General features: G+C 40.8%; 9 protein-coding genes and 3 long non-coding RNA genes across 18 annotated transcripts in view; 8 read left to right on the forward strand and 4 right to left on the reverse strand.

The window, feature by feature from the left end:
* Positions 1–6,807: 6,807 nt before the first annotated feature.
* On the reverse strand, positions 6,808–40,480 carry LOC114134577 (uncharacterized). 4 transcript variants are annotated; one of them, XR_003593409.1, is made up of 5 exons: positions 40,085–40,480; positions 39,316–39,431; positions 28,950–29,089; positions 20,178–20,249; positions 6,808–7,042 (listed from the first exon to the last, which is right to left on the reverse strand). It is a non-coding gene; the product is annotated as an uncharacterized LOC114134577 (long non-coding RNA). The 4 variants fall into 4 exon arrangements; XR_003593410.1 differs by lacking the exon at positions 6,808–7,042 and adding an exon at positions 13,053–13,092; XR_003593411.1 differs by lacking the exon at positions 6,808–7,042 and adding an exon at positions 19,462–19,726.
* LOC114134576 (uncharacterized protein C14orf132) lies at positions 21,679–42,998 on the forward strand. The gene is made up of 2 exons (XM_028001271.1): positions 21,679–21,815; positions 40,479–42,998. Exons 1-2 carry the CDS (start codon positions 21,789–21,791, stop codon positions 40,713–40,715), a joined length of 264 nt encoding a protein of 87 aa, XP_027857072.1. The 5' UTR covers positions 21,679–21,788; the 3' UTR covers positions 40,716–42,998.
* LOC114134578 (uncharacterized) lies at positions 41,698–48,865 on the reverse strand. The gene is made up of 4 exons (XR_003593413.1): positions 48,375–48,865; positions 47,110–48,272; positions 44,081–44,209; positions 41,698–42,665 (listed from the first exon to the last, which is right to left on the reverse strand). It is a non-coding gene; the product is annotated as an uncharacterized LOC114134578 (long non-coding RNA).
* Positions 48,866–55,789: 6,924 nt separating this feature from the next.
* LOC114134320 (B2 bradykinin receptor) lies at positions 55,790–59,228 on the forward strand. Its single transcript, XM_028000844.1, has 2 exons — positions 55,790–55,945; positions 57,517–59,228. The coding sequence occupies exons 1-2, from the start codon at positions 55,926–55,928 to the stop codon at positions 58,553–58,555; spliced, it is 1,059 nt and encodes a 352-aa protein (XP_027856645.1). The 5' UTR covers positions 55,790–55,925; the 3' UTR covers positions 58,556–59,228.
* Positions 59,229–59,341: 113 nt separating this feature from the next.
* Positions 59,342–101,756, reverse strand: LOC114134325 (uncharacterized). The gene is made up of 4 exons (XR_003593370.1): positions 101,444–101,756; positions 100,921–100,978; positions 86,902–86,975; positions 59,342–61,586 (listed from the first exon to the last, which is right to left on the reverse strand). It is a non-coding gene; the product is annotated as an uncharacterized LOC114134325 (long non-coding RNA).
* On the forward strand, positions 67,302–71,948 carry bdkrb1 (bradykinin receptor B1). 2 transcript variants are annotated; one of them, XM_028000843.1, is made up of 2 exons: positions 67,302–67,380; positions 70,626–71,948. In XM_028000843.1, exon 2 carries the CDS (start codon positions 70,629–70,631, stop codon positions 71,733–71,735), a length of 1,107 nt encoding a protein of 368 aa, XP_027856644.1. In that variant the 5' UTR covers positions 67,302–67,380; positions 70,626–70,628; the 3' UTR covers positions 71,736–71,948. The 2 variants fall into 2 exon arrangements, with proteins under 2 accessions (XP_027856644.1, XP_027856643.1); XM_028000842.1 differs by lacking the exon at positions 67,302–67,380 and adding an exon at positions 68,747–69,002.
* Positions 76,252–82,048, forward strand: LOC114134321 (B2 bradykinin receptor-like). 2 transcript variants are annotated; one of them, XM_028000846.1, is made up of 3 exons: positions 76,252–76,389; positions 77,222–78,274; positions 81,573–82,048. In XM_028000846.1, the coding sequence occupies exons 1-2, from the start codon at positions 76,370–76,372 to the stop codon at positions 78,234–78,236; spliced, it is 1,035 nt and encodes a 344-aa protein (XP_027856647.1). In that variant the 5' UTR covers positions 76,252–76,369; the 3' UTR covers positions 78,237–78,274; positions 81,573–82,048. The 2 variants fall into 2 exon arrangements, with proteins under 2 accessions (XP_027856647.1, XP_027856646.1); XM_028000845.1 differs by lacking the exon at positions 81,573–82,048 and having other exon boundaries at positions 77,222–78,955.
* Positions 87,825–89,231, forward strand: LOC114134324 (ovarian cancer G-protein coupled receptor 1-like). Its single transcript, XM_028000848.1, has one exon. It carries the CDS (start codon positions 88,177–88,179, stop codon positions 89,098–89,100), a length of 924 nt encoding a protein of 307 aa, XP_027856649.1. The 5' UTR covers positions 87,825–88,176; the 3' UTR covers positions 89,101–89,231.
* Positions 91,006–97,809, forward strand: LOC114134322 (B2 bradykinin receptor-like). The gene is made up of 2 exons (XM_028000847.1): positions 91,006–91,564; positions 95,322–97,809. The coding sequence occupies exon 2, from the start codon at positions 95,323–95,325 to the stop codon at positions 96,346–96,348; it is 1,026 nt and encodes a 341-aa protein (XP_027856648.1). The 5' UTR covers positions 91,006–91,564; position 95,322; the 3' UTR covers positions 96,349–97,809.
* A 1,338-nt stretch (positions 101,757–103,094) lies between the features above and the next one.
* Positions 103,095–105,126, forward strand: gpr65 (G protein-coupled receptor 65). Its single transcript, XM_028001081.1, has 2 exons — positions 103,095–103,131; positions 104,147–105,126. Exons 1-2 carry the CDS (start codon positions 103,095–103,097, stop codon positions 105,124–105,126), a joined length of 1,017 nt encoding a protein of 338 aa, XP_027856882.1.
* Positions 105,127–115,142: 10,016 nt separating this feature from the next.
* On the reverse strand, positions 115,143–135,113 carry kcnk10b (potassium channel, subfamily K, member 10b). Of its 2 annotated transcripts, none has more exons than XM_028001484.1 (7): positions 134,850–135,113; positions 128,201–128,616; positions 120,281–120,395; positions 118,632–118,792; positions 118,218–118,410; positions 117,999–118,141; positions 115,143–116,867 (listed from the first exon to the last, which is right to left on the reverse strand). In XM_028001484.1, coding segments are annotated over exons 1-7 (1,674 nt in total). In that variant the 5' UTR covers positions 134,851–135,113; the 3' UTR covers positions 115,143–116,222. The 2 variants fall into 2 exon arrangements, with proteins under 2 accessions (XP_027857285.1, XP_027857284.1); XM_028001483.1 differs by lacking the exon at positions 134,850–135,113 and adding an exon at positions 134,276–134,829.
* Positions 135,114–137,597: 2,484 nt separating this feature from the next.
* Positions 137,598–142,787, forward strand: part of fbxo33 (F-box protein 33) — a 10,091-nt gene continuing 4,901 nt past the window's right edge. Inside the window, exons 1-5 of the mRNA XM_028000245.1 lie at positions 137,598–138,664; positions 141,001–141,111; positions 141,888–142,048; positions 142,131–142,339; positions 142,411–142,708. Of these exons, the coding sequence (XP_027856046.1) occupies positions 138,240–138,664; positions 141,001–141,111; positions 141,888–142,048; positions 142,131–142,339; positions 142,411–142,708 (1,204 nt within the window). The 5' untranslated portion in view covers positions 137,598–138,239. The remainder of the gene's footprint in view (positions 138,665–141,000; positions 141,112–141,887; positions 142,049–142,130; positions 142,340–142,410; positions 142,709–142,787) is intronic.

Below are 142,787 nucleotides of genomic sequence, written 5' to 3' on the forward strand. Positions count from 1 at the left end.
TCCAGACTCTGAGGGTGTGCTCTGGTACCTGGGACCTCTAAGAATGTCCAGTAGACTCGGTTATTGGGTTAACGTGGCAACATTTGCTCCAATTTGCTGTAGTTCTCTTTCTCTCTGCTCTGAGTCAAACCAACCAAGTTCTTTGAGAAACCTGTTCCCCTCCTGGCCTGTGGAGGCGCTGCACCAAGAACTAATGAAGGAAACGACACAAAAACCTCTGAAGACACTGAGAGCAACTTCCTTCTTCAATAAATGGAAACTAAAATGTAGGCGTCAGATTTTAGCGGTTGGAGGATTTCTCTCTAGTCTGTGGCTAAAAACCAGGATCCATTTCTCCTGCTAGCGCTAGGCTAACATGTTAGCTTTGGTTGTATTTACCCAGAATGCCCTGCGATGTAGTCCACTTCCTGCTTTTAGAGCAGTCTCCAGTCCACCTGACATTCACACATGCATTCAAACCGAACCAGAGTTCACTTCAACTGAACCCAGCCCGAGGTTTGTAGGCGGACCAGAGTTTGATTCATTCACACCTCCCCAAGCGAACCGGACTTTTTAAACAAGTGGACTGGAGTTGGACTAAACTCCAGTTTTTAAATTAACTGACATTGTCTGTTGGGTCAGATCAAGAGCCAGTTTTTGCTCCCCTGCATGACCTCTCCATGACCTCTGATTGGTTCTTTCTGACCAGTTCTGTTGCATGCTAACGCTAAACCTGCAGACTGGGAAAAGTTGCTGCATAAAACATCCAGGCTGGGATTTGAACCCTGACCCTCAGGCACCAGCTGCTCCACCTTCTACACATATAAACTATTTTGCCAGAGGAGTACAAAAAGAAATTCAGCTTATAAAGTAAATAATTGTATTTTTATTAAGGTTTAAATGTGCCCTGCTCTGATTTTAAAAGCACAGCTGGGATTTCCTCCATGACATTGCGGAACAAGTATGAGAATTAATCATCCCTGCCCTTAAACTGAGCTGCAATAAACCATAAAAAGGGTTTTTGATGTTTTATCTGCTTCTACCACATGCAGCATGAGACATGAGGTCAAACGCAACCCAAATATATTAGCTGCTGACCTCTAGCTGACACAGAAGGTAAAGCAGAACGTGGCATCAGACGAGAGAACAGTCACGGTTGGGTCATGTAACAGCAGCGTTTAAGAGCCTGGCATCAGCTCAGAATACTAAAACACGTTTACTTCAACATGTGTCCACTATAGTGCAGCTTTTATTCCTCTCACTTGTGTTAATGGAGCCTTTAATGGAGGACAGAGGTGAAACAGCAGAGATAAAAGTGTGACTTAACATCTGATCTGTATTCAGGCCTCTGCGGTCGCCGCCTCTTGGTAGGAAGTTGAGGAGGCTCATTGATATTCATGGTGGTGAGTGGCGTGTGATTTAAACAGGTAGCGCTCTGCTCAGAACAGAGTCCCGTTTATGACTCTGTCCTCGGTGATGTTAAAGTCGGGGCAGGAGGTTCGGGAGCGGCGGGAGGCTGATGGAGGAACTGATTAACCTGAGCTCAGCTTAGCACACAGAAACCCAGAGACTGACTGAAGGTTTCCATCTCTGCAGTCCATCATGTCAGTGGTTAACTGGATCATTCACCTTTAATAATAATAATTTCATCCTCAAACAGCAGAAGTAGCAAAACACAGAGGCAGTTCTAGCAGGAATGGTGCCCTGGGCGAACCTCCATGTTCCCCCATTTTTAGTTTCACACAAAAAGGCCGTTTACATGGAGATACATAATCTGAATAAACATCATCAACATCCGACTTGTGTCAAATATATGTCAGAGTATTTTCTATGAAGCAACACGTAAAGCGTCTGGCCAACAGTAACAATGCTTTTTCAACCTCAGCTTTCAGCAGCGTTTAGGTTTCAGATTAAAAGAATAAAACAGCAAAATCACTTCAGTCCAGCTGTCAAAGCTTCTCTTCTACAATGCGGTGGTAGTTCTTCATCTACTGTTGTATTCGAGTGCTGAAGATACAAAGGAGTTCATAACTATGTGTACATAGTGAACATTTAGCATAAAAAATTCATTTTGGTTTAGCAAACTATTTCTTGTGACAGGCTGCAGCACCTGCTGACATAAATGACTAACTCAGTTCTTTTCTGCAAATAATTAATAGAATGACACCCCCTGACACAGTGGTGCCCAGAGCAGCGAGCCTTTTTTCTATATCAACAACCATCAGCAAATGGTAACCAATCAGAGGCCGCCTTGCTACAGTGCACAAAACATGGAGAGTCCACTTCCTCCGACCTGACATGCAACCAAGCAGTGAACTAACGGGGGAATGACGGATAACCTTTCCTTAAATATGGGTCAAAATAAAGAAATATTGCATTTCTTATAAAGATCATTTAGCCCAGCAGAGGAGATCGATTAATTCACACGTCAAAACATCATTTACTGAGGCGACCCCCAGGTTAGCACCACTTAACGCCTCTCAGGTTGTAAATAAAAATAATGGCATGAGCCATTCAGAGGCTGCAGCGTTGCAGACGGCCATTAATAGAGACAATAAATATCAACACCAGCTGAACTATTTATGAGCCAACACATGAATGACCTTGGGATTATTCCACTCGCTCTTTCTGCTGGAGCGACAAGTCGGGTGGTGACTGGACTGAGAAATTCAGTGGAGACCTTAAGAGTCAATGTATCACTAGTGTGTGTGTGTGTGTGTGTGTGTGGGGCGGGGGGTTCACTAACATAGTGCATTATCATGTACACTTGAATTAATCATAATCATTAGTTGCAGATGTTATGACTGAAATTAAAACAGGCATTTAGTCAGGATGTTGTTAATAGAAACAAAATCCTTTATATAAATTATAAAGTGTTACAGTTTCTCTAGTTTAGAGGTAAAATAATGAAATGTTCTGTGTTTTTCTCTTTAAACTTGTGTATTAATGTATTTATTTATGATTCTCAGCAGTTAATGATCCTAATTTTAATAATATGCAGCGTTGGTTAATTCATAAATGAAACTAATACATCCTGATAGAAAACGGCTGAAATAAAAACAGACCTCAGGGTAAAGGATTACAAAATATAAACCTTTTTAGATTAAAAAAAAATATTTCCATTGATACGCAGGTCTATTATCGGCCTGCAGGGGGCGGTCTAAAGCTCTCATAATCTTGTAGTTTTCTGTGTAGGAAGCTTAAAACGACGTAAAGATAAATATTAATATTTTAATAATCATTGTTAAGAGTTATAATTTATTTAATATGTTGCTTCTATCTGTGCTGGAGTCACATTTTATGCATATTTTATTCAATTTCCATTCATTTTATTTTCATACAGTTAAAATATTCACATCCCTGTTTTGATTTTGATTTAAAATATTGTTAATTATTGGTTTGTCAAAAAAACTCACTTTGTTGATTAAGATTTACTTGTAAAAACAAAAAAATATTTTTATAGGCAGTGAAGGTGATAAAATGCAACATAAAATAACTCAAATGTTCATTTGTTTCTGTTAGTGTCAGACTATTTTGTACCAAATCTTTGCTTTAGTTCTTTGCAAATTACCACCAAATATTGGAGATAATAAAATAAAGTTGAACTTGTCTTTAGGAAATGTTGCTGACATATTCACTAATTACAGAAATATATCAATGCTTGACTTCTTTCTGTACCAATGTGCAGGATAAATATTCAGCATCTGATTCCTCTACTTTACTTTTAGCAAAATATAAATGCAACACTTTTAAAGCCAGTACAGTACTGTACATTCAGTGGTATTAGTGTGTTTTAAAGTTGTAACTTTGGTCAAGTTTTTGATTTATTATCGCAGCCTCTCTGTGACGTCCCTCACATCCTTATCCCAGAGTCCAATCTGTTTCATTTGTTGCTATCTGCCTCATTTCTGGTTATCTGGGATGAAGAAACTCTGACAAATGGCCGCTGTCTGTCTACCATCTGCGCTTGTGAGCAAATCTCACGACCTCCATGTTTATCCTTCAGCGCGCTCAGTGGAAACTAATGGCGGCCGCGTTGTTCTGGTGTGTGGAAGCAGACAGGGTTGGCGACCTTTTCAGAGGGTGATCATTTAATCAACACAGACAGCCTTTCTGAGACCACTTGCCATTTATCTGGTCTACAAGATTAGGCCCCCTGGTGCAACAACAAACTGATCGAATCATCGTCCCCGGACGGAAAGTGACAGCAAGAAAACACGGAAATCAATGCCTCAGCAGCCAGAGTTAATATCTTGGGAATTATGGAGGCATCCATCCGTTTTTCACACCTGGATCAACATGTTGACGTTCAGTACGGGAGGGAAACTGGGTCAGGCTACATTTTCTGTACAGTGTAAACTATGAAATGACTTTTATCTTGAGCATGATGAATGTTATTATACGATGCTAATCAGAGGTTTTACATGACTGTCACAGTAATTACTGGTTTTTTAAAACCAGTTTGGATTTTGGCAGTTTTCTGTCTCTATATACAGGCTCAAATATAAATATAGAGTTTAATGTGATTTAGCTGCAAGTTGCAAAGAAAACATTTCTGTTGCCCTTTAAAGGCTTCAGGCTTAAACCTATCAGAACCAGAGTTCACCTAGTCTGGTTGTTTATTTCGGTGCATAAAAGCCTCCATTTTTAATGATACTCCATGCATTTTTAATACGGCTGATGTCAGGGTCATTGTTGTAGTCCTGACCTCTGTGGCCATTGCTGCACCTTATTGTTAGCCGGCTATAAATTCACCTATAAAACCCGTCCATACCTTCACTCACTCATCAATATTTCCAACAACGCTTACATTTTATGTTCTAATAAGTTCATCACCATGATTCACTGGATAAAGTGTAATAAGATGAAGCTTTTCAATAGTTATAAAAAAATCAGAAATATGTTTAAAGTCCAGTTTGTGCCAAGAACCGATAAATTTAACTGAACTGGACGGTTTCTTATTAGAAGAGTGGTGAAATATCGCTGTCAGATTATGGATGTAACAACTTGCTTATGGAATTTTTATCCAAATATTGATAGGTTTATATGTGTACATTTAATTGGATGGGAGCGAAGGCGCCTGCATTTTAAGCTTATGCTCCCAGTTTTTGTTTTTCCAGTACAGTGAAGTAAAACGTTTCAGTGTTAAGAGGCCAAAATGAAGGTGACGTTCCTGCTGGAGGTGAAATGTGGGTCTAAACTCCTGCCTGGCTCTTTAAATGAGAAGCTCCACCAGCAGAGTCACTGAGAATAGTTTCCGCTTTGATTTATGATGCGTTATTATGAGGCTCTCAGGGGAATACGCAGCAATTAAAACCCGTCTCATTAACTGTAAACTCTCAACTCTTATATTTTCTGACTTACAGTTAAACAGTTCTTCCTCTGACTGAAGAAAACAGCTGCTTAAGTTCAGGTTATCCTGGAACACTAATAATACAATCCACAGGACAACTGCCAGCTTAATGCCAGAGTTTCATTTGTGATTCAAACAATCAGCTTAATGCTCTGGCCAAAAATCTAATGCCACCAGATGAATCTTTGGCCTGAATCTAATCATGATGGAAAACACCCTTAGTCTTATTAAAACATTCCCACTCCAACCAACAGACGCTGGGTGAATACGACTCTGCAGCAGAAGCTCCTCCATCAGTCGGCTCAGCATCCGGTGCACAAAACCCCAATTATCTGTTTTTACTGAATTTAATGGAGTCTGGAAAGAAAGTTTCTTATTTATGTCTAAATGTATTTTCCTAAAAGCAGGTAATAAACATTTTCATCTTGTGAGAACAAAATAAGCAGCCAGGATGGTGACTTTGGAGGAGCTGCACTTCACAAACTTGACCTTTATCCATTAGAGGGAAGGAGAAAACCAACGATGACCAAAACATGTAAGAAGTTCGATTTAATGTTTACTGGATGCTCTCTGGTCGAATGAAACCCAAACAGAAAAGCTACGTTCACACAGCAGCTGAACGCAACACGCAGTCTGAACGGCCCAGTTCTGACCATTTCAGAAACCCAATCTGTGCCACTTCCATGGAACTAAATCATCTCTGATTGTCTGCAAGCGTCTGCAGTCTGAATGGCCATGCAGCATTTTATCAGACTTTTGCTTTGTTAATGTGAGACGTGAAAATAATTCTGCTGCAGAAGCCAGACGGTAGATTTGGCTCAACGTGACTTTTTCCTTACATTCTTTCATCTGGGCACCATGCTTTCGTTCTCGACATCTTTAAAATCCATCCAGAGGCAGCGGCGGCCATCTTTACTGCTGTAAACAGAGCGCTGCTGCAGCCAGAGCGCCACCAGTTAACTTTACGGCCTTAATGTCCCGTCAAAATTATTTTAGTTTATTGGTTTAAGTTTGAAGTTTAGAACAGAAGGAAAACAGTGAACTCACCGACCAGATGGTCCACTGCTTCTCTGCTTCAGCTTTTTATTTTCCTGCCCTGTGTATATATTTTAAAAACTGGTTAAAGTACATCCCACAAGTGCAACAACAGCTATGGTACATTTACTTTACAAGGCCCGGACTCGCATCACTCAAAGAGCCCCATCGTAAATTCCTGGCCAAATTCATGCGACGACCCGTTTCATGCACCACTGCAGCAAACACAAGAAGTGCATATTAGAAACAGGCTGACGAGGAGGAGAGACAAGCCCAGCCAGGAGCACGCATCCATGCTCCACATATTAAATATGAATCAATTACATAAGCAGCCTCGACTCAATCATGTATCTGAACAGAAAACAAATTTTTCATCCCTTTCCCTGCGGGGTAAAAAGAGAAAATAAGAGCTCTCAGAGGAACCAGAACCTCCAGCTCCGGTCGGAGATCTGGGTGGATCAGGGCTAAACTGACTGAGACACAGCTGGATGAATAAATTAGTAATGCAGCTTGTAACAAATTCATTTACATCCATACCAGGCTCATTACCAGATTGCGTCCTAACTCATTCTCCTTTATTGGTGCTGCTGTGACTGAGACAGTATGAGCGCTAGCTGATAGCCTGGGGTGATAGATGGCGGGACGGGAACGCGGCCAGCACACGGAAAGCCGAGTCTGAAACACAAAGAGTTAGAAAGATAAATGTTTGATGCTGTAAACAGGACAGAATCTGAGTTTATAATACGCTCCTAGTTTACATTAAAGCTGCTGATCAGAAAAGAAAATATCCCAACGACACAAAAGTAAAAACTTTTTAAAAGGTTTTTGTTTCATCTCATCTAGAAAAAAATCTAGCTCAGCATTTCAGTGACAGTTGATGATATAAACAGCCAAACATGTCGGCGGCGGATTGACGGTCTGGGCTTTATATGCTGCTAACCGATGGAACCATGAATCATGAATATTTGGCCACCAGGTTGTTATTTACTTGACCCTGAAGCACGTTTGTCTTTTTCAATAGCTAAAGAGCTAAAGGACACCAGCAAGTGATGGTTTGGATTGGCCTAGTCAAAGTCTGAACTTGGATTTAGATATTTTAACAGTCTGCTGGAAAGAAGAGCAGGTCACATGTCATCCATAGTAAAGTGAAAGACTCATTAGCAGACATCACTAACAGTTTCAGTAGATTTTTTCCTCTCTTATACACAGTGGTGGAGAAAGTACTCATACAATGTACTTAAGTAAAAGTACAAATACACAGACAAAAATTTACTCAAGTAAAAGTCAAAGTACCACATTATTATTTTACTTAAGTAAAAGTAAGAAAGTACAAGCTTTTAAAACTACTTAAGTATTAAAAGTAAAAGTACTTGCTGACCATAATACCTAACGGCTTATATAATGTCATTAAGTGTACCTATCGTATTTAGTTTTAATAAATCAGTAATGTACCATTTTAATGAGCAATGCTGCAGATAAAGCATGTTTTTATTGTGTTTACCCCCTGTGACAGTTTAGATTTAGATATTTTATTCTATGCATCAGAATTCCAGGGATGACCTGCAGGGTTACATGTAATTAGGCAAAATGAGAGAAATTATTATACCTTTGAAATGTTTTATTTAATTCAAAATAAACACGTTCAAAAGAAAATTGTTTCCCTGAAAAAAGGGACTTTAAACTGACCTAACAAACATCAAGCGATTTGGAAACATCTAGTCTTTCGTCCTAACAAAACATGAACTTAACTTTTCTGCCAGCTATTTTGAGAGAACTCTTAACAGAAAGGGGCTGACAATAAACACCTTCCAGGCAGGGGGGGTACGGCTGACTCTGTGGGCGGGCATGTCCGCCAATGTCGCCGGACTCTCATTGGAACCCATATTCTAATTTATTGAATATGACTGTAACTGTTACATGGAGATTATTTTAATGGCGCTAACATTTATTCAATAACCAGGACGTGAAGGAGTTTAGCGTCAACTTATATGTAACATTCATGGCGGGAGACGTGATCACGACCGCAGTAATCACTGTTACTTGCAAGTTCATGCTAGCTTATAACAATATACAGTAATCGTATTTATTTACTGCAGTCGAGTTCAACAAAAAGCTTGCTAAGATTACATAAAACTTCACTAACACAAATTAATTTAACATCGATAGCGTTTAGCAACTTAACTTACCTCAATATGTTTTCTCAAATTTGATGGTGAATTTTTGAAAGATAGAATTTTATGCAAAGGCGGCATTGGAATCTCCAGGAAGCGTTTTTTGACCCAGTTATTTCAAAGAAATCTTTTAAATAAGGCCATGGGTGGGGCAGGTCTTCTGGAGGATGATTATCCTTGGACTCCATTCTGGGAGTTAATGATTCTGCAGGTCCTGCGTACTGTGCTGCTCTTCTTGAGGGAGGGCCTAATGGTTATTTCCCGCTTTGGATTGGTTCAGCGGACTGATTCTGCTCTCGCCATTGGATACTTTCAAACTAACGAACAAATCCAAAAACTGAAATGCGTCTTGGATGTAACGAGTAACGAAACGCTATATAGAAATGTAGTGAAGTAGAAAGTACAGATACTTACTGTTAAATGTAGTGGAGTAAAAGTAGAAAGTATCCATTATTAAATCTACTTAAGTAAAGTACAGATACACGAAAATTGTATTTAAGTACAGTAACGAAGTACTTGTACTTCGTTACTTCCCACCACTGCTTATACATCAATTTATAATTAAAAATCTTCATTTTGTTTTTATTTCTTTGCCTGATATTAAAGTGCCTGATTTGAAATGAGCAAAAAGAAGAAATGTGTAGAGGATGAGTAAATTCTTGTGATAACTTCCTGGATATTTTCATGCTTCCGTAACTTTATTGGGAACTCAGACAAGCTTTTAATTACACAACACATTTTAATCAATAGCTTTAAAAGAGGGGAGCGCTGCTGAACCTGCTGGAATGGATTTACAAAACGCAATAACACCAAGAACACAACCACTCTATACTCTGTCTCTTAGATGAATTAATTAGGGTTAAGAAAGCATGTTGTTTACTGAATCAATAGTGCAACATTTCAGCAGAATAATCATGCTGTAATTATGTGGGAATTGGATGTTATACAACCCAGGAAGAGACAGAATCAGTGAAGAGCTGATTAATATTCCAATTGGATTCCAGTAAGATGTTGAGTCGAAGCACATCATCATTTTCTTCCTTACAGTCACGATCGCCCCGGACAAACGCCACAGCCGGCTGGCTGGTGAGTGGGATCAAAGTGACAGCGCTGGAATGGCCGGCGGCCCGAAGCCAAGGTGAAAAAGCTCTCCTCAAATGGAAGCAGAAAACAACCGAGCAGAAAGGTTGAGGTGGTTCTGCTGGGAAATCAACTGGAGGAGCGAATAAGACCTCACATCAGTGACTCAGGATCTCAGGAATGAGAAACATTATGAGGAGTTTTTCTGTGCTGGAAGTTAAACTATTTTCACCTTATAATGACCAGAAAAACGATGCATTTAGCTCAAAGGGGCAACATTATGTGTTCTCAAGCCACATAGTGACAATCAAGTAATTATGTTTCCTTCAGTCGATAAAAATGCTGCATATGTCAAATATGACTTAAAAGAAATTTGGGTTTATAATTTAATGCCTCTGTCTCTTTAAAAAGCTCCTGATCTTTCTGAAGCTCCGCCTCCAAGAAGTCATCCCAAAATGTCTCCTCTATTAACCCTTTAGCAACATTTTTACCAGCGTTTCACTGAGAAGTCGCTCCTATAGTGAGCTCAGCAGTTCCAACAGATGTTTGCTAATTGCTCCTGGCTAGTCTTTAGGAGCTGAGTGGGGGAGGAGCTGTGCCTAAAAGGCGGGGCCAGGTCCACGCAGGCGTTTTGCTCAGCTCAATGGTTGCCATGAAGATTAAAGGACTTCTCAAAGCAGCGCCCTAGGTGCGTCTTTGATGAGGTGAAAACACTTTAACATGATTTAAAGCTAAAATAAATTCTGTTTTACATAAAACTGCCATTAAAACAGAAGGATCAGTCACATCTCGTCTTCATGTCTCCCATCGACGCTCTCCACTGCCCACCCGTCACTCAGCACAGAGACATAACCCTCCGCTTCCTCCTGCATGAACACCAACATGAACACACCCAGGCAGTGATCTGAATGCAAGGAAGGAGCGAGGAGGAGGAGCAGCTGTGCAGAACGGGAGGAGAAAGGTTAAGCTTTGTGCCGCTGGTGACAGCACAGCGAGGATGAACCCAGGATGGAGCCGTTTCTGTTAACAGGAACAAGGCAGGCTGGCAGCAGCCGCCGCTGACTGACAGCTCCATGTCTCCAAATGAAACACAGAGAATCCAGATTGGATCTGCAGAAACTGAGACATTTTCACCATTTCCTCATATCAAGACAACATGTTTCTGTTTTCATCAGCTGGGAGACGAGAACCTGGCCAGATTTATCAACCGACTGGACAGGGCCGCTAACTGCACCCAGCAGCTACAGGGATGGATGGTAATTGTTCGTTCCTCTGGAGGGAAGTCCAGCACTTCGCCAAAAACAGACAGCGGCTCTTCTTTCTGTCGGGACACAGAATGAGGAGACAGCAGTCCCACAAGCCGCACAATCAATATGAAAGTCTAAGTCTATGTAAGGAATACATTATACGGTTCTATCCATCAGGCTTTGGGACTAAAGCCAATGTGAAACTGGGACAAGCAGACAACCGTGGGAAAATAAGTAGCAAGAAGCGAAATTAATATTTTTATTTACACTTTTGGCCAATTAAATAAAATCATCTTTTCTCTCTTGCTAAAGCAGCTATAAGTTGTACATATATTGTGTGGTGGCACAGATCCACTAATCCACTAATCAGGGAGCTGGTTTATTTAGCGCTTTAGTTAACTTTGGAAACATTTAGCACACTTAGTTTCCCCTAAATTAATTCTTCTGGATAATTTCTAAAGCGCTAATTTACTTGACTGTTCCATAAACTTTCAGTTGAATAAAGTTAATCATCTGTGTTGAAGTTTTGGTCGTCTGTAAAGATTTCTTCAAGTACTTAGACATTTACATTTGTGCTTTTATTTTGAAGACTGTTTACACAGCAGTTCCACTTCCTCTCCTCATGTTTCTTTTTTTATAGATTTCTTTCTATTGAAATAAATTGAAATATATTTCTATTTCTTTCTATTGAATATATATTATATATTTAATTTTATAAAAAGAAATACATAATAAACAAAAATAAATAATATACTTTTAAACTATTTAACAAAATCCAGGGAGATTATTCACAAATATATTAAATAAGGTTCATAAATCAAGATTTTTTGGCTTTCTTACATTTTCTCCATCAGTGATGCAATGCAGCAAATTAGCAGTTTTAGTTTGTGACCAAACATCTGCTGTGGAAAAATCAGCAACAGAATTATCAAAAATAAAATATCTGTTCCAAAGAATCACTTCCTGGGTTCAATCTGTGCAGAGAAAATGGAGTTTGACCCTCTAAAGGTGAAACACGCCACATCACTGTCACAGACATGTTAGATGTTAGCACTTTAGTTTCTGCTAATGTCATGTAGCTCTTTAGTGTTGGCATAACTAATGTTAATGTTTAGGGCTTTAGAGTTGGTGCAACTAGCTTTTTAGTTAGCGGTGCCCTCCACTGCACATTATAGTTGGATGGCTCATGCCTCCATCTTTCATCAGTGGCTAAAATGGCAGCTGGGTTGATGGCGTGTCCAGGGTTCACTCTGAGTCTTGAGAAAGGCATCAGAACCTCTGTGACCTTGAGCAAGTGGTTGGATAAAACGACAGAAATGAAGAGCTTCAGATGAGAACGGGAGCCATTGACCTGCAGAGAGGAGATGATGCTGATAACTGGAGAGAGATGGAAGCTGACAACATGCTGGATATTTTCACATGAGAGGCTTTTTGGCTCTTGGCATCCATCTCCTTCGTTCTCCTGTCCTCCTTTTGTCCCAGCGCCTCCTCGCCTGAAGCCGGCTGATTCTGCAGCCTTTTACTTTACAAAGCCAGTCTAACAGACAGATGGCTGAAACTGTTTCTTCCTTCTATTGGAAACAAAACCAGAAAAACTCAGAGATAAAGGAAACTAGAACTGCACTAAGTGTTGTAATGTGAATACAATGTTAACCATCATTAGATGACTAGAGACCAAACACACACAAACACTACAAGCTGAAATATTAAATAAATAAACCACAAGAATACTGACCAAATCTGTACATTATTTTTCTGTCTCTAACATGGTGAATTATATCCAAAGTCTCAATGATATTTTCACTGGTTTCCATGTAATCGACCAAAAACCCAAACTCTGTTCCTCCAAACCTCGGTCTGGGTTCTGTTGAAGTGAACTCTGGCTCGGTTTGAATGTGAACGCCAAGTAGAACGGAGACCGCTCCAAAAACAGGAAGCGGATTACAGTGCAGGGCATTCTGGGTAAATGCAACCAAAGCTACAGTGCTAGCCTAGCGCTAGCAGCAGAAATGACTAATAGTTTTTAGTCAAAGACTAAAGAGAAATCCTCCAACCACTAAAATCTGACGCCTCCATTTTGTTTCCATCTGGTGAAGAAGGAAGTTGCTCTCAGCGTCTTCAGAGGTTTTTGTGTCGTTTCCTTCAGTGGTTCTTGGTGCAGCGCCCCCACAGGCCAGGAGGGGAACAGGTTGGTTTGGGTCAGAGCAGAGAAGAAGAACCGCAGCAGCTGGAGACGAAACAAATGTTACCAATCGAACCGAGTCTACCGGACTACCAGGTGGGAAAACAAACTTATTAAACTGTGTCTGTTTCCGGTTTGGTATGTAAAGTGAGTCTAATGGTTGCTATGGAGACCTGGAGTTCTCCAGCTGGGGGCTTTGGAGACTTTTTTTAGCCTTCTCTAACATCAAGACTAATATGGGTCAATATTCAGCTTGGAGGTCGCTCTGCCATGTCATGTTTATATTTATTCATTAAGCCCTTGAGAACCAAACAGACATTCCTATAAACTCCAAGGAAAATAAAACAATATTTTTTCCGTGTTTGATTTTGCGCCTGTGATAAAGGATGGATTTCACCAGGGCTGTCAGCAGATTTGTCTGCGTCTGGTTGCCATCCACCTGGGCCAGCGGCGCCTCGGGTGAATCTCCATCAGTGATCATCTCCTGTCACTACAGACAGTCAGGCGGCGGCGCCCTGTGGCCTGCAGAGTCACGGTTAAACGCAGCGCACTTTTCTTCTGGCTGGCATGTCGCCCAGCAGGGTGGCAGCCTGCCGTGTCATCCAGCCATTAATACAAACACTGAGCAGTGTGTCGCTCTGTGTGTGTATGTGTGTGTGTGAAATGAACCAAACCTTGTGCAATAGTGTGTTTAATTATTAGTTTCCCTAAATTTAAAGCCACAGAGGCTGCAGCCATCGGTCTGAGGAAGAGCGCTTCTGAAAGTCATTTCTACTTAAAGCAGATGAGTTGAGAGCATTGAATATGATTAATAACCCAAACAGACATTTGTTAAATTAATCAGGCGATCATAGATGTAGATTTTGAAGAAGCAGCTCATTTCCATCCAGTTAGGATGAGTGAGATCCAAACGTCTGTTTCACATGCTGATGATCGCTGCAGAGAAATTTACAGCAGAGTCCAGGATCTTTTCATCCGATGATGTAACCATGTCAACCCATCACAAGGCTGCTCTGGTGCCCCTGATTGGTCCTCTACCTGCCTTATCACCTGAGGGAATATGACTCACCAGACCTCCATTAAGAAACTGTCATATCGCTGTCTGGATTCGGTTCATCACTGACCGCTGCAGCAGGAATCAGCTCCAGTGTTCGTCTCCATGAGGGAGCAGAAACAGAAGAGGCTTTTAGCAGGGATAACCTTGATGCTGTTGCTTTAGTGAGCTGAATATTCCTCCGTGTTTCTTGGCTGCAGCTAATATTATTTTATGTTAATCAACTGAGAGCTGTAATGTTTGCCAGAGATTAAAACGTAAAAGGCTCTTTAAATCACAGTACGCCGCTCTGCAGAGTGCATGGTGATGTTAAAACCTCAGGTTGTTTCTGATTGCTGCCACACCTGTTCTCAATCATCCAACACTCAGAGTGTATTCACACCTGATCCGTTTGGTCCTCTTTAAACAGACCAGAGTTCATTTCCACATTGGTCCAGACCTTTTCTCAAAAAATACTCAAACAACCAACCAACCAAACCCAGAACTACTTTCTGAAGCATCTCAGTGAATACAGAACGACCTCCAGCCGAACCAGCTACAGGATACTAATATTTGTTCTGATTTTTTGAGCCACTGTAGCTGGGCATGATGGTAAGAATGAGTCCTTCAGTAGCTGCATTTCCATCAACCATAGTAAAATATGGTTAATATATAATATGGTTTTTTATTTTAAAAATTTAATAAAAGGTTTTTGCGTTTGGTGTCATGGTTTCTCAGCTGTACTGGAATAGATGCATTTTGCAGAACTGCAATAGAAACACTTTTTGCATCATACGAGTCATGTAATCAACAGTCAGATGTTTCTACTGGAGGAAACCATGAAGAAGAGGACAGGAAGTGGTAGGAGGATGCTGATTGTTTTTGATTTTTCAGACATTGTGCAGCTGGTTTCTCCATCTCACAGTTCATAAAAAGCTGCATCATTCCAACGTGTTGAATTGATCGCTCTTCTGGAAAATCAACTACTACAATTTATCCAAAGCTCTGTTTCCAAGTAGGCGGGGCTTGTCATTCCAACACCTGAATAAGACGCCGGCGTTTCCTCTGATTGGCTGATAGATGATGAGTGTTAGCACCATGGCTGAATCTGAATATATCTGCTTTAACTGTTTACGTCCCTCACTGATGTTTAATGATTGTGTTTCTCAAATCCATGTAGAAATGTAGAGGGTCAGTTTAGGGACTTTGGTAAAACTCAGTTTTATCAAGCTGATAAGATATAAATTCTCAAAGGTTCCCATTCTGCATCAGGACAAAGCAAAGTGCTTGGTCGATGTCTAACAGAAAAAAATTGATCTCAGCAGAAAAGAGCCCAAAGCCTGTCTGCTTCATCACAGAACCACTCAGCCAGCCGTTTCCTCCTGGCTGCTTTTTAGGAACCGTGGAGTTGAATGAACACTATATGACCAAATTAAATAGATTTTACATATGATGAGTCATATTCCCTATAAATAAAACTTTAGGCGCTGGTCATTTGGATCTTTAACACAAACAATAAGAACCAAGGAGCAGCTGGGAGCCATTTTGAGTTTATATCTTGTGTTTCAAACAGACCAGCTCCTCCTTTGCTGCTCTGCTGAGTGAGACTGAGAACAGGCACAAGGGGAGAGGCGTGACAGAGCGCATTGCATTGCTTATTTGACCCTTCATGCAAACATCCTGCAGCCAGCAACAAGCAAGACTTCATTTGAAGTTACTGGTTTGGTAAAAAGACAGTCAGCAGCATTTGGCTCATTTTTCTGAAGACAAAAACAAAACAAAAAAAATACAGAAAAAAGAGAAAAACTCTAATCCTCAATCTGTCCCACCCTGCAAAGATTAAGTCACATGTGCTATTGTGTTTATTTCACAAGACATCCAAGATCTCGTTTGTAGAGATAAACACTCTTGTTGCATGAAAGAAAACTAAAATCTATGCTGAAGTAAACAGGAGAAGAATCAGTTTAACACGGTTTGTTTCCTCACTTCCTGCATTCGTCTGATCTGAACCAGCAGGACTCAGGATGAACCCCTGAGGAACTCCACATGTAAGTGGAGCTGCAGCAGAAGAATCTGGACAGAGACAGCCGAGAGTGAAGCATGAACCTCAGACCTGTGGGAGATCTGTGCCTGAAGAGCAGGAACAGAAAGTAAAAGATGGAGGTAGAAGAGCAGGTCTGCCAAACCAACAGACTGTGAAAAGACATCAGCAGTTTCAGCCTCTGATATACAACCAGCACCGTTTTACATCCCAGATACTTTAGATCCCATTATTTACAGAGCTCGACTTCGATCCCAGCTAAAAGCATTTTTTTTGTTTATGCTGCTTCATGGTTCAGGGAAGTGAAGCAGATCAGAGATCAGAGAAAGGTTTTATAGCACATCTGAAAAGGCTGGTTTTAATCTGAAGTAAACCAGGAAATAATCCAAATAAAAACTCAAACCCCCGAGGATCACGGCAGGCTCAGCTTTATGTGAATTATTAAACATATTTAATTTTTAGGTTAAGAAGAACGTGTGTGTTCATGTCTCTGTTGCAGAGCGGCAGGTCTCAGCACGGCTCCTCTAAAACTGTAAAAACATCAGACTCTGGTTAAATTTGACTGAAACAACTGAAAGAGAATTAAATGCTGCATACAAAAATATAATGTCTATTTTTAATTTGTTAGGTTATAAAAGTTTAAGACATACTAAAAAAACCAATTTGTCAGACTGCAGAGGATCAGATGATACGTTTTCCCCTCTCCACTCTTTAAAGCAGGTTTGCATTTGCTCCATTGTTCAGGCGTCTTTGTGTCAGAATATTATGCAAATCCTCCTCAGTCCGTCGCTCTGAGCTCTGGCTGCTCAGCACTGACTGGACTCACAAAGATGATAAAACTCAGCAAGAAATTCATGTAATTCTTTTTACAACAGATTTATCTAAACAGTAACTGCACATAAATAACTTACCCCAACGAGCAAAATAAAAAAAAAAAGATAACGACCCAGTTTTACTGACCATAAAAACTTAACGTGACTCAGAAATCTCCCTTTGTTGGCTAACAGGCACCATTTAGCAGATCTGAACACATTTCTGTCATGACTGGCAGTGATGGATGTGTCTGAAGAACAAAAGGAACCTGCAGCCAGTCGGACTCCCAGGATTCATCTGGACTCCCCTGTGGAGGACATATTGGATCTCAACAGGAGCTTTCTGACTAAATAAAGTCTGAGTAAATAATTAACGTCTGCAGAAACAAAGACAAGGATCTCAGGGTTGCTTCTGAATGTGACAGAGCTGAAATGGATCAGTTTATGCTGTGGTTGTTGTGCAGAAGATCCGATTCAGAGTTTCTTCTTCTCTACTGGACAGAAAAAGGAAAATATCTGCTGAAACCTGAAGAAAGAACAACGTTTCAGCGACTCTACAGGCCCTAAAAACAGGTTAGAAGTGATCAGATCTAAAAGTGAGACAGGAATAACATTGTTTCACCCCCCCCTCCCCCCACACACACACCCCACCCTGCCCACACACACACGATTCATTTCAACGTAGTCAGCGGAGCATCAATTATGAATCACCTGCCTTCTTCACTATGCATCAGTTGAGGCAAAGCAAACAAAGACTTTATTCTATATTGAGTGCATGAAACTGAGAAATGACCTAAAAATACTTGAAGTGTGAATGTGTGTGCTGTGCATGATGTGTTTGTGAGCTGAAGTGTTATTGCTGCAGCAGAAAGTCAGAAAATCAAACTCATGATTTCATGTTCACCTGGTGCTTTCCTCAGTGATGTTTTACTTTTAATCATCTTTTACTGTTAAATATTACAGAAGCATATTGCATTCACCAAAGAAAAAAGAATCATTTTATCTCACAATTGTGAGAACCGGTGTCTGTGTTTAGTAATTTGGTGAATGCAATGCACGTCTGTAAAATATAAATCTTTGCAAAAGTTTCTTTATTTCTGAGCTGCCATATTTTATTTGGACCTGATTTTACTCATATTTCCTCCTCAATGACCTGACCTGATTAAGGATCTTTAGTTTCTCTGTAACGCCTCCAATCGTTTCACTCATGTTGCATCATTAATCCATCTAATTTCTAATACTGTCGGTAACTTCACGCTGCTGCCAATAAGTGACTGCAGACGGAGGGAATGGAGGCCAAATGTTCCTCCATCATGAAGAAATCCCCAAACATCAGATTCAGGTCACAGCGGAGCATGAAGTCCAAACTGATCACGCTTCAGATCAAACAGCTTCTGACTCAGTGGCCATCAGTTGCTGCTCCTGGGTTCAACATGTTGCCTCCTCTGCACCTAACACAGACTCAACTCACTCCATCATGTTTATTATGGGAATTACTCCAGAAGCATGTTCTGAGGTCAGACACTGATGTTGGACAACAAGGTCTCCCTCTCAGTCGCTGTCCATATCTGTTCCAAACTCCCTGATCCGTGTCCTTCTGGACCTGCTGCAGTCATGTTGGTCCAAACCTACAGAGTCTGGACCAGAAAGTTCTACAAAAAGTCTTAAAATGCAGAAATATTAAAAGTCACGTTTGTAACAAAGAAGCAAAGTCCGACTCCTGAAAGCCCGGCTCACATTGTGCTCTTCCATCCACCAAACTTTACATGTGAAACTCAGCTGAGCCAAGCTGCACCACTTGGTCAGGGGAACCGCTTCCTGAAGCCGGTTCTGATCCAGTCTGGAGAACGTTGGGTTTGTAGCTGTTGACTCTGCAGAGCCTGGAGGTTTGTCACTTCTGGCTGAGCTGCAGTTCTTCCCAATAACTTCAACAGTACAGCACATTGGCATATTGAAATTTAATAAGCAGCTTTAGAATAAAACAGGCTGTTTACTTTAACTAGATTTATCTCCTCCCTTCCTTCATCAGTGGAGCGTGAAGATGTGAGAGTCTTGTTACTTTCATCCTTTCTCCTGACTGATTTTCCTCTTCAGACTTTAATCTCCATGAGAAAATTTTTTGTTTTGTTTTGTCAGTTCATATTAGCAGACAGAATTCCCAATCTGCTCCAACAGGAAGCAGTTAAATCCTGGATTAGTGGAGAAAGAGGAAGTGGAAACGATGGGAAGTGCTTCACTCTGGATCCGGTGTGTGCACGCTCAGCAGAAAGGGAAAACCGTGGGCCGTGGGACAAACTGCTGATCTGGGGAAAACTCTTTATCCTCCTGTGTCACCAGGTCTGCAGACCAAAAACCTCTGGACCCAGAAGTTTACATACTTCTGGGTTCACTGCCTGAAGTTAAACCAGACCAAACCTCTCTTGTCTTAGGCCATTACCAACAAATCAGCAAAATTATTTATGTTTGCTAAAAGCTACAATAACAACATTTTTATTTATTAATGTCATCAGGATCAAAAGTTTACATGCAGTTTTCATGCAGAGGTTAACTCAAACTCCACCTCTCAAAAACTCACAGGAGTAACCAGCAGACCTCAGGGGCAAAGCGACATTTTACTTCCAGGCGGCTCCAAAATATGAAACACAAGCCAGATGCTGCCTTCAGAGAAAACTTTGATCCAACTGTTTGTCTCCTTCCAGTCAGTCATCACGAACAACCAAACACAGTTCAGCCGTTACATCACTTCCTGGTCCATCTGCTCTGTTTGTCCATCGACTGCGTCAAATTATCCTTCTGCCTCAAACGGGTCCAGACCAGAAACACAACGACCAATGAAAATAATGTAACCCAAAATAAAATCAGAGAACGATTAATTGATCAAAAGGAAATATTTTACAATCTAAGAACCATCAACTGAGACTCTAATCAACCTTTGACCTCCAGCTGTCCTGGTAAATAAAACAGACGTGGCTCCTTTAAAACCGCCACACTGACAGCTAACTGAAGATTTGCTCATCAAAAACCATTTTCACACAAGATCATTTAACTATGTATTGAATATTTACGGAGGATTTGCATAATTAGCCTGCAGCCTTTAGTTCATTAGGAAGAGAGAATAAAATAATTACTGAGAGCAAATAAGGTCTAGTGTTCAGTAAAATATGAAGTAATGTTGTGAGGAGTCTATTGGTGAATATAGAAGTGTAAAGAAGAGACCTGAAGGAGCCGACATATCCTGACTCACCTGCCTCTCTTTGTCCTCTCCAGGGTGTTTGGACAAATCCGTCCCCAGGCGTCCAAACTCCATTTATAGTTCCTGGGACAGATGGAGAGAGAGGAATGGTTCAGAGGTTTGAGTTGGTGTTTTATGATGGTTTAGATGTAAAACTAAATTATTAAATGTTTATGAAAACTATTATTTATTTAGTTCTATTATTTATATTTATTAAAATGTATTTTATTTCTACAGATGGAAGCTGTAAGATGGTAAACTCACCTGTGACTGAACAGTTTAGTCCTTCAGTCATAAGTGTATAGTCAAATCATACATTAAGAGAAATTTCAAGAGCAATTGGACACAGGAGATAATGCTAAATTTGATTATATCCAAAAGAAAGCTGGGGAATTTAAAAAATGTATTAGAATAAAGAAATGATTTATTATATGAAGTATGAGATTTGGTCACAAGATTAAAAAACACTTAAAATATTCATCAGATATTCTACAGGTTGATGTGTTCACTGAGGACAAATGGAAAAAATACAGTATATTTCCAAATACACACGAGACATTAATTAGAAATTTAAATAGAATAAAAGTAAATTGGAAGTGGAGGAATTGCTTCAGAGCTCATCTGGGGACGCAGTTTTTCCAGAGTTTTTAGTTCTTTAGATATTTTGGAAACGACCTGGTAGCATCATAGCACCTGCCGAACTCTAATATAGAAGGTGGCGCTAATGCACCTTAAAGTTGTTTGCCAACCGCCATAAAAATTACAAGAAGAATATTAGAGGGTTTTTTGGTCCTGTTAGACGATTTGTCCTGAATTGTCCAGAAAACTGAGCCAATTGGACCAATAAACCTTCTGCTTCCTCCTCTGGCCCATCTGTCGCCTCCCCTGTGAGTCCAGCTACAGGCTGCCTGGTTACAGTCAGGAAAATGTGTCAAACCACTGAAAGAAAGATTTAACACATGCAGGAGGCGTAGGAGAGGAAGACAGAACAGATCCGGTTCCTTTAAACGGGTCGAAGCGATCCAGAAAAACTGTTACTGCTCTTTTGAATTGGACCTCATGAACGTCTGCATGGCGGCAGCAGCAGCGGCGCTGCCAGGGGAACCGCTGCTGACCATGGAGCTTTGGTCCACTGAAGTCATTCTGAAGAAAATTAATAGGTTGGTATTTTCATTTTATTTTATTTTTTATTTGTGAAAAAGCTGCTGCTGGAAAACAATAAATTTTAATGTTTTATTTCACACATGTTGATTAGAGGAATATGGATGAATTATGAGAAACCAGAGAGAGAAAGAGAGAGAGGAGGACTCACACCTCCTCTGTTATGATGTGACAGCCTTCCTCGTCCTCCTCCTCCTCCCCCTCCTCCTCCTCCTCCTCCTCCTCTTCCTCCTCCTCCGTGTCTCTCCCACATCTCTCCATCACTCCGTGTGCTTCGCCTCTCCTCCTCTTCCTCGGGGTTTCCTCCTCAGACCCAGCACCATGTTTCTGACGCGAGGTCGGTCGGTGTGTTTTCGGACCGGCTGGATGCTGTGAGCGGCAGGAAGCGGAGCCATACTCTCATCCTTCACTGAGTGCCTTTGTTCGGAGCAGCAGAACCACAGCAGCAGCAGCAGCAGCAGCATGGATCTGTCCTTCATGGCCGCGCAGGTCGGTGGCTGTTCTGAACTTTCCTTTAATTAGTCGGCTCTCTGATTGAATGGGTGTGGCTGGTCAGCAGGTCAGAGCGCGCGCACTTTACCAGCCTTCCGGTTTTCATCCTGCTCAGCTCAGACGGAAACAGTTCGTCTATTAATAACACCGGTATTATTTTTGCTATTTTTATAATATTGAGAGCAGATTCCTCTGAAAGTTCATCAGGTTTCTGTTCGCTTCGGTCCAGACAAAATATTTCTGAGGAGCAACAGCGTTTTAATACTGTCTAATGTTCCTGTTTCTTCTTCTGAGGGGGTAATTAGGCTAAATCATATCACCGTAATTGGTGCGAAAATAATAATTCCTGTTTTGTATAATAATGCTATTCATGTTGCATCTCGTTTGGAGGAAGATGAGGAGCTTCTGCTGTGCTGACGTTTCTAAACCACCGTGTCGGTTTGTTTCCTTTCATGAAATCCCTCAGAAAGTGTCAGAGGAAACTGTTTTTTTTTCAGTTTGATTCCCCTTCTTCACCTGTTGCTGCACACTGTCAGTCAGCTGGCCCAAATAAAGTCCCTCCATGTTTCCTCTTTTGTTTACATGAAAAGCAGATATGGATGTTCAGAAATATTTAGTTGAGAAAAACAAACTTTAATGATGCAGAAACTAGAGCACCTTCCATCTGAATGGAAGGTGCTTAATTTTGCAGCTGCATAATTTTGCAGTTTTTCCTTTGTCAGAACTGCAGCTCTCAATAACTCTGGTAGAAATTCACCAAATAATCGATCCATGTTTGCTTTGTTTTGCTACATAAATCTTTGAAAACATTATTCTGGTTTGTCTTCTGCAGGTTTTGTTTTAGCATTTAAAGTTTAATTGAAGCCACAGAGACTCATTCATTTAGCTCAGACACAGAGAAAAGCTGAAATATGTCCAAACATGCAGGCAGCTACAACTACAGGCTGACTACCAGAGCAGATAGCTTCACTAATTACGCAATGAAAAATATTCTACAGTTACAACTACTACAAAATTATTGAGAATTTAATTTAATCTCTTTGTTAAAATCAAAATATCAAAGGTTTGAGATATTAAACTTTTAAAATTCAATATCTTGAACCTGATTTGTCTGCCTCTCCTACCGGGTCGTTTCTGTTTTCAGGTTTGTTTCCATTAGTGCCTGGTTTCATCCTCCGTCCTGCCAGCGGTTTGCTTCGCTCCAGACTTTCTCCATGCAGCTATTAAGGAGCTCATTGCATTATGTTTTTCTGCTCAGGGCTTTTCTGAAGGGCCACACGCTCAGAAATCTTTCCTTAAATCAAGGCCGTCTAAATGGAAATGCATCGGGGCGTGGGCTCATCTGAGAACAGAGATGTTCTGCTGGAAGCAGGAAGGAGAGCTGGGTAAACACTCTGCTTCCTGCACGAAGGACAGAGACTCTCATGAAAACTTTGAGAAACATTTGAACAAATATAACTTTCAGTCATGTTCTCTTGGATAATTTAAACAGAAACAGGTGAATCTGAAACCTGCAGGCAACCAAAACAAGATGGAGGTGATAATCAATCATGACTGATTATTTGTTTTCCACGAAGAACTAAAGGAAACAAACAGACTCTTCTGCAGATATAGTTGCTCTTGAATTGAAAATCAACAAAACATTGTAACTTTTTGACAGTTAGAAAGGAGAAAAGTTTTAAATACTGAAAAATAAAGACTTGCAGAGTCAGGAAGGCAGCAGGACATGGAGCTGGTGGGAAGAGAATAAACAAAACAGAACCAGGAGCTTAAATACTGAACCAGGATGGAGTCTGACAGGAACCACACCGCAAATATCTCAGTACACTTGGAATAAGATAAAACTAACTTACAGGAAACTTTTCAGCAAGAAATGGGAGCTTTTCTAAAGTCAATAATCCCTTAATACTGACTAACAAGTTCTAGTTTCACTGGGAGATTATTTCACCTACAACATGGCAAAATGTTTTGGTACAAGTGAAATAATCTTCCAGTGGAACTTTGTCATTTTGAGAGAGCCAGACTTTTAGAGAATAACAGGAAGGCTATAAGTCTATACAGATGATTAAAGGACATCCTCTTATAACACACTTCTTAACATTCTTACAGATGGATCAAAATCAGAGCAAAGAGCATCATTTCTTTCATTTCATGTTATTTTTTAAAGGATCATAGTTTATTCACTAATTTTACACAGAAGGAATTTAAAGATGATATTAAATTACAACATAATATTATATTTAGCTGCAAACAGAACCACAGTGTAGGTGCTCAACAAACTGAAGCATTTATTATTGCAACCCAAACAGCTGATTAAATGCTGACTGGTAGCAGAGGAAGCTGTTTGTTTTTTACCTCTGGATGAACTTAAACACACAAATATTATTATTTTCCTCCCATAGCTCTGCAGTTTTCAAAAATGAGGCATCGGGTTTACTGAAGGTCCAAACTGCTTCACAGCTGGTCGCTGCTGCGGCTCATTAAAGATGAAACCTCAGTGGCCAAAAGCAGAAGAGTTCAAAACCAGTTCAGCTTCCCTTACCTGGAGGTGAGCGCCTCCTTTCCTGTTTGGTTTAAATGTTAAAGACTCGGCTGGCTCTGCTCTGCTCCTCTTCTCTGTTTTAAGAGCCACTTCTGAAAAATCATTCTGATTTTATGCACAGGAGGTTTCTGACTCTAGAAGCGTGATTGTATGTTTCCCCTGAATATAACGCAGAAATCAAACCGATCTATAAGCTTCAGATCCCTGCAGTCTGACGACATGCAGAGGTTTCCTCTCTGACATGAAATCAGACTAAATCTGATGTCTTCCTTCAGTCTTTCCACATATTGTTCCTGTTCTGTGATGTGAACCGTCTTTCCTGCATTATGATGCTGCCACCGCCATGCAGCTGTTCTCAGGCTGCTAGCTTCTCTCTTCTTCCTCATTATAGCCAAATATTTCAAACTTAGCCTCATCAAACCACAGGACGAGTCGGTAAACAGATTTTATACGGTTCTTTGGGAGTTCTGGCCTCTTCCTGTCTGATTGGCTTTTCTGCTCATTTTAGTCTAAAACCCTTTTTGCTGATTAATCTTCTGTTCATCTCTGGACACAGAACTGAACTGGATGGTTTGATTGTTGGACATTTCTGGTTAAACTTGAATATAATTGTTTAGATGAACAGAAGCTTCAGGTTTTCTGCAGCTTTTCTCCTCCTGGTATCTTTGCTGATTCCTCTGGATTTTGCCACACAAGGACAGTTTGAGGGATTACCTTGAAATTTAGCTAAAGGTGCATTTTTCTCAGATTTAGTAAGAAAAGAAAAGTTTTCAACTTTATCATGAATAAAACACATATTGTTGAATTTCCCAGCAGTTTCTAATTTTGTAATAATTTCCTGGTAGATTTCTGGTTTGGATATTCAGTTTTCAGCTGAATCCTTGGTGGTTTCTTAGTTTAGGATTTTTTTTCTGCTCATTTCATTTTGTTTCTGTATCTGTTCACCTGATCTTGATGCCTATTTGATTTGTTTACATCACAATGAAAAAAAAAACAATCAAAAAAGCCAAAAATCAAAATTCAGAGATGAGAAATGACGACTTTAACTGGAGGATGTTTCCTTCCTGGCGGCCCAGAAAATTTCACAGCTTTTTTGACATTGAAATAATTTCTTTGCTGAGGGGTTTTATGCCCAGACGTCACTTTAAAAAAAGAGTTTCTGCCTTAACTTCTTTTATTGATTTTCTTCCTGCTAGTAATGAAGAACCAGATCATTGCTGCTGTGGTTTACTCCAGCTTCTAGTACATTTAAATCTATTTGAAATGAAAATCTCTTTTCTGAAAATAATCATGCAGTTAAAGTTGGGAGCATGCATCATGTGCGTCCTGCTGCAGACCAAAGCTGACTGTTGTTTGGCTCTTTTATCACAGAAACCTGGGGAAATACTGTTTGTACAATATGTTTGTGTAATAATTTTCCTTTGGTATTAATGCCTCAGTAGTTAAAAATAAAAGACGTCATTCATTAGGCTGTAAGCTGCGCTGTGAAACGAGGCCTGATGGGTGACAGTCACTGCGGATGCTCAGCTGAACCCAACAAGGCAAATTATTCTTTACCTTTCAATTAGACTTCATCCTCTGGGGATGAAGACTTTAATGTTTCTGTTCTGTCTGCTGTCTTTTGTAAAGCTGCTTGACCTCTGAGTGTATGCTGAAATCAGATGGATGCAGAAATGGTAGAAACAGAAACAGGAGACAAACCGTCACCGGATCTGAGTCCAGCAGAGAAGCTTTAGGATTTGGTGAAACGGGATTTTAACTCTAAATTTAATCTGAGGTTAACATTTCATCCTCAGCAGCTTCCACGCATTAAAGCTTCGACTCACGATCTATTTATCAAAACCGTAAAATAAATGGCTCTGTGAGCTTCTGTTATCTCTGTGTAAAGTGCAGAGCCGTTGACTGGATGGAGACGGGAGCTTCGTGTTTCAGACCTAGTGGAGATTAACTCTGGTGTGTTCTGGACAGGACTCGTTTCCATTCTGGGTTCCTGCCAGACTCAGCCTGGCGGTGTTTCCTGTCCAGATCAGGCTGCCTGGCAGCTCTGGACGTCTGCTTGTTTCTCACACAATGTGAGACATCCATCAGCATCTTGTCGCTTCCAGTCATGTGAAGAAATCAGGACACTCCATTACATATTCAGAACTTTCTGAGAAAATGTTCACATAATACATATTTTTTAAATTACAGTTAAACACCCAAACTATTTATTTCATTACGTAAATGACCAGAAACTTCTGTATTGTAAGATGAAAAGGTTCCTTTGGATCCATGTCTTGGTCCAGTTGGTGGACTTACTGCCGTGTTTCGGATCATCGTCCTGTTACAGGACCCAGTTCTGGTTCTGATTTTATTTTTACAGATGGTTTCTCACCTTCTCTCTGATTCCCAGCAGACAGTGAGGTTCTGCAGACCCAACCATGACACTTCCACTTCCATGCTTCAATGCTAACTCCTGGAAGGCAGTCTGTGGTCGGGGCCCGATGTGTCCTCTGTTCTGGTGTCCAAATAATCCAAATAATTCAGGTTTAGGCTAAACAGCCTAAACCTGTTTTTAGGTTTGTGCATTTCTTCTGGGGTCAAAGAAAGCAGACAAGAGTAAATGGAGGATTATGGAGGTGATGCTTGTCTCCATCTGAACTTCCAGCTAACTTTGGGAACCCTGAGGGGGAACTGGCAAGACCACTTTGTGTTTTCTACTTTGATGCCAAGTTTCATCTTGAAACAGAAAGTCCTTGAGGGCCGGTGCCAGCTGAGTAGATGATTAAAGGTAGTGAGACACAGAGACAGGCTGCAGGCTCAATAAGATTTGTTTGTGCACCACTGCCGCCTCGTATGAAGGCAGAATACAGAAAAGCGAGTTCAGTAGTTCACAAATGAGATTATTTTCTCGCTAAGCAGTCTTTCTGAAAGATCAGCCGGGCTAAAGCCTAAATCATGACCGCCTTTGTTCTCGGCTGCAGAAAAATATTGAATTACATAATCACATTATCTTCTCACAATGTGTTTATGCCTCGACTGACCCCTTTAAAGACCTCCTGGTCCCGGTAATTGGAGGTTATTTGAAGAGAGCAATAATGGAGCTGCAGCCTTTTCATCTTTAGGAGTTCATTTCCCCTCAGGCCAGCGTTCGCTACAAACATCTTTTTATGAAAGCTGTTGTCTTGACAAACTTAACATCCACCCTGATTTTCAAGTCGTCTTCCTCTTTTATGACCCTGAAGAGCTTCAGGCTGAGAAAATATCCGTGTATGCCAAAGGAGAGCGAGATCGTCACTGAAAAGGCAGAGAACAACCCTGAAAGTGACTGAAGAGGAAAACATGCAGCCGTTGTTGTTCTGCTGCTTCACTTCATGACCAGTTACAAACTGGATCCCAGTGCTCCCAGTCCGTGCTTGGCCTTCCATTCAGTCCCGTGTTTTTAAATTCCCAAACAGACGATGGAGCGTCTGCTAATGAAAGTTTTCCCGCTTCGTTTCGTCTGAATCCGTCTGGGGATAAATGAGTCGGTTTCTTCTGAAAATAACCAGCAGGTTTCCCGTCTGCGCGTTGATCCGGGCCTCAGAGCCGCTCTGCCTCCAGGAACGGGTCGTGTTAGGCTTCCTGTTTCACGTCGCTACTGAAACGTCCGGTTCACCATCGCTCTGTTGGAATGCTTCATTTTTTAATGTCTTCTAACACAATACTTCACCATGTAGGGTTCAGAGGTCATGGACGTCCAGCTTGACCTTTACAACCTGAAGTCCTTTCATGTTGCTGTCCTTCATAATTCTTGAATGATTTGCTTGTTGAGTCGTAGCGTTGAGGAACCTGATGGGCTGAACATGCAGGCAGAACCGTCTGAACTGGGATTCAAACCCAACAGTGAGCAGCTGACGCCTGCAGGCTGCTGCTTTTACTCAACTAGACGTTTTTTAAAGGGCAGAATTTTAATAATTCATTTTATTTGTTGTTTTGTTTATTTATTTTGGATACTTCAAACAAGTTCTAGGGTTAAATGTTTGTTAGAAATTAAAGTTTATGGAGAGTTATAGAGATTGTACTTGTATTATTACACCATTATATTACTTGAAAATGGTCTGAAAACATAATCATTTATCTCAGTAACCTTTGAACTGATTTATTGTTAAAACTTTGAAACAGTTTGTGAAACCTTTAAACTGAAAACTTCTCTGGATTTTCTCCTACAGTCGATGGAAATCTGCCAGGATTTGCTCGCGGTTCATTTGTCTCTGATTCAGGATAACTGACCAGCAGCAGCAGAGTCCAGTTAATGGACCGGAACAGAAACCCTCAGTTTCTCTGCTCTGTGAATTTGGTGGTCAGATTTCTCTGCCAATCTTTTGCACCTCAGTGACTTCGTGTTGCACAAAGTCCTGCGATGATTGAAACGGAGAGCAGAGGAGGAAAGTATGAAGCAGTAACATCTGCTGCAGTCTGCACCATGTTCCTTGTTACACTGGCATTAATATCTGAATTATGCATAATGATGTGTATAATTTATTATTGACTCATTGAGAGATGATTTTCAGATTTTCTGAAGCTGTTAGTGATCAGATCCTGGAGGTTAGAGGAGCAGAGAGTTGAACCTGTCAGGCTGCAGGTGATTCTGAAGACGCCGTCGTTGATCTTCATCATATTTCCTGACGCCCTCCATGATTACTGATGAACAAGTCGGCAGATCCAGGCTGTTGTTAGACTCTTCCTCCGCTTTCAACATTTCTACGACCTGCAATGTCAGAAATCATTTGTTGTAGATCATAAATTTAAACATGCTGTCCATTTTATATATTGTTTTATTTCAGTGTAACTTCTTTGTCTTTTGATTGACTCCTGGAGAAAATCCTGCTTTTACAGTCTCAGCGTGACGTTGGGTTTGATGATCAGGACGGTTCCCAAAGCAGATCAGACAGACGCTTTCCCTCTGATTCCACTTATTTATTACTGGATTTATTTTCAGGGAGCTGATGCTGTGCAGCACTGCACTGCAAAAACACAAAATCTTACCAAGTATTATTGTCTAGTTTCTACAGCAAATATGCCAAAGACTAAAGAGAAAAATCTGACGCCTCCATCTTGTTTCCATCTGGTGAAGAAGGAAGTTGCTCTCAGCGTCTTCAGAGGTTTTTGTGTCGTTTCCTTCAGTGGTTCTTGGTGCAGCGCCCCCACAGGCCAGGAGGGGAACAGGTTGGTTTGACTCAGAACCACAGCAGCTGGAGGTGGAGCGGGTGATGAAGTTCTGGTTCCAGTAGAACCGGGTCGACCGGACCATCAGGAGGAAAACTCTATTGTTCTCTAATGAACCTGTGAGGTTTTCACAGAACAGCTGAATTTCTGCTCAGATTAAATTACACCTCTAATTCTGAAGCCAGTCGGTTCCACAGGATTTTATTCAGGGGTGTCAGGGTAAAGCGAGGTCAACACTTTGCCACACTTTTAAGATTTTGTGAAACCTTTAAACTATTCCTATTTTTGCACGGCAACATGAAGCAGTCTGTCTCATAGTAAATTTCTGCCACTTTCACCTGAAAAAGCTTTGAAATATTCGATCTTCCTGCTGGACGGATCCCAGCAGAACCGCCACCCTAATGCTCCCTCTTCAGCGCCGCTCTCTCCTCTCTGTCTGTAGTTCTGCTTCTTTCCACCATCAGATTTATAGAAGCTGTTATTTTTCCAACAGGCTGCAGCTTTTTATGATATTGAACTCAAGACAAATCAGAATGTTCCTCTCATTTCAGGCGCATGCAACTTTAATGCTCATCTGATGAATCAGGCACTTACAGTTGAGTCAGTTACATTACGTATGGAAATCATTGGGAATGGCTGCTGTTATGCATGAGTGGAAGAGGAGTACAGCAGCTTTGATTTTCTTTTTCTACATCTTTAATTTTTTACGATGGCACTCGGAGTTGTGAATCAGTTCACAAGTTGGATTTCAGAGTCCTGCTTGCAGAAGTTATTACGGGTCGAACCGTTGATGTTGCTCTGAGCTTCCCTGAGTAAAGCTTCTCTATAGAAGATTTTAAAACCTTTCAATTGTTTGATTGTTTCTTTCACTGCAAACAGACTCTGTGATGGGATTATGTGTTATTAAACATGATGTTATTATGCTGGCTGCATATTTCGGGGCCTGTTTGTAAGAATTGCATAACCCTGCAGCATTTGTTGCTGGAATCTGTTTAACCAGCCAGGTAATGCAAACACATTCATACTCCATTCTAATTTTGAGACAATTTCTCTTCATTAGATTTGAGTTCTGTTTGGCTGCAGCAGAAAAAGCTTCTTGAATAAAATCTGCTTGCCGTAATATGAGGCTGACAGTCTCAGCGATCCATTTATTCATATCACAGACTGATGGACAGAAGGCGTGGGGTAATAAACATGAGCCTCGTGTTTTCCTTCTAAATAATCTGTGCACAGATTGGCTGTTTTTGCATTTTGTCACATTTTCTGTAAGCGGCTGTTGGTCCAAACGGTGGCTAACGCTAACACACGGTGATGTCAGCGTCCATCCAGAGGGACTGGCTGCTGGACGCTTCCTGAGATCTGTGCTCTAACTAGGCCAACATGACACATGTGTGACAAATTCATGACACCGACCCGACCGGCCTCGTCCTGCAGGGGAAACACACACAGCCTGAGACAGCGAGCGCTGGAGCGGCCGGCCCACCGATTTATCCTCACAGCTGCTGACCAGCTCAAGGTTCTTCACTGAGTCGGTTAAAAAGTTCTGGATGGATTTCAAAGAGTTCACACCTCCTGAACCGTGAAACTACAAACATCCATCTGAAGTGTAGCTGGGCCTTGTCTTCATAAACTGCCTAACTAATCAGAGTCCAGCCAACTCTGGAGGAGCTGCAGAAACTTCAGCTCAGGTTGATAAGACAAATAAAAGAATCCAGATTTAACCATGCACACCAGGAAGCAATTAAATCATCAGCTGATCAGTGTTAATTCATGGTCACCATGGCAACAACACTGAAAAAGCGAAGAAACGCTATTTCATGGAGGCAGACGTTGATGTGAAGGAGAGAGTCGACAAAATATTATTTTTGGTAGCCATAGAGACGGCGCAACAAATAAACGTTGCAGACTGCCATCGGTACTTTAGGAGGCGTCTGGCACGCTGGGGTTAAAGGTCATAACACTGCTGCGTTCTGGGGTCAGGACCCGACTCCTGATGGGGGAGCCACCGCCCCCTGCAGGTCATAGAGGAGGAGTGCATCAGATCAGGCCTGAAAACGTTTGAACTTCCTTCCTGATTCTTATATTTGCAAAATCTTCAAACAGATTTTGGAAGTTTGCTGGAAGATTTAAAATTCTGCAGCGAAACGCAAAGAGGTTTCACTGCAGTATTTATATTTATGTTAAGTTAAATTATTTAATATGAAGTGTCCTTATTAAAGCTTTTGCTCATCAGCAGAAGCATAAATAACTCGGCTGTTTTGAATGATTATGATTAAAGTTTGATTATGGATGGAAATTAAACATGTGAGGAATTATGTTGCAGTTTGTCTTCAGTTCCTGATCTGCCAGGTTCCTGTGTCTCCTCCTCGTTTGCTGAGGGATCAGACTTTCTCCCAACAAGCTTGTTGTTTATAGATCCCAACCTGTGGTTGGAAGGTTTCAGGTTTTGTGCTTCTGCTGCGTTTTGAAATGAAACTCCTGGATTTTATGGCGAACTGGTGAGAAGAAATGGTTCAAATAAGGACAAAACCCCCAGAAAAGGAGCAAATACTTTTCCACAGAACCGTATTTCCATCACAGCAGCTTCCTGTCGGGTATAAATTGAATCCATGTTTAAGTTCCTGTCATCCTCTCAGTTTCTGTTTCCCCCGATCTCGTCGTTTTTCTGTCTAATGGCTGCTGGCTGCCACCGGAGCTCTCCTGGGCCCCCGTGATTAATTATCTCCCCTGGTCGTTGTGAGGAGTCCTGCAGGCGCGTCTCACTTTCATTTGCTTACACTAATCCTGGGGCTTTTCAATTACAGCTGCTACAGTTTCTCCTTCATTCCAGAGGAAGCGTTCAGGAGGCAGGGCATGAATCAATATGATGAGAAAATCAATGTGGTTCATTATCAACATGTCATGAATAAATGCAGGAATCCTTGATGGCTGTTTCTGTGTTATTATCAAAACTGACCTTATTTAATAAGTCAGCTCTTCTTAATGTGAGGATTAAATATTGTATAAAAGTCAGATTTATTTGGTCACACGCCATCAGATCATTTGCTGAGCCTGTTTAGGATTTTCTATTGTAAGAAAACTAAACAAATAAGACAAACATTCAAAGATATCTCAACTATTTGGTAACCAAAAACCCAATAACAAACATTACTTTTTACTTTTAAAGATCAAAGATTGCGTTATTATTTCCATATTTCCATGCATCTGATAATCAGAAAAATTTGACTTTCTTAAATAAAATAGTATTTCAGATTCTGGTCCATTCGATAATAAAAACAGGAAAAAGTTTCACTGATATTTTTCCCAGATGGAAGTTTGTGCTCATTAAATAAAATCCTTATTAAGGGTTTTTGCAGGCAGTCATGAGAGCATGTTGTGTAAATATGCAACGACTGACTTTGCAAGTTGCTGTGGTGGTTGAAAATTATAATTAGGAATGCAAATATTAATATAACCACAGGAGGAAACCTGATGCTGAGGAAGGCAGTAATTAATGGGACATGATATTAAGAGAAGAGCAGCAGATGAATGAAAATCACAATCTGCTTCCAGAACATCTTTGGTTTGTGAGAACAATTTTCTAAAGACGCTAAACAGAGAAATGTCTGATGATTAAGAAATATGACTGAGGAGAAGAAGACCTGGAGAAAACTCAAGAGCAGACATGATAAAGTCCTGAACGGATCCACTCTGAACAGATCCACTCTGAACGGATCCACTCCACTCTGAACGGATCCACTCTGAACAGATCCACTCTGAACGGATCCACTCCACTCTGAACGGATCCACTCTGAACGGATCCACTCCACTCTGAACGGATCCACTCTGAACAGATCCACTCTGAACGGATCCACTCCACTCTGAACGGATCCACTCTGAACAGATCCACTCTGAACAGATCCACTCTGAACGGATCCACTCCACTCTGAACGGATCCACTCTGAACGGATCCACTCCACTCTGAACGGATCCACTCTGAACAGATCCACTCTGAACAGATCCACTCTGAACGGATCCACTCCACTCTGAACGGATCCACTCCACTCTGAACGGATCCACTCTGAACGGATCCACTCCACTCTGAACGGATCTGGAGTTCATGGAGAATCGTGATTTCTGGTGTTTCTGTTCATGTGATATTAATGCTGTAATATCAATTTAAATGACATTTTTCTTCCTCTTCTATCATCAGTGGTGAGCGCTCGTCCACAAACTAGCTAATAATAAAGCTAATTTTTTAATTAGTGCTTTATTTAACTATAAAACCGTTTAGCACTCTTAGCTTCCCTTAAATGTATTTTCCCATCTAAATTTTAATAATTTATGGAGGTTTTATAAACTTTTATTTGAATAAAGTTCAACATTTGTGTTGAAGTTTTGTTTATTGACAGACATTTAAATTCATGCTCTTATTTTGAAGTGAAGACTATTCACCCAGTAGAGAAATAAACATAAATACAATATTTAAGAACATTATAGAAGATGTAATTTATAATGTCAAAATGAAACTGGTTCTCCAGGGTTGTGGTATTTTAAGGGCAGATATCATTTGGACTGACGTTAGCTTCTGCTAACAGTGTGTTGTGAAGCGCTTTAGCATTAGCGTAATGTTGATGACGAGCGCTTTAGCATTAGCGTAATGTTGATGACGAGCGTTTTAGCATTAGCGTAATGTTGATGACGAGCGCTTTAGGATTAGCGTAATGTTGATGACGAGCGTTTTAGGATTAGCGTAATGTTGATGACGAGCGCTTTAGCATTAGCGTAATGTTGATGACGAGCGCTTTAGGATTAGCGTAATGTTGATGACGAGCGCTTTAGCATTAGCGTAATGTTGATGACGAGCGTTTTAGCATTAGCGTAATGTTGATGACGAGCGTTTTAGCATTAGCGTAATGTTGATGACGAGCGCTTTAGCATTAGCGTAATGTTGATGACGAGCGTTTTAGCATTAGCGTAATGTTGATGACGAGCGTTTTAGCATTAGCGTAATGTTGATGACGAGCGCTTTAGGATTAGCGTAATGTTGATGACGAGCGTTTTAGCATTAGCGTAATGTTGATGACGAGCGTTTTAGCATTAGCGTAATGTTGATGACGAGCGTTTTAGCATTAGCGTAATGTTGATGACGAGCGTTTTAGCATTAGCGTAATGTTGATGACGAGCGCTTTAGCATTAGCGTAATGTTGATGACGAGCGTTTTAGCATTAGCGTAATGTTGATGACGAGCGTTTTAGCATTAGCGTAATGTTGATGACGAGCGCTTTAGGATTAGCGTAATGTTGATGACGAGCGTTTTAGCATTAGCGTAATGTTGATGACGAGCGTTTTAGCATTAGCGTAATGTTGATGACGAGCGTTTTAGCATTAGCGTAATGTTGATGACGAGCGTTTTAGGATTAGCGTAATGTTGATGACGAGCGCTTTAGCATTAGCGTAATGTTGATGACGAGCGCTTTAGGATTAGCGTAATGTTGATGACGAGCGCTTTAGCATTAGCATAATGTTGATGACGAGCGTTTTAGCATTAGCGTAATGTTGATGACGAGCGTTTTAGCATTAGCGTAATGTTGATGACGAGCGTTTTAGCATTAGCGTAATGTTGATGACGAGCGTTTTAGCATTAGCGTAATGTTGATGACGAGCGTTTTAGCATTAGCGTAATGATGATGACGAGCGTTTTAGCATTAGCGTAATGATGATGAAGAGCGTTTTAGCATTAGTGCAGCTAACATGTTAGCTCGCGGTTCCCAGCGCAGGATTCCTCCACATGTCTGAGCTTCTGTCTCTAAAGCATCATAAAAATCATCAGTCAGTGAAAATCCTCTCATCTGCTCTGGTTTCCCAGCATGCAGAGCAGGAATCTCAAATCAGATTCCAGTTTTGTCTTTACGTCACTTCAGAACCTCCATTAGATCACAGCTGAACTGAACCTGCATGTGTCATGGAACCGAACCGAGGCCGAGCTTCAGGTCAGGAACTGATGCTGAACGGATCGGAGGTTTTTACTGGAGTTAAACTGAACGTACAGTAAATAAAACCTTTAAGCTGCTGGAGAACTGGAGCAGCAGCGAGGCTTGGCTACTGGTTCTGCTTTCAATCCGTCCTGCTGCTTTTCATGTTGGATGTTTGGAACTCTCTTTAAATCTTCATGATCATTCTTAGAAGCAGGAATTCAGGTCAGCTTTGCTGCATAATCCAAATCCTCACCTGAGTGTGGAACAGAAGGAAGGAGTGAGCAGCTGAACCGGCGCTGAAGTCCAAACGACCAGGAGGACGGAGACAAACACGGACCGGCAGAACCATCAGGCTGGATGAAGAACATGGAGCCACAGAGCGCTCCATGTTCGGGTCTCTGGACGGAGACAGGAACAAAGAGCGGCCTGTGTGAACCGTTTAGTAGCTTTCTGAATCAGAAAACAAACTTTAATATTCTCCATGATTAACTGAAACAACAATAGAATATATTATTAGCCAAATTATCAACCTCCACATTCAGCATTTCAAATGGTTAAGATGACCAAATATAGCTGCATTTTACCCTCCATGTTTTTAAGAAGACCTTTCCATCGTCCTCTCCGCTCTGACCATGAGTCACAATAATGAGACAGGAAATAACTTCAGGTCCAGGTTCAGTCCAGAGAGAAACATGAACCGGAGTTATTGCTCATTCGTGTTATTAGAAAAGTATAATAAGTTTTTCTCCGTCACACCAAACTTCTGCTGCTCTGACAGATTGATCGAGGCGTCAGGAGAAAATCACTCAGGCTGGTCTTGTTCTATTGAGTAATAAGATTTATTTAAAAATGCTGCTGGCCGCTGAGACTGGAGGAAAATCAATGGAGCCGTAAATCTGCCTGGTAACCAGAAGCTTCAACACCTCAGACTGAGAGAAAAGATTTACGACACGAGGAGTTCAACCTTCAACCTCTGCTCACTGAAAGGCCAACTCTGTTGTTTTCCTCATTATCTTCTTTTTTAATGGTTTAGATTCTGTTTATCTGCTTTGCTGGTCTGTGAAGCCAGTAGATGAAGCTTTATGTTATGAATGTGGCCATTTTCTTAGGGTCGACGCTGAAGTGACTGATGGAGGTTTGGGACATGAACGTTTCATCGCTGCGTCTGCATCACAACAGACAAACTTTGCTGAAGTTCAGGGAGACATTTGGGAATCTGTTGTAAACATCCAGCTGCTCTGCTGGAGAGAAAACTGAAGCTAAATCTCATTACCGTCGGTACCGGAGCAGGAAGTGAAGCCACGCAGGTTTCTGCTCTCTGTGGCCACATTAAAGCGTCAGCCAATCAGCAGAGAGCACACTGCTACCAGCTGGCGCCGCTAAAGCTAATCACTGTTGGGTCAAAGCAATGCAGAACACAACAGAACCACTGAGTTCTGGATCGCTGAGACTTCTGCCTTTTCTGTTCGCCTCATGTCATAAAACATTTTAATCCAATTAAAACTGCATAAATATTATCTACATCTGGTCAGAGGAGGAGGCATTTACTTTTTTTAATGACTTTTAGGATAATTTTAACTTTTACTTGAGTAATATTTCTGGATTTTCTACCCACTGAATGAAAACAAACATGTTTTAAGCAAAAATTCACCAGACACAACATGAAATGACTGATCATTTGTACTCAATACTCAGCAGACGTTTTACCTACAGTAAGTAATTTAGTCATTTCCTGGACGTTACTTTCTACTTTTACTTGAGTAAAAATATGTTGAAGTATTTCTACTCGTAATGAGTTTAGGTGTTTAGTCCTCTGCCTGTAGACAGGACGCAGCAGGCCGTCTTTCCCTTTTCTTCCACTTGTTGCCCCGGCAACATCTGCGTACAGGAAACGTTTCCCACCAGGACTTCCTCTAAATGTTCTCCAGTAAATTCACTTTCACACAATCTGGTCTCCAGAAATATCAAAGCTGAACAATCAAATATTTATTTAGGTTTTGGGTTTGTTCTCATCCCAGAATCGGCCCAGTTTTATTCAGAGCACATCCCCCCTGCAGACGGCTCTCTGTGGACGACGAGTTACTAATAAATTAAACATAAATATGAAGAATGGAGACACGGCTGAAAGCATCAGCTGTCTGACGGGGTAAGAACCCCGAGGAGAGGCTCGTTGTTACCGCTCTGCTCATCGTCTCTGAGCAGATTGAAATGTAAGAATCAGATCGGCTCCATCCATCAGGCAGATTGATTTATGCTGCAGTGAATAAATATGTTGTTATAAAACAGTTTGAAGATCAGCTGCAGTCTGAGACCCTGAAGGCTGAAAAGTTTAAATGAGTGAGTTCTGAAGCTACTGATTGATTTTTACATTGATGTCTTGATTGAAGAAGATGAAGCTGTATGCTTTTTTTTTTTCAACGGGGGCCTTGGCCCCCCGGCTCCCCCACTGGGGGGCGCCACTGCCCAGGTTGTCCCAAATTGTTTAAAAGTTCATTTTAGTGAATGTAAATTTCTGATCTCATTTAATCTCATCCATAAATCTGTAACTGTGCGTGGTTCAGTTGGTAATCAAGGTATTCTAATCAGGAACTGATCATTTCCCATGATGCTTTGCTGCAGTTTGAAGTCGTCGATCTGAGCTGCCTGCTGTAAATTCAGTTTCTCGATACTCTGAAGCAATAAAATAAGGAGCTTTATTTTATTTTTAACATATTTTTAAGATTCAGGCTGAGTTTGAACATCTTGAGCGTCAGAAAGGTTTTGATTTCGTTGCTGTATTTTCAGTTTGATGTCTTTACTGCCGGCGCTGCGGATCCCCGCTGACCTTGAACGTTGCGTGTCTGTGTGTGTAAGAGGCAGAAATGTTGTGACATGGTGAACTAATCAGCACTTCCTGAGCCTGAGTGAGGAGCCGAGCTACTTCCTGTCTGCCTCCATCAGGCTCATCAGAGCAGCAGCTTTCTCTTCATCTGTAACATCGGAATATTTTCTAACCATAAAACTTTCCTAGAATACAAACTTTTCATCAGCTTTAATTAGAACAACTAAAAATAAAAGGTTAAAGTGAATGACAATATGTCTAATAAATAAGTTTCCCTGTTTGCTTTGAACACCTGAATTAAAATAAATGAATAACCAGATATATTGGGAATCATCTCTAAATTAATTTTTATTTGAGTTAGGGGAAATGAGAGGTTTGTCTCTTCCTTCATTTCTTTAGAAGCTCATTAAAGTTTAAATCTCAGTTTTACTGAAACTTTAGTTTCCAGGCTTGATAATCAGAGTTTTAGGTTTTTTATTCTCGATTTGTCACATTAAAAAATAATTTTAAAAGTTTTTTGTTTTTTTTTAGAGCCAGGATCAAATTCAACCCAGAATACTTTTAAAACTGATAAATAATTATTTCCAGTATGCTCATATAAAATATGAAGAGAAGGAAAAAACAGCCAAGCCAGATTTAGAAATAAAAAATTTACGTCTTTTTCAGCAGTAAATGTTTTTAAGTTTAATTTTCTACAGCAAATTGAAATAGTTCAGGATTAAATTTGGGGATTAAATTAGATTTTTACTCACCAGTTTCTGTTTGTCTGATATAAGTTAAGCTCCTTTTCTTTAAAGGCCTGTTTATATTTATAACAGGGTAAATAAATATGATATAGATTATTTTTCTAAACAGTATAAAGCAACTTTTTGTTGTTTTTGGGTGATAAATTAAATATTAAATTAACAACACAAAACAAACTGTAAAACCTGAAGGACACAGAAAGATGAAACCTTGTTTCTTTACTCCAACATGTTTTCTTCTTCTCACCTGGATGTCAGGGTTTCGGCTGGTTGCTCAGTTTTCCATAAATCCTCTCTGTTCTGTCGTCTTTCTGTGCAACAGGAAATCTGTTTCATCCCTCCGTCGTTTCATCGGAGCTTTAACTGGATAATGAAAACAAGAAGCTGTTGAGTTTTACCTGCTGGCTGCATGATGGACGTCTGTTTAAAGTGATACATAAATGAGAAAATAATTCAGACACACGGTTAAAGATTAGATTGGAAGAAATCTCCAGGAGTGTAAAGTTTAAGTGATGAGCTCAGACCCGGTTCTGAGCAGAACATCAGAACCTGGTTCTGCTCTGCTGCTTCTGAGTGAAAATCTCAGAGGAAACATTTTTCATTTCTTTCTCCATCAGATGTTTTACATCCTGCTTGGCTGAAATTACTTTCTGTTTTCCTTTCACACTTCAGCGCTCGCATCACAAACAGCATTTTGATTAATTGAAGTGAGCGACCGTCCATGGCTGAAGAAATCAGGCCGTTCCAAAGTGAAAACGGTTATTTAGAAGAGACCATGACAACATAGAGAGATGTTCTACCAAAGAAAAGGTTTGGTAAACCTCTAACTTATTATTAATGCTAGAAGCGTTAAGTGAGTGAAGGTGGAGAAAAACGTCATCCGGCTGTCAGCTGGTTGCTGATTGGTGCGGCCGGTTCCTCCTCCTCCATCCCTGCACTCAGTGCCAGATGGTCCATCAGATCTGGCCTGTTTGCTGATCTAAGAGCTACAAACACAGTGATGTAAACAGGCTCACCTGGCTGGAGGTGTTCCTGCTCCGCAGCTTCTCCACTCCTGGTTTCTGTCTGTCCGGTCCTGCAGGCGAAACAATCCCCAGTAAAACCGTCTCTGCTGAGTAAACAGCTACTTCCTGTTAAAAGTCTGCTTAACCTTTTGTGGTTTTCATTTTGGGCTCAGAATGAATTATCAGTGTTACACAAACTATCTGTGTTTCCATTACAAACTTTGCCAATTTTCTGCTAAGGCGCGAAAAAAGCCTGAGCGGCTTTGAGAGGCAGCGCTAACAGATCATCTTCAATAAAAGCTATGTGGAAAAATCAAACTTAGTTTGATTTATTTTACTGGTTCTGCTGTGTTTCATAAAGACTTTGCCTAAAATCTAATCAAGTTGAATCTTTTTGTGCCTCCAGATCCCAGTCATGACTGGGGCCTTCATGGACTCCTCACCCAACGACGACTACAGCGGCGAGCATTCGCTCTTCAACTCTTCGGCGAGCGTCAACGCGGCGGCCTCGGCCGCCTCGGTGCACGGCCAGCCGGACGAGCAGCAGTCCATGTCCAGCGATGCCATCTGGCTGTGGATCGCCATCATTGCCACTATAGGGAACATCGTGGTGGTGGGCGTCGTCTACGCCTGCACCTTCTGATAGACGAGCTGCACCAACTCTGCAGTCATCCAGACGGTTTTTATGTGTGGAAACATAACGAGGCTCTGCAGAACCAACATCCTCCATGTCTGAACTGACCTTCCTCTGCTTCTCACCGGGTTTGTTTAGCTGTTTTAGATCCGCTGACGTTCCAGAGGTCTGATTCGTGACAGTGATGTGTTGACTTCCAGCTTTCTTCGTTGAACAGGAAGGCTGGTTTTTCTCAACGAGTCTCTTTAGCTGAAGATGTTTATGATTAAGAAGATGGTTATTAACTTTATGTTTCTTTGTCCTGTTAGTTATTTTACTTAAATGTATTTTGTGTGTTTTTTCCTGAACAGCAGCTTTCTAGTCACTAGAAAAAGATTAAATTTTGTCCAAATTCTGGTTAAATCTTAAGCATCCATGAAACAACCAGAACCCCGTGGAAACGGGTCTGGACTAACCCAGAACCCCGTGGAAACGGGTCTGGACTAACCCAGTGTTTCTCCAGGAGGACGAGATGCTGGACACTGAATGAGCTTCCAGTCGGCGCTGAGCTGCTGCTCCACATTTCAGAACCTAAAGCTGTTCTGATGGCCCGGTCGACCCGGTTCTATAGGAACCAAAACTCCAGCATCTGCTCCTCCTCCAGCTGCTATGGTTCTGTTTGGCGTTCACATATGAATTTGAACCGAACCAGAGTTCCCTTTAACCCAACCAGACCGAGGCTTGGAGGACCAGAGGTCAGAGGTCGATTAGCGTTCAGACCTCTCCAACCGGACTGGACTTTCTACGTAAACGGACTGCAGTCGGGTTAAAGTGGACTGAACCGGGCTGGAAGGAGCCCAGGCTTGGAACTCAAGCTGATCCAGAACCTTCTGGTGGTTCTGGACTCCTGCGAACATCACTGGGTTCTGGAGGCTGAGCCGACAGGATCCAGCCGATCAGGGCAGCAGGAAGGTCATGTTTCCATGTCAACAGAACTGGATCCAGCAGCAGGGCGACCAGCTGATTTCTAACACTTCTGACCGAGAGGAGAGAAAAATACCAACTAAAAACCCAACAGAACATGTTTGTTCACTGCCAGCTGAAATACTGAAGCATCCGTCACTTTACAGCCACGAGCATCCATAAATAAGAATATTTCACTACGGTTTTTAGTTAAGATTTGCAGTTTTAGGTGAAAAATAATTAGAAGCACAAGTCAAACTAAAATCTTTGAAACTAATTTTTACTAAATGATGTTAGAAATGTGTTGAACTGAAGAGACGTGAAGAAGTAAGAAGGGAAATGAATTAGAGCGTATTTAATGTAAAATTGAAATAAAACCAGATGTTTAAGGAAAACCTTTCTCCATGTCAGGACTCGGTTCTGACTTGTTGCAGATTAAATGAGTTTTTGAGATTCACCTCTGACTTCACTGGAGCCTGACTGAGTAAAACTGGGTCAGAGCAGCAAATCCGTCCAGGTCAGCAAAACGAGTGGAGGATCATCAATACAAACCTCAGACTCCATCCATCACAACATTTATATTTGGAACACAAAAATGTTTTACTCAGCAGAGAAACGTAGTAAAACTCTGCAGCTCCTTCAGGTTTCCTGCTCTACTGCTGCAGCTGCAGGAGGCCAAGCATAAAGTTTCTGTTGAAGTGATTATTGTTATTATTTAAAAGATTCAGAAAAGATTCCACATGTGGACCAGAAATGCAATAATGAGAAATATCTCTGACCCCTCATGTAATAAGTGAAGCAGCAGTGAGTCCCAACGTTTCTCTGTCCCAAATCAAACATTAATTAACCTGCAGGCAGAAGCAACTTCTGCTTCGCTCAGAGGAAATGTAATAATCTGATGAACATCTGAGCTGTGAGGTTTGGATCTTTGTTTTCTGAAGTCTGTACTTAGCTTAAAGCAGAAGCTGCCGGGTCCAACAGTCCTGCTTATCGTCTCACATCATCTGATTCTGGTTCCTGGAGAAAAACACACAGTAGCTGTTAGACTAACGTCTCCATCATATAGAGATATAAGCTGATGGTGGAAACACTGCACTTGTTCAAATATTCATTTACAGGAAGCGTCATGGATTACTGTGTCTGTTATATCATGTAAAGACAGTTTATATAAATGTGTCTATAATAATGTGTTAAATATGCGAGTACTTTTACATGTTTAAAGAAAGACTTTTAAATCTGGTTATTTTTATTAAATGGTTGTGGTAGAAATATTTAGACTGTAAACCACAAACATGATGCTCTTTTTGTAAAGACGTAATGTTACTAATAAAGTTTCTGTATTAATGTAAACAGGATTTCCTTGTTGATTAAATGAACGTTGTAGATATTTAATGTTACTGAAATCATTGGTCAGCAGATGAACACAGTCAGAATCTGAGACCAGTTTGACCCGATGATGCTCAGACGACCTTGACCTGAAGGTCAAACGGTTCATCCTGACAGAGGAACCCATCCTGCTGGGCAGGATCTCCTCTGTTCTACTCGATCTTACGGCTGTTGTGGAACAAACGGGAAGGCTGCTGCAGTTTACAGGCAAACTAGAGAACAAATGATTTCACACGACACTCTGGATGAACGTCTGCAGGCCTGAAGTTGGAACTAAGGAATCTTTATGTGTAAATTGATATTAGTCTGAAGCATTCAGGATGCAGAAGTAGCTGAAGCAATTTTTAATTCTCACTGATAACCAATGATCAGACGTTTGGAGACAATTTTTTTATGAAGAAACTTTGATTTTCTAGCCTTCCAGTTTGTCATTAAGTGTTTAAATTAGGAGAAGATGTGACATTATAGCAGTCGCTAGGAATATTTTCAAACAGACAAAATCATTAAGCAGTTTAGCCATTAGCATGGTTAGCGCAGCGGTCTCGATGTGAGTAAAAGACCTTGCTGTTTGTTTAGCCTTCCTGTTATCTGCTCTCTCTCAGCCATGGACATGTTTTACATTTTAAATAGTTTCTTAAATCTCTTGGGTTTTCTCTGACTTGATTTTACACTCTAAAATATCATCCTATGTTGCCTTCACTGACTGGATAAATATACGATTTTTCAGTTTCAAATCGGTGGGTCACCACTTGGTGCTGATTCAAGCTGAAAACTGGCTGGTAGTCTCTCCACTAACAACAAACATCTAACAGTGTTGGCTGAAGCTCCGTTTGCTCCTCACTGTGCTTCCTCACCCTCCTCTTCCTCACTGCTCCTTCGGTTCCTGTTTTCTTTGCCTGGTCTGAACATCTGTAATCTGCACACATCTGTTTGTTCATTAATATTCAGTTTATTTAGGGCTATAAATAGAGGGGATAAAAAATTAGACACCACTTTGTGTTTTCTGGTTGTAAAATGACTGAAAACTTTTCTACATCCGTTCCCACCTGGAGGTTTGAATCAGCTGCATTAGAGCCGGTGACGTCCGTGGGAAGCTCACCAGACGGATGGAGCTCAGATCCACGATGAGCAGCTGCCACCAGCAGCCAACAGGCCGCTGTTCTCGCCTCCTGATGCTGCAGACAAAAGGGCAAGAAAAGCCAGAGATGAAGGGAAGATCTCAGCGGGCTGCTGCCATGGTGATAGCAGAACGTAAGAGGATTTTTTTTCCAGCGCTCATCTCTGAAACTTTACCGTCTCTCCTCCTCCTGTGGTTTTTCTCTTTCCTCAAACTAGTTTTTGCATTAAAAGATTTTTGTCCGTTAAGCTAATGTTCATGAAGCTTGTGATCTTATTTAATCATCTACATAAAGATAAGAATCACATTCTGCTAATGAGATCCAGCCTCCACAGAGGGTCAGACAGGATTAAAACTGTTATTAACATTTCATAGAGAAAAGAAAACCGGCTCTCTGTCTCGCTGAGGTTTCCTCCTGCCTCGTCTCGTCTGGTTGGTGAATCCATAGTGTGACAGTGAACAGAGAGCATTAATGCCATCCCGGGGGCTCCACCGCCCCCTGCTGCTGCCACCGCCGCCTCTCACTACGCTTCATTACTCTCTCTACATAATGGCAGCTCTGCATTTAGAAGGACGGCCGCTGCTGGTTTCACTTAGGAGCATCGTTGAGGGAAGACACAGACTTTCTCTCTGTCAAAAACAGAAACCAAAAGTTTCCCAGCCTGACTTCCCAGGTAGACGATAAGAGAAGTTATGGGAGTTAGAAAAATGATCTAAGTTCATTTACTTGTGAGTTTATTTGAAAGGTTATGTTTTCATATTATTATTTTGTTTGATGTTTACGTGACTCCTTTTTTTCTGTGAAACAGTTTTACAGCGATTCGTCGCGTCTGCTTTCAATTCTCCTTTCTGCAGAAAAGACAATGATGACTGGTCTGAATCTTTGCTAGATAGGAATTAAATAAACCTATCAATGGGGCTGCTGAGCCTTGATATGCCACCTGTAGGAAAACCTGAACCATCTAAATGAGTTTTACATTCGTCTTGGTCTCATGAAGCTGAAGCAGAAAGAGACACAAAGCTTTTAACGCAGCTTAAACAGACGCTTGGTGTCCAGCTGCTGCCCAGTTAAACCTGCTGGTTTCATTGTTAACTCAGCTGCTGCACAGAAACATCCAAACACTTGATTAAAGTCAAACCTTAACAACAGAGATTTCTTTAAACAGCAACTTTTCACCAAAGCAAACAAAATCCCAGGCTGCCGTCCTGAAGCTAATATCTACGCTAGTAAATGTTTAGTAATAAAATGGCGCCTGTTTAAGGTAATATACTTTTTATAAAACATAATACATATTTTACTTGCAATGAATATTGACACAGTTGAATTTAGTCCAGTGGGTGCAGGGCGTCAGAGCAGCCAACCGTTTATAAAGTTTACTCACCACTGGAACGACACACAAAACGAGAGATTATTAGATTCTTTTTTTTCAATTATTTAGCATTTTTGTGGTTAAATTAAAAAAATACTTAATTGTTCACAAAGGGAAATTAAATAAAAGCAGAAATGAAAATAATAGAAACATGCTATTAAACAGTAAAAATGGTTGAAAAATAACATTTTCCTGGTTCTGGAGGAAAATCGATGCACATTTACGGGAGGAGGTTTGATATGGACTCAATTCAAAACAAATAGATTTATTCTCATCCAAACTCATCAGAATTTTAGATATGTGTTTATTTTATTATATGTTGTTTTTCATCTTAATGCAGTGAAAAAATCGGCGAGACAGAAAACATGATAAACATCATCACATCATCGGAGTCTTAGTTTTTCTCCTCACAGATAATAAATCCATGAGGAGATTTATTATGTGAGACCTGGATGACTCTTTCATCCAGGTCATATCATATTAAACATATTCATAACGCGGAGCTCTCTACTGGTCTGGTTACTGGTGAGGTTGGCAGATAAAAACTTTACTGGCTGCTGCATCAGATGGAGGTTTAATTTCAGCTCAGTGATGTTCCTGTTTACAACAGCAGGGGGAGCCAGAGTGGCATGTTAATAACATGTTAGTTATTACAACCAAACTCAGCAAAACCACCGAATTATTTAAATGATAACATAAAACTGAGCACCAGGTTCTCACTGTGGCGGGTTTTACCAACTGTTACTCCTGCTCAGTAATGGATGGGAATCAGCGGCCTGTTGCCATGGAGACTGAAATGTTTTGCTCCCGTTGTCTGAGAGACAGAGAGAGAGAGGGAGAGAGAGAGAAAAGGGAGAGACAGAGAGAGAGAGGGACTCCGGGGACTAAAGGAGGGAGAGACAGGGCCGAACAGATGGAGAGAAAATGCCAGGATGACAGAGAGACTCGGACTGATTCAAGTCGTTTTCTGCTCAGTCATGTTTAAAATGTTATTTATAGTTTATGATGGAGGAAAGGTTTGAATAAACAGAAACAAGCTGGTTAAAAATAAAATATCTGCTTTCACAAAACCATATAAGAGCTGTTATGGTCTAATATGGGATCAATGGAAACCAATTTATTTTCAGTAACTTAATCTTTTTTTAAACTTTGCAGACATTTCCTGAAGTTTCCTCTGGGTTTGTTTAGTGGTTGCAGGGTGCGATATGAGCTCTGGCCAGTAGAGGGACCCACAGGTCTGTTTTATTTACAGCCGCTAATTTAATGTTCATGTGAATATCAATAATAATTGTAGCATATAGAGCAATAAGAATGAGATGAGTGCACCACAAAGTTACATTACAGAGTTTAAATGATCACACAGGAGGATAAATACAGAACTCATTACAGTTATTAATAATAAAAGGTGAACCTGCATAGAAACTCATAATCTCACACACAAAAAACACATTTTATTTCTACAAAATCTCTTGTTAACATTTACTCTCAATTAAATAAAATTTTGATTCATGATCTACTTCATATCAAAGTGTTATTTTAGGGATGATGCATGCTGGGTAATAATGTAGGAGTGGAAATACTTTCAAACCTTTTATCTCTGGTTGGTGTTTCTCCAGCCCTGCCTGCGTGTTGCATGTGTCTCTGCTGCAGAACTGCATGACCTGCTCTGCATGACGTCCAGATCTGCTCTGCATGACGTCCAGATCTGCTCTGCATGACGTCCAGATCTGCTCTGCATGACGTCCAGATCTGCTCTGCATGACGTCCAGATCTGCTCTGCATGACGTCCAGATCTGCTCTGCATGACGTCCAGATCTGCTCTGCATGACGTCCAGATCTGCTGAATCCTTTCCTCACTTTATTCAGGTCAGACAGGAAACTCCTAAAACACAGAGAAACTGATCCAGACCATAAAACGTTTCCTGCTGCTCTTAGTTGAATTTTTCATCTTTCTTTTCTTAATGTTTTCAATATTCTTGTTTTATTTTTCTCCCCTGTATATTCTTATTATTTCTGTTTTTATGAGCAGTACTTGGGTACAGCAGCTGTTTTGAATGGGATTTATAAATAAAGTTGAACTTAATCTTGAATGACAGACGGATCTGTCTGGGATTACATCCAGGAAACAGTTTGATGCTACTCTGCTTTATCACTTCTATTTCCTTAAGCTTCATCCAAATACGTCTTTTTATAAAAATGTTATGCTTCACATTATGTTTAGACTCAGTTTATATTTACATTTGAATGTTGCGTAATGTTTTTTTAAGTATCTAAGAACAGGAATTACAAGTTGCTTCAGCCTGAGAGTTCAAACTTTTTACCACAGCAACCAAAATGTTTTCTCTGTTTTCTCTTTAAATGTTTTCTCCGTTTTCTCTTTAAATGTTTTCTCCGTTTTCTGTCCCAGATGCTTCGTGTTGCTGAAAAACACAAACTGCAGGCTCTGCTAAGTTTCCTTCACCTCACCAGAGGTCAAAGATCATTCCAGAAGTTGTGCTTCAGATATTTTTTCTTCAACTTTTAATCTTTTTTTTCTGCTTAATTACATTTATTTTATGAAGGCAGAGTTTGAGTCATAACCACAGAAAGCCTGTAAGAAGCTTGAGGACAGAAAATTCTTTCCAAATCATCGAACTCCCACACACTTTTCTACTATAAACACTTTGAGCCAGAAATGCAAACTTTTAGCTTCGACTGTTGATGCAAACACGTCCATTTCTCTTCTTCCTCCTCAACGTCAGACTTTCTGGACTATCTGGACTATTTAAAAAGAAGAATGAAAACAACACGGTTCTGGGTTTAAGGTTAAAAATCTTTCATGTGTTGATGCCACTGATTTATTGGGTGACTCACACTGAGGTGCAGTAGTGGTTTCAGTCCTCCCTGCATCTAAACCCACATCTCTGTAAACTTTCACTTCTTCTCCATGCAGAGGCCCCGCTGTCAGAACCAGCTGTTGAAACAGTAAGTCGGGTTTTCAGGGCGAGCCGTGTCCTGTTGTCTGAAGCAGCCTGGGGTTCAGCAGGCGGCGGCGCGGCGGGGCTAATGGCCGACACGCCGCGCATCAACTAACTCTACAGACAGGCAGGAGGAGACAGGAAGTGAGCAGAATATTTCCAGACAGCGGCGGGCTCCGGGTCCAGACGCTCATGTTGTTCAGAACCGCCCCGGTTCTGAACAACCGGGGCGGTTCTGAACAGACAACAGCAGCAACAGGCTTGTGGTCGATTTTAACAGTGAGGAAGTTTCAACAGACAAAATGTCACAACGTTCAAACTCATAATGTTGTTTATCGCAGCTTTATTATTATTGTCTTTATTATGGATTTATTATGTTTATTATGGATTTATTGTCTTTATTATGGATTTATTATGTTTATTATGGATTTATTGTCTTTATTATGGATTTATTATGTTTATTATGGATTTATTGTCTTTATTATGGATTTATTATGTTTATTATGGATTTATTGTCTTTATTATGGATTTATTATGTTTATTATGGATTTATTGTCTTTATTATGGATTTATTATGTCCAGACATCGGATCAAAATGAAATCTGACCTTTTTGCTCACTGCCTGACCTGAAATCAGTTAGGACTGCTAAGATAATTTTTGTTCCTACATCTGTTTGGTTGTAAATGTGATAAGATTCATTATTGGCTCCCAGTAACAGTCAGTCACACTAACAAACAATAACATGTTGTGTTTTTCTAATGTCTCAGTTGTGCAGCTAATTCTTGTTTTTAATGATTCCTTGTCATATAATCTTATATTATATTTAAATTAATAGAACTGTTTCCATCAGAGTGAAGACATTCATCAAACAAAACGTTTCTTTTAGGAAACCGAGGAAAGGTCGACTAAGAAAAGGAGGAAACTGAATTTGCTCCAACACCAGGAGGTTCTTCCTGCAGCCTAATTGGACTGTTTATCTCCATGGAGACGCCCTGCAGTACCGGTGAGGATGACGGATGAAACAATCAGCTGCTGGTTTCCACTCGGAAGCTGCTGCTCACTGATCACATCACCAATCAGTGATTATCTTCACGGTGTCCCAGCGACCAGGCCGACCCGTCAAATTACTCAAAGCTACAGAAAGTCTTATTTTTATAACAAAGTGCCATCCAGTCACCAACGGCCTCCTGGTCATTAATCATAAAAATTTAGTTATTTATAGTCTCTGCGGTTTTAAACCTAAAACTGATTTATAGCTTGAATATTTTTATTACATTCGGTTGGATAATTTTTAGTTCTGCTGAAATCTTCAGATCAGAGTTTTGGTGGAGCTACCAGAACACAATCTGATTAAACTGGGACGTTACTGGTGCAGAAAGACGCCGGCGGGTCCAAAGTGACATCAGGCTGATGTGATTATAACTGCAGGAAATAACAGATTCATGGTTCTGTGTTTTCCAACAGTTAGAGGTTCTTATGGGTCACACTGACACACAGCTGCAGCTCTGCTCCGGGCAAAATGGACCAGAACCGGGTCTTCAACTCCAACCAAACCGGGTCAGAACCGGGACTTACACTCCAACCAAACCGGATCAGAACCGGGTCTTCAACTCCATCAGAACCGGGTCAGAACCGGGACATAACACTCCAACCGAACCGGGCCAGGTGATTTCAGAGGGAAACTGAGAAGGATTTCTGGAGATAACTTCTGTTCTTTCCTGGTTTTCCAAAGTTTCTTTACTAAATTTATATCAACAGTCTGAGCGAACTCATCCTCTATCTGCACTGTAAAACATTTGTTAGTCTAGTTGTGTTTACTAACTTCTACTCTTTAAGTCAAAGAAACTTTTAGATATGTTTAAAAAGAAACCTGTTGTAAAAGACGGAGGACTACTTTCATGGGTGGAAGGATTCTCCGTGACATGAGGCAGAGCACATGTAGCTAATTTAGATTCAGACGTTTCAGATTTCTCTCAGCAATTTCCTTTCAGGAAAGCAACTAGGGCATCTGGGGACTTTTTTACGTTATTGGAGACTTTTAACATGTGAAAGCACCAAAGGCTGAAAGCACCAAACGCTGAAAGCACCAAACGCTGAAAGCACCAAACGTTGAAAGCACCAAACGCTGAAAGCACCAAACGCTAAAAGCACCAAACGCTGAAAGCACCAAACGCTGAAAGCACCAAACGTTGAAAGCACCAAACGCTGAAAGCACCAAACGCTGAAAGCACCAAACGCTAAAAGCACCAAACGCTAAAAGCACCAAAAGCTGAAAGCACCAAAAGCTGAAAGCACCAAAAGCTGAAAGCACCAAACGCTAAAAGCACCAAACGCTAAAAGCACCAAACGCTGAAAGCACCAAACGCTGAAAGCACCAAACGCTGAAAGCACCAAACGCTAAAAGCACCAAACGCTAAAAGCACCAAACGCTAAAAGCACCAAACGCTGAAAGCACCAAAAGCTGAAAGCACCAAACGCTGAAAGCACCAAACGCTGAAAGCACCAAAAGCTGAAAGCACCAAACGCTGAAAGCACCAAACGCTGAAAGCACCAAACGCTGAAAGCACCAAACGCTGAAAGCACCAAAAGCTGAAAGCACCAAACGCTGTGTGCTGACGGTGTTCCCTGCTGTTCGTCTGACTCCTGTCTGGTTCAGCAGTAAATCTGTCTGCTGCTAGAAAAACTGCAGGTTTGGTTACATAACTAACAGTTGGAATCACTTTGTGGATTTTAGTTTGTCATGGCAACCGTCCCCCCAAACACACTCTCATGTTCACACACACAACTGCATGCTTCAACTAGCAAATGACTTCATGGACCAGAATATTTATGAATTTCTGATAATAAAAATCTTCTAAAACGTTTTTCCACAAACTGACAGTGAGTCAGATCAGTTCTGTTGCTGATGTGACTCAGAGTCGCTCTGACCTCTTCCACCGTCACTAACACTAACACCAAACTCCAGCTGATGAAATCATTTAGAAAATCTGTTTTTGTGGGAGGGATAATGAATAAGGCGATTGTTATAATTATGAAGTGTTGTTATCTCTCTTACATTAGTAGTTTTACATGCTGTGTTGAAACGTTTGACCCACCGTTACAGAATCTCTGCAGCATGATTATGTCTAACAACAGAATGTTTCCCCGCCCTGGTGAGAAATTGCTCTCCCTCTCATCAGAAAGGACTAGATGACCCGACTGCAGAGACAAAACTTGCTTTTCCTTTTTACCTCTCCTTTCTTTGAAAATAAAAGACAAGCTCCAGCTGAGGGTTTTCAGAACAAACGATGAGCAGAAGCGACTCGCTGTGTCTGCTTGGTTGAAAACTAATCAATGTTTTCTGTGGTTCTTTTCATGTAGGTTGAGAAAATGACCTATCAGCGATGATTTTTAAAAACAAGGCTGATCATAAACTCATGACTTCCTTTGGTTAAATGTTGGTAAGAAAGTTACAGCAAATTTCATCTTTTGGATCTTATTAAAATTAGATATTAAATATATTCCTCTGACAGGTTAAACCTTAAAAACACACTTTGACTGTCCATCTTCTCACTAGTTTCAGTTTAAACCTTTTACTGTGCCTTGTTGCTGAAAGATGCTTCACAAGTAAAATTTGATTTGACTTGACACTGTTACCACCTTCTTTTTTTTTTTTATAGTAGAATATATTATAGTTTTATGAGATTTAAAACTCATTAAAATGAGTAACTTTGTAGTTTTAATAAGACGTTTCTCCTGTATTTGGGAGAAATTCAGGAGACTCGCCCACCTGAAACAACCTCCAGCTGAACATAAACGTCTCAGACCCTGATGTTCAAATGGTGCCTGCTCCTGACTGATACCTTCAACTTGGACTGAAACTGGAAGCTGCCAACATGAACAAGCCAAAAACGCGCTGAGGAAAACTTCTATGAGACGACAAACGTAGAGCTACGACAAGCAGAATGTCATCTTCTAAGAACACAGTACGAACTGTGAAGCACAGTGGTGGCAGCATCATGTTCTGCTGCACAAGGTGGATGAAATGGTGATTAAGGAGCAGATCCTCCAGAAAACAGATGAACGGACAACCTGGAGCTCAAACAGGACAGTAAACCCGGTCCGGTCTGGTCCGGTCCGGTCTGGACGCAGCAGGCTGACATTAAGCTTCTGGGTCGGCTCTGATCTCGATCCTGTGGAACATTTCTGAATCATGCTAAAACTGTGGGTGTGTTTCATCGAGGGATCAGGTTTCCTGTCAGAATCAGACCAGAAGCTCCACGGTTTCCAGCAGATGAGAGCCAAAGATGGCCGACAGACACACCCAACACAAACCCTGCTGAGTGACGTCAGGCTGGTTCATCAGAGGAGACGTGGCTCAGCTGGACGTCAAACACAACCAACAAACCTCCTCTTTAAATGACCGAGCCTGGAGTTTTGATCTGAGACAAAATCCAAACCACAGAACAACAGAGCTGAAAACAAATGATGGAATTATCAGAATCTACTGACAGCAAACATTCATTTGAGCAGATAATCAGATAATAACGCAGGTTTTGCAAGCACATCAGATGGTTTCATATTTCCTCCCAATGGTTTCGGCCTGATTGTGTGGAACTCAATGCACTTTCCCAATCATTACAGGTTGCACTTAGTGCTGCATCTCAGGATGAAACATTCAGAGTAACCGAATCGTTATGGGAAAAACCTCCAGTCGGTGCAGAAACTGGTCACTGCTGCTAATAAGCAGAATGTTTTCTCCAGGTTCCTCAGAAAACAATTATCTGATCTGTTTGACACACGACGTGGAGTCAAGTTTAATACTTTGAAAAGGTGGATCTTAGTTCTGTTGCTCGGCTCTGAAACATGAAACTGTTGCAAGTTGTTTAGAAACGTTGGCTTTCTTCACACTGCAGGCCTTGATGCTCAATTCTCATTTTTTGCCTAAATCTGAATTTTCTTTATTTTTGCATGGTCATGCTACTAAAACCATGCGAGTCCAATCTGACTCTGAGTGAACGGTTCACCTCCTCAAAGCGACTGCAGGCGTCTCCCAGCAGAGCTCTGCTCACGTCAGTCAAGATGGCCGCCACCGGCTACAGATGGATTTTAAAGTTATTCAGGTCTGACAGCGTGGCGACCAGATCAGAACCAGATGATGAACAGGAAGAACAGCTGATAACCTTTCAGACAGATCAGATCAGGATGTAGTTACCTCCAGACAGCTGGGATTCTCTGTGGGCTGAGGAGGCAGAGCCGTAGTCAACATGTTACAACCAAAAAAACAAGAAAAACGCAGAGATTTGAGATTAATCTAAAATAATTTCTAGAAAAACCTTGGAAATTTCTGAGTTTCAAAAGTAAAAATATTTGCCTTTTGGAGATCAGAAATTTCCTTGTTTTTTCTTGAAAACTTTAGAAATTAATCTTACAAATTTTGAGTTTTTGGTGGAAATGTATTCCTTTTTTCATATATCTATAATAGTAGTAACATGCGCCATATGTTCCTCCTCGAAGGCCTCAGTTGTATCTCTGGAAATGATCTTCCATCCACTTAAGCAAAACTCCATCCCCTCTGTACCAAATCGTTCAGGCTAAATGTTTTGGTCTTTTCTAATCACCTTATGTGTTTTTACTCTGGTGTTTTACTCCATTTACCATCTGGAAATCATCTCCCACTTAAAAAATCGGCAGCTTGCTTTCAGATACGTGCCGCCCATTCCTGTCTGTGAAGAGCCTGCAGAAAACCACAACGCTTTGCTTGTTGAAGTAAAAGTTCTTTTAAACTTGAGAAATGTGTCTCTGCTGGCGACTTTCTGTCCCAGTAAAATCACAACCAGCCGGTTTACTAACCGACTAATAAATGCTGTCAGTGTTTGTCACCCTGACAGAAACGTCACTTACCCATTGAACTTTGTACCCAAAACTCAGATATGTTTTATTGAGATTTTATGAGCAAAAAAAGACAGAAAATTCAGTTTTTAACATAAAAACAAAGTTAAGAAAAGTGTGGCAGGCATATGGATTTGTTGGAGAATATTAGGGAACATCTGGCATCATGAGGAACCAACTGGAAACAAAATGGACCAACTGGAAACAAAATGGATCTGAAACTAGGTTAGGAAATGCTCTTCTGGTGATGGAAGGCCGACTTTGTAACTGCCTTTATGTGGCTCTGAAGGTTCAGGTCAGCGCTCATCCTGAACTTTAGTTTCCAGCTTCCGCGTTCTGACTAGAACCAGGAAGATAGAGCACATAACACCAGTTTTAAAGTCCCTCCACTGGCTCCCTGTAGCTCAAAGAATAGACTTTAAAATACTGTTGTTAGTTTATAAATCACTGAACGGCTTAGCACCACAATACATTAAAGATCTGCTGTTATTGTATCAACCCTCCAGACCTCTCAGGTCTTCCGGTTCTGGTCGGCTCTGCATCCCCAGAACCAGAACCAAACGAGGAGAAGCAGCTTTCAGCATCTATGCACCACAAATTTGGAACAAACTTCCAGAAAACTGTAAAACAGCTGAAACACTGACTTCTTTTAAATCTCAACTAAAAACCCACCTGTTTAGGATTGCATTTGAAATGTAATCAATTACAAATGTATTGATGGAACTTGACTTAATGTCGTGTTTTGATTATTGATTCTATGTTGCATTGTGTTTCTGTGTTTGTAATGATGTAAAGCACTTTAAATGCCTGCTGCTGAAATGTACTATACAAATCAAATTTGATTTGAACTGAAGTTGTGTGTTGACTCTAGATCTATAACTCTAGAACGTTATTCTTTAGCTCCAAAGATAAAACCTTCAGCTTCTGTTCATCTGGAGACGTTTTGGCTCTTCCACACATTTATCCGTTCTCAGCATCTGTTCAGTGATTGGATGGTTCAGACTCACCTGGTGACATCATAATGTAGAGCTGTGTATCATCTGTGTAGTCATGGCATATAGATGTTGAACAGGAGGGGCCAGAGTTCAGAACCCTGAGGTACTCCACATGTGACATGAGGAAGTCCCGGTTCTGCTGGTAAAGCTGAACCAGTCCAGAACTGGAGCAGAGAGTCCGGTCCGGTTCTCCAGCCGTTTCAGTAATATGTCACGGTCAGCGGCTGCTCTGAGGTCCAACAGAACCAGAACTGTGGTTCTTTCAGTCCGTAGTGACTAAAGGGACAAAACAAGGCAAAAACCAAATAATCTCTGTAAACTCTTAGAAGTACAAGAAGCTGCTGTTTTTTTTTTTTACATGTGTTTCTATAAACGCAGCCTAAAGCATCTCAGAGTTGACAGAGTGCAGGCAGACAGCGGGAGCTGAGAGCCAATCAGAAGGGCCGCAGCGCGCTGACTGAACTATAAACTGCTTTGCCGTTTTGGCTGACATCACACTAATTGCAGATTCCTCAGAGGAGCGAGTCAGCGACGGACGGCAGAGTGTTACCGGGAAGCGCAGCATCTGGACTCAGGAGAAATGACTCTTCCAGCTACCAGGTACAACATCTGAACGCTTTACACACTTTATCTCATCTGGGAGTCGCTGCTCCGGTCAGGAACCAGCAGAACTGGGATGATAAAATGGGCTAAAATGTGTGGAAAGATTGTTTTTAAAACTTCAAATGTCTTACAGTTATTATAACTCTGAGATAGAACAAGATGAAATAAAGTTAAATAAACTGTAAATAAAGTTGTTCTTTTTTAATATTTTGGTTTCTGGTTCTAATTTTAGAACTTTGAGTTAAATACTAATAAATTTTTATCTTATTATTTTTGAAGATACTTACAGAATGCATCATGATGTCAAAACTTTTGTTTTATATATTCAGTGAAGTGTAAAATTATTTATATTCCCATTTTTTATAAATTTTTCCTCATGACAACCTTATAGTTACATGAATCCAGTATAATGTATATATGATGTGTATTATATCCACCAATAACCAAGTTTATATGTTTTGAGCTGTTTAATGTACAAAATCTAAAAAACTAAAATTTACTTCAATGAAAAACAATTTTTATTTAATGAAGCTTAATATTCACAGATCAAACATGATGACAGAAAACAGACTTTAGTTTTTTCCTTTGTTCTGCTGCTCATTACTGTAACATGGTAATAACTCAGCTGCATGACTCAGAATCAGGTAAAATAATTACATACGACATGCATTAGAAGCAGCGACCCGTTAATTATTACCGGTTCTGCAGCAGCAGGGAGAGGATCTCTGGTTCTGTTTGGGTTTTATCCGTTAAAAATGGTTCTGTTTCTGCAGCAGCTCTATGAATTCAGATCCCAGGAACATGTAGTGAAAAATGTACAGTTTGTGAGGCTCTCACAATAAAGCCAGAATATTTCTGAAGTTACTAAAATGAAACTAAAAATTGAAAATAAAAAACTTGTTCATGAAACAGAGGGAAAATAAAAGGTGTTCAAGTTCATTTTCTCAGATTAAAATCTGAAAAGTGTGGCTCTCCAACACTTTTTTGGAACCACCTGCAGTTACAGCTGGAAGTCTTTGGAGTTGCTTTGCACATCCATAATACAACCACTACCGTGCTTCATCATGGGGATGATCTCACCTGGCCAGAGCAGCTTCCTCCACATGTTCACTGTTTCCTCCAGAACTTGAAGCAGACGTTCAGTTTGATGTCAGAGACCAGATTTAAACAACTGATCGATGTCCCGCAGAGAGATTCTCCCACCCGAGCCGTGGATCTCTGCAGCTCCTCCAGATCTACTGTGATCAGCCGTTTCTCTGGTTAATGCTCTGCTCTTCCAGTCACAGATGTTTGCTGACTGAACAGAGATTTTCAGATTTTTATTTTGGAATCACAGTAAAGGGGCTGAAAACAAAGATTTAAATATTATTATTTATAAACTTTTTCAAAACCATGCTTCCTTTTCCTTCCAGTTCACTTTTATGCACTACTTGTATTGTCACATAAAATGTAGATTAAATGTTTAAAATGTGACAAAATGCAGGAATGTCCTTTGAAACCAGTGAACTTTATAATATCTCTTTCCAATATTAAACACAGTTTGTGTTGTATATTATGTTTCTTTGCAGCTTTCCTGACCTCAACGCCACGGCGCTGTACGGCGACCATGACAGCGCCAACGTTACGGGCTGTCCCGACTCGGAGGCCTGGGACTGGCTGGCCAGCGGAGCGCCGGTCTACATCCTGACCATCAGCATTGTGGGAATCTTCTTCAACCTCTTCGTCCTGATGGTCTTCATCCTCCACAAGAAGCCCTGCACCGTGGCCGAGATCTACCTGAGCAACCTGGCTGCCGCTGACCTGGTTCTGGTGTCCTGTCTGCCCTTCTGGGCCGTCAACATTTACAATCAGTTCGACTGGCCTTTCGGACAATTCATGTGCAAAGTCGTCAATGTGGGCATCAAGATAAACGTCTACTGCAGCATCTATTTCCTGGTTCTGGTTGGCATAGACCGGTATGTGGCGCTGGTGCACGCTTTGTCGCATGGAAGAATGCGCAGGCCAAAGTATGCTAAGCTAGGCTGCCTGCTAACATGGGGCTTCGGCTTGTTGCTCAGCATTCCCACGTTCATCTTCAGGGAGGTGAGACATTTTCCTGAGTATGGAGTTTACGCCTGCTACCTGGAATACCCGAACCTGACCGTAGAGATTCTCTACGACTGGATGCTGCTGGTTCTCAGCTTCGTCATTCCGATTTCCATCATCTTGTTCTGCACTTTGAGGATCATCCGGGCGCTGAAGAAGCAGTCGATAGAAAGGTTCAACGCTGAGAAGACAGAGCAGAAGGCCACCATCTTGGTTCTGGTGGTGCTGCTGGCCTTCCTCCTCTGCTGGGTGCCGTTCCACCTCGTCACCATCCTGAACATCCTGGAGCGGGTCAAAGTCCTGGGAGGGTGCCAGCTGTCGTCCGCGCTGGACATCTGCAACCAGATCTTCACCTACTTGGGCTTCTTCAACAGCGTCCTGAACCCAGTGCTGTACGTCATCGTCGGGAAGAACTTCAGGAAGAAAGTTCGGGAACTTGTGAACCAGTGGACCATCAAGAGAACGATGACGTCTGAGTCCACTCGCTCTAATTTATCCTCCACACTCAAGACGTTAGTTTGAAACATCCAGCAAACGACGAACCGCTCAGCAGAGATGTAAATATGTGTTCATATGATAATAAACTGTATATGGTTTCAATGTTACTTGCAGGAAATTGTTGCATTTCAAAGCAAAATCTTTTGTTTTACTATTATAAACTATAAAGTATAAGCTTTTACTGTTGAGTAATTTTTAATTGAAAATGTGTTCATGTGCTAAAAATATGGAAGTAACTTAGATGAAGTGAACTGTTTCTGTGAAATAATGTCTGTAAAAAAACTTTCCATTCTCAGTTTTAGAGATTAGTAAGTGAAAACTTATAAAGTTGCTTTTCTCATTGACAAAGCCTTAAATGAAATATGCATTACAACCAAAAGCAAACAGAAAATCCATAGAGGCTTTAAATGGCTGATGTAAGTACGGGAACTGGCCGAGTGTTTTTCTGCTGCCTCTGACTCACCCTCTGCAATTACAGCAGATTTTCCAACTTTGACACACAAGTTTGTGGTCGGTGCACATCGACCGTCTCGTTTTACATTTCTATCCACACAGCGTCTGACGGCGCAGCGTCAACTCACTGTGGGCTGTGGGCGAGGGCCCGAATAAAGGAGACTGGCAAACAGGAAGACCGGCCTGACCACATGCACTAGGGAAGAAAATAGTTGTGAAAATAAAAAGTGATGCAAGGAAAGAACCTCAAATGGAAAAATAACGTTTGTTTTCTACTAACTCCGTTTTACCTGCTCTAAATCTGCAGCCATATTTACTCCTAACGCTGCTGCATCAGGATGGTATTAAATGGTTTCTGTCTACATGTTCACACATTCTATGTGTTTGTTTTAACTTGGATGCTTTCCTGGTCAGAACTGCAAAAAGCCCAAAACACAGCAGATCCATTTTGGCTTCCGATCCAACAGAAAACCAGGTATGACGTGCACACCAGTTAGAACACGTTAAAGTTAACAGAGCCTCGCTGGAGTCGGGTTTTGTCAGAGCTGTGAACAATTTGATGAAACAGGAATGAGGCTGAATGGCAAAGTAAAACATGTCCGCTCTGGGGGAAAACACAGACTAAAAAAGTTAGTGCGTGTTTTAGACCCATTAATTCTTGTGATTTCAAGTGTTGATTCAAACATTATTTGATCCTGATTCATCACCGGGTGACTCAAATGTCTGCAGGGGAGACAAAAAGCAGCTTCACTCCAGAAAATCTTCCAACATTTCACAAGCTGAGCTCTGAGACACTATGACACATCTGGAGTTGATTCAGTAAGAATACGTAGAAAAAATGTTGTCCAGATTATATAAACATGGCATGACTGAGTATCGTGATGGCAGAGTAAATTAAACAGCTGGAAACTCCAGGATAAATAAAACGTATCCAACGGCTGAAACCCAAATGCAGATTTAGCTGAAACACGTAAATATTTGATTAATTCTCGAAAAGTCCTCAGAATGTTGCACCTGAAGGGCCAAACGACACAAAAAGGAAGCAAACTCATCAGGAAAGGAAGAAATGAGCTTCTTTATGTTCGTTTTCAGAATATGAGGTTACATACAGTCAACCCAGACTGTTTCCCAGAATCCTCTACCACTGCGATGGGTCTTAATGCAGAATGGATGTGTCTGTGTTTCACTAAACCCTGTTGATGCATATTTCACACAGACCTGGTTGGAGTTTGCTCCCATCCAGCAGTAGGAGAACAATCACAACAAACTGAGCCAATCCTCATACAGACATCAGTATCTGATGCATTCAGATGTTTAACTCATTTTCTCCTCAACAGTAAAAACAAATAAATCCAGATGTGACATTCTGACATCATTCACAATAATTAAAGTCCTGCTTCTAAAGCAGTGAAACATGATGTGTGGGAAAGATTTCAGAAAGGTGGAAAGGTGAAAGGTGAATTTGGATGATGTCATCATCAAACTTCTTCACTGATCAATTTCAGTCAACATGTCATGAAGATAATAACACTGATGATCTTTACAGGAAGGGCCAGAGAACTATTGTATTTTATTCTGTTGTGTTCCTGCTGCATCACCAATATACTAATTAGTTTTAGCTAAACCTCTGACGGTCATCATGCTCTTCATCGCTGCTTGCATCAGATTAGTAATCCCAGTAGCATCCATAACGGTGTGAGAGTCATTCTAGACAAACTCTGACTCAGACATGGAAAGATGAAGATAAAAAACTAAAATCCTTCAGAATCTCTCAAAAATTATCCACATGGATATTTTCCAATGTCTCCTGGTATTCCTCTGCCTCCTGTGATGTCATCAACACCTGCACACAAGAACCTGAATTTGACTCCACTTGTTCAAATTGCTTGAAAAAAGTTTCAGCTTGTGGAGGAAATCTGCACATCAGCAGCTGAGCTGATCAGATGTTTCAGAAGATCTGATCCAATCAGACGCTCAGAAACACTGCTGTGTGTTCCAGTTGTGCTAACAACAGTTAGCCTATCGGCAAAGCTATTCAAGCCTAAAATAGCATCTCAAGGCTAACATGTAGCAGCTAACGCTAATGTCAGTGACTACAGTCCACATTTCTGAATCTCTGGAAAGATAAACTTTACTCTTTAATCTGCTGGTTGAAGAACCTGAAGATTAAAAATGATTCATATCTTTGTTGTTGAGCTCATCTGTCTATTTATTCAGTAATTTAGCAGCAAAAATTTAGTTTTTTAACTGAAAATGGTGCTTATTTGATCAATACATGGTTTTTGGTTAAAATGAGATTAGTTAATTACAGACTATGTAACCAACTGGTTTAAAATGTTAATTGCGTCCCACTGACAGTTTTTACCATCAGTGAATATTTATCAGAGATGAAATAAATAAATAAATAAAATACAAATGTTCCTTATCAGGTCATTATTATCCATCACTGGAGTTACTGGCTTTCTCAGCAGAAGAGATTGTAGCGATCAGACAACAGCAGAAAGAAAACTGAAGTCATCACCTCTGGTCTGGATGAAACCCAGCGAGCTGGAAACGGACGACGTGGAACCACATCTGATGACCTTTCTGCACTCTAGAGGACCTGAAGCAAAACACAGGAACACAGAATCAGCTTCTGACCTGCAGAAGCACAGAAGTGAAGATGCTACAATGAAAGTAGAATCCTGAGCAAATCGTTGTGCAATTCAGGTTTATGTGGCGAGGCATTAAACGAGCACATCGTCTGGGTTTCTCTCTCTGGAAGCCAAAATAACATTTATCTCTGCCTGATTTCAGTAAGTTCTCTGTTTTTAAGAACTCAGAAAAACTAAATAATTATAAAGCTTTTATTTACAAAACAATTTTTATAGACTTTAAAGTTTTCATGGCTCTTTTAGAGACATTAGAAGAAAAGCGATTTGGATGCATATGGAGCAAAGGCAAACTGTTGGATTAAATCTGAGTTACCGTCCTGAATGGGCAGGAAAAGTGGATATTACACACACACACACACACACACACCCACACACACACACACACACACACTCCTAATGAGATTTAGGGAGAGCTGTTACCCTAACATGAATATTTCTGGAGAAGCGCCCTGAGAGAACCACATGTGCAGGGAGAACATGCTAACTGCATGCTGAAAGACCCCAAACTGGGATTCAAACCCACAACCTTTTTGCTGCAAGGCAGCAGACCTCAAGAGAAAACAGAAAATAACTAAAACAGGAAAAAGGAAAAGTTCAGGAGCTGCTGAAATGAATAAAGAACAAGTTCAGGTTTTCAGCGACAGAAAGAACAAATAGAAACTCATCCAGTTTAACCTTCAGACTTCAGGAACAGACTCAATATTTAAAGATAATAAAAAACACTTCATGATCTTCAGACTGATTTTTGTGTCTGAAAAATAAGAAGAGTGCATGTTACATGCTGCTGCCACCTGCTGTTCAGCCTGAACACAAACCTCACAAAGCATTCTGGGTAAAGTAACTATAGACTTTAATATCTTTGCATCCATGATGGTTTTTGTTGTGAAAACATAAATCCTGAGTGTTTAGGTTTAGTTCTCTGCTGCTGTCCAGCTTTAGATCAACTTTCTATAAAACCGATTAAAATTGGAAGATGCTTTTTCTTTCTGTTTATTATATAACATTTTATGTTCATTGAAGAATTGAAATAATATTTAGTCATAGTTTTTGGTTAACATTATAGTAACATTGTTTCTGGATGTAGTTTCTATGTGGCTCACAGTTTGTCTTTTTTATCTGTTGCTATGGTTACCCTGGTTAGCAGCAGCTGTTTTATGTGTTGTGATAGATAAACCATTATTATCCCCTCAGCTTTTATCTCTTCACTCGTATAATTCAAACTGTGACGCATTAAAGCAACAGAGACATTTAACCTTCAGCTGCTTTAGATGCTTCACTGTGAATGTGAAACCAGAGGAAGACGGCAGGCGGTGCGGCCCGGTGACCCGGCGACCCGGCCCGGTGACCTGGCGGCCTGGTGGCCCAGTGACCCAGCGCGGCGGCCCGGTGGGGTTACATCGTATCAGCTCAGATTGTAACATGATGATGATGAACTGAGGAATTAAATCAATCCTGCAGACGACCTCAGACTGCAGGAGCTTCAGCTTCCAGCAGGACGACCAGCATGAAAATACAGCCAGAGATATTATGGGATGGTTTAGACCAGTGGGCAACTCCAGGTCTCCTGTGTCTCTACTTCAACACACCTGAGTCACATAACGAGGTCGTCAGCAGGACTCTGGAGTCCTGACTGCACTGAGAGGTGATTCAGCTGTTTGATTCAAATGTGTTGGACCAGGGAGACAACTTGGAGCTGCAGGACGCCGGCCCTTCAGGACCAGGACTGCCCACCCCTGGTTTAGACCAAAGATGATTCATAGGTAAGAACGGCCTAGTTAAAGTCTAGTTCTAAATCCAACTGAGATTCTGTGGAAAGACTTTACAATGCGTGTACAGTGTACACAGACGGCCGTTATGAGATCTGATTGAGCGCGAAAGAAAACACACACCACACTTTTCAGATTTTTAGTCATGAAATCATTTTCCTTCAGCTTCTCACAGTTTTCAGTCTGAGATCAAATCCTGATGAAACACGCTGAACGTTCTTTGGAACATGACTTTTATCAACGTCCTTCAGACTTCTGATCAATTCCTGCGTGTGGATCAATAATCTGAGCTGAATTCATTCCTGCAGCTGCTGACGCTGAACAAACTCTGTCCTGAAAGTTTAGATCTTTCCCAGCTTCAGTTTTACTTTTTAATTCTGTTTCTGAACATTAATGAATTCAACACCTGAGATCGTTGTGACTCTGAGAACAAGTTTAACTTTCTGCTTCCTCCTTCAGACAGGAGTGAGATGTGAAGGGGCGAATGCCCGGCTTGCTTGTTGTTCTGGCTGGCTGGAGTTTCAACCACACATGAATCAGATGTTGAATAATGGCAGCCGCTCAGCACGGCTCTAACAAACGACTTCTTTTTCCTGTGTGATTGTGGGAATCAGCAGAAGTTGGAGGAAATGGTTCCAGTGTTTGTGTAGAAGCAGCTCAGAGCAGTTTAACCCTTTAAACGCCAAACTAAACACAGAACTACTCACCTCTATTTATTGTATATAACTAATAAAATGCTACAAAGATTTTATAATATGTATCAGAGCAGCCGTGCAGAAGGTTTTTCTACATTGATAATAAAAACAGGAAGGTGTCAGGAAAAGGCCTGGTTCTGCCTGCAGGTGACGGATGGGAGCAGCGTTTTCCTTTCCCCCAGAAGCCTTTTGGTTTATTATCTCTGCTATGATAATTTGGATCAACTAAAAACAGGAAAGTGGTTCTGTGGCGTTCTTTCTGAAAACACAGATTTAGTAAAGTCAAGACAGAACACGTCTGAAGGTGATGACAGACGCAGACGGTTTCATCACGATACACACGCAGAGCAGAAGCAAAGATTCATGTTTTAATCTGAAACCTGATAAGAGAAATAATGTCTCTGAAAATGTCAGAGATATTTTTACTTGTGTCAATTTGCATGACAGAAAAATGAAAAGTGATGAGTTTGGGAGCTCTATCTCTTCATTTGCTGCTGCTTTGGGAGAATCCGACGTGTTTTCCTGCAGCTCTGCTTTGGTAACTTGGCTGACCTCGTGTGTTGAAACCGGCAGCTGCAAGCGGTGAGGAAAACATGAGAACTGTAACTCCAGCAAAATCAAAACATGAAAATCTTCCTGTTTAAGCTGGTGTTATTAATGTATTATAAGATTATTCACTCATAACAGAAGCTATATATTATAAATCTAAAGAACGTAAAAGCCTGAGCCTTTTATTTGGGGTAATCAGAAGGTGAAAAGTGTTGATGAGATTATTGTTTAATAAACACTCCAGTCTGGTCCAGTCTGACCACAAAAGGATAAAACATATTTCAGATGATTCTTCTTTGTCCTTTCATTTGAATTAAAAACAAACATTTCACATTTACACTTGAAACCACCCTCCTGCACTGCCAGGCCAAAAACGCTGCCTGTGTTTAGGCTGAGGACTGACCACCAGCTGGCAGAAAGCTCCGTAACCTCAGCTGATGCAACGAGGAGCTTCTCATTTCTTCAGCAGCCAGATGGAAAATCACATCCTGTGGTCCTGGAAATGACATCAGGCATCATGCAGAAAGTATTAAAATTGGGTTGATAAATGTCCAGTGGATTATTAAAAACTGGGAAGTGGGGAACCATCAGACATTAGATGGAAAAGTAGTCATAAAAACCAGATTGTGATCAGTGATTATTTAAACATCAGATTGGATAAAAACAGCAGCAGAACTCAGGACGGTTCAGAAGTGAAAGTAGGAGCATTTCCACATTTCCACAGGAGTGAAGAAAACTCAAAGGATCCTGACTGAACAGATGTGAAACTGTAAGAAACCTCTAATCAAAGGCAACACACCCGGATTCCTCCCGAACAAAGACGACCCTGTCGTCATCGTCTTCTTTTTCTTCTTCTTCTTGTTGTTGTTGGGTGGATCTGATGTTTCCACAGTGAGTCACTCCTGCACTGAAACAGGCTAAACATTCGCTAACGCAGGAATCCTGCACTCTGATGAACCTAAAACAGCCTTCAGTCAGAATGGCCACTACGTTTTAAAGAAGCCGGAAAACAACAGCTCTTCAGTACGGGAGTGGCATCATCATGCTGTGGGTTTGTTACTGCAGGAGGGACTGGTGCACTGCTGCAGCATCACAAGGAAACAACATTATGTGGAAAAAGAAGCAACATCAACCAGGAAGTTGAAGTTTTGACAAACAGGTTTTCCATGTGGACAATGAATAAATAATTTCCCTGCTGGGATGAATTAAGTAATTCTATATTCTATATGAACTTCAGTGTCTCTCAAGGTTACAGACAGGCTGAGGTCAAAGGTCAGGTCACCTGGTTCTGAACATGACTACACACTGTAATGGTTTCTGGCTAACTCTTTTGGAGTTTATCATCTGTAGAAAAATTTAAATCAAATTCCATGGAATTAGGTTCAGATGAAATGAAGTAACAGTAAATTATTCAGATGTTGACAGGATATTAAATAAAAACTTGGTGGATGACTCACAGGAAAACTGGCTGCTTACTCCAAGCAGGAACCCAGTAATTTTAACCGGTTCTCTTCAACAGGCCGGGGGGAAACGTGAGACGTAATTTTCTCCTGTCAAGTTTCCACCAGGAAAACTTCGCAGTGTTCGCTCTGCTGCTACAAAACCAGTAACGCCTGTTACTGAAACGACTTTGTAACTGTCTTTATGTGTTTCTGGAGGTTCAGATCTGAGTTCATCTCAGCTGGAAACTAGAGATCAGGCTGACCTCTGACCTGACCCCTGGGTTCCACAGTGGGCCTTCTAGCAGCTGCAGAACATTTCCAGAACCAGAGACTAAAGTCTCGGATCAGAGAAACTCATCCAGACTTTAGTTTCTCTTTAGTGGCTTTGATTCCTGCAGCAGCATCTTCACAGGTCTGATTGACAACCCAGCGGTCCAGAACGCTGCTGCTGGAGTTCTGACTGGAACCAGGAGGATAGAGACACCATCCGGTTCTACACCACCCAGACCTACACCACCCGGTTCTACAGTCCTTCACTGAGAGAAGAGACTTTAAACTGCTTATGGTACTTTAGAAATCACTGAACGGATTAAAGATCTGCTGCTGCTGGATCAACCTTCAGATCTCTCAGGTCACCTGGTTCTGGTTCTGTTCTGCATCCAGAGAAGCAGCATTCAGCTTCAACCCAGCTGGCTATAGATGTTTTAGATTATTAATAAGAGGAATGTTGATTGATTTATTTGGTTATTTTGATTATGACATTTGACAAAATGAAATATTTGCAGCTTGTTTCATAATTGGTTTCTGTTATGTTTTTACATGTAAAGCATTTTGAAGTGCCTTGTTACTGAAATATGCTGTTCTAATAAACTCAACAGGACTTTATGAACAGAAAACACAGAAGAAGAATCTCACCAAACCCAAAGCTGAGGTGGAACAGCCGTTTGGAAAACTGATTCTAGTTTGTGTTCAGATTATCTTTGGTCACTAAAACGTATTTGATGGTTTAAAACTTTAACTGATGCAGGAGAAAACACTTTTGTTTCTGAACATCTCCAGCACATTTTGTACTCTGCAACTTAAACTAACTTCCTATATGAGGTCAGCAGAAACTGACTGTTTCCTAAACAAGGTGATGAATTAAAGTCCTTGGCTAAGGGTGTGGAAGAACTCAGCTGTATACAAAGCTCCTCGCAGCAGATCTGCTTCTCCACTGCTGCATACTGGAGCCGAAGCTCGGTGTGCAGAGCTCAGACCTGCTGCAGAAGGAGCGTTCTCGTCCAGCTGCAGGTAAGAACGTCTCAGGTTGGTTTTGTTTTGGCTCAAACAGAACCAGGCGGTAAACATAATCCATTAAAATCTTTAGGTCCAGGCAGAAGTGACCAGAAAACAGAACTGAAAGCATTACGGCGTTGAAGACGTGAAAATGATCTGGAGGATTATTAGAATTACTTTACTGAAGTTATGATCTTAAAACTCTTTTTCCCTCAGTGTCTGACATTAGATCAGTTATTATTACCACAACTACTTTATACTTTAACAATAAAAATGACATTTCTTTTAACTTTTGTCTTCAAACATAGACATTTGTTTTTTCTTAATATTTATGTGTATTTGTATAAATGGATGTAAAATGTACAGATGTGTAAACAGACTCATGGTGAAAATGAACCAATCCTTTATCTGGGTTTATTTTTTATTCAGGAAAAAATCCAACATAATTTAAATATTCTGATGGTTGATCAAACATTTTGAATCAATTAACAAATCACAACGTTTTCCCTCAGAGATCATAATGACAGTAACTGAGGTCTGTTTGGTTTATTCACTGGCCGCCAGGCTGAACCAGGATCAATGAGCAGAAAGGAAAACGTGTTGGAGGCATCTGCTGATCTTACTGTCACAAACATGGAGATTTAAAATCTACTGAAATTTACATGAACAGATTCAGCTGTTCAACAAGCCCTGCAGGTTGGTTTATCTGAAGGAAGGAAGATGGAAAAATCATCTAAAAGCACTAAAAAAGTCATTTAAATCATAAAAATATTCCAAATGATTGTAGTTATCAATCAGAGCATTAAGTTCAGTTTATTGTTTAAATAGCAGAGCAACAGCAGACTCATCTGCGATGAGTCAGCTTCACAGTGAGATACTATCAGGTGTGCACTGAGTTTTCCAGTCAAACTAACAACACGATTGACAATATTTTTGCTTTTTTCCATTGTTTTTTTCCACGAAAACGTCAATAAATGTCAGTAAATTCCAAAATATGATTAAATGTGGTTACTGTGTGCGGTTTAGTGATCGCTATAACGCGGTTTATTTTTCACATTGCAGTGTGTTTTGCGTCCTGATTGGCTAAACAGTCTCCGCGCTTCTTCTGTGTGCCAATAACGTTATGGTATTTAAATATACAGCTTGGCAAATTTTGGCAAATATTTTTGCCCAGAAGAAAAAGGAGCGACAACAACTACCGATAACTATGTTCCTCTCCCGAAACAAACACACCTGCACAGTGGCGCAAAAAGTGGCTATGCAGTGAATGCAACGCATAGGGGCGCTGCACTAGAGGGGCGCAAAAACGATGTGAGGATTTTTTTTCTAGTCAGCATTTTATGTACTTAACAGCTGTTTATGTATGAAATGATCAATAACAGAGGAACAGCACTGATTAGGCGCCCCTCCCCTCCTGCCAGCCTCTCCCTCCCATACAGGCAGCCTGGCCAGCGGCCCTTAGAGAAGCGCTGAGGCGCGTTTTTTTTTCCTTTTAAATTTGAATTGTAGGAATGAACAGGGAGCTAAAGACGGGCGGCAGATAAACCTCCGGCGCACAAAACAGAAAACAGAAGAGGGGGAGGATAAATATGCTGAGAGACAAAGAAAAGCTTTTCAAAGTGGCTGAAAGACAGAAGGTAAGTAATGTCAGAGTATCAACTAGAGAGTTAAATATTCAGGTTAGCTTAAGCTAGGCTACAATGACAGGTGGTTGTTGTTGTCCAATACGGGACGCGATTTATTCCGTATTGCTACAAATGTCTGATAGACGCACCTACCACACACACCTCAACAATAAGTGTAACAATAATGACCAAAACAAAACACGGGAAATATTAGGGTCAGTTATATTTTCGTTTCGGGGCCTAAACCACACGAACTGACGCTGTTGTCACCGTTGCTTAGAGACGGTTGCTACGCAGCCGCTGTGAGCTGCTATCAACCCGAGTCTTTTTAAAATGTCCGCCCGATAAAACACCGTCCTTAAAGTAAAACCTCTGGCAAAAATACAGACGGTGGTGGGAAGAAACAGGCTAAACAATCACAGTGACGTTTAATAGGGGCATTTAAAAAATATGTGTATCGATATTCAGTGGGTTGTTTGATATCAGACAGAATGGATCAGGAGAGGAACCGCAGAACCTAAAGAACCTAAAGAACCTAAAGAACCAGACATCAGTCTCTTCATCCCTCAGTCATTTCCTGAGACCGAAAAATAATATAAATGGCAATTTAAAGAACAAATCATACAAATAGATTAATAGTAAATAAATAAATATTGTGAAGAGATCATTAAAAACGTTTGTTAGGATTGTGTAGGAAAAACGTTGATATCTTTTATAAATAGTGTTTTGTGGCCAATATTATTTCACCGTTTTATTAATGCGGGTGGCCAGTTTATATAAGGTTTCCTATCAATCTATAAGAATGATAGAAAACATGCTAACAAAAAGCCTCAGACCTGCAGCCACAGGCGCTTCTAGACAGGATAACAGAAGAGGCTCTTTGGCTCAAATATATTAAATTATGAAATACTGCCCTGATATTTGTTTCTTTCTTTTTTAATTGCCCTGTAGGCAACGATTTATTCATATATATGTACATTTATTAGTATTGATACTTTAATTAAAAATGAGTTTTGTGGGGTGGGGGGTGATGACATGTTCACATAAACCTCAGAAAGTATGTAGTTGCCCCCCTGCACCTGCACCATAGGCTTCAGAAGAAAAAGCCACTAGAGAGCAGAATCAGGCCGCAGCGTCACAGTCAGAGGATCAGTGAAATACACGAGTCACAATTTATCCTACCTTCGTATTGATGATTAACATGATTATTTTACTGTAGTTATTTGTAAGAAAATGTTCTATTTGTTAAAAAAAAATGCTTAGGCCTGAAAACAGGTTTTGTTCTTTGGTTTCAATGTAGAATATTTAATTATGCTGTATAATAATTGTAAAAAAAATATAGGTAACTACTTCAGGGATTTCGCCTATCACGGGTTCTTTTTGGAACGGGTTCACTGTATCTGACTTTTAAAGTAATGGAAACACTGGGAATGTTTTAAAGTATTTGTGTTTATGGTGGTATGAATGCTGCAGTCACAGACTTACTATTACCTAAAAACAGGTCATTAGTTTTTTTGTTTGTTATTTTTATCATAATCTTTATCAGTATCACAATATTACCACAAAATCTAACAATAAAATTCTACGTCCACCAGTACCATCTACATAATTTTACTGGTTTTTCTTTGTTTCCAGCTCATGGAGTCTCTTCCGCCTGTATCTACGGCCTCCTGGTCTGACAACAGCAGCTCGTTTCTCCCGTTCGGCCCGTCGGACGCTCCACACTCCACAGACTGGGAGACGATCTACACCGTCGTCCCTCCCTACATCTTCATCCTGTCGCTGCTGGGGCTTCTCCTCAACTGCTTCGTCCTGGCCGTGTTCGCAGCCCACAAAGACTGCCTGACCGTAGCGGAGATCTACTTGTGCAACCTGGCGCTGGCCGACTTCCTGCTGCTGTGTGGCCTTCCGTTCTGGGCCATGTACATCCTGAACCACTTCAACTGGTCGTACGGAGATGCTTTGTGCAAACTGGTCAACTCCAATGTTGTCATCAATTTCTACACTAGCATCTACACCCTGGTCATGATTAGCATCGACCGCTACCTGGCGCTGGTGAAAACCATGATGGCGCGGTGGCTGAGACAGACACTGTATGCTAAGATAGCCTGCTTCGTCCTGTGGATGTTTGGACTGCTTCTCAGTCTGCCAACAATAATTCACAGGAAGGTCAAGTTTATTGAGGAGTACAATACCACTTCCTGCATTCTAGATTACACCTATGGAAGTCCTTGGAAGCTTGCCCATCAGATTATGCTGAACGTCTTAGGCTTCGCGCTTCCTCTCCTTGTCATTGTTTTCAGTAGCTGGAATATAATCAAGGCTTTGGCTCAGAGGACGGAAAATCTCACATTTCACGACTTCAACGATACAAAGGCTACGGTGCTGATCTACGCCGTCATGCTGCTATTTTTACTGTGCTGGGGCCCCTTCCAGGTCCTCACCTTCATCGACACGCTGTGTGATGTGGAAGTGCTGGACGGAGAGCTGTGGTCTCAAACTCTCAGCTTGGGCGATCAGGTTTCCGTGTACCTGGCCTTTCTCAACAGCCTGCTGAACCCGCTGCTCTACGCCTTCTCTGGTCAGTACTTCAGAAGGAAAGTTATTGCCGTCTACAGGAGGGCCAGACAGCAGCGCAGAGGGTCAGACATGGCCACACATCAGCGATCGCTGGTGTCTACGTTTGTCAACAGAACAGAGCAATTACAGCCGGTGGTCATCGTTAATGCTAAAGATCAAATATGACTCTAAAGACTTCCTCCTCTGCTCTTCATATGATGGCAGGAAGTAGGCGGCATTACTAGAGGATGTTATTTTACTCTTGTCCACTTTCAAGGTTACAGATTCAGTGACATCTTTGTCCTGAACTGTGAGCTTTTTGTATGTTTTGTTCCTTTTAAAGTCTTGTTTACATTTTACATTTATTGTCATTTTTCACAGGTGAACATCTGAAATAAAAATTTAGCATTCCCTCACCAAGTCCACATTTTTGGGTTCTTGATGAATTTCTCACTTTATATCTCAAAGACAAGATAAAGATATGTCATCACATTTAAAACGAACTGCCAATTTTTGACAGATAATCTATCAGTTGGGATTAGTAGAGGGACTGGATTAGAAATTTTAATTGAGTTAATTTACAGGTCTGTAATTAATTGCATTTTAATCCAAAACCTTATTGATGAAATAAGCAACATTTTCGATTCAAAAACCCATTTTTGCTGCTAAGTTACTAAATAAATAGACAATAAAAATAAGCTCAACAATAAAACTATCTATAGATTTCAATCTTCAGGTTTTTCAACCATCAGTCTGGAGAAAAGTTCATCTTTCCAGACTTTCAGAAGTCCTGATCTTTCATGGAGCTTCTGTAGAAATGTGGACTGTAGACGCTAACATTAGCCTCTACTGCATCCATAAATAAGTTAGCATTTAGATGCTATTTTAGGCTAGCATAGCTTCACTGATAGGCTAACTCCTTTTAGCACAACTTGAACACAAAAATGTTTTCCGGCGTCCAATCAGATCAGCTTAGAAGCAGAAATCAACCCTCAGTTGTCCGTCACTATTGTTAACGGATGTTGACTGTGCGTCAGATTTGTGAGGGTTAAAGGTCACACAGGGGCCAAGATCTGTGACCTCATCATCAAGTGTTCTTTATCCAGTCCTTGGTTGTCAGAGTCTTACAACGTTTAGTAGTTTATCTGTCAACACTCTTGAGCTACATTTAGTTTACGGTTAATCAGGTCATTAGCATCATTCTGTATAACCTGAGGATGTAATTCAGCCCTTTGATTCAGCTGTGTTGGATTTGGCACACGTTAAAAAGTTTTAGGAGCTGGCCCTTGAGGACAGGAGTTGGACAGAGAGATGAAGCAGCTGGCTGACCCAGAATGGAGGAACAGTTTCAGGTTGCAGTTCCTGTCTCTGTCTGAAGCTCAGAGGAATTTAAACTTCACTTCACATGAACAGACGTTGTGTTTGAGCCACGCATGCACAGAGAACATCCAAAGACCCCAGGCTGGGATTTGAACCCAGGACCTTCCTGCTGCAAGGCAGCACTGCTACTATTCAGCCCTAATATATAATTCCACCCTGTTGTTGTAAGTCTACTCTATTACTTTCTATATTTTGTATTTCTTCCCAACTGTTTCCTGCCTCAGAGCTCAGCTTACTTTTCAAGCTCTCTTGTCATTAAACTGACAGCCTGAGAGGAAAAAGTGTGATTGACATTAGAAGCTGACTCCGCCTACTTTAAACTTTCCCATATGGAAAATGATTAATACAGTTAGCACAGTGTTGTCTGGAAACCGGCTCTTTATGAAATATGTTCAGCAGACTGGCTTTAATCACAGTTCCAGGCAGGACAGCTTTAATTTTCCACTAGCGCTGAAGCGCTACCAAGCTAATTATTTAATAGAAACTGTCAGCAGCCATTCTGACACTCTGATGAACACACTTCTTTGTGGGGGAAACTACTGGACCCGCTTGGTAACGGGTCCAGTAACGGGTCGTTAAGGTTAGCATGACTGAGGTGCTGTTCAGGAATTTCAGTAAAGTCTTTTAGTTTCCATGGTAACGCTGTAGGTGTGACTCAGGACTAGCTCTGATCTCAGGCAACACTGCATCCATAAATAAGTTAACATCTGTTTTGTATTTAGCATAAAACACAAACTGGGCAGATCTTTTAAAGAACTTTGACAAGAACCAGCAGGACCCTGAACCTGAAGCATCAGCACTGGATCACATGCTGTATGCTTGATGTAGATCTGCATTTAGTTATGTTGACTCAGCATTTGTTTTCTTAGCTTAGCAGAAACTCTGCATTCTACATTCACAACTCCTGAAACCAATGCATTTAAGATTTTAATGCTTTTTAAAACATATTTTTCCTGTATTCTCATCATGGCGTTTGGCTGTAAAGGTACAGCAGGCATCCTTATTGCTGAGCACTAAATTGGAAACAGAACAGTTCTACTGAGCCCGGAGGATAATCAGATTCTTCTCTGCTCCTCGTTTATCTGTTTTTTCCGTCTACAACAGGTTCAGACGGAACATCAAGTCAGTTCAGATGAAAATTACTAAGCGATTGTTTACAGTAAGAGAGGAAAGAGGCAGTCAGTGCAATGTGACCCTCTGAGCCCGGGTTTAGCTAATAGCCGTCTGGGAGAGACCTGACCACAGCCAGCAAGCTGATGCACTATTAGACTATTATAATTACAATATGTTGGATTCATGAGGCTGAGGAATAAATTCAATTTCTACATTCTCAGATAATTAGAACCACAAAGAGAACGAGTCAGGAGCTGAGTTATTCCTCTGAGTTAAATCAACGTAGCAGTCATGTTTCTGGACTGGGAGGAAGCCGGAGTACCTGCAGAGAACCCGGCATGCACAGGGAGAACACGCTACCTCCATGCAGAACGACTCCCAGCAGGGATTTGAACCCACGGCCTTCTTGCTGAAAGGCAGCAGTGCTACCAACTGTTGCACTGTGCAGCTGCAGTTTGGATAGTGATTCTGATGCGCACGCTGAAAAGACTCGGGTCAACGTGAGCAGAACCTCCATCAGCTGGAGGTTCACGGGAATCTCCATGGAAACAAACGACAGAACCAGAACCGGGTTGGGTCGGGTTGAAACAGACTCAACATGACTGCAGCGTTCTGACTTCTGTTAACGGAGCCACTGATTCACCTTTGCACAATACATCATCACATTCATACTGTAAAAAAGGTAAATTGTTATTGCAATAAAGTCTTTCTGTTGTGTCTTTTTATGTGCTGCTGTGCATAACTGGATATTTTTCTACTGAATGATTTAAATTTGAGTCAGTAACCAAGTCACTTGATGTGTTTTAAAACGAGTCCACTTTGTAAATCTAGGATTTCTGAAAAATAAAAACTGAATTTGGGGGGAAAATGAGATGCATTTTATCAAACTGTCATTGTTTGCTAGATTTAAAGTGTTTTTTTAACTCAGTTTATAGTTTAAAGTTGTGTTTACAGAAAGGTAATTTAACTGAATAGTAATAAAGTTGTGTAATGTTTGTTTGGCAGAGCCAAGGGGCAGACAGATTCCTGAAAGTTGCATTAGTGGAAGGTTTTTTTTACCCCTCCAGGGAGTCTTTTTGTGGGCTCTAGTGTCCCTTTTAGGAAAGTAGGCTGACAGGAAACGGGAAAGGAGAGGGGGGAAGACATGCAGCAAATATCGTCGGGTCCAGGAGTCGAACCCACGACGGCCGCGTTGAGGACTCAAGGCCTCCCAAATATGGGTCGCGCTAACGCTACGCCACCACGGCACGCCCGATTAGTGGAAGGTTTAATAAAACATGAATTTATTAAAATGGACAAAGAGCTTGGATATAAAATCAGGAAATAAAAGAAAAAGCAGCACTGAACAATAAAATATCAGGAGTCCAAATGCTGAGGCTGTAAAAGAGAAGCAGATTCACTGATTAGGGGAAATGTGGCACAGCTGAGGGAAAAACGCCAAACTTTGTTTCTGCTGTTCTACAGGAATAAAAAAATGTAAAATGGAAAAATATTGTTGTTTTCTCAAAGGGTTAACATGGAAGGAGCTGAACTAAAACTCCCCCACAGCGCAGCGGGGAGAGTTTAGACAGAATGGAGGCAAAATTACAGAAACTTCAGGAATCCAGAAATGCTACTTTGGACCACAATACACAGTACAAAAAGAAAATAAATATATTTCAAAAGTCAAATGTGCTCTGTAAGGTCCAGGGTGGCTGTCTCAAGTGGCTCAAACACAGAAAAGCAAATTAAGGCCAGAATCTAAGTAAATAATACAAAATGATCAAAACCAAAACACAAGAAACTAAAAGTCCAAACATCTATAGATCATCACACTTAGACTCTAAAACTTTATTAAATGAGATTCTTTTTAGATGTTTGTGATCTGAAAACAGAGGATCTATAATCCTGGTTATTGTTCCCTCATAAATGCTTTAAGAAAGTTGCTAAATAATTGATTCAGAACCAAACAAGGTTGGGTCACTGGATAATTTATGAGCTAATGGTAAAACACAATTATTCCTAATGTGTAGAAATGAGAAAAACCATCCTAGTCATCCCTCACCATTGTGGAAGATAAAAGCAGCTTTGTTCCTGGGTTGACTGACTGACGGGTTTAATCCGAGTCCAGAGGAGCTCTGCTCTGCTGCAGCAGCAGAAAGAAAACTGGGGAGGGACGTCTGAAGAGTGGGAGGGAACCAAGCAAGTCATCTCATATTTAAAGACAGCTCACATCATTTCAAACCGCTTACTTACTACTGCACACTCCACACACACTCTCACACACACCGAGGACAGGCGCAGTGAAGAACTGAGGGGACTTGCTGTTGGTTGCTTTCCTCTGGACAATGGCTCTTTTATCCACCAGGTATGCACAAGTTTTACTACGTATTCCTAATTAAACATCTAAGATTCAGTAACTGCCACCTACAACTTAACAATATTTACCGTTATGCAAAGTAATGAGCATTATGACTGCATGCAGAGGGATGACTGTAGTGCGTTTAAAGCTGAAGAGCAGGTTTTTCTTTCTATCAAATAACAGACTGAGTTTGTCTCAACATGTTTTATTCAGTTTGAAGAAACATTTGAAGGTAAAAAATACAACTGGTAAGTTTGGAAATGTCCAGAGAGAACATGAGGGACAGGCTGAGCTGAAACTATAAAGTACAAAGTCCAAATAGAGCCATAAAAGTAAGTTTATGTTATTGTGGTTATGTGTTGTAACGGTATGTTTTTGTTTCGTTTTTCTGTCTCTGCATGCTGCCAGGGTTGGTCAGGTCTCTCTTGTAAAAGAAATATTATAATTATAAGTAATTATAATAATTAATAAATAATATTACTGAACAATTCTATTAATAGCCTCTGCAGATACTTTTCAGGGCTCACTTAAACTGTTCAGGCCAGCTGGCAATAATTTTAAATCACTTTTTTAGATTGTAATAGCGTCATATATAATGTTTAATTCACCTTGCCTGATCTCATGGTGCGTTCACACCAAACGCGTTTTGAGCGTCAGGTTTATATTCAAAGTCTATGCTGAGTGTTGAACGCTATGGACGCGTCACATGGTTCAAATCGTGTCTCGACGGGCCTCCACATTGACTTTAAATGTAAACCAGATGCGCCTGACGCTCAAAACGCGTTTGGTGTGAACGCACCATTAATATTTAGCTTTATTTTGTATCATTTCTCTGCAGCCTCCCTGCTAATTTGACCTCGCTGGCTGCAGATGGAGACAAAACAAATTCTAATAATTGCTCACTTGACAACTGGACCTTCACTTATGTCCCAGCGTACATCCTGTCCATCTCTGTTCTGGGAATTGTTTTGAACATCTTTGTGCTGATGGTCTTCATCCTCCATAAGAATCCCTGCACCGTGGCTGAGATCTACCTGAGCAACCTGGCTGCTGCCGACCTGTTCCTGGTCTCCTTCCTGCCCTTCTGGGCCGTCAACGCTTGGAATAAGTTTGACTGGATTTTTGGTCTTGGATTGTGCAAAATGGTCAACGTGAGCATCCTGATGAACGTCTACTGCAGCATCTACTTCCTGGTTCTGATTAGCATCGATCGTTATTTGGCTCTGGTCCATCCACTGTCCCAAGAAAAAATGCGTCGCCCAAAATTTGCTAAAATTAGTTGTGTTGTGGTTTGGATTCTGGGATTAGTTCTCAGTGTTCCAAAATTTATCAACAGGAAACTGGTACTTCACAGAAATATTACTTCCTGTAGTGAAGCTGATCCAACTATATTAAAGACGACGGAGTGGATGATTTTGGTTTTAGGGTTTTTTATTCCCATTTCCATCATTTTCTTTTGCACTATCAACATCTTCAAATCTCTGAGAAACAGATTTATGGAAGGAGTAAACGCAAAGAAAAATAATCACAAGGCCAACACTTTGGTGCTGGCCGTCCTGCTGGCGTTCCTGATCTGTTGGGTCCCGTTCCATCTGCGGAAAGTCCCAACCTGGCTCAACAAGGCCGGTATACTGACAGACTGCAGCTCTATGAAAGTCCAGTCCTTCTGTGGGCAGATCTTCACCTACTTGGCGTTCTTCAACAGCGTTCTCAACCCCATCCTCTACGTCATTGTCGGAAGAAACTTCCGGAAAAAAGTTAAGGAACTTTTTCTGCTGTGGAACCACAAACGGACTCCAACCATGACTCTTAGAAGTTCAAGAACCAAACTATCAGTATTTCATCCCTCTTAGTTCTGACTCACTTCCTCTATGAGACGTTTTTAATTCAGGTTTGTATTGAAGCTATTTTAATGTTTTACCGTAAACATTTGGTGGGTCATTCAGAATTTTTGCTGGTTTCTTTATTGTGAATTAATGAGTAATTCAAGTATTTCAGCCAAACCTTTAGTGTGAACAGTAATCTGAAAACTAAATATGAACAAATTAGATTTGTGAAAAGATTCACCATAAAACAGATGTAGCACCTCACAGAGAGTGAGTGAGTGAGTGAGTGAGTGAGTGAGTGAGTGAGTGAGTGAGTGAGCGAGCGAGCGAGTGAGCGAGCGAGTGAACGAGCGAGTGAGTGAACGAGCCTCATGATCTCCAATCCCACTTCCCTCCAGGTGGGATTGGAGAGATTTTCTTTATCCAGCCAGTTTGACTTAATGGTTCCAAAAGCTTTTTTATAACTTCTTCAGAAAAAAAGATTCTAACAAATATTAAAGCATTTAGCTGCAGTATGACCATTCCCAAATAATTAGAGCTCAAACTTGAAGCAATCTGCTTAGATAGAAAACTTTTTAACCCAATTTGAATAAACAGCTTAATGTGCCGTTTGACAGATGATCAACTGGAATGGATCTGACTAAACTGAAAGGACTTTTTTTGAAAAGTGCCTTGAGATTACGTTTTTGTAAATTGTGAAACTGAAATGAATTGAATAAAAAAACCACAACAAGCAAACAAAACCATGAGTTAATAATAAAAATAAAAAGGAGAAAAACCTTCAGATGTGTAAAACTACTGAGGAAGGAGCAGCAGATCAGAGCAGAAACAATCATACAAATGACATCTTTTAGAGCTTCACTTTAAGTCTGAGAGAACAGAGATGAAACGTTTTAATGTTTGGTTTCTTGTATCACTAGGACTGTTTTTATGAGCAGAACCTCAGCAGAGGAAGAAGAAGAGAAGAAAATCAGAGACCGCAAAACTAAACCATGAGAAAACCACACAGTTCCTCACAGCTGCGTTCAGGTTCCTGCTATAAATCAAAATTAACCTGTTTGTGTTTAGATTAGAAAGTTTTGAAAGGGTTCCCATGATGTCCCCTAAAAACCAGTCAAATAATACAGAGATCATTTTATGAAGTTATGTTTGATATTTAGCAACAAGGCATCATGTTCAGGAACCCTGCAGGGACAAGTAGATCTAGACGTTATAGATGTTGCTGTGGCCAAATGTCATATTTACGTCTAACAAGAGCAGAGAAATCTGGTTCCTACTTACAATGTTTTAAAAAAATAATATGTACATAAAAAACTGTTGAAACTCACTGAAGCTTGTTTTCCCTCTCCTAAACTCAAGAGGCAGATCAGGGATCCCAACAGATCCCAACAGATCTTCAGATGAAGGATTCCACATTCATTTTCTAAATAAAAATAACAGCAGAAACCTACATGGTTGTAATATTTTATTTTTGACTATTCGTCTGGAGAGAGGAAGTCTATCTTTTTTAAAATGTTTTTGTCTTGGACTGTTTTTCTCTAATTAGTCTTATAATTCCTTGTATATATTTCATTTCCACTGCATTGCAATGTTACAATGGAGGTTTGCTGCATTTTCTGTATATTTATTGTTATACATGGAATGAAAGGGAAACTATGAAAGACATGCATGAACAACGCTGTGGGTAGAGGAATGAAGGTGTGATCCATTCACATCCAGAGCAGCTCTGTGATTGGACATCACGTTTATTTCTCACAGGAAGTCATGCAGACCATGAGAGCTGTCTGATAATTAACCAGCATCACCACACAGGTTTCATAATTATAGAAGTAATGGACTGAAATGAAGTTAATCAGTCAAACGAAGGAAGCAGGACTTCTGTGTATGAAAGCTTCTAATGGTCGTTATTCCATGTGTAGGCCTGTCACAATAGCAAATTTTGCTGAGCGATTAATTGTCTCAAAAATTATTGCGATAAACGATAATATTGTTTGAAGACCTTTTTACACTGATTTAATGGAAATGACGTAATAATGCATGTGATTTCCTGTCAAAGATAGATACACTTTATTTTCAAAAGAATATTTAACACTGGAACTGATAAACAAAATAAACTAAACAACCAAAAACAAAAATAAAATGGATTCTCAGTCTCCATTAACAAAAAACTCACTTGGAAAAAAAAAACTAAACAACATAAAGCCAAAGTGTAAATAAATACTGCATTCAACCAAAAGAGTGCAGATTATGAAGTCTGTATATTATGTTGCCCTTCAGTAATAATTAGATTTAAATAGAGAAAATGGGCACATCGACTACCTGATGCAATAGTTCACACTACATGATTTTTGCTCCTATTTTTCCCCTTACAACAATATTAAAACGTTGGTCTTTCTAAGATTGTGTGGTGTGTTACGGTAGATCGTCGTTGCCGCTCCGATCTAAATCAGGGTTTTTCCCGACTGGGATCTTAACGCAACCTGTTGAATGTGACAGGTAGCCAATCAGAAAGCGAGGATTCTCCTCTGTGTTTTCTGAGGGGAAATTATGGAGGGGAATCCCAAACAGCTGACACGGCCCAAGTCCAGCGGACATTGGAGATGATATGTGGAAACAACATTAATGTTTATTCAACATGCAAAGAATATAGAAATGACAAGAGGAGGAGTTGGAGCCAAATTGCTACTGCAGTTGATAAACCTGGTAACTTTTCAGCTGTTCTTCGTTAACGTGACATAAACAGGTTCTAATGATTTTCATTCGGTCAGGACTTTACACTGACACTAGCCACATGCATTGCAGGTAGATTGTAGTAAAGCATTGATTAATGCCTGGTTTTAAAATTAGTTCACTGAACTTGTAGCCATTATTTTGTGCCCATTGTTGGACACCACATGGCAGGACCGAACCGGATCGAACCTTTATACCTAGGATTTCTGTCGGCTAATGTGTGATCTGTCAGGTTTTGAAAATGGGCCGACAATCGGCCGACAGCTCTAAGATCGTGTCGTGTGCGCTGGGCTTCACACTAAGGAAATGAGGTCAGAGGTCAGTGGAGAGCACCGGAGTTGAGCCTTTTTTCATTCAGTCTCATTAACAGAAAGAGAAAAAGGTCAGAAGAGACGATAATGCCGATAATTAAAATGACGTGGATAGTTTTAATTTATCGTACGATTAATCGATTTATCGTTTATCGCGACAGGCCTATCCATGTGTGTTTATTTTATTAACTGTTTTGTGTATTTGGATGTTTGTTGTGACATGACTAACTTGTATTACTGAATCCATCTATGTGACATGTAGAAATGCTCTGTGGGATATTGCTGCACGTCTCACTGCAAAACATTTTCTTCTGTTATGCAGATAAAAGCGAGCGGCTTCCTGCAGCCATGAACTTACAGGATGCACAGGTTGCTCTGCAGAATTGGTTCTTTCTCTTTGGTTTCTCTTGATTCCCTGCCATGGCTCTCGCTCTCACTCTGTGAACCACTTCCTCCTACTGACAGAGCTTTGGTGGAATAACCTTTAAATGGTTGACATTAACTGCTACAGAAAAACTGTTCTTGCAGTTGGCAGTGTATTTACTGTTACGTTTTAAATGTGTGTCTTTGCTGAAGGCTGAATGAAGAATGTAAAATGATTCTGTTTCCATCCATTGGTTTATCCTCCTGTAAACAGTTTTCTCTGCTGAAAAACACCAACAGGATGATGTAATGAGGCTCCGCCTCTTTTAAAATGTCAATATTTCTGTTTTTCTGTCTAAAGTGAATTTTTTATACTTCATGTATGTGTTTGATATATAACAAGTTGTAAGTCAATAAACTGTCTCTTATTACAGATTTTTCTGATCTTGTATTTATTCGGTTTGTGAATATCGAGAGGTTAAAGGTTAAAGTTATATAAGCTGAGAATAAAGTTTGTGTAAATAACAGGTATGTAATCATAAAGGTGACCCATAACTTTATATAGATTAATTATCAACCAATTATATCTGATTTACAACACGTTTCATCCAGCTAAGTGCATGAAAAGAGATTTATGGAGGTTAGGAATAAAAACACTGGAAAATTGACCAATTTAAGTAAACAGGCAGAAAAATAAAGATATAGTTATAGTCAAAGAGTTAAAAGAGAAATTAATTATAAGGAACAAATAGGTGTGGAGAGTCATTTTCAGTAAATTAGGATATGGATTCAGATGAAGTACCTTTTGAAAATAATGTTACAGATAATGTTTTAAAAGTAGTTTTTTCGCTGTTGGTCTGGTGTAATATTTTAATTTGAAATGTTTTCATTAATTGTAAGTGGGACAGCAGGAAGGCTGTTCATCAGCGGAGCAACGCCTCACTGTAAGTTTTATTTCTCTGGTTTTCAACAGAAGGCCTGAAGGGTCTGGAGGGCCAGATCAGCCAACGCCGAGCCTTTCGGGTCGGAGTAATGTGAGCTTTTCTTCAGCATTCCTGCAGCTGCATTCTGAAGCAGCTTTCGTTCCTTCAGCAGGGCCAGAAAACAGAAAGTTACAGTGATTTATTCTACTAGTTACAGCAGTTATAGGAATCAAGGTCGTTTCCCTTCAGATGAGGCTGAACAATAACAGGCAGCGAGGAAAATGTCCGTCTGCAGAGACGTTGGTGGTTAATCAAGCAGCAGATATAAGGAGCCGTCTGACGGGCTTTCTGGGCCTGATTGTCAACCTCTGTGGTCTCCTCATGTTTTAATGTTCCCCAGCATTACTTCTCCTGTGGTCTCTGTGGCTCTGCAAGGTTAAACCAGTTATTGGTTCCAACACGTAGGATCCTCTTAGCACAGCTCTCTGCTGCCTCCTGTTTCTCATCTTTACAATCTGGAACTCACTTTTTATGTTGCATGTCCTCCTGACTGTACGATGTAGAAGGATGGAGTGATTTATTGGTTTCATTAGCTTACCATCAGTAATCCTGAGCAGGATTACTATTGCATCACTAGGGTAAAACTAACCTGTCTCACCTGTCTAAACCCAGCCCTCGTTCCCTATTAGTGGGGGAACAATCCAACGCTTGGTGAAGCGTTGGATTGTTCCCTCCAGCCGACATCGAAGGATCAAAAAGCGACGCCGCTCTGAACGCTTGGCCGCCGCAGCCCAGTTAACCTTGTGGTAACTTTTCGGACAATCAACTTGTTTTTCAGTCAGAACAATCATTAATAGTTTCAGATTATCTGTAAAACATGCAGTTTTCAGATTAAACTGAACAACTCCTCTCCACATTAACTATGTTGTTTGTCTCCAGTATGAGAAACTTACTTCCCCCCCTTTCCACACTGGACCCGTCTTATGATTGCCAATCTGCTTTTTGCAGGTTTTCACTGTTTGAAGTCAGAATGTCTCTGAGCCAACACCCTAATGTTTAACTTCCTATACAAATTATTTTCAGGTTCAAGTCAGGAGTGGCTGTGAGTGATGTAAATTAAAAATAGAAAATGATTTAGTCATTAAATGCTGTGTTTGATCCTGGAAAAAGGTGACAGTAACTTTATCTATTTCCTTGATGTGCCTCTATAATATCCTATCAGCAGAACTGAGTCACTTCAGCTGCCAGTCAGACCTGACTGGTGACTGGTTACTGGTGACCAGTTCAGCGCTGGCTGGTTGCTGACCTTTTCTTTCTAAAATCTGCCTGTTAAAATTTCTATATTTCATCCGTCAGGCAGCAACTTTCAATCTGTTCCTCCATCTTCAGGTTCCTGATCACCTTCACAAAGCCAAGTTTTCTTTACAGCCTCATCTAAGATGAGATCAGATAGGAACCAAAAACAAACGAGTCTAAACATGTTCATCTACTTATTCCCATATTTCAGATTCCATTAGCTGTAAACTTAGTAAACAGGAAGAACAGTTTACATGAGACTGTCTTTATTTTCTCAAGGACAGGAAATCAAAAGAACCTTTTGGTTCGTGTTCCTCTTTAAATTTAACTTAAATAGAGCAGTAAAACTTACATCATCCTTTGCAAAGAGATTTTGAAGTTTTAATGAAACCTCAACAGACTCTGAATTAGTTTGCTTTACTGCACAATTCAAGAGGCACAAATTAATTTACTACTTTCTGCATTTACTTCTCTTCATAACTATAACTTCTTAAATTGGGAGTTTTAAGAACTCCCAAAAGAAAACAATTTCTCTTGTTTGCTGATCGACCTTCACTTTATATTCAAGTTTCTGTTTCCTGACTAAGAGAAGTGCTGAGGGCTTAAAGTGATTTAGTTTAACCCCTTCCTATTGGGCAGAGGACGGCTTCTATTTCATTTCCTTTTGGGATTAATAAAGTATTTTTGAATTGAATTGAATTAAAAGGTTAACTAAGAATAAAGTGGGACAGTCTAACAAGATGAGACATTAAAGTTCCTTTGCTAGAAATAAAAAGTAGCAAAGGGACTACTTTTGCTACTTTGGTTCCTGTTCACCTGGTTAATAATCACCTGGTTCCTGATCACCTGGTTAATGATCACCTGGTTAATAATCACCTGGTTAATAATCACCTGGTTCTCTCGCATCTTATTTCCTTGTACATAAGAGTGGAGTATCTCTGAATAGATCATGAATCCCAGCTGCTCCGGTAAGCCTGGATAAGCGTTGGGTTAAATCTGAAGGAAAAGTTTTGGGTCTACTGGGGTCACAGGAGACAGAGGTTGACCTTTTGAGCAGCAGATACAACCCAGTCCTGCACATCGAGCTCCAGCGGGTTTTCTGTGGAACGTAAGTCCAAATTATTCACTGAACGTGTGTCTGTTTTTAAAAACTGTTTTTCTGTGCAGATTTCTGTTTATGTCGCATCTGATTGCTTTTATCATTTTACTATCAAACAAAAATAATCTGATTAAATATAAAAAGTTGTTTTCATAGAATGATTTCATTTATTTAGGAGGAAAGAAAACACACCAGCCCTTCTGTGAAAACATAATTGTCCTGCTCATTAAATAATGAAACATTTTCATTAACCAGGCCAGATTACTGACATGTCAAATCAACAAGTCTGAAAATAATCAATAACATTCATCAGAAAATTCTTCTATCAGTTTATGATAAAAACACACCAGCAAGCCTAACACTGAACAACTCTAGCAAATGAATGATGGCCTTGAAGCGGCCTAGTCAAAGTCAGGACTTGAATTCAGTCCAGGTGTTGTGAAAGGACCTTGAACTGGACTTTTATACAAGAAAACGCTCCAGATGAGAGAGGAACAGTGGGTCAGAATGAATCTGTTCAGTTCTGTCTGATATCAAAAAGTATTTAATCATCTGAAACATTTAAGAGCAACAATGACGAAACATAAAAACGATCTTAAAGAGGCCCAGAGCCTTTAAACAGCACTTTATCCTGTTAGTTACATATTTACAATACTGCAGAAGATCAGCTTAGAAGAAGATATTTACAAGTGGAAAAATGTTTCACAGCATTCAGAGGCTGCATATAAAAAAATAAAACATTTCTGTTAATATGACCTAATATTTCCCTCAGGCGCATTTAGAAATGCTGTCCGGAAAAAGTCTCCCCATTTTGACAGAAACTCACTGAAATATTAATAATTTAAATGCATCATGAACATCTAAATGTTCATGATCTCATCAACTCACCATGTACTCAGCTAATTCTTTTTATTAGAGCATATTCCATGAAGTTATCTACACAGATCATAACCTTAAAATATAATAAATACATATGTTGTTTTTTAGCTAGCAGTATTTAATCCCCTCCATGTTGCTTTTTTTCCTTAAATTGTAAACTTATAAGATTGAGTTTAATGTCTTTTCTACGTCACTTTGAGGAAAATTCACCCTCCTCTCAAAACGTATCTGAGTTTTTCTGTTTCTTGTCTGGAAGAACCTGCAGGGTAAAGTATATAACTGCTTAATTACATTTTTAATTTGCAAATTGTTGCTCAACAGAAGTTGAATAAATGAACATTTACAGGATTATTTGACAGGAGCTTTCCTTTATGCACTTTATCTCAGCCAAAATGCAACAAACTGATGTAAAATGTTATTTTTATTTTATTAGCTGACAGATTCGGCCGATATTTGAGGCATGGCTCAAGCTGTGTGAGAGTTTGTAGTTATCTTAGTTTTCATATGTAAAAACAGCCCCTTCATATCGGCTGTTGATAATAATTTTAAGTGAGTAACTTAGTTCAGCCTAATATCGTCCGTTAACTTTTTATCAAACATTGCCTGATATGCAGTCATGATGTAACACAGAGTGAAAATAGAAATGAAGGCAGTCAGTGCTAAAGGAAAACAGAGAATATAAATTAAATCAAAGGTGTGATTATTTTTATCCAGTGTGGTTTTTTTGTTATCTTGGTCAAAAGTTGAACTTTATGTGACTCAGATTACAGAAACATCTTTGCTAAGCTGCACACAGGAAAAGCTTTCAGAATAACAAAATCAAACTGTTGCATAATTAAACAACTTTACCGCACACAGCCGTTCTCAGCTATGTGCTAATGGATTCACCCCGATAATGGGAGCAGCCACTGAACATCGCTTCATTGGCTGGATGTTTAATATCTGCACAGCCTCAACTCCTTCTGGGTCTCTTATTGCTACGACAGGACTCTAAATTATTCATACCCCTGGCAGGTTTGGGTTGAAAGTGATCTATTGATATGACCAGCATGCACCAGTCGGATTCTACATGTCTTCCTGGTCCGACTCACCGATTGGCTGAATGGATGCAGTCTGCTTTCCAGAGTCCTGCTGGTTGCTTCCTTATTTGAGCAGCAGAGTTGATCTGTGAAGGGAGAAAAAGATTAGGGTGATGGGAAGGAGGCCTTCAAAACTCACAGACTTGGAACTGAAGATAAATCATAAAAATACCAGAAGAAATATAAAAAAATACATTTTATAACGGCTGACTACAAACATTTAAATGTCACCATGTGCCTGCAAAATGCATAATGCCACCCCTTTAATAACTGCATGGTTTCTCCTATGTTATAAACTTGTCCTTATTGTAAAATCTCATTCTTCTATTTTCTGTTTAAATTGCTGCTGACGGATCTGAATTTCCCTCAGTGGGACAATCGGTTTCTATCCTAACATTTAGCTCCTAAACTTTTGCCTGGCTCCATCCTCACATGACAGAAATACATTTCATGTTGCTACAGAAAGCAAACTATTGGACTTTTAGCTCCTAGTTCTTATTTTCTGGTAACTTTAACCCAAGATTTAACGAGAGCATGTGAACCACAGTTACAGTCACGCAACACTCCTGTTTTGTATACGGATGTCTGTAGTTTCCACTCTTTGCTTATGCAAATAGTTGATCAGTCTCACATTTCTTTCTTTCTTATCTTCTTCCTAGTTTGAGGTTATCACAATTCCAGAGAATCCAGAAAGCCTTTCCCATTACTTCAGCGTCCGCTGGTTCAGTCAATAAGCTCTTCAGCTTCAAAACATTTTGATTAAAAATGGGAAACAGCAAAAATTATGGATGTTTCCTGAAATCTTCATCTTGTAAGCACAAGAAAAGAAAAGCAATGTCTCCCATTCACTGTTAACGTTACAAAACTTTACTGGATGAAGGTCTGTGACTTTTCTGAACCTTTCAGGAAGAGATCGGTCCGATCTGATAGCAGATCACTCCAGGCATCCAAACACTGCTGACAGCTTAGAGTCATATGCAAATAGACTAGTGGAAAGCTCATAGTGCCTTCTGCTGATATTAGTTTTAACTCGAAAGAAAAACATTGGAGAGGCTTTCTATAAAACATAGTCATGCAAAACTTCGTCTACGTCCCATGATGACCTGGGAGATTTAGAGTAATGCTGACCCATTTTGGACCTAAAATCTGTTTCCTTTTTGGTTCTGTTGTCTGTTGAAACTATTTTAAACCCAAGCTTGCTTGTCCTGTCATCTTATTTGCATTGCTGAGCGGATCTGAGAGTTTTCCGGACACGGTTCATTAAGGACCGGTCTCTGTGGTGTCAGGATGAACTCCACGCTCCTCTCCTGCAGCTCCAACTCCTCAGTGGAGCAGCACATGTACCCCACAGTCTACTCTTTATTCTTTATCGTGGGGTTTCCAGCCAACTGCCTGTCTCTGTTTGTAGCCTGGAAGCTGGCGCTGCAGGGGAACAACATGGCGGTCTACCTGGTCAGCCTGTGTGTTTCGGACCTGCTCTACACGGTCACTCTGCCTGTTTGGATCGGGATGGCGCAGCGCTGGAACGTCTCTGATCAACTGTGCGGTGTGATGTATCTGATCATGTACAACAGCTTCTACGTTGGCTCGGGTCTGCTCTGCTGCATCTCTGTGGACCGCTACCTGGCCGTGGTCTACCCGCTGCACTTCCACTGGGTCAGAGAGGTCAGGGCCGCAGCTCTGCTGAGCGCTGCCGTCTGGCTCCTGGAGATTTTTCTTCACATTGTCTTGCTTCACCACATGGGGGCGTTGCAGTCATTCAACTTGTGCCACCAGCCGATGCCACTGACTTGGAAGGACGCCAATGTTGCCCTGGTTCGGGTGGTGGTCAGCTTCCTGTTTCCTCTGGTCGTCATGACGCTGTGCTTCCAGCAGATCATGCAGTCGCTCAGACAGAGCCGCTCCATCCTGGAGGAAGAGCGGCGGAAAGTCAGGCTGCTGCTGCTGCTGCTGCTGCTCACATACGTCGCCTCCTTCGTGCCCTACCAGACCGTCATGTTCCTGCGGGTCGTCCTAGAGCCGGGGGCCTGCGGCTGGGCCCGCAGCCTCAGAGACCCGTACCTGGTCACGGTCGCCATGACGACCCTGAACAGCACTCTGGATCCCATCATCTACTGTTTAATTAATGAGAGCGCCAAGAGAGAGATTTTGAGAGCGATAAACAGGAGAAGTTTCATCAATAGAGCGACACGGATCCAAGCAGTTTCCTGAATTCCTCTTCTGCTAACCTGCAGTTTTATATCAAATGATCATGTACAAAATTATTTAATTTAGCAAATATAAGCAATGTTGCTTTTTAATTCCACGGTAATTGCTCGATACGTGGACTGAAGTCAACTGAAGGGGGTGATTACTTTCTGTAAAGAAGGAAGTCATTAATGTTTGTGTAAAATGTTTTTACAGTGCTTTCTGAAAGGAAACCAACCTTTTAAAGGAAAGTCTCTAAAATCATGTCTGTATTTTTATTATTATTATTTATTAATCTGCCAAATAAATGGGAAGTGAATTTTATATTTTTGATAGTTTTATCTTGGTAAATACTTAACAGTTCAGATTCTTTAAGTGGCAGAACTGAAAAATTATTTACAGTTCTTTCTATTTATTTTCATCTGCACCAGACTTTTTGGCAATCTATAAACCTTCCATTGAGGAATGAATTCATTATTGGACTTTTGTTTAATTATTCAATATATAAAATAACTGAAGGATTAAATTGTTTTCTTTTAAAGTCAATAAGGTACGTTAATAAAGTTATGACAGGGAAGCGGTGCGTATTGTTTTTAACAGTTGGCTTCCTGTGTTTCAGCAGCAGGTCCTTCAGTCAGAACAGGATGAAACAACAAACTCTGATATTCTACAGATTCCTCTTGAAAGCTGGATGGTAGAAAAGAAAAGCACTTTGCACCAAGCTGATGACTGAATATTCTGAACAACAGATTGAAAACAAAAAATTTCTTTGTTGTTGAGCATAAAAATTGCTGTTCATTCAATAATATAGGCACAAGCCTTTTTTAATTGAACATGTTGCTCATGCAACTAATTGTGGTTATTTTATTACACATCCTGCAATGAACAATTTTAATCAAGTCTTAATAATTGTAACAAATTTTGACTTATAAAGATTAACGTCTTCCTAAAATGTCACAAAATAGTCAAAAACTGGAAATCATCAAAAGTCGCTTGTTCAAACATGTCCAGGTTAAAGTTCACCAACTTAACCTGCATGTAGTTTCTTTAGTCCACCTCAGAGTTCGGTGAAAACGTTTCCATCTGTTGCTCTGGAACAGGAAAATCCTCTCCAGCTTTCAGATTCTGACATTTTTATGACTCAGCTGCATGACATTAGCTTCCTGTTTTTTTATGCTGAGTAAAGAATTGGACTGTTATCCTGAGGATGCTCAGTTGATCACAAAACACATGTAAGCATCAGCATGTCTCTGTTGCTATGGTAGCCAAAACACAGACTTTACATCTCCTAATCCCAGGAATGGATGGACGGACGCGTACACTGCATAAAGAAAGAGTAAGAAATTTGTGCTTGGGTATTATATGCATTAGGAAAATAGATTAGGTTGTAAATCAGATTTCACACATTATGTATTCTACTGTCCCTCTTATGGAAATAATGGATTTAAATGAAGATAATGGAAGCAATATAACATGATCTCATTAAAATAAACCCAAGATCCAAGTATACTTTGTTTTTCTGTCATTACAGCCAATTAACCCTTTATAATGGCTGATTGGTTTATTTATTTGTTTACATGCTTGCCTGTCATAAACACTGAAGATCCTTTGTTATAAAGTCATTTCAGGAAAATTAATCAGGAAATGAGACGTGTTCAGATTAGACAGACACATTCTGTCTAATCAATCACTCTTTACAAAGTGATTGATCGTTCAGACTTCACTGTACTTTTGTAAGCATGAATGCTCAGGATATTCCTAAGAGGCTAAAAAATGCATTATGCATTATATAATGTCTTCACTTTCATTCAATAAAAGCAAAATTGAGTTGTGCAAAAATTATTGATGCTCTGGGGAGTTCTGTGTGTTCTGCACATTCCAGCCACTCTTCAGAGTCAGCCAGTGAATATTGACTCAGGGTGATGCCACCCAACAGAGCGTTTTGTTTTTACATTCCTGTGAAACGTCCTGGTCCCTGACTTGGCCTTTGGACAGTCTGTGATGTCAGACTCTCAGTTTCTGTGAGAAAAGTTGTCCTGTTTGCTTTATGATCCCTCTCAACTCTCTTCCTGGTAAACAGGATTTTCTTTTATGTTTGATCATCACAGTTGGTTGCAAAGGAGTACTGTACATGTTTTCATGATTTTACCCCACATTCTTAATCTGTTTAACCCACAAATTCATTTCCTGACAGAAGTAGCACTATCTAAAGTGACACAAACAGGCTCTCCAACTGTATAACATGCCAAGAAGTATTGTTACAAGAAATAAACATTACAGCCCACATTCAATGGACTGGTAGAAAAAAGGCAGTCATTATCCAGTAGGAGGAGAGGGGTGGGAATGAAGCAAATGTCTTCAGATGTCTGTTCAGCATCAGATGCTTCCTTAAACAAGCAAGTCCTTGTCAAACAGTAGTTAGAAACATCGGCGCTGCAGGAGAGTTGCTTCTTTTTTCATTGGGAGAAATTGGTCTGTCCACCTGAAGGTATGCAACAAATTTATACTTTGCTATTTTTTGCTTTTATTCATGAATGTTAAACATTCTGCAACATTTACTGCTTTGCAAAGCATGAGGATAATTAGAAAATTAACAGATATACAACAATCTCTCTTAAATTGTTTTGACTTCCTCAGCATGTCAGACTGTCCCTACTAATGTATTTATGTCAGTATACAGTCGACTGTTACAGTGCAGTACTAAAGGCTTAAACCACACACTGCCGTATCTTGGGTTGTTTTGGGTTTTTCTGGTTTTGTTCATGTGTTTTATGTTTGCCTGAGTTATTCTTATTTTGATTAGATCAGCTTCTGTTTCACTTTAGTTCAGCTCTTTGTTAGTTAGATTTGGTTTGTTTCCTGAGTTTAATTATTTTTTGTCCCAGTTAGATTTGTTTTTCCTGGCCCCTTGCTGGGGTTTACTCCCCCTGTGCCATCTCTCTCTCTCTCCCTCAGCCTGCTTTCTGTTCACCCCTCACTCCTGAAGCTCGTTTTCTAATTAGTACCGGTTCCAGAATTCAAACTCCCTGAATTTAACTACGTCCCTTTCATTAACTCACTGGATCCTCCCATTATACACAATATTATCTGCCCCCATTTTTCCCAACTATTAATCCTTGTGGTGTTTTTTATTAAACTTCCACCAACTACTCACAGCTTCAAGCTGCCTGCATTTGGGTCCAATCAACACCAAACATGATTGAAGGACCAATCAGACTTGCTTCTTGCTGCAGAACTAGCACTAGAATGGCTTGATTTAGTCCTTTCTGACGTATACCTATTTCGGCTTAGATAGTCCAACTGGCCTGAAGGATTTTATCTAGCAGGTGCTTTTGTTCAGTAAATAGGGCCATTACCTTAGAAGTACCCTGGTAATGGCCTCAACGCATCTCACAGTTGCACAATTGTTCCTTAGACTTAGACTTTGTTGTCATTTTCAATGCACAGGGTGTATACAGAACGAAATTTCGTTGCATACGGCTCAGGATAATGTTTGAGGCTCCAATGTTGTGAGTAAAATAAAATACAGTATAAAATATGAATATAAATCTAAATATAAAATATAAAGTGCAGGACTGACAGTGAAATAGAAGTTATTTAGCTCTGTACATGTGCAAGGTATAAAGTGGAGACCAGTTTTTGAGTGCAGTCCAGTTAAGAGTTCAGCAGTCTGATGGCAAGTAGGAAAAAGCTGTTTCGGAACCAGGTGGACCTGCACCGGATGCTGCAGAACCTCTTTCCAGAGGGCAGCAGGGAGAACAGTCCATGGTGGGGGTGTGAGGGGTCACTGATGATGTTTCGGCCTCAGGACACGCATCCTGCATCGATGGTTGACCTGACACTTCGCCCTTTTGCCTGAGCTGGGTGTGGAAGGTTGTTGCCGAAGCAGTTTCTCCTTGTGTGCCTTCTTCTCACTCACATGAGAGTTACCGAACTCTTTTGCAAGCTCAACCAGGAAGTCCACCCGTCTCTCCTGCACCCCAATGCATGCCTGATAAAGCACATGTGCATTCAGTGCTGCCATGTCAATCATGTTTGCCAGGTTTGCTGACCAGCTGTCACATAGTGATGGAACCTTGGCCACCCCCCGCAAGATTATGACTGAAATAAATGCCATTAGTTCTTGTGAACTAAATAGGTGAAGCAGTCACCTATTTATCCTCCACAGCACAAAAGGCTGCATGCAAATTTGCATGTGCTAAGTCTCCCAGATTTCTTTTGCTTACACTTTTTGCATGATTTTTTTGAGGTGGATCAACACAATTAATACCCTCTTAGCTTTATTTCAAAGAGAAACATTACTCATTTCTTTTAGAAAAACCTTTGCATATTTTTTGAAACAGATTGTATGTTTTGCAAACTCTATGTACATTTGGCAAAATGACCTGGATAATGCAGCACAACATCATGGATCAGCTGCAAAAGGTCACATCTCTCCAAAAACACTTCATGTATGCTTCAAAACTAAACTGACTAGTCGTAGGTATCATAGATACCCACCCCCAACATGGACTATTCACATTCCTACCTTCTGGCCTGACGGTCAACGACCACATGTACAATAGAACAATAGAAGAATAGAAGAATGGATGAATGGAGGCTAATTTGAGCCATCAGAGTCGTCAGGGTGGACTCAGGGTCTTTTGGCCCTGTTCAGCCAATATGGGAAGGACTCGAAAGCCGAGCCATCCTAGTGCTAGAGCAATTGAGAGAGAGCAAGTCATTCAGTAAGAACTCTGGCCAAGCCTTGTTCATCATGGCGGAGCATTGATGCCGGCGTCGGTTAATATGCTGCAGAAAGGAGTTCCTCAGCTCTATGTCCTGTGGTCAGTGGAGCTGTTGGAAGAGGCAGAGTGGGACCACCAAGCAACTTTAGCCAAGACATCCCACAAGCCACATGTCTCTGTTCCTCCAGCTAACCCATCCGCCCGCTGCAGACGCTTCCCCTGCTTCTCCAGGGAGTCTGGTTGACACTCCCTCAGCTTCTCCAGAAGACCAGGCTTTCGCTTTCACTGCTCCTCGTCCTCTTTGCCACCACCTCTATCACTCTCAGTTAGCCCCACGCCTCAGAACTCAAAAGCTTTTAAAAGCCTCGCCAAAGACTTGCAGCAGCTCTGTCGTCTGCAGCGCACTTATCGGCATCAATCCCTCCATCACCAGTAGAGCCACTTCATGGGTCCCAGGCCGCAGAGCTTCTATATGGGTTGTCTCCAGGTCCTGAGTCTTGTTGTGAGTTAAAGTCAGCCGAGCTGCCACCACCCAGTCGTCCCCCAGCAAGATCCTTTAGTTTCCAGCCTCCAGAGATTCAGCGGCTCTGCTGCCAGTGACAAGCCTCCAGACTGTGGACACCTTCATTGCAGATAGTCATTCTCCAGATCTTCTTGTTGGCCTTCTCTGAACCACTTCATGGTTCAAATCTTGTTTGTAACTTGTGACTCCATTAGCCTACCTCTTGGTCATCCTCCATGAACATGTGTTTGTAGTTTGTTTTGTTTCTGGCCCTCCTTCTCAGGTCCAGCCTGGCCTGGTTTGTTTTCTGTTTCTAGACTTCAACCAGGTCTGGTATCCGCCTTGGGACGGGGTGATGTCAGGATCTTTGTTTTTGGGGGGTTTGTGGGCGTGTAGTTTTATTCTGTGATTAAATCAGCCTAGTTTTTGTTTTGCCTTAGTTCTGTACAGTCTTGGTTATTTTAGATTAAGTTTGTAATTTATTTCCTGTGCTCAGTTTTTGTCAGTTACATTTGTCTTCTTTGCTCCCTTGTTCTCTATAAAACACCAAAAGGAGAGGGTGAGACCGTCATTAAATGCTTACGCAATGTGAGATCAAAATATTTTAATCATCCACTCATTGATGATTTTTGTACACATTTATCCGTCAAATCAGCAGCCCATCACAGGACAAACAATCATGCACACACTTCCTCCTCAGGGCAAACTAGAGTGACCCCTCTTTCACTGGGACCTCTAGCTTGGATTCAAACCACAGATCTTCTTGCTGCAAGGCATTAGTGCAATCAACTGCTACACCCACTAGCAACATAAAGATTTTAAAGGTTGGGGAAGTGTTCTTCTGTTTATTGGATGAACTTTTGGCTAAATGGGAACATATTTTCACCAGTTAAACATTTTATTATTCATTATATTATTTACATCACAGTTGATGTTTTTATAAAGTCTGAAAAATAAATCTAACTTCACATTGTTTAACGTTTTCTTTTGTTCCTTTTGCTTGCATCTTTCTTCAGAATGGTGGCTAACTTCAGCTCCATGGTTGAAGAACCAAACCAGACAAATTCTAATAATTGCTCACTTGAACCCAACAACTGGACCTTCACTTATGTCCCAGCGTACATCCTGTCCATCTCTGTTCTGGGAATTGTTTTGAACATCTTTGTGCTGATGGTCTTCATCCTCCATAAGAATCCCTGCACCGTGTCTGAGATCTACCTGAGCAACCTGGCTGCTGCCGACCTGTTCCTGGTCTCCTTCCTGCCCTTCTGGGCCGTCAACGCTTGGAATAAGTTTGACTGGATTTTTGGTCTTGCCATGTGCAAAATCGTAAAAATGAGCATCCTGATGAACGTCTATTGCAGCATCTACTTCCTGGTTCTGATTAGCATTGATCGTTATTTGGCCGTGGTCCATCCACTGTTCCATGGGGGAATGCGTCGCCCAAAATTTGCTAAAATTAGTTGTGTTGTGGTTTGGATTCTGGGATTAATTCTCAGTGTTCCGAGACTTATCAACATAGAATTGGCACCTGACAGAAATATTACTACTTGTAGTGAACCTAATCAAGTTATATCGGAGTGGATGATTTTGGTGTTAGGGTTTTTTATTCCCATTTCCATCATTTTGTTTTGCACTGTCAACATCCTCAAAGCTCTGAGAAACAGATCTATCCAAAGAGTAAATGCAAAAAAAAATGATCACAAGGCCAACACTTTGGTGCTGGCCGTCCTGCTGGCGTTCCTGATCTGTTGGGTCCCGTTCCATCTTTGTAGGATCCCATCCAATCTCCAATATGCCTATATCCTGACAGGCTGTATGCATAAGAAAATCCTGTACTATTGTGGGCAGATCTTCACCTACTTGGCGTTCTTCAACAGCGTTCTCAACCCCATCCTCTACGTCATTGTCGGAAGAAACTTCAGAGACAAACTGAAGGAACTCTTCAAGCAGTGGGACCAAAAACGCAGTGCAACCATCAGCCTAACAGCTACAAGTACAAGGTTTCTACGAAGTGTTAAATCCCAACAGATTATCAACTAGAATATGAGTTTACTTTTTTTTTCCATTTACTTAGAGAAGAGACAACTAAAAACTAAACTTGTTAACTGAAGGAATGATTACCAATTGTAATCTGTGTGGAAGGTAACATCAAACCAAGGCATGTCACTCAGTGACCCACAGATTGATCCTTTTCACGTCTACAGGTCCAGTTTCAGAGTTGTCTTTATGAGCTGATGTACAGACAGTGAGACCATAAGGCCAACAGTTCTGCAGAGAAATTAAAAAAAGAAAGGAAAAAAATATGATCTTGTTTCTGTAAAAGCTTTAACTTTTACAAGCCAAGGTATACTTAGTCATATGTTTGTGATGTTATGAATATATCAGTATTAGAGTCAGTATTAGTCTAAGACTAAGGGTATTATTATTTACCAGTTCAGTTCTGTGTTTTTCTTTGCTCTGGTTATTTGTTAACACATCTTTGCATGAAGTGAGATAGAAAATCATTTATTCTACCACACCCAGTTTTATTTTAAGTGCTTTCAGAATAATTCAATATCAACTCTGTTACATAATTAAACAGCATTACCGCATGTTGTATATCACTGAAATAATGGACTGAATCAGGATAATGGAAGCAATCTATAGATGGAAACAGACTTTGGATTGCATTGTAAAGGCTCCATATATTCTGCTCTGTTACAGGGTTTCTTGTCATGTAGCTTCAGAAATATAAACTGGTAATCCAAGACTTATTAACTTTACCTCCATGCAATGTGCCAACATTAGTACAGTTAGCTCAGGAAACCCAGAATTTATTCTGCTGATGTATTTAAATGTCTTCCAAGCTGTTTTTCTGTCTTAACTTTCTGCAGTTTGACTCAGTCACACTGCTGGAGAGCAACACCTTGGCAAGGATGGGTGCAAACAGCTGATTCTCACATTTAGCTGGACCATCGATGAGTGTTCTGTTTAACTGCCTTATTATGGTTCTGGAAGCATTGTTCTTTATTTTGGTTTAAGACAGGAATGCCCAAGTTCGGTCCAGGAGAGCCTCACTGCTGCAGCTTTTGGACACATCCCTGCTTCAACACGCCTTAATCAAAAGAGTGGCTATCAGGCCAGACAGGAAGGACTGACGAAGGAGTTCAGCCCTTTGATTCAGGCGTGTTGGATCAGAGGTGCATCTAGAAGTTTCAGTAAAGTAGCATCTTATCTTATGATTTTGTTAATCTGATGTTCATGTCATGGGATGTTTTCATTGCAATGCTTAATCCAAATGAACTAGTGTGAGCTCCACGGCCGACGTCAGCTGTCCTGGAGATCCAGACAGAAACACGTCAGCCTCATGTGTTTATGATTCTTTGTTCTTCGTATTAAAATGATGTTCACTCTGTCACAGCTTAACTCGACTTTTACTCTGACCTGTTTGAGTGTCTTATATTGTAAGCTCTCATATCATGTGCATGTTATTAATAAACTTGACAGTGATTTTCACCTTAACAGAGTTTGGAAAGGTTTTTCCATAACACCCCAACTAGACTTCACCAGCCCTGCTCTAAGGGGTTGTGATGTGATGTTCTTCACTGATACAGACGTCTTTCACAAGTTCATCATTATAATTTTCAGATATTAATTCTGATTAAATATGCAAGCAGGTCTGATTATTGACCTGCAAATACGACTAATAAATACTATCTCTCTGATGACTGAAGTATCTCAAAAAGCAACATATCATCTAAAAGAAATAAACAATAATAGACAAAGTTATTGGCATCTATCAGGCTGGAAAGGGTTGCAAAAGTCTTTCTAAGGCTTCGGGACTCCAGAGTGAGAGTCATCATCCACACATGGAGGAAACATGGAGCAGTGGAGAACCGTCGCAGGAGAGGCTGGTCAACCACCACTACCACATCTAAACCTCTGCAGGCCTCACTGCCTCGGTTAAGGTCAGAGTTCATGAATCAACAATAAGGTGCTTCCTCCACATGCCTGAGAACCAATGGCACCCTCTCTTCACTCAGATCTTCAGCATGTTTTCTCTTAGAATCGGTTCGACTGGGAACTCAAACTTCAACATCTGCTCCACCTCCAGCTGCTGTGGTTCTCTCTCTCTCTGCTATGAGTCAAACCAACCTGTTCCCCTCCTGGCCTGTGGGGGCGCTCCATCAAGAACCACTGAAGGAAACGACACAAAAGCCTCTGAAGACACTGAGAGCAACTTCCTTCTTCACCAGATGGAAACAGAAATGGAGTGGTGTCCGATTTTAACGGTTGGAGGATTTTTCTTTAATCTTTGGCAAAAGACCACAAGACAATGCTAGACTAGCATATTTATTTTGGTTGCATTTACCCAGAATGCCTTGTGCTGTAGTAAAATTCATGCTTTTGAAGCGGTATCCATTCTCCTTGGTGTTCACTTTTGCATTGGAACTGCACCAGAGTTCACTTCAACAGAACCCAGACTAAGATTTGTTTTTTGGTCTGGATCAGAGTTTAATTACACATTCACACTTCCCCAAACGAACCGCACTTTCTGGAAAATGGACTAGAGTTAGACTACAGGACACTTAACAGGCCTGGTGGGAATTAACCGTTATTCTCTGGTGGTTCACACTCTTCACTAGCACATTAACAGAAATACTTATATTGTTAACGCTATTCTTTCTGTAACATATAATAAAAAAGACCTTATTTCTTCAATTTACAGCAGACATGAAGTCAAGTAAGCAAATCTATTTCAGAGTCTTCCTGGGCCTCCATCCTGACTCTGTGAGCTAAACTTTTTCTCATCCAATCCAAACTGGAGCATAGAGTCCTCTGTGTCCTGATGTCAGCCTCTACTGTGTGAGACACAAATATACTGAAGCGTTTCTCAGTCACATGATTTGGTTTTGCTCATGTCTGAATAAATACTGTGGAAATTTTTCAGATTTGATCATGTTTGTTGGATACACTCCTGAGCCACTGATTGCCCTGTTGCTGAATCAGAGGGAGTGGTGACTGTAAATAAAAACCAACAGCATGTTCTGCCTTTCCTCCTGCCCAGATGAGCCGTTCTGCTCTGGTGGAGGGAAACGTCTCCACCTCCTCTGTGGTGGCTGACACCATGGTGTTTACAATTCTCAAAATAATTTCCCTGCTGGGATGAATAAAGTAATTCTTCTTCTTCTTCTTCTTACAACCTGAGAAAATCAGATTCTCACTCTAGCAGAAACAGGGTCAATTTGGGAAGGTTTGAGGAAATTTCCTGAAACTATTATATACATACATATACTGTACATACAGTGTATATATATATATATATATATATATATATATATATATATATATAGGCAGAAAAAACTGCAGAGAGAGAGAGAGATGCATTAACTCAATCTGTTAATGTCTTCATTAGTGGTGGGGTCTGATTAAAATTTAATTGAATTAACTTCAGGGTCTGTAATTATTAATTGACAATTTAACTAAAAATAATATAATATTGACAAAAAAGCAACAGTTTAAATGGAAGTCTACTTTTTGCTGTTAAATTGTTGAATGAATAGACAGCTGAGCTCAACAACAAAAATATTTATAGTTTTTAATCTGTTGTTTAATCATTAGAAATTCATCTTCTTAAAGTTTCAAAAAGCTCTGATCATTCATTGAGTTTATTTAGAAATGTGGACCTTGGATGAAGACATTCCTGTTCTGGAGCTGACACACCTTAACGTCTGACCTCATGGCATGTTCAGGTTAAGTCATTATTTTTATACTTTTTCTTTATTTTATATCAAAGTTGTTTGTTGCAGGAACTTTTTTAACCCAAATAAGACGTAGTCATTTTCTCTCAAAGATATTTCTCTCAAGGATATTTCTTTATGTTTTTTTCTGCAGATTAAGGAACACATCTTCCAAGAGTTTTTATAAGTATAGTGGGAATATTTAATCTTTCCCCTTTCCCAGCACTTAAGACTACATAAATGATCTCAAGAGAATTCCTGAAATAAATCTGCACATATTGTGTTTTGTAAACATTGCATGCTTTACTTGGCGAGCTGTTACTGACCTGGCAGCCTGTCAGCTTCTAAATGTTAACATTTTGCGGCAGAACTGTAAACAGCTGCAAGCCTCAGCAGCACTATGTATATTATTCCCTTCTCACCCACCGCGGGTGGTTCTTATCCTCTGAGCTCAGGTCCTCTACCAGAGGCCTGGGAGCTTGAGGGTTCTGCGCAGTATCTTGACTGTGCCAAGGACTGCACATTTCTGGACTGAGATGTCTGATGTTGTTCCTGGGATCTGTTGTAGCCATTGGTCCAGTTTGGGGGTGACTGCCCCGAGGGCCCCGATGACCACAGGCAACACTGTGGTCTTCACCTTCCAGGCCCTCTCCAGTTCCTCCCTGAGGCCCTGGTATTTCTCTAGTTTCTCCTGCTCCTTTTTCCTGATGTTGCAGTCGCTTGGTATTGCTACATCTACCACAACGGCTTTCCTCTGTTGTTTATCCACTACGACAATGTCTGGTTGGTTCGCCATTACCATTATATATATATATATATATATATATATATATATCATACGGTAGACTGCATTTCAGTAGACACTGAATAAGCAAAGTAAGTCACATGTTACCTGGCAACCTTGGATGTGCTGAGGGTAAATGGTTATTTTGTCCTCTCAACGTTTGACGCTGTGATACAGAAAAGATGAAACACACGTTGAACTTCCATTAACATCTAACAGGAAGGTTTATTCTTCTTCTCTATAATGAACATTCTCCATATTCAGTAATTCATATCAAATATGAAGTACTGTTTTTTCAAACCTTTTGTACTGTATTTCTAACAATCAAAATAAAATTATATGAATTTGATTTAACTATTAATAGCTTTTACAACTTTTCTACACAAATAAAATATATTTTAATATTTAAACATCTTAGCTTTTAACTGTATTGTTTTACTGAATAATAGTAAAACAAAAAACTACAAAACTGAAAAAGGTGTAATGCTCCTTTAATGCTGCGCCTCTTTACTAAGCTTTACACATAAACAGCCATTAGTTATGAATGTCGTAACAATATGGTTCCGATGGTTTTTGCAATAACCCATAAAGAAATCTCCATTTTACAGATAAAGAGATTAAAATCCTTTACCTGAAAATTGTTTCGAAATGTATAAAATCCAACCAGTTCAAGGTGAATCCAGCAGTCCTTCAGCTGTTTCTCAGCTAGCTCAGCACAGCTACACAGGCCGCTAGCATTAGCATAAATTAGCCTCCGGAATTATGTCCCGTTTTCTACACAACACTCATCATAAACTGGATAACGTGACTCACTAGTTGACTCCCGATTCAATAACCTCTTCAACTCCTAAAGATAATCAATATTTATGCATCAAGATATATTTTTACTGACCTGTGATACAGAAAAGATGAGACACACGTTGAGCTTCTATTAGCATCTAACAGGAAGGTTTATTCTTCTTCTGTGTGCACAACCTTCTCTATGCCACCAATGCGACAGACGCCCCCCAGCGGTTGTATGTGGAATCGCGCTGAATAGCTGAAATAACACTAAATAACTTATTACAATGAGAAACTTAAGGTAAAAAAATTATGTTGGGATGCCTGATTTTATTCTCAGTGTTTTCACATATATGTAACTTGTCTGTTTTTCACGGGTCTACACACACAAGTTAATTGCGAAAATAGATAACTCTTCACAAATTATTGTGTGCATATTTTTTAATGAAAAATTGAGTGGAAGGAAAAGTTATGGTAGAAAAAAAGTGCACAAAAAGCAGATAAAAACTCAACAAGAAGTTTTTGCAGCAAAGACAGATTCATAACGTCTGACCTTCAGCTGGACTTCAGGAACGAAACACATACAGACGGATCCGGGAAACGCCTGCAGCTGATCCATTCCTTGTTCTAAACTCCTCCTGAATCAGAGATTGAGAGGAAAACAAATGGAGTGCTAAGATGGTCCAAAGTCCTTCTGAAAAGTGGATTTTGGACAGATTAGGAATGATTTATTACCAGTTTGATAAACACCACTTGGGATTTGATCTGATACTAAAACCAATTTTTTTTTCTTACTAAGTTTAGCTGCAGTTGTTATTAAAGCATCTAGACTTCCTGAACAGAACCACAGGCTGATGTCCTCCATCAGCCTGTGCATGCCATGTTCAATGCATGCCACCCTGCATTGAAGCAGTAATTCATGCAAAAGGAGCCCAGACCAAGTAAAGTACAACATAGACAGACCCACATTTCTGTATTAAATTTAATGTTGTTTATATAACATTCTAATCTTCTCATTGTTTTCATTTCATTTTGGAGAAATAAAGTGGACAACCTAAAAACTCTGCATGCATGTTCTCCCGCTTGGCCACATGGGGGCGCTGTTATCCTTCACATAATGTAATCAGCACATGTCCATCCTTCATGAACACTGAAGTCCTGCAACATGTTTCAGGCAGTTCCATGTTTTTAATGAGGAGCAAAGAGAAACTTTTACCAATTATATTTAAAAACTAAACTAAACTCAGAGATCTGGGTGTTGTTTCTGTGGAGGACAGAAAATTACATCAGAATTATGTTTTAAAGGTAAATGGGCTTTTATTTTAAACAGGGACATGTAGAGCTGATACGTGCAACATGGAGACATGGCATTAATAACCAACAGGCAGTCATGATCATCACCAACGTAACGATGCAATAAACATGAAGCCTCTCACTCTGTGTGCAGATTAAAACTGGCCTCTGTTAGTTTTTCTCCTGATTGCTCGTTTGGAAGCAGACTGATGAAGAGACATGAAGCTGGCCTAATCTACGCTGCAGGTATGTGGACGGAGTTCAGGAGAAAACTGTAAGTGATCAGCTTAGAGTTTTAAACCTGAAAAAAAACCCTGAACTTAATTCGTTAGAAATAGTATTTTATTTATTTCATACAAGTTATTGTCCAGAACTAATGTTTGATGAGTCTCCTCCGGACGGGTCGGGTGTAGATCCTTTCACCCAGAATAGCAGCTCAGAAATGTTGGAAATGTTTCATTTCATCCAGAAGTTCAATGCTTCACTTACAAAAATGCAATAACTCTCTTTGTGGGGGTCTGATGAATTAATTAAATTGAACTTGTGTAGTTTAACTCAGAAACAAACACATTATGGTATGTGATGCACAAAATGATGGAACAGATACATGCTATAAAGTTTCCAGAGAAATGCAGCTGTGAACAGCTACATGTTGACCGAACTGTCGGAGTTCAGACAAAATTCCCCTTTTGATTGAACTTTAAATCCTTTTGGGAAAAGTTAGTTCTGAGAATTTTGATAGTTTGGCTCCAACATGGTTTTGGCATGTTGCCTCTAAATAATTTCTCTCTGAAACGTTTGGACAAACAGGAAACACTGACCAGAGGATGTGACAGATGTGGGCTTTTCTCATTTTAAACACATTGGACCTTATTAAGTACATTAAAATATCATCACAAAGTGAATTGATTTGAGAAATTAGTTGTAAATTGGCAATATCCAAATAAACTGAATGGAATTGAGAGGAAGAAGCTGGAAGAAACATCTGGCTCTACACCTGCAGAAAGAGAGAAAATATCTGAATGTGTTTAGATGTGAAATAGTAACAAATCTTACCTTTATGTCACCAAACTATCTTATTTAAAAAAAACATAAGAAATTAAGAAACAGATTTGTCAAAGTAAAACACCTGTGACAGAACTTTAATATTTCTAAATATTAATGGTAAGTCTGGCACACAGTGAACTCAGTAAATGTTATGTCAGTAAATAAGTTTTCCATCAGTGAGCTGTTAGTTTCTCCTCCTCCTGTTTTCCACCAGAGGTTGGCGTTAAAACCTGCGATCTGCCATGGAGAACCAGACTGGCGGCCATTGCTTCAGGGTGTTTCCCGGTGGAAACGCCCCTCGGCAGGAAACTCTTCCTCCTCTACTACCTGACCGTCATCATCATCTCCATCCCTGCGAACGCCTTCTCCCTGTACGTGTCGCGTCAGCACATCAGGCAGAAGAACGACCTTGGCGTTTACCTCTTCCATCTGGCCTTGACTGACCTGACCTTCACCTTTGGCCTCTCCCTGTGGATGGACTTTCTGTGGAGAGGCGTCTGGACCCACGGAGGCTACGTCTGTTTGGTCTCCATCTACTCGCTCCACACCAACTTCTACACCAGTGAGGCTCTCCTCTGCTGCATCGCTGTGAGCCGCTACCTGGCGGTGGTTCATCCGCTCAGGTTCGCCTGGACGAGGAAGGTCAGCACCGCCGCCGTGACCTCCGTCACCGTTTGGGTGTTGGTGATGGGCTTCAATGTGTGCACCATAACCTGGCAGGACTCCTACTATGAAAACAACATGATTTCTTTGTGCTACGTCTTCCTCCCGCTGTCGCAGACCATGGCTAATGCTAGCATCGCTCGCTTCTTCCTGGGCTTCCTGGTTCCGGTTCTCATCGCCTTTTTCTCCACCTGGAGAACACACCTGGCAGTGAAAGCCAACAGAGCCACGATGGACGAAGAACAGCTGCGGATCTCCAAGCTGCTGACGATGGTTCTTCTCTGCCTGTTGGTCTGTTTCGGACCGATCCATGTTGCTTTCATGGTCCGCATGCTGTTGGATGGCTGCGAGGGTTTTAAATGGTTCCTCTGTATTTACAAGGTTAGCACTGCTATATCGACCATGAACTGCCTGGCAGACCCTCTGCTCTACTGCTTCATCACCAGAACAGGGCAGGAAAACATCCAACAGGTTCTGCTTTTCTTCTTGAGGAAGCAGAAAAGGACGGAAGGGATAAACTGTATAAGTTAAAGAGGAAAAGTTTTTGCAGAATCAGCTGGTTTTAATTCAGCTGCCCAGTGATTTCAGAGTTTAAGCTGAACATAAACCTCCTTTAGACATGAGTTGATATTAAATTCCTCCTGAATGATGAAGTGTTTCATCCTGTCTCTACAGTCAGACATCCTGAGGCAGAAACTCATTTTTCTATCCGCGATCTCGTTCTTTTAATTACTAAAAAGCTCAAGACCATCAGGTTCTTAGGTCGGAGGAAACTTGACAGTCTGGGTCTGGTTTTCTGGTTCCAGGGTCGGTGGCTTGTACAGGATGAGAGAAACTGCAGCAGCATCCTGCAGTTAGTTAGTTAGATAGTTAGTCAGGGTTTAATTCAAGATAATGACCCAAAACATACGCCCAGACGACACCAGAACTACCTTAGGACAAAGACCCAGACGGAAAGCTTCAAACCAGAGTGGCCAGTATGTTTTTAAACCATCAAACTGGTTTAGGATGAACTGGAAACAAGAATAAAGCGAAACAACCTGAAGGTGTCGGACAGTAAGAGAAGAACGTCCTGAAGATTATTTGATTTCTGTTGTAGAAGAAATTAATTCAGCTGTTCAACTAAAGATGACTTCCATGTTTTTTAAAAAGTTTGTTTAAAAAAAAAACAACAGCTCTTATTCATGTTCATTTCACAGAACTGAGAAATAAAACTGCATCATTTTCAATAAAAAATAAAGAAAAATTGTTTTATTCTAAACCTTTTAACATATCGATGATGTGATATGAACATATCTTTAAACCGATGTTTGAAATGGAGTGTATAGCTCAACCGTCTAAGATGATATGTACATTTTTCTTTTATTAATTTAATTGGTGGATGGATGGATGGATGGATAGATGGATGCTGTAACTAAGGCCCTGTTTCCAATAACCCAGATATTGTGGTTTTTATAGATATATTCTCATAGATCCCATCCCACAGTCTGGTTCAGTCTTTTATCTGGTTCAGTCTTTTATCTGGACTTTGCTGAAACTTCCTGTGATTCTCTTTCCTCAGTTTTTGTCCTTGACTCTTTTTTTATGTCCAATTTTCTGTATTTACAGAACGGAGGGATGATAATGTGATGCGATTACTGCTCTTTAATAACTGGACCAGTTAATAAGCAACAGACCTGCAGACTCACCATCCTGTGAGTCATTGTTACCATGAGACGACCCGTTTCCCAGAAATCAAGCTGCAGGTTTGAAGGAGGAGAGAAAATCTCCTTCCTGATGTGAAGCAGTCTGTCACAGCTCAGTGATTATTATTCTGTTTTGGGAAATATGTTGCTTTAGGTCACTAGATATATGAATATTTTAATGTTTTATAGTTGCTGGGAGTATTTTCAGTTGCTAAAACATGATTCAAGATTTCCATATCAAAGTTTAACACCATAATTATAACCCAGCTGAGATATGACATACAGCTGGGATGTGAATAAATATCCTGGAAACTCCCCAGTCAGGTGTTTCTGTGATCCCTCCTTCATTTTTACTTTGATTTCTCCCACCAGGTTTGATTGTTTAATTAAAATCAGTTCGCAGGACAAACTTGATCAGAACTGTTCTGGTTCTGCTAACAGAAACGTTTGGTTTTCCTCCTGCTCAGCAGCTGATTTTAACCTTTTGTTGTGTTTTCCTAACAGACGCTTTATTTAACCCAATTATCTGTTTAACTGCATTAACAGATAAATATACATGACAAATAGATATTAGCACAATTTCTTCCTCTGCAAATTTGATTGATAAGCTTTTATTAGAGTTTTCAGTTTCCTCACATTTCTGAATGTTTTAAGCAAAAATACTTTAAAAGTTTCAATCCTTAAATGGAAAAACGTCCCATTTTTAAAATATAAATATTATTCCTGGTTGTGCTTTCACTCTGTGGTTGTGAAATGTTTAAACAGACCTATGGATGTATGCTGCTCTCTAGTGGACATTGCAGGCAATGCAGCCACATCTCTTTGCTGTTTAACTTCATACTTTTCTGTGACGTCATTCAGAATAAAAACTTTTATTTACTGAATGAAAATCATCTAAAGCCAAACTTTCATTCATATCATTGATGATAATAATCAAGGTTCTAGCTGTGGCTTATAAAGTATTTCTAAACATACAGACATGTTCAATAAACTAGAATATTATTGAAAATTATTTCAGGAACTTTATCACTCCTTATATAAAAATATTATTTAGATAAATTACACCTTGATGAATATTTGCAAAACTCTATTTCTGTTACTTATGATGATTTTCTACTTACAGGAAATGAAAACATGACATTAAAAATTGTAATATTACATCAAACCAATAAAAATTAATTGCTGTTTAAAATAATCATGGTAAGTGGTGTTGTTTGGTTTTGATAATATTACTTATATCCAGTTTGTTCACCAGTGTTTCCTCTCTAATCTTCATCCTTTGATTGATTTTGCAGATAAAATCTGCAGAATCAAACAGGAATCCTTAAAGACTCATGAGAGTTCAGATGAACATAAAGTTCAACTATATCAGTTTGAGAATACTGACGGTGAGAGCTGAAGAGTTTTAATTTAAGTTTCTGCAGGTTGACATGATGACTTGCAGGATTGTTGTTGAAGCTGTTTCCATAGCAACACAAGTCGACTGCATCGTCTGCAGTGTGAAACTTTGTCTTTTTCTGAAACGTAAAATCCTTCAGCTAAAACTCAACAAGCTGCAGCTCCTTCCAGTTATTCACTCTGCTTCACATTTGATCACATTACAAATACAAACATGTTTCATGTTACGTGTCACACAAAGCAGAATATAGTTTGTGAAGTGGAAAGAAAATGAGATGATTTTCAAACAAATGCTAAAATAAAAAACAGGAGCGATGTGTTTTTAAGACTAGCAGGTTGTTGATGTCATGGATTTTGTCTGATTTTATGAAAAAATAAAATTCAGTCAAGAAACCTGGAAAAGTGTTATGGATTATGGATCAAATGTCTGGTTCATCCTTGAAAACAGCTGCCAGATCCACATTTATCCGTTCAAACATTACGTTCGGACAGCGAAGGAATGTCCAGCCATCATCCGGTTCAGAGATGGACGGAAATAAAACCTGTGAAGGAACTTCATTCGTTGTCTAGTGAGACGTTTCCTGGACCAGCAGGAGCTGAACGGCTGCTCAGAAACCAAGAAGCCATTACTTCACAAAAAGCCACATTACAGTTTGCAAAATCATTCCTGTGGTCTGATGAAACTATTGTTTGGTAAACTGACCGGACCAGTCCAGTCCTTCTCCAGAACAGCTGAGTTCTGTCCTCAGCAGTCGGTCATGCCGCTCTGCAGAGTCCAGCTAATGAGCCGTCAGTTGGATTCAGGACAGCAGCTGTCCGAACGCCGCTGGGTTCATTTGTCTCTGATTTACCTGAGAGTCTCTGTGTGACAGACCGGCCACCTGTCCAGGGTGACCTCTGCCGCTCAGCCAGTGACCCCTGAGAGGGGCTCCAGAAATCTGCTGTTTGCACATTTAACTGGGTCTAAAAAAGACTAAAAACCAGCAAAGAGAGAATTTACACATGAAGGCAGCTTCTGCTGTTCTTCACTCGTTCCTTTTACAATTCTCCCAGCAGCCAGAACTAGAAGATGCTGTGAGGAACTGAAGAAGTGTGATGGCGCTAAGAGCGACAGGAAGAGGAAAAGTTGGAGGAAGTGCCAGACGGTGGCCTCGAGCGGCGCAGCGGGTTGGACATGAAACCTACCCAAACGCAGAGACAAAAAATCAGCCTGGCAGCTTCCACATCTGAGACTCTGACAGGAAGAGAGGCATAAAATGAAGTCATCAGAACCAAACCGAACCAGAGATCCTGAAGGTTTCACCGGAGCAGGAGCAGTTAGCTTCATTCCACCTTAGCAAATGTGCTAAAACTGTTGAATCCGAATGAAACTATTCTGTTACTGCAATAAAAATATTTACAGGCATTATTTTTAGGTTTGTGGTATAGATTTATTAGCAGCTTCAGAGGAGTCAGAATCGCTGCTGCTCTTTTCTTCTTCACACTTTGCGCCTCTATGTGGATATTTTTATGACTGAGTCTGCAGAACTGGGAAGATACCAGAAGTGTTGAGACGAACTGAATGAAGATAAAGCAACAAGTAAAGGAACATTTTTCAGGACAGAAGCTGTTTCCATTCAACTGTCAGCACAACCTGAGCTAGCTTTAAAATTTTGCAACAAAAATATAGATTATGTAATATCCTGTCACACAACTGAGCTGGTTATTACCAGATTTCTGTACATTTTATACATAAATACACACACAGTTCCCTCCGTTTGACATGAAGTTAGGCTGAGGTCTCATGTTTGTTTTGTAGAATTAACCTTTAACTGTTTGGCTTTGGTAAACCATTTACTTCCTGTGTGTGTTTGTGTTTATTTCGGTTTTCCTGAGTGGAGCAGCCACCATGATGCTGCCACCACCATGCTTCCCTGTGGGGATGATGCTGTGCAGTTTTAATTTTTCTACACGTTTTACCCAGAGGTTCAGTTCTGATCTTATCAGATCTGTCATCGCTGAGCTGGTAAATGTTTGTAGAGTTGTTGTTTCTACTATTTTCATCTTGCATATGAGGGATCAAAAAATGCCTGAGAAGCTCTAAGTTACAATCTTTGTTCTGGATCTATTCACAGCCGGGTTTCAATTCGTTTCATGCTCCTCAACCTTCCTTTAATTGCTCTGGCTAATATTAGGATGTGAGCCCACGCATGCTGTCAGCGACTCCGGATGAAGCCTTTATTCACACACACACACACACCCACACACACACACACACACACACACACACACACACACTGCTCACTGATCAATTGCACTATTAAAGGACGCCTCAACAGTCTCTGTGCCGGAAGGAAAAGTAAAGTAGCCACTTCTAATCTCTGACACAAATGAAGAAGCTTGGTTCCTAAAAAAAGGACAACAGGTCAACATCTAGAATCACATTTCAGACGAAGGCTGGATGGAGAAAATCCTGACAGTTTGTTTCTTCTCATTGTGTTGGTTTGTCTGCTTTTATTCACACTTTAAATGTTCAGGATGAGATCAGGCTCAACATTATGGACTCTGGTAAATACACACACGGTTACTGCCATGCAGTTATTTAAAAAAGAAGTTTTCATTGTTAGCACAATATCACAACAAAATATTGTGATCAACTTTAAGTCCTTCCTGCACATCGTGGTACCAAGCTGGGATGAGGTTCTGAGAACGACCCGTTCCTTCATAAACAGTCTGCATGTCCAGCTGCTCAGCAGGACTGGTGAAGATTTAACTTTATAATTATTGATTCTAGTGGTTAGTAAGTTAAACTGAGTGAAGGTTGGTGGTTTCTGCTGCAGATCCTCGTTGCTCCTCCTGACAGAAGATGCTCTCCTTGTTGTTCAGGCAGAGTTACGTAACACTGCAGCACACTGAAGATTTATTTAAATATTTCTCAGGCACCAAAAACCATTCATTGTATTTAGGAAATGTCAATTCTTATGGGTACGCCTGCTTCTCCTTTTGCCACTTTATTGCTGCTGAGTCTCTGTTTGGATTGATTTTCTTTAATGAATCGCCTGTCAGCTTCCTTCCCTGTAAATAACTCTGACTGTTCACCACAACAATGTTCAGTCAATGATGCGTCCAGAGGAAAAGTATTTAAAGAGCAGCAATAGAACTGGATCAGATGTAGTGGAGGAGTGGGAGCCGCAGTGGGACGGGGGGCAGAGGTCACATTCACCTTGAGGTAAAGCTCTGCAGACCCCCCCCACACACACACACACACACACCCATGATCTTATTATTAATGTCTCCACCTTTCCTGCCCGGCTGCCTAATTGCCTGATGACAGAACCGAACCGGACCCGCGGTTCGGTCCGGTTCTGTCTGTGGCTCAGAGGGAGGGAGATGAGCGCACGCGGGGACCCGAAGCTGCAGCATCCTGCAACTCGCCGCGGGTCACTTCTACAATCAGACACTCTGTCATTTAATTACCTGAAGCTCCAAACACAGCACAGAAGAAATCTGCTGCAGGAAGGAGAGAGAGCAGAAAACAGGAAGCTGTTCATGCTTTAGGCTAAATTAAATATGATTTTTGTGCCATTTGTTCAACAATTAAGTCTTAACTGATACAATTTAAATTAAAAACTAGTCTTTGGTTCTAGATTAAGAACAACATAAAACCTACAGCAAATTTGTGATTTTATTTATAAGTTTTCTTGTAAAAGAACAAATGTAACTACTTCCTGTTTGGTCATTTAAATGCTTTTAATACCAGGATTTTCTTGGTCAATATTAATAAAACGGAAACCAAAACTATGAAGTCAAACTCAAAACACAGAACTGGAGGAAGGTTTTCTCCACAGAACCAATGGACCAGCAGAGGCAGAATATGAAGAGAAATCCAGAGAACATATTATATAACTTTAAAATGATTCATTTACATTTTATTGCATAAAGTAAGCAAACAGATAGAAATCAGCTGCATATGTTTACTATTACTATGCTTATTATTATTAAATATATATGAAAAAACTAAACGTCAAATCTAAGTTTAGTTGAAGTTTATTTCTATTTCTATAAAGTGTTTAAAATATAAATAAATCTCCCAGTTTATATTCTTCAGACATTTTAATGGTGCAATCTATAAATGTCTGCATCCATCAGATTAATATTGTCTTTACTTCTAACAAGTTAATATAATCTGTTACAGGCTCAGTGTTTGAAGAATTTAATAAGTGATCAAATGTCACAGCCAGAAGACAAAAATAATCTGATGATGTCAATAAGAAGCTCAGGCTGCAGAGGTCGGTGGAGGTCATCCCAAGGCCTCTGTAGTTTTGGTTTCACTCTCAGCCAATCAGGGCGCTGCAGCTGAAGGCCAATCAGGACTCAAGTATCGAACAAGAGTCACTGAGCTGGAGCCACAAACCACACGTCCCATTTCAGGGAACATCTGTCGGCCAGTTTGTTTCTGTTTGACCTTAAAGGTCAGCGAGTCTGAAGGACGGAGGAGAAACTTCTGACACGCACTGAGAGCAAATATCTCCATTTTAAATCATTCCTTCTGTTAGTTTTGGTCAATATGACTTCTGGTTTATAAAGAAATGTAGTTGTCTAGGAAAGTACAATAAAACCATTAAAATATGTAACTTACAAAAACATGTTTCCCAATAATTGTTAAAACTGTGACAGTTTGTTATGAGACAGATCATCTTTGAAAAGATCAAACTCCTCCACCTCCACCCAACCCCAACCAAAGACAACCAATCAGAGCCAGGAGGCGGGTCTTAGTGCAGTCAGTCAAGCTCGTGGACTTGCTGCTAAATGTGGAGAAACAACTTAACATTACAGGAAAACCATTTATCTGCTGTCGTCAGTGAGCATGCTAACTGGTCTTAGCATTTATGGCAGCTCTGCTGTGGTTAACCAGCTTTAAGCAGAGAGCAGGGGGGTGTGGGGTGTGAGCAGCGCCTTCATGAGCCTGACTGACAGCGCTGAGACCCTCCTCCTGGCTCTGATTGGTTGTTCCTGACTGAGTGGTGTATTTCTGTGGTTGGTACTGGGAGCACTGGGAGAGGGCACAGCAGCTGGACCTTTTCCCAGATTATCTGTCTCATATTGTAACAGAATGACATGGTGACAGTTTAATATGTGTTATGTTCCATATTCAACCCATTTTGGATTTTCATTGACTGTAAACCAGAATCATCAAAATGAAACAAACTTAAAATGCATCGTTTGGTTTGGTCTGGATGCAGGAAGACGACGTAAAGAGCTAAAACCTTTTAGGCCTGAAAAAGCTGTTCATATCATCAGGCTGGTTGCCATGGCATCAGCCTCTTACCTTAAACGTTCTACCTGTGGCAGTCAAACATGCTGCTGAATAATTCTGAGTGGGAAGCAGAAGAGAAAGGACAAACGAGACATTCTGCATATTTCTTCACTGTGTTTGGTCCAGTTGGGGTTCTGGTCTCAGCTTCCGACCCACACAGCTCACACCCTGTCTGGACTCTCAGCGTCCTGTCACACCTCCAACGTCTCCAGCAGAGCCGCCGTGTCCAACAATAACACATGAGGACGCGTTGAGCCTACCTGTCTCCAGCTGGACGCACAGAGCTGTGATGAGGCTGCAGGTCCAGACGGGTCGGTCCAGCGGTCCAGCCACCTTGCAGGGTCCAGCTCTGGGTTTACAAAGAATTCAACAGTTTTAAGTTTTTAAAACCATCCAAAAACAATAAAACACAGGATACAACCAGCAACACGTCATGACAGCCCAAGTTCTGAACACAATCTGACGTCTACCGATTTATCCCATCCTGACCCAAATCAAGTTAATTCAATCTGAACATTTCTCCTGATTTTGATTTATTATCTTTGAGGACACGATGCTGACATCCTGCCACTCAGGAGATGTGATGAAGATAATCTGCACTGTTTGCTTTGACTATTAGGAGTTGTAATGTTAAGTATAAAATAATTACGATGAGTTCTTTTAAAAAACTTGTGCAAATCAAATCTGTTTAAGTTCTTGGAGAAGCATTATCTCCACCACCCAGCCACTTTGGCTGCACCATTCCCAGCCGTCCAGTTCAGTCCAGTTCAGTCCGTTTGAGTAGGAGGACCATTGATCGATGGACGTGAAAGGAATGAATCGGTAAGGCACTTTTACATTTCTGAGATTTATAAGAAAAATTCTAAATACATTGGATTTTACCTCAGTTGAATTCGACATGAATGTACTAATGAACAATAAATAAAACAAATGATTGACCAAACAGCGCTTCCTGTTTGAACCCCGCAAAGCATTGTGGGTTCACCAGCCGCCACAAGCCGAAGAAGAAGCTGGGAAGGACGAGCGGCAAACATGGCGGAGCAAGAGCAACCGACACATTCACTGTAAACCTAAGGTTTGGCAACGCTGTGGATTATACAAGAGAAACAAACCGCTTGAGATTTGTAAAATGTGCCGCTGCGGTCAAATACACCGGAAGCAGACTAACCGTTTAACTCACTTGAAACGTCATGGACTCCGTGGAAACGCCGGTCGGTTCACCTCTTCACAGGAAGAGTCACGTCGTTCTTCTTCCTGCAGCTCCACGCATGGCGAGGCAGCATTTCATCCGTTTCCAGCGGACAGTTGGCCATTAACTCCCCTCCAGCCCTAAACTATCGACCCCATGCGTGTTGTTGTTTACATCAGGAAATTTCGCGCATGCGCACAATGCTGGAAGGTAAAACTATTTTACATGCCATTCAAAGCTGCGCTGCCGCCGTTAACTAAATGAACCCTGGAGATGTAGATATTATATTTTCAGTTACATGTGCCACAGAAAAATGAAGAATAACTCAAAACCTCTGGTGCTTTTCTTTCTCCTCCCTCTCTGTGTTGGCTATTCTATACTCACACTTGTTGCCGTAGCAACTGACAACAATCCCCCTGTATCAGGATTGTTGTCATCAAAAAATGCATTTCCCACACAAAATTATGAAATTTTTGTAAATAACACTTATGTAAAAGAGGAATTAATTAAAAATGATTGAAATTTGAATTGCGCCATTTGTTTTTATTAATGAAAAAATATACAAACTGTATTTTTCAGCTAAATTAATTTAAATCGAGATGCATGTGATGAGAATATAAATCTTATCTAACGGAATCGCTGGTTGATGAGGAGGAATCCTAAATGTATCGCATCGTATCTTGTGAATCCAGATGTGAATCCAGATGTGAATCCAGATGTGTAGAGATCAGAGATTTCCATCCCTAAAACAACCAGCGTCCTCCAGCGCCCTGTGAATAAAACCCAAACATTTTGTTTAAATTAGAAGGATATAGCAGACCAATAAAAAATCATTTTTATTCAGAAATGTAGGCTCACTGACTGAGCTTTTCAGCCTATATAAAACATATACAACTGTAGGTTTACTGGGGATTTGGGTGAAAAAGCAGTTTAAGGATACAAAAATGCATTTTTATTAAAAATAAAACACTTATCACTATCTTTTGTTCATGTTACAGTTTAATGGAAAATACACAAAACCGAGGTGTGTGGTTGATAGAAAAACAAGGAAACACAGATGCAAACATGCTAGTGAGTATAAAAATCAACAGCATCACATTCATGAACAGAATCAAGGTAGACATGCCAAATCCTGATAGAAATAAAAGGCAGATTGAAAAAAGTGTAAAAAATTTGTGTACAATAAAGGCTGCTGACAATCTTGCCGGAGTTTGGATGTTTGTGTTAATTCACAATTAGACGTTACAAAAACACATTAGTTGTACTGTGGATGAGCAGAAACCAGGAGTGAAAGCCAAACATTTTATTTTTTCACAAAAAGGAAACATTATAACAGCTGTAACTCTTTAGGTTATTCCAGCTAGCTGCTATGGTTGTGTTTTAATAACCATGCACTGTGTATAGTTTTTCTTCATTTTTTTCATCACAGATCTTAATATTTAGTTATTTTTTTTTACTGTCAGGCTACATATGCAAAGCCACATACAATGTAGGGATAATTGTACATGTCCTCTAGGTAGCTACTAGCATTGTTTATTGATCCAGCAAAACCGAAACCTTCCAAACTGCAGTCATTAAGGTTGAAGTCCCTCCTCAGCAGGCTGGCGGCCCATAAACAGCCACCACGGTATGAGATGACAAAATGATCGATAATGTCTCTGGAGATGAATGACAGGAATCCAGCTCTCTGGCTGTCGCTCCCACAGTGTGAGAGAAAAATAAGATTCAGGGTGAACAGATGGCCGTCTCGTGAGCGCCTCCAGGGCTGAACGTGTGACAGCTCAGTTCACATCACAGGTAGCCCATTTTACAGCAACATATGTAATGAGGTAATCGAACAACAGGCTCTTCTGGATGTTTGTTTTGATTCATTTTTGGCAGCAGGTTCTCTTCCCATTGCTATGGCACGATGACTGAATTTGATGGGAACGGTTCCAGTCGAAGCATAGGAAACAGAAAAGGCACGTTTCTTGACATCTCAAAGGTCTGTGAACTCTCCCTGTGACTCAGTCCGACTTTCTTTCTCTCTTTCTAGAGTCTATGTCTGCAGCTGAAGTGTTCATGCATTTGAGATCTGATCGCTCTCTCTGTCCTTGGCCTGTGTGAAGACGTTGAGCTTGCTGCGCTCCGCTGCGTACTGCGACAGGTTTGTCAGGCTGATGTTTTCCTCTTTCTTTTCTCGGCTGTCTTCGTCTGGCTCTTCATCCTCGCCCGTTCTCTCCTCCCCTTGCATGGGCGTGTTGATGGCCATGCTGGTACGCCGGGAGTCTTCGGTGATGTTCCTGCACAGGTCGCGGTTCTTGTTGCGCCGGGCCAGCTTGGTAAGCGAGCCGAAGCGCAGGTTGAAGAGGTTTTCCTCTGAGGAAGACGCAGTCTGTGGCGTCTGCTCGCTGCCCTGCTGGTCGTACGTCTCGCTGGCGCCCTTCAGCCTCAGGTTGTTCAGTTTTCCGTTGATGCTCTCTTGGGAAGAAGTCTTGAAGCGGCCGCCGTCCAGGCTGGCGAACATCGCTCGCTTCTCTGGAGAGAGAATGTCGAGTGAGTGAGCGCGCTGCTCCAAGCCCAGCTGGCGGCGCTCCATGCTGCGGATGGTGGCGGCCCGCTGGAGCTTGTCGTGGATCTCCACGCTCAGGCGCCGTCGCGTTTCACGGAACTCCGCTCTGACGTTTGCCTTCCACTCAGCAGCGTGAGCCTTGATCTCCCCGACCTGCAACAGAAAAACCCAAACGATCAGAACAGCAGGTATATTACACACATACGGATTCATCTGAACAAATCACAATATCATCAATAAATGTGTTTATTTCAAAACAATACATGTAGTAGAAGGGGAGCCATTTGTAAAGTTACGCAGTAAAAAATACAAACAATATTTTGTTTGGTTTGGCCTGTAAGAAAAAAAAAGGGAGTTCATTTCACCATATTATTCATAATTTTATAAATCTCAGCATTCATACATAAATATTTAAGTCACAAGCTCAATATGTAGCTTGTAATCTAAAAATGTAATGCGCAAATTAAATATATAATTGGGAAGCTAAGTATTTACTTACCAGTTAGATACTAAAGTCTGAGGTAAGTATTCAGTTTGGAAAATAAATATTTATTTTATTTTACAACAAATTAGTTAGTTAGAAACTAATTAGTTAAACTAAATATTCAATTTATTAACTAAAAAAATTGTTGGGAACTACATATTTCGCTCGTCACTAAATATTTAATTTGAGATTACTGTAGTAAATATGACATGAACTAAATATTTAGTTTATGAATCAGACATTTATAATTGTATGAATAAAGCAGGGAAAACATGACTGAGAAATGAACTCCCATTTTTTTGTCTATCACTGGATAAATAAAATAAAATATTGCTGTTAATTTCTTACACTGTGATTCTACAAATGGCATCCCATGGGTCAGTCTGCTTTAATCCATTTGTTATTAATTATTAATGCAGTATGTTTGCTTATGGAGGTGTGAATACACAATTGATCCAAAATGACAAACTCTGGTTCGTCTCCAAACCTCCGTCTGGGTTCGGTTGAAGTGAACTCTGATGTGGTTTGTATGTATATGTGAACGCCAAGCGGACCGGAGAGTTGTAAACGATTGGATCTGGTTTTACCCAATCAGCAACGCTACTCTGTGACCTATGACATCAACATCATTGTTCAAAACTCCTTCTGTTCTTTGATTCGCCTGTTTGAAGTTCATCCTGAGAAATTGACCTCAATGGGAGAAATCCCAGATGGAGCATTGAAGGGAGATGAGAACTGAGCTGAATTGTGTAGGAAAGCGACGCCAGGCTTGTTGAAGATGCAGAAATATGGACCCTCACCTCTTCTTTGGTCTTTTTAGAAAGAACTCTCAGCCAGTCTCCGATCATGCTGAGAACAGCAGCAAAGTACGCCAACCCCACCAGGATCCAGAACCACACCAAAGGCTTGTACCAGTTCATGTAGTCGATGGTGCGATTCCCACCTGCAGTAGGAGCAAAAGCGATTTTAGAGGGCCTGAATCCTGCAGCTTCAGTAAAAGGCTGCAGCTGTGGGACGACCTGCCACGTAGTCGCCGATGCCCACAGTGGTGAGGGTGATCACAACGAAGTAGATGGCCTCCAGCGTGGTCCAGCCCTCGATGTGTTTGAAGATGACAGCAGGGATGGTGACGAAGACGATGCAGCCGGCGAGGATGAACAAGAGGGCGGATGTCACTCTTATCTTCGTCTGGCTGATCTGTCTGTGTTTTTGCTAAGCCAAGCAAGGAAGAGATTAGAAACTAGGAAAATGTGGATTATTAAAAGGTTCAAATATGACAGATTCACACTGGATATCATTTAAAAAAGAAAGTGATACATAAAGAAAGCAGTTTTCAGACACTGGGCATCATTACATAGGATGTTTTTCCTCTCATATAGAACTGAGAGCTAAAAAAAGCATACTGATAAAAACAAAGACAACACGCTCCTCACCCTGAATATCTTTTCAACTCGCAAGATGCTTTTCACAAACATGGTGCCCAGCTGGTCTCCGATCCCCGCCAACAGGAAGCCAAAGAGAGGGATGCCAAAGATGGCATAAAGGATGCAGAAGATCTTCCCGCCTTCCGTGCTGGGAGCGATGTTCCCATAACCTGTAGAGATCAGCAGAACGTCTCAGAACCCGCTCAGACCCAAAAACAGACGCAGGGAAGGCTGGCGCGTAAGACGAGGAGGAAGACTCAGTCAAGGTTCTCTTATGTAACTCAATCAATTGATGGCCTTATGCAATACCTCTTAGTGCATGGAAAAGCTCCAACAGGCTGTAATTAGGTTTAAAGGAAACTGCATTAATAATGACTTTACTGTAACATACAGAGGTACAGTAAAAATCAGTGATGGAGGAGGCAGCTTGATTTCTTCATCTTTAACCCACAGGAACCCGGTTATCACATTTAGGAAAAATTATCAAAACTTTTGAAGCTTTAGAAAAACTCACATTTTTTACGTTAAGATGACATATTTTGGTGTATTTTAATGATTTTTAGGTTTTGTGAAGCTAAAGGAAAACGATACAAGTAAGAAAGTGAAAAGTGTCTGTTAGTATGAGTTAGTACTCTGGGGAACATTTTCACTCTACCAGCTGTAAACATCTAAACACTGAAAGTTTTTGCTGTTTTTCTTTGTAAAATATCTCAGAGCAGTAAAACCTGACCTGCTTTAAACTGCTCCGTTCTGGATCTTTATGGTGCTGATTGTTCACTAATGGGTTTTAAAAAAAAGAAATATCTTTTTATCTATCACATAATATCCCATTAAAATATGTAAGTAGTAACAACAGATCAACGTTCATAGTGTGTATGAATGAATTTTGTGAAGCTCTGTACATTGAGAGAGAAACCTCCTGTCTGATGTGGCTCATGTTGGTGTTTTAAATGGTCTGAATCGTCTCCATGTTTTGTGTAAAAGCAGCAGAAGTTGTTTCAGGAAGGCGGCTCGTCGTGAGAAAACAACATGTTTATGTCAGCAGTTTCTCTAAGCAATTATGAGAATGCTGAGCTTCACAGGCTGTTAGCTCCTGCAGCCAGGAGGAGTTCAGGGAGCGAACGTCGTTGTTCAAATCACCCGGGAATAATAATGAGACTCAGGTCAGCTGAGACTTTACTGCATCTATTCAACCACAGCAAATAAAACTGGAAAGGACAGAAAAACATTTACTGTAAAAATAGGAACAATGAAATTTATTTTCATCAACTTGTGGTGTATGACCTTTACTGATAGACTAGCTCCTTTTAGCACAACAATATTGTTTTCCAGCATCCAATCGGATCGTTTCGAAGCAGAAATGGAGCCTCAGTGGCCGAGAGAAGCAGCTTTATTATCCATCGCTGCTGCCAGCAGACTGTGCGTCAGATTTACAGGCGTACCAGAAACACAGCACAAAATGTACAGCTCAGGATTTATGTATTTTAATAAAACTCATAACTGCATTACAATTTTTACATGCTAAAATTTATGCAATTAATTAATAGAAATGAACAAGTGAAAGTTCATACATTAAAAATGTTCTGCAAAGTAATTATTACATTCTATGTGAGGTTCAATATTAAACTTGTTGAGCAGAGCACCTTTCTGGCTCCTACCTATGGTGGTGATGACCGTTCCAGCAAAGAAGAAGGCGCTGCCCATGTCCCAGTAGCTGGAGTTGTACGTTTCTCCAATGGGCCTCACTCCTGCGCTCACAGCGTCTATAGCATGCTGCAGGAAACAGGGAGCAGTGAGACTGATCGAAACTCAAGATTTATATATAAATAAACTGATCAAAACACAGGAAGAGAAAAACATGAGCAGCTCAGCAGTCACAAAGAGAAGAAACGGTTCAGAGCGCCGGGCTCCCACTCAGGATAGGGACCTGCTGCTGGGAAAAACAGACAGTCTGGTTCTCTGCCCAGATATTCACACATGACCCTCAGCATGGATCCTGTCACACCTTTGACCTTTTTATAACCTCTGTTTCCCCACAGGACAGCACAGAGTTTTCTAATTTAATGATTCACCAGTTTGGAGCAACCAGACAGAGATCTTCAGGCTGTGATGTGATACCTGTGATGTGAACAGAGATCTTCAGGCTGTCACTACTAAACCTGGAGTCGTCGCTCCTCTCCTCTCTGCTCGGCTCAGTCTGGGTCTCCACACCGAAACTTTCTGTCTGCTGGTTTCAGTTACCAGAGTTCAAACTGCCCTCGTATTTCAGAGAAGTCCAGATGAAATGGACCGACCCACAGCACCATAGATCCTCCACCATACTTATCTATGACTTATCTTTTCAATCTGACCCTCTTGTTTATTTTTCTAGATTTGATTTTGTCTTTTTCCTGAATTTACATATTTGACCACTAGTTGGCAGTAGAGCTAGTGTAGGATTGAAATGCATCACCTCTGTTGTAGTTTGTTACATTATTCCATAACGTGTTAATGCAACAAGTCTGGACAAACCACACACACCATCACACTATGCACTTCATATAAAAATACTTCTAGACAAAATAGAGTCTAAAAATGTTTTAAAAATGAAAATACTTTGAAAATAAATAAAACTTTATATGAAGATGATAAAACCAATTTATCTTAAAATGCTGAAAAACATCTGGTGGAGCCGTGTAGGGTTAAAATAGTAACATTAGAATTTTTAATATGAATTTTGTTTGCTGTAAAACAATTATTTCTGAACATGGATTTTGTTCCCCCAGCCCTTAATAAATGTACTTAAATCAAATATTTGATTTGGGTTTTTTTTTCATTTTGGTTGAGAATGTTATTTTTATTAATTTGGTAGGAATGGTTTACAACAATTAACACTGTTGTAAAAACACCAGAATTATCCATTTTTTTATCTGTTGGACAAACGGAGAAATAGTCTCACTAAACAAACAAAACGTTCTAAAAAATCTAGAATTTATTTCAAGGCTTTTAGCATCATGTTGCAGATAAATAGGAATGATAAATGCAGTCAGTAATAATCTATACCACAGTAGATGAGCTACAAGGATCAACCTTAAATGACATATTGGACTGAATCCAGTGTCAGTCCAATATGACACTGGGTTCATATTGGACTGACAGCTCAGCTAAAATATGAGTAAAGTCAGGAGGAATCTTCCAGAGGTTCAGGTGTTGACCTGAAGCAGCCAGAGGTTTCAGGTTAGCACACCTGGTCATGTGACCTCTGTCAGCTGCTCATTCAGCTCATAGTTAGTCCATTTAGTCCCTAAAAGAATCGCAGAAAGAGTTTTTCTTGATTTTGTACTCAAATAATTTAAAGTTATGTTAGCTGTGACACTAATCAACAGACTGTAAAATCTGAGGGAGTTTCTTTGCTTCAGAAAGAAACAATATTTATGGAGCCTTGCTGTTCACACAGGATCTTGTTCTGTGTTCCAGTTTAACCGAAGCTGTTCAGAGTCTTTTCTGTTTGGTTCATGTGTGAAAACCATTTACAGCATCATTTCTCAATGATCTCCCTCTGGGCTCCGTTATGCACCCAGGAACATCAACCTATTATCTTTTGTTCTTTATAATCTCCGTCTTCATGGGCATTTGATGAGAAAAGCATTTATTTTATAATTTTCATATACATGTGCTCGGTAATATTCTGCCTCTGGGGGCAAATAAACTGTGAAACCGTTTCCTCAGCACTGCTGGAGCATCATGCTTTTACCTGTGGCTTCTTCATTCAGGGCAACCCCCAATCTGTTCACTCAAGCTTTCTGAAAGCTGCCAGCCGTTATAATAAAATATGCATGTACTCTTCTGACACATATTTTAAAGCAGTAATATCATAACACAACCTGCAAACACGATGCTGCACTTGCTCACCATCTTACATCTGATTGCCTCAGCTGCATCAACCCAACTCATAACATCCACTCAAGATCTAAAAATAATCACTTTCAAAATGCTTGAGGTTGTAATAAACATTAATCATTTATGAGGAAAAATATCCTATTAAATAAGCCAAAGATTTCCTAATTTTAGAGTCGAGGGGCAGAAATACATAGCTGCTCGATGCCTGAATATTTTATAAGGACTTCTATTTTTGCCCCATAACTTTCACAACCACACTAAAAAAGATCTGTCTGAATGCAAGTATCAGGTTGTCCACATAACTGCTAATTTATTCAAATCAATAGTGAAAACAAATATTTGTTATGTTAAGACATTAATTTGCATCTAAAATCAATATAAACAGTCATTTCCATCTTGGCACAGTTCCACACAACGCTGCAGACACACAGATGTTCAGCCAGTCTAGTTTTTACACGTCTAAAATGATGCTGTCAGTTCCACTGATCACAGCGGCCAGGCGCAGGCCACATGCTGCCACCGCTACACACTCAAAGCTCCATCTCAAGCTAAGCTGAGCTAAGCTAAGCTGAGCTAAGCTAAGCAGACACATTCCTCTCTGGATGCTTGAAACTAAATATGAAACTCAGCTTCACCTCCTTTCTAATCAATTCAGCTAATAATTATTTGATCACTTGCAGTCACTTCACTGAAATGTCTCTCCTGAACAGTCAGGTAGTTCCAGAACGCCACAGCCTTCATCCCTAAATGAAGCTCTAATCAGAACGAAACAACAGACATGATCAGACTCAAGTCTTCATGTTCTTTAAAATAACCAACAGTAACTTTTAAACTGCGGTACTCTGACACTCTGTCCAAACCTCGGTTTGGGTTCAGTTGAAGTTCGGTTTGAATTTATATGTGAAAGCTAAGCGGACCAGAGGCCGCTCCAAAAGCAGGAAGTGCACTACAGCGGAGAGCATTCTGGGTAAATACAACCAAAACAAATGTGCTAGCCTAGCAACAGAAATGGCTCCTGGTCTTTAGCCAAAGACTAAAGAGAAAAATCTGACGCCTCCATCTTGTTTCCATCTGGTGAAGAAGGAAGTTGCTCTCAGTGTCTTCAGAGGTTTTTGTGTCGTTTCCTTCAGTGGTTCTTGGTGCAGCGCCCCCACAGGCCAGGAGGGGAACAGGTTGGTTTGACTCAGAACCACAGCAGCTGGAGGTGGAGCGGGTGATGAAGTTCCGGTTCTGGAACCAGGTCCACTGGGCAATCAGGTGGGAAACCTCTGATGTTGTTTTGTCCACAAGGTAGGATTGTTATTGTTTGGAGGCAGACAAACTAGAATAGTCAAAGGCAAATCATGTTTGAGGTTGACACCCTGTCATTTATGAAATAATAAAAACTATGTAAAGCATTTGAGAATCCTTGCAGGTGAGAATTGGTGGATATAAAAGCAACACAAGGTTTCATTTTGTACCAGAGGAAGTCAAGTGTTCAGGTTATTTTTATCTGATGTGAAACTTTGTGAATTTGGTAATTAGCCAAACTGTTTGTTTATCCGTAATGTTCTGGTCTGCTTTGGTTTCTCTACAGGTGCAGAAACGCTGCCACCACCAGCTGGCTCTTGGCTCATGTGTTTCTCATCCTGTGCTGCAGGATCATTAGAGAGCAGACAGTCGCTGCAGATTTCCATCCTCTCAGCGGCGTTTCCTCCCCTCAGCAGGTGATGGCAGCGATCCGGGCAGCAGCTTCCTCACGCTCTGCTCCCCTGCTGCATTCTGACACGCTGCCAACAACTCTGCTCTGCAACACTTTTAACATCAGTAACACCTGAACACTGACCCAAACTGTCTCGAAATCTTTGATGCTACAACCAAGAACTGAGTTCAACAACAGTAACAGGTGGATTTTCTATTAAAAAACAATTTCTGAACTAATACTTTCAGGCTAAATCTCTCCTCTGCAGGATTCTGTGCAGCTAATCCTTAGAAATAAAAACAAACCCAACCTGTTACACTTTTCTCTTATGTTACATAATTTATGACAAGCTAGATTGTTTCTGGTGTATTTTTACTTGCAGTAACCCGGCGAATGCAGAAGTTTATTTGCAAATTAGTGAGTCATCAATACATGAAGCCTAACTGGTGCCAGAGACATAATGCCACAGTGAGTCATCAAACCAGCGCCCGCAAAGCCAATTAGGGCTGCAGTGTTTGTGGCACTCAGTGGGTGAGCGGGCATCTCCGGTACCAGAGCAGACGTGATGAGGTCAACAGACGCGCTTGGCCGCATTAAGTCAGCACACGCTGTGCGGCGAGCCTTAACGAGAGCTGCCGTCCTGATAGATCGGCCCACACAGGCTTCCCAAGGTTGCCATTTTCCTGTCAACTTCTTCACCAGAACAGTTTGACAACAGCGTCGCCGCTGCCAGCTCTCCGGCTGAGCGACTGGAGCACCAACAGATAACTAATAACCAAAGCTGTGAGAGGAGCAGGCAGACTTTCTGATGATGGACGTGTGAAGCAGCAGGTCCTGCAGGCCTTTTCTTCAAACAGCAGACACATAAAACTGAGTCATTCTGTTACTTTAAGAGCTGATCGAGCTCTGACGTTTATCAGGAATACATTTATTATTCAGAAAGACTAATATTCACTTTCTTCTACTTTCCATCAGTGAACATGTCATTACTACATCTGTGCAGTAAAGCTGCTGCCAGTCAAGCTTAACAAAGCTCAAACTGCAGAGAACTTTGAACTGAACAATGATGCATTTTACTGACAAACTTCAAATGAATGCAGCTTTAATGATTCTCTGTTTGTGATTTTCAGTGTTTACAGGAGGAAACTCTGCATGTTGGATGCATTATTTTCCCTCCAGCTGAGCAGAGTGACGGCTGTGTGTCCATCCAGGAGATACAGTGAGGACATGCAAAATCAAGATTTTATTCAAGAGAAATGTAAACCTTAGATACACACCCTGGTTGTTAACAGATCTTTTCCTACTCAGTTCACTTCTTTGTGTTCAGTTCAGGTTTTATTCTTGTTTTCTGATCTTTGTGCAGTTAAATGAATGAATCTCCGATCGGCGTTATCTTCTCCTCTTAGTTTGCAGTTTGAAAGTAATTCATTATTTTCCTTCTATTTTCCAAATCTTTATAAAACACACTGAAGTTGGTGGTTTGACTGTGACTAAGTTTAAAAAGTTGAAGAGTTGTGCATTCTTTTGAGACACTTTGTAAAGTTTGAAAACTGAAACTATTTGACATGTGGGGAAAGAGAAAGTGTTATGAAAAAGATCCATGTTGTAACAATAACACATTAAAATTTAAGGCTTGCTACGGTTTGCTGTTCATCAGATAGAAACTGAGTCATTAAATAAAAATTCAAATATCTAAATTCATTGAACACATTCAGATAATCTTCCTGCAGATTGGTTCTGTCAGTAGAATCTGAGGTAGAGATTGAGCTGATTTGTCCAGAAGACACTGCTGGCTGTGATTCGCTCCAGGAGGTTTGTGTCTGCAGATCTGCTCAATGAATAATTGATTCCTCTGGACCCCAGGTTCGCCGCGCTAAAGGTTTTCATTTCCACACGTCTTCTTAGGAAGTACTCTCATTGATTTTGTTCAAAAACTCATGATGGAGCATCAGTGGCTGAAAGGCTGAGTACAACAAAAGGAACATGGTGCAGAAAAAAACGGATCCCAAAGAAAGTTTGGATGAGCTGCAGAGGGAGAGAGGCTCTGTGGAGCAGAGTGGGCGATCAAATGGAGTTATTCTGGTGGAAAGACGAGCGCCACCGACCCGTTTGGGTTAGTTCAAGGACTGGGCTGCAGTCCTCTGACTGAGAACTGACTGGGTTGTTACATAAGGTTGTTGTTGCTGGATTTTCTTTTTGTTCCTGAACTTTTTGCAGCATATTGTACCGATTTCTGCAGACTGGCTGATCTTCAGTCCTGAACCTGTAAACTTTCTGCTCACTCTACTCCAGCACATCTCAAATCATTTCCCCTTTCCACTTGTGCGTGTCATGGTGATGCAGTGACCCTCAGTCTGGACGATAATTCAGTTTAATGCCAGAGAGCAGAATAAATCACAGCTGTGCTTCATGTCACTGCTGCTGACCGTGTAAAAAACAGTTAAATTGACGGTTAATTTGGATTCTGACTGAACTCAGTCTGTTTCCTGGAGCTATGAACTGACAACAAGGGAAATTTCCCAAGTTGTGCTGATAAATTACTGATTCAGTTTGTCGCTGATTGAGTTTCTACTTGAAGTCAGAATTATCCCAGCAACTTTTTCTATTTCCATGAACTCTGCATGGAATCATTCTGTCCCTTTTCTCTGGAATCAATTTTATTCATTCTAACTTTGAATTTGATATAAATACATCTGACTTCCTAACTGTGAGTCTGACTAATACAGATGTGAGAACGTGTTGAAGGAAACAACACACACACACACACACACACACACACACACACACCTCTGCTCAGGTTTCACAGCAAAAACGAGGCGGAGTGTCAGAGTCAGATAAGGCGAAGCTTTTCTGAAGTCGACAAGAACATCCTCAGATATCACACTCAATTTCAGAAAGTGGCAAAAAATGTAGAATTTCTCATTTAAATTTTGGAATTAAGAACTGAGATTCTCCACACAGTGTTTAAATAAACCTGAAGTTAGACTTTTACAGCAGATGTTTAAATGTTTATTATAAGCAAACAGAAAGCAGCAGACATCACCTCTTCTTCTCCTGACCTGTCCAACATTTTCCTTTTCTTTATGAAAATTGTCAGAAGCTTCTGTAAAATGAACTGACATTTCAGATCAGATTTCTCCTGTGACATTCTCAGCCTCCAAAACAACGTCTGACAAATTTACAGCGAATCTCAACATTGATCTTCCACATGTGAGATAAACTCCAGGCTGATTTTAGCTGTGCTACGTAGAAACACAATATTAGACTGTAGTTAAAACCAGACTAATGGATTCATAGTCAAACATTTTGTTTTTATTCTCAAGTTAAATGAAAAGCAAATTAGGAGAGTTTTATCATCTTGATCTCTGGTGTTTTTGTGGCTGTTGGTCGTGTATTTCCATCTCTTCTTGTTTTGTAGTTTTTATTTCCTTTCTGTATTTTGTCGTTTGTCTCTATAGTTTTCCCTCCATCCCTGTTCTGCATGTCGTTCATTAGGCTTTTATGCTGCAACACTTTCTGCCTTCACCTGTTCTGTCACAACCTGATATGATGAAGACAAACATTTTGTCTTAGTTTACAGTAAACAGTGGCGTTCCTCAGGGTTCTGTCCTCAGTCCCCTTTTGTTCATCTCTTTCCTCTTGGTAATTTCTGCTACAGAGTCGATATAAATTTGGTAACAGTGAGGTTTACACCCAACTCTGCTTTATTTTAGGGCCTCAATCTTCTCTCTGACTTCCCTCTTTTACTGCTCAAATGAAACTGAATGCTGGTTTACCTCAAGATTCCTCAGATTAAACTGATAAAACACAGATTATGTTCATTGGTACAAAGTCAACAGTTTCTATTGCCTGCTGTTCCATGACTCTCCCTTCCCTTATGTTAAAGATCAAGCCATTATCCTTCACTGACTAAATTACTCTGTCCTTCAAGAACTTGACTTGCTCTCCAACTCCTGAAGCGTTTTGAAAGCCCTTGGAGTTGGAGACTAGATGCAACATGGATAAGATCCAAACCCACCTTGATGATGTCATCCAGCTCGGTGGGAGTCACACAGGGGTTCCTCTCCAGAAAGGAGGCCTTCTCCAGGGTGATGCTGGTCTTCTGTTTGCTCTCAAAGGGCTGCTCCAGGCCCTTGAAGGCCAGAGCTCCAGCCACCAGGTAGAGGACCACCACCACGAACACCGCCATGACCGTCTTCCACTTCATCACGGACTGCAGCGCCGCGATGGAGCCGTCAGTGCTGGCGTCCAGGCTGGCCACCATGCTGGCGGAGCGTGAGGAGATGGAGAGGCGCGGCAGGGCGCAGTGGCCGTTGGCCCGCGGGTCGTAGCCCATCGGGTTCTGCATGGTGGCCACGCTGGCATGGACCAGGCTGGACTTCACCATGCCTGGCTGCATCTTTTTGGGCGGCACCAAGTGGGTCTGGACCGCCACTAGGAAACAAAACCAGAAGAAGTGTTAGGTTTTATTTGGACAGACGGAACATGAAAACATTTCCACGGCCTGGAGGGAAAAGTACGAGAAATCTGGAGACTTTTTCTTTCCTGTAAAGTGAATGCAAAGGCATTTTGGTCGGCCGATACGATCCCAGAGCCCAGAGACATCTGTCTCTGTCTGTGGTCAACAGCTTGTTGACATGTAGAATTAAAAATGTAAACTAATGACATGGGTTTAACTAAACCATTTCTAATGGTTTGCGGTTCATATTTAATAATTAGAGATACATTGCTGCATACAGACATAAGAGCATTACAGCCATTAAAAACCTATTATCCCCACTCTCAAGGTCTAAAAAGCTTTTCTCTGCTCACTCTGGGCAAACAGACGGCTTCTTGCAGAGGAATGCTTCTCAGAAAAAATAAGTATTATCCACTACGCTCACTCTCCTTCACCTCCAAATGTGAAAATCTGGAGACGTTTCAGATTAACTTCAACTTCTGCTTCAATCATGCTGGAAAGTATTAACAATGTTCTGATCTAACAAAATATGGAAACAAAACAATCATTTACAAACAGTTATGGCTTATTGATACGGGCAATACGGCTCACACCCAGGGCGCCACTGTGTCAGGGGATCACAATTAGCAAGCAAACAAAAAACAAAGTTGTCCTTTGCACCTCAAGCAATTTTTGTTTGTTGTTATTTTTCCATCTACAGAGAAAGATCCTCCCTCTTATCCTTTGTTTGGTTTTCACAGAATGACGAAAAGTCCAAGAAATGACGGCGAGAAGTTCATGACGATGAAATGGTTTCTGATTGAAGTTTTAACACGTTCATTTTGATTAAATAATTAATAGATTTTAACATGTTTGCATTTTTAATACATATAGTAGTCCCAAGCCAGAACCCTTCGTGTTTCTGGTCTGTTCATAAATCTGACGCACAAGCGACAAACAACGAACCACAGCGCCGCTTCTCTGGTCCACTGAGGGTTAATTACTCTAATCAGTCTGATTGGACGCTGGAAAAGACTTGATGTGTTGAAGTTGTGCTAGAAACAGTTAGCAGCTAATGCTAATGTCACCGGGCACAGTCCACATTTCTAGAGAAGCTCCATTAACGATCAGGAAAGATGAACTTTACTCCAATCTGCCGGCTGAAGAACCTGAAGATTAAAAACTATAAATATCTTTGTTGTTGAGCATTTATCCAATACTTTACCAGAAAATGGGATTTGAATTGAAAACGTTGTTTTTTCTGGTCAATATATGCTTTTCAATTGAAATGCGATTAATTAATTACAGACCCAGAAATGAATTGGATTTAAAGGACAGCGTTCACACGCCTCCCGGTTCATTAAGCTGGCAGCAGATCTTCCAAACGTATTTCATGAACAAATGTTCCCACTAACATCACTCTGCTGGATTAGGCATTAATACATACATGATGTTGCTGCAGGTCAAACATACAACAAGCCACAGCATGAAGGAACCAAATATAGAATCCTTTAAATGTATTGATTTGAAGCTCTTCGGAGCTCCGGCCTCCACCCAAACGCCCACACCTCTCCGGCTGGAGCGCCTCAGGGCTGCGGCTGTCTGCGACGCTTCTCACATGGAGGGTCAGTGAGAAATGGATTTACTGAAGGAGGAACGGTTCTGCTTTAACGCCACTCTATGCCAAACATCCACCAGGAATCAAGAACCTCCAGGAACAGTCTCAATCTCTGACGGAGGAATCTTTTTAGTTATTCACTAAAAGTTTAATTTACTGGCAGAAATATACCAAACGCTGCAACAAGCTGCACAGGAAAGCAGCAGCTGCTGTTCAGATCAACATGTTCCCGTTCCTCGGGAGGAAACACCCTCAGTTCAGTTCATCCTTGGGTTTGTGTGTAAACGTCTTCTGAACACTGGAGTGAACTTTTCTCCTGGTTCTGGGTCTGTTGGTGAGCAGCGCGGCGCCGTCGGCCTTCCTGTGGAAACTGAAACCTCGGCTGAAGCCACCAAGTCTGCAGGTTTCATGCAATCAGTTCGGAGAACCTCAGGAGCCTAGCGGCCACAGATCCGGATTCTACCACCAGGGGGCGTAACTACTGCTTCTTCAATGCTAAACATATAAAATATGTTTAAAACTGAATCTTTTCAGGTAATTCACTTTTTGTAATTTTCTCTGTGTAAGGCAATAATCTATTTTCTTTATCAAGGCTTACAATAAAACATTAACACTAAAGATATTTCAAGTGTTTTTCTTTCAAGGATTATTCATGAAATGAGTGACTGGAAAATAGGATTTAGTGATGAATTTGGAAATAATTCTTGTAAGATTAGTTTTATTTAGACATTTAAACTCTTGATGGTTAATGTGTTCATTGCAAACAGCTGAGCAGTTCTAAATGTTCCCAATAAAGTGATTTTGCAGAGAGATGAAAAACGTCAGGGCCAAATGTAGCAGTACGTCTCCAGTGGAAGTGGATTATTAACGTTTAATAAGGGTGATAACTTTGATAAATGACAAAAAAACAGGAAAAGTTGTTTTATTTACTTTATTTTTTTATGTAATACATTTTAGAATATTAAAATGTTCCAAGAACATTAACTGTCAGAAAGTGAAGGTGAAGAACTGCGGCTCACCAGGAAACCACAGGAAGCCATGTTTTATGACATTTAGAAAAATAAAATGTAAACTAAGAACTCAAACTACGACTTGCAGTCCAAACCAAACGGCAGCGAACATAACACCGTCTGGCTTCCTGGAGATGAAGGTGGCATTACGGTAAAATCATTTTGCAGCTGCTGAAACAGTTTCACATTGATTTCTGTAAATTAGATAAACAGGGAGGGAAAGAGTTTGATGCCATTAGACGCCTTCACCCCTCTGCCCTCACGCTGCGCTTCTCTGGCCAGAAGGAAAATACACAGATGATGATCCATAAGGGAAGAGGTGGAGGAGCTGATCCCAGCAGATGTTCTGATGGAACCTGCAGAACCTCTGGGCTGCAGCGGGTTCACAGCCGGTTAAAGTAAAACTGCAGCAGGTTCTGCTTTTCCTGTTTCACTCTTTAAACAGTTTTAATAAAAGATTTGAATGAAGAGTCGGTTCTCTGATGGTTCTGATGGTTCTGTTGGTTCTGTGAACATTCTCTGTTGGTTCTGTGTTGGTTCTCTGTTGGTTCTCTGATGGTTCTGTGTTGGTTCTCTGATGGTTCTGTGTTGGTTCTCTGTTGGTTCTCTGATGGTTCTGTGTTGGTTCTCTGATGGTTCTGTGTTGGTTCTCTGTTGGTTCTTTGATGGCTCTGTGTTGGTTCTCTGATGGTTCTGTGTTGGTTCTTTGATGGTTCTGTGTTGGTTCTCTGATGGTTCTGTGTTGGTTCTTTGATGGTTCTGTGTTGGTTCTTTGATGGTTCTGTGTTGGTTCTCTGATGGTTCTGTGTTGGTTCTTTGATGGTTCTGTGTTGGTTCTCTGATGGTTCTGTGTTGGTTCTTTGATGGTTCTGTGTTGGTTCTGTGTTGGTTCTTTGATGGTTCTGTGTTGGTTCTCTGATGGTTCTGATGGTTCTCTGATGGTTCTGTGTTGGTTCTTTGATGGTTCTGTGTTGGTTCTTTGATGGTTCTGTGTTGGTTCTCTGATGGTTCTGTGTTGGTTCTTTGATGGTTCTGTGTTGGTTCTTTGATGGTTCTGTGTTGGTTCTCTGATGGTTCTGATGGTTCTCTGATGGTTCTGTTGGTTCTGATGTTTCTGTGTTGGTTCTCTGATGGTTCTGTGTTGGTTCTTTGATGGTTCTGTGTTGGTTCTTTGATGGTTCTTTGATGGTTCTTTGATGGTTCTGTGTTGGTTCTCTGATGGTTCTGTGTTGGTTCTTTGATGGTTCTGTGTTGGTTCTCTGATGGTTCTGATGGTTCTCTGATGGTTCTGTGTTGGTTCTGTGTTGGTTCTTTGATGGTTCTGTGTTGGTTCTCTGATGGTTCTGTGTTGGTTCTTTGATGGTTCTGTGTTGGTTCTTTGATGGTTCTGTGTTGGTTCTCTGATGGTTCTGATGGTTCTCTGATGGTTCTGTTGGTTCTGATGTTTCTGTGTTGGTTCTCTGATGGTTCTGTTAGTTCTGTGAACGTTCTCTGTTGGTTCTGTGATTCCTGATGGCAGTCAGCTGCCTCCAGGTATTCACTCATAAAATCTGCCATCAAGCTGCAATTCAATGTCTCCATCTTCAGGTAAAAGCAGTTTTTCAAAATAAAAGTCACTCAGTCCATTATTAAAATGCACAAACAAGGAATCTGATTAAAACAGTTATATAAATATAAAAAGACTATTTACTATTTACACGTATTTACATACATATTCATGTAATTGTTTATTTTATTTAGAAGAAATAATTTTACTGTCTGGTTTCACGTGATATAAAATTCTGAAAAGGAAAACCCAAGAGATGAAAAAGCTGATTCAGTTTTGAGTCATCAGATGCTCAGTCCAGTTGATGACATCACAAGAGGTGAGAGAGGAAGCTGATGGTTTGTTTTCACACTTCCTGCTTTGACGAGATTTAAAACTTGATCACTTCAGTTACAAATAAACAAGTGAAAAAATATTTTAGTAATTAATTAAAATGTATCTGGTATGAACATTTTAAAAACTGGTTTAAATGATTTAGTTATATTTCTTTTATCTGTAAAATGTGTAGAATTTCTACGTTGACATATTGATGAACATTTATATGAATATAATTTGTGCAACTTGTTACAGAGATTTGTGCCAGTAAATGAGAGAGAACAGATATTAACATTTCATTTACTTATATTTGGACTAATACTGTAGAAATTATGTAAGTTTATCAATTAAATGAATAACAGGAGCAAAAATCAAACCACTTTCCAACTAATTTAAATTTGAAATATTTCTTCGGATCGTTTTTTTCCTGCTCGCTCGGTTTCTGGTTTGTGATTATAAATGTAAATAGCTTTATGCTTTTTGCTGGGCCAAAAGAACATGAAGCGTAAGATAAATGATCAGAAACTGGAGCAGAGGGCTTCACGTCTGATTTGACAGTTTGTCACTGAATCCAGTTTATTTACATGATTTTATAAAACTGGTTTGAACTGGATTCATGGCGAATTTCTGTTAAACTGAAAATGAATTGGACCTGTTTGTGTTTTAATGTGCCTTAAGATGCCAGTAGATAATTAACACAATATAAATAAGCTGAACTGAACCAATATGTTAACTGAAATGTAGATATTTTTAATGAATATTATTTATGCATCTCTAAAAATGAAATGAAATGTCTTTTGGATGAATTTGGAAAGTAGCTCTTCATGCTTTTATTTTGAAAAGCTTCTTGTCTCAGACATTCTGCTGTCCTGACTTTCCCATCAATGCTGCTTTGCACAGCTAAGAACAGGAATGATGGAGATCTGTCTGTCACAAACACCTTTCTGCTGTTTACACCATTAATGATTCAGACTGTCGGTGGAAATAAAAGACAAATCAGAAACAGGAAACAGAGCAGAACTGTTCAAGCGTGTGAAGAATGTAATGCGGATGTGCTGCAGGTAGCCCACCTCAACGAGCTGCTGCTGAGACGAGGCTTTCACATCAACACATTCTGGAATTGGCAGCAAACTCAGGATTTAAGAGGAAATGATGGATTCACCAACCTTGCTCTGGGTCCCAGTTTACTTGTTTTGTCGGGTTTTCTATTGGAAATTTCATCTTTGATTTGGTTCCTTAGTAACCAGGGAGTGCAGGAAAAATATTCAGGGCGAATCCCAAAATAAAAAAAGGAAGAAAGAAATCAAATCAAGTCACGACGCATTCCGTGTCCATTGCCTGTTTTCTCAGAGAGCAGCGATGAGCGCATCAACCAGCCGCATTGTCTGCCTCTCCGCTGGAGCTGCTCCCCCTCCTCCTCACCCCCGCGGTGTGTTCAGACAGGCTGCTTCTGATGCCTCCCCCCGTGGTGCCGCACCACTCGCTGGTCCGAACCACATCCCTTGTCGCACTGGAGCAGTGGTCCGGTCCAACTCGAGCTGCCGGAGCGTGTCTATCTACGCGTCTTTACGCACGCCTCACACCAGCAGCAGGAACAACGGGGGAGGACGCTCTGCTCTCCGCCCTCCCTCCCAGCAGCCAGGACTCCACCTGCCTCCTCCGTCAGGCCGCATCAAGCTCAGCATCACTTTTATTTCCAATCAGCGTTTATTTAAATTTATGCGGTAATATTTTACTCACTCTTTATTTGTCCACAAACCAGGATTATCTTCTCTTCATCTGGCAGCCGGGAGATGAGCACATGGCGCGCAGCGGCACCAAATCATCGGCAGACACACTATTACATCATTCACATGTGGAGGTGGGGGGTGAATTATTAATGAAGTGTGATGGATAAGAACCGGTGACCTTCTGTGACCCATCAGACCGGCGGTCTGTCGATACTCCTGATGTTGGATTAAACCAGAGCTGCTGTCAGCCTGGAGGCCCCGAGTTTCACTGGGAGGCTTTTATCTAAATTAATGGGTTTCATATGATTTCAGTTCAATGAAAATAAAAATAAAACTGATATGTTGGTTTTATTGTTCATTTCTAACTGCAAACCTTCTGACCCTGTTTGCCCTTCTGAGACTCAGAATTTGTCATTTAATCTATTCAGTTTATTTGTAAAGCACCATTTAACAACAAAGTTTGTCTAAAGTCACTTTACAAAAAAACATAAAAATCTAAATTGTAAAGAGCAATGTGTGATCAGCCAGTCCGCTCAGACAAAACGAACTTTTGTCTCTTTTGTTTGTGTCACCAAACATCAAAATGAGTCTCTGGAGTCTGTTTGGGGCAAAAGGCTGCAAGAGGTAAAACTAATAAAGTTAGTTTTAAAGCATTGGACAAATTAATCTGCACAAATTATGGAACCAGATTAGAAACAAGTGAACCGAAAATGTCCAAAAGTAAAATAAAATAAGACAACAAACTGGAAATACTGTTTTTATTTAATTTTTAGAAAATGTTTTTGCTTTTTTTCCCAAATTGAGACATTGGCTTCCTGTGATTTTACTTCATACAAATATGAACTTTTTTAACCTTCAGATGATCCCGTGGATCTAACTCTGTTTGCAAACACCTACAGCAGCTTCACATGTTTTAACAAAATTACTGAGTGGAAAATAAAAATAAACATTTAGCTTTGACAAATAAGCCACATTTTAACAAAAATAAGACATTTTAAAAAACACTGAACATAATTTTCATAAACCCTTGCTTCTCTGTCTTGCTTGTCATAATTGTAATTCACCAAATGTTTGTGAGTGACGCAAGGGGTCAAAAGGTCAGTGAGACAAAAGAGGGAACATGGTGGGAGTAAAAGTGTGATGCTGACAGAGCGTTCCCGTCCTGCCCTCTCCGTCACGAGGCCAGCAGGTTCACAGTGGAGCACAACATAAATTAAATTAAATGTTACTAATGCGCCCTGCGACAGACTGGCGACCTGTCCAGGGTGAACCCCGCCTCTCGCCCGGAACGTAGCTGGAGATGGGCACCAGCAACCCTCCCGACCCCATTAGGGACAAGGGTGAACAGAAAATGGATGGATGGATGGGTGTTACTAATGCAGCAAACAAAGATCAATATCAAACACAGTTTTTAAATTAGGATTTTATTTATTAAAAAGGAAAATACCATCTAAAATAATCTGGTAATAATAAATAACCCCACTGATTTTTCTATGTGCTTCCTTCCAGGTGAGTTTTTAAAGATTTTTACCTTAATAAATAAATTAAACCATTTGAAACTGATTTCTGTATTTTTGTCAGATTCCAAAATCAGTTTCATTTGAATTATTTAAAGGCAATAAATAAAGCAAAAACAGTTAAAAATATTTTTTCACAGTGAAGCGCGTCCATTCCAACCTGGAGCTGTAAGCTTGATCAGATTTACTAAATTACTATTATTTTACCTGGTTTCCGTTCAAATGTGGCAATAATACTCCCAAAATTGTGGTCTATTTATGATTTTTCTAAATTAAAAAGATTACTAAAAGTGTGAACTGCAGTTTTATTTACATGTGTAACGTGTCCATTATGCTTTTACACAGGTTTGGATATAACAAATATAACATGTTATATTTTATTTTTATTTTTATTTTGTCTACAATTGCTACTCAGTGGTGGTTGTTGTGTGTCTTGTCTCTATGCTGCTGTAACTGCGAAATAATTTCCCTGCTGGGATGAATAAAGTAATTCTATTCTATTTTACACCTGGATCTTTGGTTGTGTTGCTCTCTGTCGCCCCCTGCTGTGCACCTGGCGTGATAACGTTCTCACCAACTAAAACGACAGAAAAAGTCTTTGTTTAACAACTGAAGCCCTCTGGCGCCACCTGCTGCTCGAAAAATCACCACTGCGCCACAACAACCATTCAATAACACATTATTACTAAAACAGCATCAAATAAACTGTCTACAGTTTGTAAAAACAGGAGGAACTTCAACATAAGGAGGAAATATTCTAATGGGAAATAACAAAAGCAAATTAATATAAGAGGTATTAGAAAAATATGTATAACTTCTAAAATTTTTTTTATCAAACAAAACAAATTAATCAAAATAAAATGTAAAATTATTCTACGGTGGGCTGGAAAACAATGCATGCCGCACTTTTTAGATCATCAATTTAATCTCACAGTTATGACCATTAGAGTTAGAGTTTGAATACTTTTGTAAGGTATTGTTTTTGTCTCCTTTCCAGCATTTTAACAAAAACAATCAGATCTGTGTCTAATATGTGTTCATATTGTGTAGTTTTCATCTTTTTGCCTTGTCTATTTTCTATAACTGCACAGTCTGCATCTCATTTATTTTATTATTATTGCTTATGTTTAAAGTGTGTTTCCACTCTGCTGATACATTAGGATTTCCCCTCTGAGACACAAATCAAGGATTTTATTCTAAACAATACAACGGATTAATATTTTTTAAAGGATTTTTATTGTAAGCTTCCTAAGTTCACACTGTTTCCTTTTTGCTGGGTCCATTTTAACTGGCCGTTACTTAGCAGCAGAAGCCATGTTTTTGGGGTGACATCATGTTTTGTCGCTGGTGCTGCATTGGTTTGCCCCCACATGAAGCCCTGCGTCAGATTTTTGCAGCGGGTGTGAACGTAAGAGGGGAGCGTCACGCTGGAAACAAATACCAAAATAAAGATCACGTGTTGGCTCCACTTTCTCTTTTTTCTTTAATGGCTGTAGAGAAATACCGCCCTCTGCTGGACGACAGAGATATGGCAAAAATACGAGAGCCTCCGGACTAAACCATTCCGCAAACCAGAGGGAAATAAAACAGAGTTTCAGTTTATTTGTAGGTAACATTGTGGTCTAGTTTTAGAATATGAGTGAAAACAGTCTAGATGAGCTAAAGTTGAGGCAAAAATTTAGTGAGGCTTTTTGTCTTGGCGTGTTTTGGCCCCCGCGTCCTGAGTGAAAGTGGGTCGGTCCAGTAGTGAAGGCGAAGCTGCAAAAAAGAACGATTTGTTTTCAAGGAGAGGAAGAAGCGTCGCCGACATCCAGCGCGGCCGCATCGCTTCAAACAGAAACGGTTTGAACATTTCTAACTGCTCGCTGCCCTGCCGGCCCGCCATGGCTCTGTGCGGGGGTGTCGGAGCCTTGGCTTTACCCAGCGAGCTCATCGTCCACATCTTCTCCTTCCTGTCCGACCGGGACAAGCTCCGGGCCTCGGCCGTGTGTTCCCGCTGGAGGGAGTGCCTGTTCTACCCCGCGCTGTGGACCGAGCTCAAACTGCGGATAGGCGGCGGCGGCTGTAACGGCTCCGGTTCCGACGAGGCGGCCAAGCTGGAGTTCCTCATGCGGAAGTTCGGCTCCTTCGTGCGGGAGCTGCAGCTGGAGCTGGTGGAAGGAAACCTCAGCCCGCTGAGCAACGACCCGTCGGCCGCCAGGATGGAGCAGCCTCCCGGCGGCCAGGAGGCGCACCAGCGGTGGAGGGACGCCATGGCCACCTACTTGGACCAGGTGTTGTGTGTGTTCACCGGCATCCGCAACAATAGGTAACATACACCCGCAGCTTCAGAGAGACGTGTGCTGCTTTGTGTTACATCCTGAAAACTACCTGACATTTGTTAATTGCTGAACATTTTGAGCTTTAGTGTAAACAAACCCAGACTTCAGGGAGTTACGTAATCATGTCATGTCTGTGCGGAGGGCAGTGAAGTTGGCTTCCGATTCGTAGCAGAGGTAAAGGGCTGTTTCACAGTTTTTAGGAAGTCAGATATCTATTGTAGATCAGCTCTGTTTAGATTGAACCTGGACTAGAAAGTTTCATACTGTTCTAAATATGCATATTAATCTAACAAAAATACCTCTAATGTCATTTTATTCACGCTTCACCAAGTTTTGACTTTAATGGTATTAAATTAGGATGAGGTGTTAAATCTTTTATTTTCTGCTAAATGTAAAACTAGTCCCTCCATCAAGGAGCCCGACGCACATTTTGCTAATCTTTCATATGTTTGTTTTCATAATCAGCAGGTCAAAAACCGAGCCTGAATTATTTGATGCAGATTCTTTAAAATATAGTTTATGAGAACATAACTTAGCTGATTATAATTATTTCCAAACAGTGTCTAAAACGTTTGCTTGGACTGGAGAAAGGGACATTTTTATTTATCAATTAATCAAATATTAATTATTAATGTAATTAATTTATTGCTTTTTAAGAGGGAGTTAAACGTTCATATTCTGTCCTGAATGTCAATATTTTCCCTGCTGACATTTTTTAAATGAACATAACCACAATAATGTCCAGTTTAAAATGTTCCTTTAAATTACATTTGATGTGACTTTTAATTATCAGCATAAAAAGATGAAATATTTCTCTACTTAATCCAACTATTATTACATATTATTAATGTGTTTTCTGGAATCTTCATAAATACAACCAGTTTCCAGCTCTAGGTTTTTAACCAGAGCTAATCACCATCCATCTCTTTTAAAATCAGTGAAATACCCCTTTAATGAAGCTGTGAATCAGACACCAACTTCAGGATCGTTGACGGAATTCATCTGCAGACGTTTTTATCTCATCAGCAGTCCTGCCTCTGCTGGGTCTGTTGGTGTGAAGAGGTGCGTGCGTGTGTGTGTGTGTGTGTGTCAGAACCAGCAGGTACAATGCAGCGCTGCAGAGAGCCTTTGTTGCCTGTGACCTGCTGATATCAGCACACACACACACACACACACACACACACACACGTTGACTCTTGACGTGGAGACGTGTTGGTCCTGATGAGCTGCTGTGGGTTAGAGCCCACCTGAGCAGATTACACCGATAATCTGGATGAATAATCTGCGGAAACTTTCCTTTTCATGTCAACTTCTTCTCCTACGTTCTCTTTCAGGCTCTGCAGGACTTTCTAGCAAAAACAAGGCCCCCATTCAGACCTGCTTACTTTGTCTAGGCCATGCCAACATCTGTTCTGTTGTTCTGCTTTTGTTTTGTCGTTTAGCAGCTTCTGTTTATCGATTATCTGCATTTTAAAACCTTTATGCTACAAACCAATCACTGGATGATATTCTTCTATATTAGGATGGCCTAGTTAAAGTATTTGATGATCAAACATGGCTGTCTTACAGGTAGCATCGAAAGAGGCATCAGTTGGCTTATTTGACCTTTGACCTTCTTGTTTAATTTGGACTAATTGTTTTTTATCTCTTATTCTATGAATTAAAATGATTTAAGAGAAAAAATGTTTTTTAATGAACATTTTAGTTTTGAATCCACCAGTGAATGAATGAATCACAGATTATTGTTAAACTGCATTAAAGTCGACGTCGTTGCCTGATGCATTTATGGACCAGAAACTGTGGGACTTATTAGTTTTGAAGCTGAGAGTAAAACAGATTCTCAGTTGATCTCCGATCCGATCCGATCCATCTGGTTTCTACGGGTTCTGTTGCCCATTTCTAGACAACCTGTTTGCTGCTTCCTGGTTTCACAATCTAGGAAACAAAATCTACGTCGGCAGCTGCTCAGGAAGTGGCGCTCTGCCTGGCGGGTTGACCTCACTTCATGCAGCCATCTTCCAGACGCCGTCATGGGCGATGTAAACATTGTGTTGAGGTGAATGTCCTCTGATGCCCTTTGACCTTTGCTGCAGCTCACATAGAAGAGCTGAACAAAGTGACACATTATTTCATGTTGACATCTTAACGAGTCACAATTACTGCGTAGTTTAGTTTGGAAACATCGACGCTGCATCTCGCTTCTGACCGACTGTTTGCTGCCATAACGCAAACAGAACAAACCAGGCAGTAAACCAGACGGTAAACTGATCCTCCACCTGTTTCCCACCAACATGACGACTCGTTTTTGTCTTGTTCTCTGCAGAAACCTGCAGAAGCTGAGTCTGTATGGGGACACCTTCATCCTGCAGCAGGACGGACCGCTGGACATGTCCAGCCTGCAGCAGGTCCACCAGGGGGAGAAGAAGATCAACGAGTAAGAGCAGAGCAGCCGCCATGTTGGCAGCAGTATATGACTAAGTACAGGCGGTAAACCAGACGGTAAACTCCTGGGTCAGCTGGCGGCAGGGGTTTGTCTCCTGTGGATGTGGAGGAACTCCGGTCCTCTCCTCAGGGATTCAGTCACGTCCTGCTTTGACTAGGCCGCTGCAGCAGCTTGATTTTTGTTGTGATCAGACCGAGCTTCAGCTGATGGACAGTTCAGAAATACTTTACGGCTGGTGGCGGGGGCGGCAGGAAGTTTGGGCCCCATGACGAAAAATGAAATTGGGCCCCTGCTGATGCCGTTGCTCCGTCTGGAGCCGGTCTGACCCGGTCTGACCCATGGAAGCGGTACCGTCAGGACTCGGCTGCCTTTGGCCCAGGACTAGAACAATATTCACTATATTTCAGTAAATTCAGTTGGTTTTCTGTGTTTTGTATCTGATCAGCTGATACTAAAGCTCAGATATTGGTATCAATATCAGAAGTGAAAGAAGTAGATCAGTGTTGTGATTAATTAACGATTAATTGATAAATCATTAACTGGAGCATACAGACTTGAAATAGGCCATTTATTGAAAGAACAACACCTAGAGCCACAACTGAACCAAAACTACAAAAAATCTACATTTAGCTTTTAAGATGGAAGAAACTGTCGTTGTTTTTTAATCTGCAGAATGTGGCGGGTTTCAAATCGATTTATGGTCAGAATAATTGATTAGTGAAGTAATGGTTGCTGATTTGAAGTGACCTGTGACCTCTGACCTGCAGGGTCCAGCAGCTGTTCATGGAGCTGCTGTCCAACAGCCGCCAGCTGCGCTGGCTGTCGTGCAGCTTCATGCTGGGTGTGGCGACGCCCTGCTCCCTCTCCTGCCTCTCCAACCCTGCAGCCGAGACGCTGCAGCACCTCAGCTTACTGGACCACCAGCTGGGTCAGTATCCGTCCGGTTCTAATGGCTGCAGAGCTGGATGGGGTCTGAGCGGCGTGCTGACCGTCTCGCCTGTTCTCCGCAGGCCCCCTGGTCTCCCCCTCAGAGCTGGACCGGCTCTCCAACCTTCACTCTCTGGCTCTGGATTTCTGCGACTTCACGCCGGAGCTCTGTGGTCTGCTGGCATCGCCGCGACGAGCTCCCCTGCACCGCCTGTCGCTGCTGCTCAACGGCGCCGCCCTGGAGTTCAAACCGTTGGAGGGCACGGCCACAGAAGACGACTGGAAGGCGCTGGTAAGTCGGCGCCGCAGCAGCTATTGCTGTTGACTCCAGCCAGTTCTGACGGAGGCTCCCTGACACCGCAGGTCCGGGTCAGCGCCAACCTGCGCGTTTACGTGATGGCTCTGGAGGTGGACAGCTCGGAGCTGCTCCGCGTCCTGAAGCCCAGCCTTCCTCTGGAGCGCCTCCACCTGGACAGCTACAGCACGCTGGTGACGGACGGCGCCCTGGAGCTCATCTCCCAGCAGTACAACAGAACCCTGACCCACTTCCTGCTGCTGAGGGACGGGCCCGGCTTCCCCGACCTCAGCGTCAACCGCAACGAGGATCCGCTGGTGCTGCTGGCGTGGCGCTGCACCCAGCTGGCCGTCCTGGTGATCCATGGTGCGTTCAGGGACCGTCAGGAGGTTCCACAACCTCTGCTTCAATCTTTACCAGGGAATAGAAATGCTTTGTTCTAAAT

This window comes from Xiphophorus couchianus, chromosome 19, assembly GCF_001444195.1.
Source record: "Xiphophorus couchianus chromosome 19, X_couchianus-1.0, whole genome shotgun sequence".
NCBI lineage: Eukaryota > Metazoa > Chordata > Actinopteri > Cyprinodontiformes > Poeciliidae > Xiphophorus > Xiphophorus couchianus.

Excerpts from the sequence above, each read along its gene's own strand:
- LOC114134576 (XM_028001271.1), top strand. The coding sequence starts at position 21,789 with ATGGATCTGTCCTTCATGGCCGCGCAG. Across the intron at positions 21,816-40,478 it reads TGTCCTTCATGGCCGCGCAG|ATCCCAGTCATGACTGGGGC; the intron begins GTCGGTGGCTGT and ends TTGTGCCTCCAG.
- LOC114134320 (XM_028000844.1), top strand. The coding sequence starts at position 55,926 with ATGACTCTTCCAGCTACCAG. Across the intron at positions 55,946-57,516 it reads ATGACTCTTCCAGCTACCAG|CTTTCCTGACCTCAACGCCA; the intron begins GTACAACATCTG and ends GTTTCTTTGCAG.
- bdkrb1 (XM_028000842.1), top strand. The coding sequence starts at position 68,955 with ATGCTGAGAGACAAAGAAAAGCTTTTCAAAGTGGCTGAAAGACAGAAG. Across the intron at positions 69,003-70,625 it reads AAGTGGCTGAAAGACAGAAG|CTCATGGAGTCTCTTCCGCC; the intron begins GTAAGTAATGTC and ends CTTTGTTTCCAG.
- LOC114134321 (XM_028000846.1), top strand. The coding sequence starts at position 76,370 with ATGGCTCTTTTATCCACCAG. Across the intron at positions 76,390-77,221 it reads ATGGCTCTTTTATCCACCAG|CCTCCCTGCTAATTTGACCT; the intron begins GTATGCACAAGT and ends ATTTCTCTGCAG.
- LOC114134324 (XM_028000848.1), top strand. The coding sequence starts at position 88,177 with ATGAACTCCACGCTCCTCTCCTGCAGCTCCAACTCCTCAGTGGAGCAG.
- LOC114134322 (XM_028000847.1), top strand. The coding sequence starts at position 95,323 with ATGGTGGCTAACTTCAGCTCCATGGTTGAAGAACCAAACCAGACAAAT.
- gpr65 (XM_028001081.1), top strand. The coding sequence starts at position 103,095 with ATGAAGAGACATGAAGCTGGCCTAATCTACGCTGCAG. Across the intron at positions 103,132-104,146 it reads TGGCCTAATCTACGCTGCAG|AGGTTGGCGTTAAAACCTGC; the intron begins GTATGTGGACGG and ends GTTTTCCACCAG.
- kcnk10b (XM_028001483.1), bottom strand. The coding sequence starts at position 134,330 with ATGAAATTTCCAATAGAAAACCCGACAAAACAAGTAAACTGGGACCCA. Across the intron at positions 128,617-134,275 it reads AAACTGGGACCCAGAGCAAG|TGGCGGTCCAGACCCACTTG; the intron begins GTTGGTGAATCC and ends TTTGTTTCCTAG. Across the intron at positions 116,868-117,998 it reads CTAAAAAGACCAAAGAAGAG|GTCGGGGAGATCAAGGCTCA; the intron begins GTGAGGGTCCAT and ends TTTCTGTTGCAG.